The sequence below is a fragment of the Megalobrama amblycephala genome, linkage group LG12, assembly GCF_018812025.1.
Source record: "Megalobrama amblycephala isolate DHTTF-2021 linkage group LG12, ASM1881202v1, whole genome shotgun sequence".
In the NCBI taxonomy this organism is placed as follows: Eukaryota; Metazoa; Chordata; class Actinopteri; order Cypriniformes; family Xenocyprididae; genus Megalobrama; species Megalobrama amblycephala.
The window spans coordinates 40,139,425-40,253,017 of record NC_063055.1 but is presented as its reverse complement, the minus strand read 5'-3'; the positions used below and the strand labels follow the sequence as shown (position 1 = coordinate 40,253,017).

Genomic DNA, 113,593 nt, shown 5'->3' with positions numbered 1-113,593 from the left:
TATGAATAATTAATTGCAAGAACCGAAATAAAATTGTTGTTGTTGTTGTTGTTGTTAATAAACAAAAAAGGTAAGAACATTGGTTTGTTTTGTTTTTCTTTTCTTGATGTAGGCCACTGTAAGTTTTATTATTGAATTAAGACTGCCGTTATTATCCTCCGAAGCGCTAGGTGTCGAAAGAACACAAATGTATATCCAAAACGCCTAATGCCGCTGTCTCTGAGCTTCCGTAGTATTTACAGTCACTCGTGAATCCTTCATCATCTGAGCTGGTTTGTTTAACGCGGTTTAACGCGTGATTTGTGTTTCAGAGCACTTTCTCCATGTGTTCAGAACAGCGACGACGCGCCGCAGCGTCATTATAGCCGCAGGATCGCGCGCGTGAGAATGTCGCGATCTGGAGGCGGAGGCGCGGAGCTGCAGGGCTGGAGGAGAGAGAGCAGACAGAGACAGAGCGGCAGGACCGCTGGCAGAGTCGATGTGTACTTCATCAGGTGTGTGTGTGTGTGTGTGTGTGTGTGTGTGTGTGTGTGTGTGTGTGTGTGTGTGTGTGTGTGTGTGTGTGTGTGTGTGTGTGTGTGTGTGTGTGTGTGTGTGTGTAGTCATGCGAGAAACGATGCTTTTCAAAGCTTGGGATCAATTGAGTCAATGCTTCGCAAAATAATTCGCAACGCTACACGCTGGAGACCCCTGCTGGCCAAAACCGTGTAACTGCAACAAAAACTCTGGCTGAACATGTACAAAACAGCTTTAACAAACCATTGCAAAGTATAATTTATCAAATGCAATTAACTAATCATCTAATGAGATTAAATATCAAGTGTCTGTATAATATGTGTTCTTTTATCAATTTTCAGGGTTTGTTTCATGGATGGCTCAGCTAAACAGGCCAATAAGAGACCATTAACTACTATTATTCCTTTAATTATACTAATTAAAGCATCTACAAATGTATAAAACTGATCAGAGATCAGGTAAAAACCATAGACACTTGTTCAGTGGTTCGCTGCTGGGGGTTTGAACTGCTGAATCGAAACAAATGATTCATAAAGATCTCAAAGCTTCATGAAAGTAAAGCGGAGGGTTTATATCAGGAGGTTTCAAACTGAGCTCTGGGAAAATCAGAGGAAAACTGTAAAAATAAATATAAAATTATTTAAAAAAACAAAGTGATTAATATATATATGATTATTTATGTAAATATATAATAAATAAATAGGTACATCATACACTACTATAGTATATGATGTATAGCAAAATATTTTCCAAATAATATTTTATGCATTTATAATGTTAGTTTTCACTGGGTCTTTACTCTTTATACATATATATCAAAAAGTGTGGAAACATCACTATTTTTAATGTTTTTGAACGAAGTCTCTTCTGAACGAAGGCTGCATTTATTTCATAATAAATACAAAAAAAAACAATAATATTAATACTACTATTAAAAATGATAGTTTTCTATTTTAATATACTTTAAAACATAATTTATTCCTGTGATCAAAGCTGAATTTTCAGCATCATTACTCCAGTCTTCAGTGTCACATGATCCTTCAGAAATCATTCTGATATGATGATTTATTATCAATGTTGCGCTGCTTAATATTATTTTATAACCTGTGATACTTTTTCAGGATTCTTTGATGAATAAAAAGTTAAAAAAATATCAGCATTTATTTAAAATAGAAATCTTTTGTAACAATATACACTACCGTTCAAAAGTTTGGGGTCAGTAATTTTTTTTTCTTTCTTTTTTTTTGGAAGAAATTAATACTTTTATTCAGCATAGATGTGTTAAATTGATCAAAAGTGATAGAAAAGATTTATATTTTGAATAAATACTGTTCTTTTTAACCTTTTATTCATCAGTGAATCCTGAAAAAGTATCACAGGTTATAAAATAATATTAAGCAGCACAACTGTTTCCAACATTGATAATAAATCAGCATATCAGAATGATTTCTGAAGGATCATGTGACACTGAAGACTGGAGTAATGATGCTGAAAATTCAGCTTTGATCACAGAAAAAAATTATACTTTATAATATATTAAAATAGAAAACCATTATTTTAAATTGTAATAATATTTCACAATATTATTGTTTTTACTGTATTTTTGATGACGTATTTTTGTGTTAGTTTAGGTGCTGATTTCAGTTTTCAACAGCGTTTCTGCTGCAGCTTTAAAGAGCGATTGAGCTCAGCAAAGTGTAACTTAATTCACATGTTAAACACATGAATAAATCATGATATTTTCATTGACCAAACAGTCTCAAACTCCAAAATCATTGATTCATCACTCCTGCTTCATTGAATCGTCTCCCTCCCGTTTATTCAGCTTCTTGTGTATTAATGATTGGCAGACGGTGAATCAGCTGTCGTTGCTCTCTCAGTCCTCAGGGCAAGATCTTCAGGTCCAGGACTCAGCTGCGCAGATATCTGCTCTCGCAAACCAACGTGGAGCTGCAGATCACTGACTTTGACTTCTCAGTGTCGGATAAAACTCAACAAACGAGAGGAACGCTGAAAGAGAAATCCAGCTGTCCTCTAAGAGCTGGAGAGAGGGCAAATGAAGACATGGAGGAGCGTGGAGAAGAGGAGAGCGAGACCGTCCTGGACACAGAACCAGCGAATCCGTTAAATCCAGCTCTAGATGAACATTCATCTGCTTCAGAGAGCCAAGAACACGATCCGTCAGAGACAGCCGGAGGAGTCGAGGAAGAAAACAAGCGCCTGAACCTCGCGGACGGTGTGTCTCCACCCAGTGAGTTTCCCCTCGACGTCTCGAACCAATGTCACGTTTAATCATGTAAAAACATAAATGGTCATTTATAAAAGCTCTGTAATCATTTTCTTTTCAGGGTTGAAGTTATTTGCAGAGAAGCGGAAAACGAGTCCGTACTTCAGCAGAAGGAGTAACGGTGGGTCTTTATTGAGATCTAACCAGACGTGAGCCAAAAGAGATATTCGGCCTCTGCACCGTTATTCAAATATTAATAACTGATTATATTGTTGTCAATCTTTTTCCTGTGCGCTTTTTGTTTTTTAAATAGTAAAATAAAATGCATGCGGATTATACTGCTTTAGTAAATCGCACTACGTTACTGCCGTTCTCCACTATGAATCTTTGTGAAAGTGCTAGCGTGACGAACAAATCTAGACTGTGCATGGAGATCGATTCAAGACTCAAACTCTCTTCGATGCAGAAACATACCCTGTGTGAGTTCTAGTTTTAATGTTGATAATGAATTATATGAGCAAGAATGCAACGTGACACTGATTTATACAACAGTTCAACAAACAAAAGGGTAATATGAAGTGATGTACATTTAAACACAGTATTGTCAGTACGGTTTACACTATTTTGAAACAGAAGAACTGCAACACACAGCAGTGTTTCGTGAACAAATCTGCGGCTTTGAGCGAATCAGGAGAGTCAATGATTCAATGACACATTCATAATTACGAGTCATTCACTGAATGAATGACTCGATGACTCACTCATTAAGACAGTGACTTGGCGCCACCTACTGGCAGTTTTAGTTTAACATTTAAAAGTATCACTTCATTTTTACCATCATTTCATATTTCTCTATTGAACATTATTTTAAAGAAAACATTATCTCAAAACATTATTTATGAATGAAACACATCGAGATTGTGCCGCTGCAGGGTAAGGATGGCTTTTGTAGATACTGATTTCATTTGATTGAAATTGATTTAGTTTAATTTATTGCTTTATTTATTGTATTAATAATTAAAGTAAATGAATTTTAAGAATTTGACATAAAATATGACATACATTTAATAGGTTTAGAAAATCTTTGCATTTATAAAGGTAAAAATGCACCTAAAATCAATTTAAGGGGGAAAATGTTGTCTTTTAATGGAAAGGTGTGACTTTAATGAATGAATGGAATTTTAAGAATTTGACGATATACATTTAACCCTCTGGTGCTGTTTGGTCATTTTTGACTGAGATAGTTTGTTTTATTTTTAATGTATTTTTTTCTTTCTTCATTTTTCTTCAAGTTTTGGCACACACACACACAAATCACGGACCACTTTCGAAAAGGTTAAATGGTCCTATAGTCACACTATATCAAAAATGATCTTTTGGAAACATTTGGTACTACACACAAACATTCTTACTGAAAGCTCATTTTTTGAGATATCCACCTCAAATTTGAGGTTTTTATTATGGCTTTAATTTTTTTTTTTTTTTTTTTACAGTTTTCAAGTAAAATGTGTTTTGGAAAATATATATTTAATATAAAAAAATTAAAATGGTATTTTTGTGCATTTTTCATAACAATAAATGTAAAATTGTATTTGAATTTTTTTTGAAGATGACACATGGCAGATTATTGCTGAAGTGAAAAAAAGTTTTAAAAAGTGAACTTGAAATTCTTGAAATTCTTAAAACTTCACTTTTTAAAACTTTTTTTCACTTCAGCAATAATCTGCCATGTGTCATCTTTAAAAAGAGACCGAACTTCAGTCTGTGCTCTAAAACATTCAAGATCTTTGACAGTTTAAGTTGGAAATTTCATTTTCAGGTCTATGCTCAAAAAGTTAATAAATGGATCATTACTACTGCATAAATATAATTTAGTACCATAAAATCCCTTAAAAATACAAAATATAAAAAAAAATAATCAAACTAAAATATAGTACAATCATTTTGTTGAAAAGTCATTTTTGACCGCCACACAAACAGCACCAGAGCAGAGTGATAACAGGTTTACAAAATCTTTGCCTTTATAAAGTTAACTGCCACAAAAAATCAATTTAAGGGGTGAATATTGTCGTTTAATGGAAAGGAGTGACTGCAGTGTGTGTGTTAGACACAAGGGTGTTAAACGCCTCAGGGGTTCGACACTCTAAACGTTTAGGAACCTCTGCTTTAACTGATCTGTAGGGTCATTAAAAACAAATATCTCCTCCGGACATCACTTTTGGACACTGCTGTTCATTCTTGTCCTAACCAGCTACAGCATGTGCCTTAACATGCACTTTAAAAGTTTGATTTTTAGGAGGCTCAACAAACAAATGCAAAAAATAACACAACAGTAATTATAAAATAAACAAAAATATTACATAAGACTCTCACTAGACCTATAAAATTCATATTCGAGTCCTGTTTAAATGCTAATAGCAGTTTGAATAAATCTGTTGTAATTCATCACCCAGCATGGATCATGTCTGTTTCAACACTAAAGGTGATGAGTTATAAATCTTTCTCTCTCAGCTCTGAGCCAGCCGAAACGCAAAGCCTTCAGGAAGTGGACTCCGCCGCGCTCGCCCTACAATCTAGTGCAGGAGACCCTGTTTCACGACCCCTGGAAGCTCCTGGTGGCCACCATCTTCCTCAACAAGACCAGCGGTACACGCACACATTCATTACATCTGTGCTGTTTTCGTCCCTGGTGTCTATAGTCCTGTTCCACACATCATGGGTGCGACACAAATTACATTTATGCATTTGGCAGCTTTTAACTGCATTCAAGGTGTACTTTTACATTTGATCAATTCTTGATTTCCCTGGGACTCGAACCCATGACCTTGTGTTACAAGCATCAGTTGAAATCGATTGTAATGTTGAGTGTTGCTGAGTCAGATCGGTCACGTCTCGAGGTGCTCAGCAGGTTCTGAAGCAGCTGATGTGTGTATGTGAAGTGTCGTCTGTATTTCTGCAGGTAAGATGGCGATCCCGACGCTGTGGGAGTTTTTCGAGCGCTACCCGAGCGCGGACGTGACCCGGGCGAGTGACTGGCGGCCTCTGGCGCTCCTGCTGCAGCCGCTGGGTCTCAGCACGCTCCGCGCAAAGACACTCATACGCTTCTCTGGTGCGTCACAGGAAACGTTTCATCTCACAATGCAGACTTTGTTTTCTTGCAATTGTGAGGGGAAAAAAGGCAGAATTGTGATATAATCTCAAATTGCAATAGATAAACTCGTCATTCTGAGATAAAACGAGAGATAAAACATCACAATTACCCTTTTGCATGTTTTTAAAAAACATAATTGTGAGAAAAAAGTCAGAATTGTTTGGAAAAAGCTCACGTATTTGTCAAGGTCTTCATCCGGATGGGATTCAGAGCAGATCGAGTCCATCAACACCTCAAAGTTTCACTGTCGTTTCCTTTTCATGGGTTCATTTCATTCAGTAACGTTAGACAGATTTTTTGATTTATATGCTGTTTAGTGTTTGAAGATCATGTTATTTTACATGTGCGTCAGCAATGCTTCTATCACTTGTTTCTGCTTCTTCTTCATCTGTGTTTTGATCAGGAGATTGTGCTCTTTCAGATGCATAATAGCGCCCCCTACCGTATGACAGTGTAAACATGGATAGCTGGGAAATTAAGCTTCCATAGTGTATATTGTGATGATTTTATTGGGTTGTTTGGTGTAGTGGTCGTATCATGATTGTGTGACGTTCTCTCGTTTGTCAGACGAGTATCTGAGTAAATCCTGGCGATATCCCATTGAGCTCCACGGCATCGGCAAATACGGCAATGACTCGTACCGGATCTTCTGCGTGGAGGAGTGGAGAGAGGTAAAGACTGTACGTACGTCACTCGAGCGGCGCTCAGAGCCGCGGCTGACGCGTGTTTGTGTGTCTGCAGGTGACCCCAGATGACCACAAGCTCAACGACTATCACGCCTGGCTGTGGAGAAACCAGGAGCGCTTAGGAATCTGATTTTACTCATTTTAATAAACCATAATGCCTGCAGGAGCACATGTGAATCAGTGCTGTACCAGTGAACATCAGCCGTTTGAATTGTTCCATCATGTTTGTTCATCAGTTCAAGAGAAACCTTTGAGGAATAAGATATGTACAAATAAATTACTTTTTTATCTTTTGTACATGCTTTGTGTTTAATGAAGTCAGAGTCCAGTTCACTTTCCTGACAGAAACAGTGCAGTTGATGGAAAAATGTCACACTCATTTTTTAAACATGAAATGCAATTTTAACAAAAAAAAAAGTATTATTTTTCAATAGGAAAAAAATTATTATTTACATATTAATTAGTAACATAAAATTGTCTGAAAATACAAAAGAAAAATATTATTGATCAAAAATATATTACTAAAAATAATTATAAAAAAAGTAAAATCACTTTTGACCACAAACAACACAAGTGTGACTCCCAAATGAATAATACATGTATAGGGTTAGTAAACGATCTGTGCATTAACGAGCGCATGAAGCGTTTGCATTTCTAATTTCATGATGACCTTGAAAGAAGAGACGAGAAGCTTCCTTTTCTCTTGCGTGTGCATAAAAAAAGATTACTTTCAAGTAGTTTCAAAGTGTTTTTATTGTAGAGTCCAGTTAAAAATGAGTAAAGCCAGTCAATTAAATCAGATTTTAATGACATCAGTGCCCTCCACCCTAACCACAGACATTTAAAACGTAATTCACATTAAGGCTGGCAGAATTCACAATCTCACCTGTCAATCATTATAGGGCATATTCACACTGGAAGAAAATAAATATGACAAACAACATAAATAGAAGCCGAGATGAAGCATTTAAAGCATGCAGACACACACTATGATGACTGAAGCTCTGTCCTGAAACTAAATCAGTGAAATGACTGAAGGCCACATGTGCTGAACACACTGAAGGTGAACAACTGAACCACATTCATCACTGCTTTCTTCTTCACATTGCATATTCAAATCAGGGTTCCCACAGAAAATTACATTTTAGGTTTTAAAATGGGGATTTCCAGCATACTCATGAAATTTTCTAGCTGTGCTCGGCTGCGGCAGGTTTAAGCACTCGTGAGAGTAAAATTTGCAGTCGTTCAATAAATTTGTTGAACCCGTTCAAATTGATCTAAATTCAAAAAGATTCATTAAAAAAAATCCTTATCCATTTATTGATTGTGAAAATTTATTGATCAAATAATGTGGGAACCCTGCTGAAATGAGTCAAATGATTTGCCGTAAAACACACTACTCTCTCTCACACACACACACACACACGCACACACGCACACACACACACACACACACACACACACACACCTTCTGTGACAGTGTTGCATTCATGCATCTGGAAATGTTGCATCTACTCATAATCTTAATGTTTTACACATTGGGACAAACGTTAGAAATGAACACAGTATCCATGTGTAAATGGGATGTAAATGACATTAAAGAAGTTCACCCTAAAATGAACTTTTCCTGATTACTTACTCACTCCTGGGCCATCCAATAAGGCAAACCATCAGTCATTTTCAGGAAAAAAAGAAAAGAAAAAAAAATTATATACATTTTAACTACAAATATTCGCCTTGGTCCAGCTCTGTAAAGTCCATGAGACGGTTGAGTTCATGACCTCATGTGTATAATGTATATAATTATTTTTTTCTAAAAATGACTGATGGTTTTGCTAGAGAAGACCGTTATCGGTCAGCTGGGGTCACGTGGAGCTCTTTGAAGCCTAAATATGGATTTTGGACTATAAAAAATGGTCTATGTTGAGCAGCATTCCCTTGCATTAGATGGAGAAAAATCCTGCAACCTTCTCATCTCAGATGGCCCAGGGGTGAGTAAATAATCAGGAAAAGTTCGTTTTGGGGTGAATTAATCCTTTAATGTTGCGAGAGTGCCAATATGTCCATGCCAGCATATGTACAGTACTTCTACCTGAATGGGTTGCATACGTCTCCATATCCATTCACTACCGTGTGGCGTCTCAGAAACACAGCAGCAGCTGAACTGTTGAAACACAGTGTTCTACATGAGCAGCGTCATCATCATCATTACCCAGCAGCCCTGCCACTGCGGCCCGTCCTAAACGTCCCCGATTCACATGCATTCCTAGAGCCACGGCGTCGACCGAACCCAGAGCTTCCCGTTCCAGCGGCATCAGCCTGTCCGAGTCCCTCGATCCGTCAGCGTCCTTTCAGGATGCCGTCCAGCACGCGGTCGCCCTTCTCCGAGAGCCAGTACCCGGCCATGGCAGCCACGCCGCCGATGAAGATGGCGGTGAAGACCATGTCTCCTTTGGCGGCGAGAGTAGCGAGCGCACAGATCACCACCCCGAAGAACATCTGCTGCAGGACGAGCACCTCGTCGTCCGTCATGTCATCGAACAAACCCTTCTCTGGACCCGCTGCAGGACACAGATGGAGCCGGTTACAGAGCGTCTTTCTGTACAGGGACACTCTTCACAAACTGCCACTAGTCATCCTATATAGCAGGCAAAATTAGGATTGTGCTTCCTTGTAATGAAATGTCATACACAATTTCATATTCCTTCACCTGTTTTTCACTTCCTGACCGATTCAGGAATGCAGGAGTTTAGCATTACTAAATGAAGAGCACAGACTGTGTAATCGATGCTTTACCCGTGTATGATGACAGAATCAGACTATGATGACAAACGTGACCCTGGAGCACAAAACCACTCATAAGTCACACAAGTAGGCCTATATGTGTAGCAATAGCCAACAATACATTGTATGGGTCAAAATTATCCATTTTTCTTTTATGCCAAAAATCATTAGGATATTAAGATCATGTTCCATGAAGGTGTTTTGTAAATTTCCTGCCATAAATATATCAAAAATGTATTTTTGTGAGTGGATATGCATTGCTAAGGACTTCATTTGGACAACTTTAAAGGCGATTTTCTCAATATTTTGATTTTTTTGCACCCTCAGATTGCAGATTTTCAAATAGTTCAACCAAATATTGTCCGATCCTAACAAACCATACATCAATGGAAAGCTATTTATTCAGATTTCAGATGATGTATAAATCTCAATTTCAAAAAAATTGACCTTATGACTGGTTTTGTGGTGCAGGGTCACAAATGTGGTTTTGATGAACTGAGATAAGTATTATTTTAGCACTAAACAAGCACCAACTAAACTGACTCTTGTGAAGGAAATGATTCGCTCATAAAGCGATCAAGTTTATGGAGCTATTAAAGCAGACAGGTGTTATAGTTTGGTCTTGGCTGGCTTCAGTATGAAGCATTTGGATTTATTTTGGTTTATTATGTTCACTGTTTTTCTAGTAAGATCTGTACGGAAGAGGATTAGGGCCAAGCAATAATAAAAAAATAAAACCATCTCGAGATTAAAGTTGTTAAATTTCGAGAAAAAAGTCGAAATAAAATGTTGAGAATAAACTCATTCAATTACGAGAAAAAAACTCGTTAAATTTCGAGAACAAATTCGTTAAATTATGTGAAAAATGTCATTAAATTCTCATAATTTAACGACTTTTTCTCGTAATTTAATAACTTTATTCTCAACATTTTATCTCGACTTTTTTCTGGAAATTTAACGACTTTTTTCTCGTAATTTAACAAGTTTATTCTCAACATTTTAACTTGACTTTTTTCTGGAAATTTAACGACTTTTTTCTCGTAATTTAACAAGTTTATTCTCAACATTTTAACTTGACTTTTTTCTGGAAATTTAACGACTTTTTTCTCGTAATTTAATGAGTTTATTCTCAACATTTTAACTCGACTTTTTTCTGGAAATTTAACGACTTTTTTCTCGTAATTTAACGAGTTTATTCTCAACATTTTAACTCGACTTTTTTCTGGAAATTTAACGACTTTTTTCTCGTAATTTAACGAGTTTATTCTCAACATTTTAACTCGACTTTTTTCTGGAAATTTAACGACTTTTTTCTCGTAATTTAACGAGTTTATTCTCAACATTTTAACTCGACTTTTTTCTGGAAATTTAACAACTTTTTTCTCGTAATTTAACGAGTTTATTCTCAACATTTTAACTCGACTTTTTCTGGAAATTTAACGACTTTTTTCTCGTAATTTAACAACTTTAATCTCGAGATGGTTTTATTTTTTTATTATTGCTTGTCCCTAATCCTCTTCCGTAGATCTGGCAACATGAATGCAAAGGGGTGGAAAATATCTGGTACAGAATGCACTAACAGTGTTGCCATGTCCACTTATTATACACGGTTTTGGGCTTGTTGTTTAATTGGCTCATAAAGCTATCAAGTAGTTATTAAAATGAGCCGGTGTGGGCACAATATTTTGGTCTTATTTTCAGTATAAATCTTTTGGATTTATTTCAGTTTATTGTGGGCATGTTCTTGTTCGCTATTTTTCTTGCAAGATCTGGCAACACAAATGGGCCAAGGCTCATGATTTCTTACACTAACGCACACACAGAAGAGATGCACATTAAAATATGCCATTAACAACTAGTACACTTTCAAAACACTGCCTCATGAAGCTTCGAAAACTTAACGAATCCTGTGTTTCGAATCAGTGGTTCGGAGCGCGTATCAAACTGCCAGAGTCACATGATTTCAGTAAATGAGGCTTCGTTACGTCATAACTGTTTCGAAATGTTTCAAAATTTCACTGGTTCACCACTGGTGGGCGATGATCTCTGTGAACCCATGAATCATGCGTCTATGGTTTTTACCTGATCTCTGATCAGTTTTATACATTTGTAGGGGTGTAACGGTACACAAAACTCACGGTTCGGTACGTACCTCGGTTTTGAAGTCACGGTTCGGTACAGTTTTCGGTACAGCAGGTGGAGAGAAAACTAAACATAAAATTGCTTTTTTTTATTATTAAACAGAGGTTTACTGAACAAATTGTGTTTTTGTCTTTAAATATATTAAATTAAATTAAAACTAAAAGTTTCTTAAGGATAAAAAAAATGATCTCTGCTAATGCTATAAACTATGTAGGGAGCCCTAACTTGAAAGAAGCCCAAACTATTAGCCTAAATTCAATTGCTTTTTATTTTTAGATAAAATAATCAACACTCAAATAACAAATTGTATGCAAACCTGTAAGCTGCACCTAAGGCAGTTTTTGCATTAACTTCTAAATGTTTTTACTCCAATTCGTTGTTGAAATATAATCATTTCTACACAGTGGCTGTTATTTTAACATCAGATTTATTTAAACATACATTAAATAGCCTAATCAGGATATCACTAAAAGGTTAAGTAAAATAATGAATATATTGGCTAATACAGTGCATATATTAAGCGAAAGAGTTCATTTCTCTAGCGAACTAACAAGCTGTGAACACTGAATGGCTTTTCTGAGGTAAATGCATCATGACATATTGTTGAATACGGAAGCTTTCATTGATGTCTTTCCACCGTTGAAACACTGAATGAGCGATTACATGAGATATGACCGTTTCAGTAAGTTGTACTGAATCTTGCAACATACCTTCAGATGTTCTTTCATGTTTATTCTGTAACTAGTATTAAGGAGGAAGAGATGAACACATTGACTCGCGCTCTGCGCTCGCGCTGCCGGTTGAACTGAGGCGCCTGTACAGTGATCTGTCACCCCACATCAAAGCACGTCAAAATGGCATTTTCTGTTTAAACTTCATGATTTCGTGGACAGAATTTGAAGGATGACACTTTGTTTCTTATCGAAAGTAACAAAACGCAGAGCTTATTGCGGTTATTGGTGGTGAATATTGGTTGCAATGTAATGCTTCGGTACACACGTGCACCGTACCGAAAGCCCTGTACCGAAACGGTTCGGTACAAATATGTGTACCGTTACACCCCTATACATTTGTAGATGTTATAATGAGACATTAGTGTAATTAAAAGGAATAATAGTAGTTAATAGTCTCTTATTGGCCTGTTTAGCTGAGCCATCCATGAAACAAACAAAACAAACCCTGAAAACTGATAAAAACACATATTATACTGACACTTGATATTTGATCTCATTAGATGATTAGTTAATTGCATTTGATAGATTTTATTTTCAAATTTTATTTCAAATCTAGTTTTTGTTGTATTTACACTGTTCTGACCAACAGGTGTCACCTGCATAGCAATTGGTTCAATTGATTTAAAGTTTTAAAAAGCTTTGTTTCTTCCATCACTATTAACTAGCTGTTCAGTTCACACTGAGCAGAATTTTGTAAATGCAGTTGTCACTGTGTGTGAACAGAACAGGGTTAAACGAGTTTAGTTGCAGTGTACATGGCCACTGACTTCCACAGTATGGAAACAAACACTACAGAAGTCAATGGTGCCACACCAACATTCTTCAAAATATCTTCCTTTGTGTTCAGCAGAACATTCTTACAGGTTTGGGACAACTTGAGGGTGAGTAAATGATGACAGTATGAGCATGTGAGCGTGTGTTGCACTCACTCGGCGGCAGATTCTCCACACAGATGCTGTCCCGCCGGATGAATCCCTCCGCACACTCGCAGCGGAACGAGCCCTCCTCGTTAACGCACGCTTCATTGAGTCCGGGGCAGGCGATGGCTCTCTCCGCACACTCATCGATGTCTGACGAAGGCAGCGAGAGATTTTCATAATCTGAGCAAACCTCATATCAACAGCTGTCTTCTCTAAATAATCCTGGTGAAAGTCTTACCTAGACACTTGGCCCCAGTGAGTCTGAAGCCTCGAGCGCATTTCTTACAGCGAGCCGGTCCGCTGCCCATACAGCCCACACACGCTTGATCACACCCTACACACAACCGCATCAGAGACACGCAAACACACCACTGCATTACTGAGGATGAGTGTGAGACTGACCTCTGCATTCGTAGGAGCCGTCGGTGTTGAAGCAGTACGTGTTGGAAGGACAGCGAGCCAGCTCAGTGCCGCACTCATCCACATCTGCAATATGGACAAAAGACACTTTCTGGGATTTTGTCAAGAATGATAATTAGACAATATTTTTCTGGGTGTGATTTTGATCTTTTCATATTCTTGTGGTCCTTCACAGCAGTGACAGAAATTCACTTTTCCGTTAAGGGGAACATTTGCTCCTTAAAGGCACAGTGTGTAGGTTTCTCCACTAGAGGTCGCTCATTCAAAACAATAACAAAGGTGAAGCTGTGAATGAGTGTGGAATCATGGGAGTTGTCGTCTTCACCTCCACAGCCGATGGAAATCAATCCGACGGGACTCGGGCAGAACTCATGTTCATAGATGATATCATGTATTACAGTTTTATTAACGTTACTGTGGAGTGAAGCAGGACGGAGCGAGAGCCTGGGACGTTTTACGTTTCTGTTTTTATTATGCTGATTCGCCGCTGCCGCTCCTTTCGCTTTGTTGTTTACGTTTATTTTCTGATTAAATCTCCTTCTTCCCTGAACTTGAACTTTGGTACAGTCACGTTTGATCACTTCAGTTCACGTTATTTGATCTCATTCTGATGAAACTGCTGCTGAAGTACTAATACAGCTCACTTTATCTGATGAATTAAGATTGTGTGTTTTTCACGCTGCAGTAAACTAGATCGATATTAGATTATCATATTAGTAAAAGCTGGATCTCTTGTGTTGATAAATGGCATGAAATTAATTTTAAATATATTGCATGTTGGAGAAAATGTTGTATTCGTGTTAGTACAGATAAAGCTCTTTCTGATTATGATGTTAGTCACTCGACAGAATAAAGTCGTCTCTGAGGTACAAACATTTTACTCGCCGTAAATCAAGAAAACGAGATTTAAACAATAAGACTAAACGTGTTGAGTTAAATAACAATGATTCGTTTTCTGTCGATGAATGTATCCAAACAGTTGCTCATCTGTCTAATAAAACACACAATATATGAAAGCGTCTTTGGTGTTTCATGGTTTCTATGGAAGTAAAACCGGAAATCGAGGGTAATGTGGATATGACATCATTGACAGGTGACGTGATGACACGGGCCGTTAAACTGGTTAAAACAGCTGAATTATCTGATTTAACATTTATTATAATGTAAGTACACAAATCAACAAAATATATAACACTGTTCTAGTGGTTTTTGGATATTTACAAAAATCTTACATATTGTGCCTTTAAATTCATTTTCCAGGGTAATTTTTTACTTTTGTAAGGACAATTTGTCTAACCTCATTAAATGAATCTGTCATAAAAGATAATGCATACACTTCATCAAATTCAGTTACAATATAAAGACACTGTTACCAGTCAATAGTTTGTTTTTTGTGTTTTGCAAGTATTTTAATTTGAATATTTAATAATAATTTTATAATTATTTAATTAAAATTGGTAAAAAGCAATAATGTACCAAAAACGTTGGTCAGTGTCATGTATACGCCCCCTCAATCATTCATTACACTGATTTGTTCAAAATCTATATTTATTCAGTAATGAAGCACTGCTACAGCACGTGTTGCTCAGAGACACAAAACAGTTCTGGACAATATTGTGTCTAAAACGCAAGCTACAAGGTGGACCTTCAGGAAAAACAGCACACTTGCTCATGTGATATTACTTAACTATATCATTTGATATAAATGTGAGAGAAACATCCTGTATATGGGTTCAGATCAGCATGAAAGTGAATAATGAAGCACAGATGGAGAGCTACTGCTTTAAATCAGAGTCAAACCCGTTTTTACAAATACGACTTTTCCCAAATCATTTTGTGTTTCTGGAGGAGAGCTTCATGATGGCTGATGTCTGAGGCCGTCATGTGTAACTCACCCACACACTTGTTGCTGTGCAGGAGCCATCCCGGCTTACAGTCCTGACATCTGTCGTCCTGAGGACCGCTGCACTTTTTACAGGAATGATGGCAAGCTAAAAACAAAAGACAGATCATACATCTAATATCCGCTTCATGAATGACGGTCATTGAGAAGGTCAACACTTGAGACTGACAATTTTTCCCTAATTCTGTTTTATTCCCGTCCACTCATGAGACTCACCTGAGCAGGGCGGCTGTGTGTGATTGGAGCTCTTTTCTCTGAAGTATCCGTCGGCACAGTCCTGACACAGAACGCCGGAGTATCCCGGGTCACAAACACAGTCTCCGTCTCCCAGACGTGTGCCTTCACCCTCACAGCGGCCCAGACCTCCACACACTCCCCCAGGGCCGGAGGGACACTCTGCGCACACGCGCACACACACACACACACACACACACACACACACACACACACACACACACACACACACACACACACACACAGGAAGTATAAGAACAGGCATCTCTAATAATACAGTGGTAAATATGATACAGGCAAATGAAAGGGTGAAGCGTAACTGTATCTTTAGGAGTCAACAGAACCCATACACTGTTTCTGTGGAAAGTATGGGAAAGCTGATCAGCTGGTTTGGTGTATCTGAACGAATATATTATATTATTTGAGCTGCTGTAAGGCACAGATACTCAAATTTCATAGCTTGGGGCCAGTTTTACAAGAGTCAAGACACATATATTTTCATAGTGCTTTGATTGATTCAAAGCAGCTTCACAGTGATAAACAAGACAAATAAGTATTAAAGGGGTCATGAACTGTGTCGTTTTATTGTTTTATAATGTTTCCTGGGGTGCACTTATAATGTTAGAATGATTTTAATATCAAAATTGTCATAATTTAGAAATAAAAAGGCATTTTTCCTACCCTGTTTTTATCCTCTGGTTTGAGCGCTCTGTTTTAAGGGGCGTGTCTCTGTGAGACTTCAGTGGAAATGCCCACTGCTGTGATTGGCTGACATCTTTGCATATGAAATAGCTAATTATTACTCTCTCTTTTAGCGCATTTTTACTATCACAGCTCTCAAGGTTAACTAATCGTGAAAAGCGTTGATTATAGCATTATATTTAGATTGTGGCATGAAAGGTTGCAGTGATGAACATGTAGTCGATCACAGACATGTTGAGTGCATGAGTGTGTGTGTGTGTGTGTGTGTGTGTGTGTGTGTTCACCTGCGCAGTCAGGCCCGTAGTGTCCAGGTGGGCAGCACAGTCGGAGCTCCTCGATGCACAGCCACTCAAACAGGTCTGGAGACTCCTGCTGTCTGTAACCTCACACAACACTTTCTCATAGACACAAGATCCTGTGAAGAACACTTTCCACGACGCACAGCTACAAGATGTTTTACTCAACGGCTTCCATCATAATGATCATAATCAGCTCCATAAGGGAACGACAGGGGCTCTGTGGAAAATCTAGAGAAAAATTCTCCTAGATTTGTCTCATTGAGTAATTAAAAATCTTGTGTTTTTCACATCCTCACTCCGCAAATACATCACGCAAGTATGTCATGTAAGTAGACAAGTGGTCACGTGTGAATACTGGGACAGACCCTTAGTGACTCCTGGACTCGGCGCTCTGTTGAGAACATCTTTGAGTGTGACTGGAACCGAAATCCACGAGTGAACAAGGTTTGCGTTGGTCCAGAGTCAGGGCTTTATGTGACGGTAAGTTAACCCCGCGTTCCTGATGAGTGTGTGATGTGTGTGCAAACACCTGCGCTCTCACCTGTGAAACCACCACGTCTCCACCTGATCCTCGATCTGCTCCAGCAGACGGTTGCAATCAAAGTCGGATTTGTCACACGCCGCCTCTACAATCTCTAACAGACGCGTTTCACTGCACACACACACACACACACACACACACAACAAGCTTTCAAACAAAGGCTGCAGAACCAACATTTTAAACATATATGAAGAAGACAAACCTCTGTTCTGAAACAACCACACATGCAGCGTTAATTCTGACAGCAAATTAAGATTTAGTTTTAGTCATAGTCTTTGCATTAAAATGCCATTTAGTTTTAATCATATTTTAGTCATCTGAATTGTTTTAGTTTTCGTCTAGTTTTAGTCAACTAAAATCAAATGTGTTTAATGTCCAAACTCATTCTATACTCCCGGAGAAAACGGCTATTAAGCTGTTAATATGACAGATATTAAGGTTTGAACATGCAATACAGACTCAGATTTAACTGCTGTGATATATAACATGTCTTTATCTTAAAATGAAAGAAACAAGAACATTCTTTTTAATAAATGATGCATTCTTTATAACAACTTGATATAACATTCGTCATTCTTTCAAGCAGACATATTTATTTGTATAAATTAAATATAGATTAATCCTTAAAGCTATTAAAGCTATTAAGTCAAGAACACTGAGTGATTTTCTCTTTTTCTTTTATTTTATTAATTGAATTTTATTAATGATGGACAGCAGCAGGTTTATTAGACTACTGTCACTTTAAGGCCGGATGCACGGATCCAATATACTGATACACATCCGATATTCTCCCAACTGTTTACGTTCACTTCAGACAGAACTGTCTGAGCTGATTATGTGCGCATGACTGGATCTCTGCCCAAATCCCTAACATTTTTGTCTCCTTTTTATTCATTGATGAAAATGTCAAAAGATTTTTGTCATTCAAAACTGTTTTTTTTTGTCATCATCTCATTTTTGTCAGTGAAAAAAAGTTATTCTGACGCAAATTATTCATTAAGGAAACACTGCACACATGGACATGTTACTCTTACAGCTGGACTAAAAACATCTTTACCTGCGGGAATATTTCGCCAGTTTCTCCTCTTCCCAAGCCGTATTCCCTCCTCCAAAATTCTTATTGGCCGTTCGCTCCAAGCCCTGAAACAGTCATTACACTTCATACAGAAGAAGCACATCATCTGAACATGACAGCGCTCTCGCCAACACACAAGAGCCACAACTATAATGATACACGTAAAGAGATCTTATTGATATAGATAAATCTTTCCAAAAGAATATCAGAGTTCACAGCAGAACTATAATGATAACGACAGGATAAGGATATCGTTGGAATCACATTCAGAATTATTTATATTCCAACTCATGAATGATAAAAACATTGACAGCCAATCAGAATCCATCCTGCTTTAATGAGCTCCAGCATTTAAAGAGACAGACACAAAACTGCAGCGCTGATAATAAGCACAACGATATCGTCCGTTGGTCTGAACGCTGATTTAGTTATTATTATCTTTACAGTTATTGTTCTTGATGTGAACAGGCCTTATCACTAGGTTTAGAAAATTATGCATAAATTACACACATGCTCAATCAGGCTGGAAAATATACTTGCAAAGATTTTACATGTGAAATTAAGCAAGTTTGATTATTTTAATGTTTCCTAAAAAAGACTGCATCATTAGATTCACAATCCTTTCTTGTCTCTGGACTCACAAGATTGCGATCTCGATTCTTATTTTATTATTGACAGCGATTCGCCTGTGTCTATTAAACCTTTGACAAAATCATACGGGAATATTCAAATCTGTGTTCGTTCTGCCGCGCTGAGCCAGAGAGAGCAGTTTCGAAACACACGGTAGTTACAAATATTCAGATTATCACAGAAGTACTGGATAAAAGTTTATAGTTCAGATATAAACACTGATGTCTACGATAGCAATGAAAATAGAGCAAATCACCTTTGAAACTAACTTGGCACTTCAAATAACACGACAAGTGACTGTTAAAAATGTATTTGTCATTGAATCATTCATTCAAGAGATTCGTTCAAAAACACTGATTCATCCAGTAATGAAACAAGTATTTATTAACGATTCACTGAATTCATTCAAATTAATTAAACATTTTTCCAGCAATTAATATTTTGTCAAAACGTCTAGTAAATTACATGTTCAGGGGAGAATTGCGATCTTGATTTAAAACCAAAAAAAATTGTGATTCTCTTTTTATCCAGAAATGTGCAGCTCTAATTTGAAGCTAAAAAGTTATTTGAAAATGGGAAAAATAACACAAAACGCACAAGACTGTGAACGTAACGGCTTTAGTGAAGAAAGAACTACAATCCCATGAAGCATTGCAAACAGCATGATCGAATTTAAAACAATAGAGAAATATAAAATTACTCATTTACAAATGTTGATTATATATAAAAACAACATATTTTAAGTTTAATGCAAAATATGCTTGTCTGTTCTAATATTTAAGTATTTTGAGAGCGTATGGAGACTGAATCGACGACATCATTAACTGTGCTTCATTTGGAGTGGGCGGAGCTAATGAGATCTTTTGGCGCATTTACGACTCTGATTGGTGGAATTTTCTGTACAGCATCATGGGTAATGTAGTTTTTCACCAATTCCGCTGATAAAAACTATTATTTTAAAACTAAGGTGAAATAATGCAGGCTGACGGCTTCATCATTGATTAACAACCTCACAGCTCACTGTAGAGCTTTCTTTAACAGTTTATAAGTTATCCTCAAAAATCTATTTGCCTATGGAGTTTTTACTTCCCGAACCCAGCTGCTCTATATGCTTACAAAATCTTTAATGAATTATTCGTAATATTTGAATAAGGGGGGAAGATGTCAAAACTACTGTATCTTTTACTGTTTATTGTTGTCTTGTTGTCCTGAGCTTCATTCATGTTTTGGATGTGCACACCTATTCCTATAAAATGAAGCTCAATGAATGCCTGTTCTGTTTCTCTGTGTCTGAAGTAAGTTACAGTCACATGACAGTGAATGCAGTCCCACACACCTGGAGGAAGCGGTCGGTGAGTTTGCGGCAGGTCTGACAGGGTGCGGTTCTCACGGTCCCCACCGACAGCAGAGAGCAGAGCACCAGCACAGACACCAGGGGCCAGGACCACCACATCCCGCCCTGCACAACACAACAGCTTCAGGAGGAAAGCTCTTCAAGGGCTTTATGAAAAGAGTCAATCATCTCACTCCTGCCGTGGGTTGATAAGAGTTTGTCATGGTACTTTGTTTTAAAGGGTTAGTTCACCCAAAAATGAAATTAATTACTCTCCCTCATGTCGTTCCACACCTGTAAGACCTTCATTCATCTTCAGAACACAAATTAAGATATTTTTGATGAAATATGTATGACTCGTCCATAGACAGCAATATAATCAACACTTTCAAGGTCCAGAAAGGTACTAAAGACATCGTTAAAACAGTCATGTGACTGCAGTGGTTCAACCTTAATGTTATGAAGCGATGAGAATACTTTTTGTGCGCAAAAACAAAACAAAAATAACCACTTTATTCAACAATCTCTTCTCTTCTGTGTCATTCTCAAACGTTGTTTATGTCCAGCGCTTCCAGGTTCATCGTCAGAACGCCGACTCATTATTGGCCCGCTTCTGTGTCAGCTGATTATGCATGTGTTGTGCTGATCATGTGATCAGCTTTGGCCAATACTGAGCCGGCATTCAGACGTAAACACGGAAGCTTCACTGTGTTACTGCGTCACCTGCGTAAGATAATGACAGAAGAGAAGAGATTGTTGAATAAAGTCGTTATTTTTGTTTTGTTTTTGAGCACAAAAGTATTCTCGTCTCTTCATAACATTAAGGTTGAACCACTGCAGTCACATGACTGTTTTAATGATGTCTTTAGTACCTTTCTGGACCTTGAAAGTGTTGATTATATTGCTGTCTATGGACAAGTCTCTCGGATTTCATCAAAAATATCTTCATTTGTGTTCTGAAGATGAATGAAGGTCTTACGGGTGTGGAACGACATGAGGGAGAGTAATTAATGATAGAAATCACATTTTTGGGTGAACTAACCCTGTTTTACACACTTGTTCTGGCACCTTTCATCAACACAACACACTGTGATTACTGGACTTTTAAAAATCATTTTATACAGGCTCTGCACTCACAAAGACACATTTCTTGCTTATTAAATATTTTTGAGTATAAAAATATATTTACTAATGCAATATGCAAGATTTTATGCCTGGTATTCACCATTTAACAATGAAATCATATTTCCCAATTATTAACGATTGTGGGAAATAATATGATCAGATACATTTTTGTGACTTTCACTGTTATGTTAACAATATAATTTGTTCAAAAAAATAGTATTAATTTTTTGTTATTGTGCAGTTACCATATTATATGTGCAAGGCAGTCAACCTGACTCAAACCCCTCTTTGACTGAAGCATCAGTTCCTCTTCCTGTGTGATGCTGGTTGTTTGTGTGCAGCACTGATCTGAGATCATCTCCAGTGAGTGATGCTGATGCTGCATGTATGTAGGCCACTGACTGACTGCTGGAGCTCATGCATTCATGCAACATCACAGCTCAAGACTTGAAACACACGAGGTCGTTCATCGCGCTGCTCATCTACACTCGATTAAAGAAACTGCAACATTGTTTCTCTCGCGACAGCTGTGACGTGACGCCGGACTGAAACATTGTTGCATTCACCAGCTCTTTCATTTGAACACTGACGCAAGATGCTTTGTTTTTCTGTTCTGTATACTCACTTCACAAGGGTGCGTTTGGGTGATAAACCTCCTCCAAACCTTCTCGACAGAAACAGCTCTTCGGGTGCGTTTCAGGAGCAGTTATATCGCTGCATTAAACCTCTCCGCGGTAGCGCTCGCTCTTCTAGTTCATTCTGTGAGTGCTGCAGCTGATCGCTCAAGCCCCGCCTCCTCCAGTGAAACAGCCAATCCTTATTGAAGGAGGATTCTGCTGCGCCAATCACAGACCGCCGTGTGCCAAAATGAAAGGTGCGGATCGCGTGTCGTCATAGCCCCGCCTTAATCATGTCAGACTACAAAACCACATCTAACATTTTTAAAGAAATTTAATTGTGTTTGAGTAATATTAATAATAATAATAATATTAATAATTCAAAAGTTACTTAAATGACATTTTTACTTTGTTATATCGAAGTCTGTGGCTGGTCTTGTATTTTATTTTAATTTTATTATTATAAAATTGATAATAACTCCTTTTCATAACTGTATTATTTACACAGGGCAATTTTAACACTAGTCATGCAGTTTAATTAATTTAAAAAAAATCACAATATGTTTAATGTTAGTGTACAAAAACAATTAAGGGCAAGTTGTCACATTTTTTACAGCATAGACACACAACTTTGCTATTGAAAAAAAGATAAATCATTCATGCAACCGGACATCTGACTGAAAATCTTACAGTTACAGCTTATATAAGAGAGCTTATTACCTTCTGAGTTACTCAGATATAGCCTTTGTGCCTTCACAGCTTATGGCATGGAAATGTTATTGTGCACTAGTCAAAAGAAGAAAGTGACTTCTCTCATCTTGCCCTTCTCCTACATTTGCCTTCAGAATTCCATGTGTAGGTATGCAGATGTCTGTCTTCAGCTGGTCCGTTGTGGTTTTCCTTGTGTTTCTTCTATTCTGAGCTTGAGATAAGGCATATTTCCATATCATACAATATACATCTTTACATCAGTGTCAGATCGAGTTCATATCTGAAACCGCCACCTAAACTCTCACAGCTCTTCTGATCAGTGAATGTTATGAACAATCTATTTTAGATGAACAAGCAACATTCATTTACATGTATAAAGGTGTGGCCACAACATTTAGGTGAGATTTTGCAAGCAAAAAACCGCCATTGTCTATAAAAATAAACATTTACATAAATAAACTTTATAAATTAGATTTTTTCACAAAATTGTCTGTCGCTTTTTGGATGTAGTAAACACTCAGAGATGTCGCAGAAAACATCTGGGTTCGTGTTTGCATTTTCTTCTGTCACTGGCCATAATTCTAACTCTGAAATCAAAAATAACGTCAAACGTGAAAATCGGCTGAGAATTTAACAAACAGTTGTAAGCTGGGAATCATGACTTTGAGGCAGTTTTTCTGGTGATTATGCGATAATGCAAGCCTTCTTCACCTTACAAATGGTTGTCGAAAGCAGAAATGCAACAAAATGCACATACTATTTTGTGAGAAAGTGTGATGTGCTTATGCAAAACAGGCACTATTTTTGGAATCAGCACCCCAAAATTAGTGAGAAACAAGTATTGGATTTCATTCAGCAAATACAACGCAGGGCGGTGAATTATCAATCGTGTCAAAAGAAGTCACTTCCAAACCAAGCAGCTTTTTTGTTGGTTTAAGTTGGCGATGAATCCATGTGAACAACCTGAACGTGAGCAAAATCTGCATGGGGAACTTTTCCCCCTTATACGAAATGCCCATTGAAATGATTTTGGCGAGCAAAGGTACCTTACAAGGTTCTTGCTTCTGGCCAGAATGAGGCTCGGCATGGACCAGACCTCATGCCGTTTACTCGTAGGTCTGTCTAAGACTAGTTTAGACCCAACCTACAGTGCTTGTTTCGGTGTCGAGAGCAAGGCTTGACTGTTCTGCCTGTAGCGGGACAGTTTCATAGTCGTTCTCCGTCCCTGAGTCCTCAGAGAGCGTTGCACACGTGTGTCCGGTGCCTCCTGTGATCTCTCGGAGCGCCCCTGATATGGCCCGTGACGCTGCCCTCAACGCCCCCGCTCGTTCCCACCGCTCACACACTCTTCTTCCCGTACGAGCCCCCTGTGTGAGCTCCGTTATGAAGTCCAGACTCTGGGAAGGCAAGCTGAAAAACGGCAGTCCCCGAAAAAACTCCGGCAGGGCCGTGGCAGTGCACCGCCCGTCAAACTGCGCCAGCACGAACCGCTCTCCCGCACGACCCAGCAGATAGTCACCCAGGATGCAGCTCAGCAATGCATCGAAGACCTCGGAGCACGACAATGATTGGACACTGATCTCATTTTCTTCTTCCGGTTCCTGCTTCGTTCCTCGACAGCTCCATCGCTTGGCCCGCTCGCAGGCCTCCGGGGTCAGAACCATCACCGCCTTGCCTCCGCGCCGCCGCACCTGCTCCAGACAGGAGTGCAGCCAGGGCACGGGACCCAGCGCGTTGATCTCGGAGCGGTTCCACAAGTCCAGAGACACGGTGAAGCCGAGAGCGGAGAGACTTGAGCACAGACGGCACAGCAGCTGAATGACGGTGGCGTCTGCATCAGGAGGACACACCAGAAGCAGCTCCACACCAGCCGCCACCGCAGCTGAAACAACAACACACATCAACGTCAGCAGACAAACCACTACAACTACACTCTTAAAAATAAAAGGGGGTTTTCGTAGTGATACCATTAAAAAGAACCATTTTTGGTTCCCCAAAGAACCTCTCATACCACTTTTCCACCAGCATGAACCGGGTACTAGTTCAGAGCTGGTGCTATTTATTGCTGGTTCGGAGTTGGTTCGACTGACGAGCCTTCTAAGAACCGGTCTCCAAACGCGGTACTTTGATGTCATATGCTGATTGGCCCATGCAGCTTCAATGCATCTCGAACAAGCCTTCCATCAACAATGGCGGACGTTGCGTTACTACTGATGCTCATGGCTTTGTGAACCTACATCGGCATCCAACTTCATTCTATTACTTCTAGACCAGCAATGTTTTGGTGCTACTTATGAACAGTGTTGGGGGTAACGCATTACAAATAACTTGAGTTATGTAATCAGATTACTTTTTAACTAGTAAAGTAACGCATTACTTTTTTAATTTACAACAAAATATCTGAGTTACTTTATCACATATATTGCCTGACAGCTCTCCTGTCCTCATGTTGAGAGAAATAAAGCTCAGCGGTGTTGTGTGCGCTGTGTGAACATGATGTTATTGTAGTTCTAGACTAAATGTGAACGTGCATTTACTCATCTCACTTGCACAAAATCATTCAATATTCCTCAAAATGAATAAAACAGTGAAATGCAATCTCAGAATTTTACGCAAACCTGTAATAATAAAATATATGAAATTTCACAAACATACTTTATGTATTTAACCTCACTTTATTAACCAATGTCTTTGCTGCTGACCTTCAATGATCTAATTCAACCATACTAATAAGCAAAAATTACTTTAGATTAGATTTAGAAATAAGAGTGTTGAACAGCTGAAAGGTTTGTTTGTTTGAGCTGCGCCCTCTACTGTACAGGTGTGAATTTGCATTTCCTGATTCATTTCACTTTTGGTGTGGAAGGGTCTTTAAATTTGTTATTAAAAAACAAACAAGCAAGCCCAGCCCAGGTGTGAAAAAGTAATGAAAAAGTAATGTAATGCATTACTTTTCATAAAAAGTAACTAAGTAACGTAATTAGTTACTTTTTTAGGGAGTAACGCAAAACTGTAATGCATTACTTTTAAAAGTAACTTTCCCCAACACTGCTTACGAACCACTTCTTCCCAAAAGCATCGTTAAGCCAACTAACATCGCAAGTTCCGTCGTTACTAACATAGTTGAAGGATTTGGTGTTTGCCAAAACCACAGTTCAAACGAACATTCGCAAACTCTCGAGCTGTGGTTAGAAGCAGAGTTTCTTTTTGTTATGACATGTGAACTTGATAAATCATTATCTTAAATGTATATACAAATGTCAAGAGATTTAAAGCACAGTTTTTGAAGAGTGCACGTGCGTACGTGCTCTAGTACGTAAGAACGAGCCTATGATTCAATCTGGAAATAAAGCAAAATAACTGAGAAAAAGAAGAATTTGTCCTCAGATGCCATGTCCAGAATGTATTGCAAAAAAAATCTAGCATTAATTCAATCTCAAACAGATTAGTTTAAAGAAGTTATTAACTGCGTGACATCATTCACTAACATGGCTGAACGAAAGGTTTGCAACAATACGGTTTCGTATCTGACTAGTTACGATGCATCGTACTATGGTAGTGAAGCAGCGAGTTACATCATCGTACGGGAAACGCACCCCTGGTTCAGAGCTGGTGCTTTGGGTGTCAAAAGACGAAGAACTGATTTGAAACTAGGCTCTGGCTCTGAACCAGCACTCAAACTGCCTTGGTGGAAAAGGGGAATCGGTGAACGGTTCTTAAAAGAACCATTTTTTCTTAGTGTCAAGAACATTTTAATAAACTTAAGAACCTTTTTTCTCACTATAAAGAATCTTTTGTGAAATAAAAAATTTTCCATGGATGTTAAAGGTTCTTCATGGATCCACGGATGCCAATAAAGATTTATTTTTATGATTGTATGAGGAGCGAGTGGCGAGGTGAGATCATGAAGGAAACTCACTGTTCACATCATCCACCTTCAGCCATCTGAACACCCAACCTGTTATAAAGAGAGAGGAGTGATTAACACTTCAGCTCACAAAGATACACATTTCACCCAAAAATCAGAACAATAAATTTTTTTTCAGGATTCTTTGATGAATAGTGTGTGTGTGTGATGCTCACTCTTCAGTGTTTCCTGCACTGCATAGGCTCCCAGCACTGACAGGCACACCAGCAGCACACACAGCACCAGCGGGAAGCTCCAGTGAGCCCTCTTCACTGCAGCAGTGACAGAGACAAGAACACGGAGAGAGAGCTGTTATTTAATTACATCACAATCGGCATTATATCTGCAATGCGTTATGTTGTAGTACTAAAGTATTATGGCACATTAATTCTGTTCCCTCATCAGAACTAACGGATGTGAGTGCTTGCCTTCAAAAGGACACACTGGTCCCACGTAACCTTCCATTCCCGCCACTTTAACCTGGACAAGAGACATAACACTGCCAGTTTCCCAAAACACACAGATATCAGAAGTGAACTGTAAACATTGTGCAAAAAATGTATTCGGTACCTGCACACATAATAAAGGATGACGTTCCACTTGTAGAAACTCTCCATGAAACCGCTGCAATGGATGAAAGAAAAGATAAGTGTTAGTGAAGTAAACATAAAGTAACACTTTATTGTATGTAATAACAGTAAAATATGCATACACTACAAGCAACTAACCATACACCAAACTTTAAATCTGGTAAGACTATTTTTTTACAGTGTCTTTTACACGTTTCACTATAGTAATTCAAACTATAAATCATGCAAACCATAATCCAAACCCTAAACCTGGTAACACTTTATTTTAGTGTCCCTGTTACGCATGTTACATATAGTTACTATAGTAATAATTTAAATGATTCATAATTACAAGCAACTAACTTTAAACCAATGCATGGGTTAAGTTTAGGTTTAGGGGTAGGTTCAGGACTAGTATCTAGTTATTAGCCAGTTATTAATTATTAAGTATATAGTATGTACATGCGAAACAGGACTGTAAAATAAAAAAAATGATACCGTAAAAACTATAAATTAATTCGTATTACTCAGTACTTAAATGAATAACATTTAAGTACTGAGTAATTAGTTAATTAATATTACTCTGTATATTACTCTGTACCTATTTGTGTAATTAAAGTGTAACAAAGTCACTAAAATAAAGTGGGTTACACTTTAATTACATATTTAAGTGTAATTATATATTTAAGTACTGAGTAATATTAATTAACTACATGTACTTACTATAGAGTTAGGGTAGGATTAGGGTTTGGTTGAGGGTGATTTGCATGTAATTATGCATAATTACTATGGTAAGTACATGTAAGATATGTAACAAGGACACTGTCAAATAAAGTGTTACCATAAAATGTAATCAATTTTCTCTTACTTATACTGTAAGCTGTGTTTGATTACTATTACTACTGCTTACAGTTACTGCTTGGTTAGTGATCTGAACAAACCCCTAACCCAGAATATTAAACTTCATCATGTAACTTGTCCCACACCATATTAGATATCTCAAGTACAGTTTCCCACCCAGTGTCTGTGGTCGGTCTGGGTCCAGTTGTCGTTCTGGTGGGTGTGGACATGAGAGCTGGAGTTCAGTGCATGGCAGCTGCTGTCCAGCCCTGAGCCCTTCCTACACAGCCACAGCTCAGCCTCCAGCCTGCAGGGCGCGGTGAGGTTCCAGACCAGAGCGGCCCGCTTATGATAAGTTACAGTCTCTGCCAAAGACACTGACACGCTGGAGCCTGAGACTGCCGAGAATGAAAACAGAGTGTAACTTTCATACAGTGCAGATTAAGTCAGCAGCGTTTGCACTGACTGCATTGTTATTTACTGACCCGGCTAACAGGGAATGTTCTCAGAATGTTCTGGCAAGGTTCTCTCAATGTTATTAACTCTGTCCCTGACATTGGTGGAATGTTCAGGCTTTCCATGTTTTCACTGTTATACGGTAGGGGGCACTGATTCACAACTTCTGAAAGAGTACCGAATCTCCGGATCAAAACACGGGCAAAAAAGGAGCAGAAACAAGTGATAAAAGCATTGCTTTTGCACGTAGTAGTTTTTGAAAAAACGCTTCGAATTATCAAACATTCTTCCAGTAACGTTAATAGAACATCTTTAATAATGTTCTAAAAGCGTTAGAACAAAAACATTGTTTATACATTATTCGTGGAATGTTTTTTTTTCTGAAATGCTTTAATTGGGCATTCATTGAACATCAAATTTTTTTTAAATGTTACTAATTGTTTCAGAACGCTCATAGAACATTCAAAAGTAACATTCCCATAATGTTTGCAAAATGATAAAATGTAATTTTTCCTCAAAATGGGCTTTCAATAAAACATGGCTGCCTATGCACTAGAAAGGCAGAAATAAAATGAAATTGATGCTACCTGACTAAAGAAAACGGAGAAAAAAGGCTGTTTTCGTCCCTTTTGCTAAATAGCACCCATAATGCACTGGGCACATTACAATCCAAGGCCACGCCCACCAGTCTGCTATGAATACATTTAGAGAGTCAAATACTGCCTTGCTTTAGTAGGAAATACTTCTTGGCAAACTTTTAATTATAATGGTGTTATAATGGTGTATTGTTCCCAGGTGAAGAATTCAAAAAGCCACTTCCAGCCTAAAAACTCTTTAAATATACCAAGTTTTGGCTGAATATTCTGAAAATTCCCTGAATAAAACATGGTGTGCCAGTATTCAAAGTAGGAAGTGAATGCCGTACCTGTTTCATTCAAAAACGGACAATACTCTGTTCGAAGAAAGTTCCCCCATATCTATGCAAAGGTAGAAAGATATGTGAACATCACTGTATTGCTAACAGTTTTCAATCTTCAGACAGTTACTAATATAACCTATTTATTCTGTATCTTTGTATGCATGACTTTAATATATGCTGCTTTTCTATTTATTTGTTTAATAATTCAATAAGAGAAATACATTTGTTGCCATTACCTCAAAGCACAGACAGGGGGCGACAGAGCTCAGTGAAATCTCAAACTCATGGCTAGCGTTGTTCTTTACATTAAGGAAGAGACAGAAAGAGAAGTTAAAACTAATTCAATTGACCAATTAAATGCAACTGTATTATTGATCAGGGTGACATACCCATTCCACCTTAACACAGCGCCCATTCCTGTCCAGCCTCTGGCATGCGTAAAACTTTTGGGATTTCCATTTATCTGCATCGGCCGCATACAGTTTTATTGCTCCTGTCACATGGTCAGTTTTTCTGTGCAGCCTGGGTGCTGGAAACCAAAGGTCACAGATGAACTACAGATACATGACAGATCCAGTGACACCTGACCTGCACTGCATTAATGAATTGACACTTTTGAGTAAACCTTTCCATAATGGTGACTTATTTTAGCTGCTATTCTGCCATTAGAGTTTGATTTCAGGGTAGCTGTTTGTTGGCAGTGTGAAGTTGTGAACTAGTCTTTAGAGTGCATTCAGTCTATACAGTGAACCCATGATCTGCAGCTTTGCTGATGTCACACTCTACCAATTAACTAAACTAGATGTGCGAACTGAACACAGATTCACTTACGTTTACAGAAGATGGCATCTAGACCCTTTGAACACGCTGAAAGAGACAAACGTGTCATTTATTTGTCTCAGATATGATAAGTGAAAGAGGCGTATGTGTTTGTTTTACAGCATGCTTACCTTCCTCTTTTGAAGGAATTTGTTTAGTGGAGTTTGTGTATGGAGAATGGACTGTGACAGTACTGCCGAGCTTTGCCTCTGGTATCTTCACCACTAAAGACATCCACACCTACAACACATACACCAGGAACAATTGGCTGATCCATGAGCCACTTCACAATTCAATACAATTATTATAAATGCATGTTTGTCACACACAAATTTAAATATGAATCAAAGATAACACAAGTACACACAACATGCAATTTTTAAATGAAGGTTTTTATTATGAAGGGAAAACAAAATCTAAACCCACATGGCCCTGTGTGAAAAAGTGCTGTTAAAACATAACTTATCTGTGGTTTATCACACCTGAGTTCAGTTTCTCTAGCCACATCCAGGCCTGATCGCAATCAAGAAATCACTTAAATAGGACCTGCCTGTCAAAGTGAAGCAGACCAAAAGATCCTCAAAAGCTACACATCATGTTGAGATCCAAAGAAATTCAGGAACAAATGAGAAAGAAAGTAATTGAGATCTATCAGTCTGGAAAAGGTTATAAAGCCATTTCTAAAGCTTTGGGACTCCAGCGAACCACAGTGAGAGCCATTATCCACAAATGGTGAAAACATGGAATAGTGGTGAACCTTCCCAGGAGAGGCCGGCTGACCAAAATTACCCCAAGAGCGCAGCGACGACTCATCCAAGAGGTCACAAAAGACCCCACAACAGCATCCGAAGAACTGCAGGCCTCACTTGCCTCAGGTAAGGTCAGTGTTCATGACTCCACCATAAGAAAGAGACGGGGCAAAAATGGCCTGCATGGCAGAGTAACAAGATGAAAACCGCTGCTGAGCAAAAAGAATATAAAGGCTCGTCTCAGTTTTGCCAGAAAACATCTTGATGATCCGCAAAACTTTTGGGAAGATACTCTGTGGACTGACGAGACAAAAGTTGAACTTTTTGGAAGGTGTGTGTCCCATTTAGTCTGGCGTAAAAGTAACACAGCATTTCAGAAAAAGAACATCATACTAACAATAAAATATGGTGGTGGTGGTGTGATGGTATGGGGCTGTTTTGCTGCTTCAGGACCTGGAAGATTTGCTGTGATAAATGGAACCATGAATTCTGCTGTCTACCAAAAAATCCTGAAGGACAATGTCCGACCATCTGTTCGTGACCTCAAGCTGAAGCGAACTTGGGTTCTGCAGCAGGACAATGATCCAAAACACACCAGCAAGTCCACCTCTGAATGGCTGAAGAAAAACAAAATGAAGACTTTGGAGTGGCCTAGTCAATGTCCTGACCTCAATCCTATTGAGATGCTGTGGCATGACCTTAAAAAGGCGGTTCATGCTCGAAAACCCTCCAATGTGGCTGAATTACAACAATTCTGCAAAGATGAGTGGGCCAAAATTCCTCCACAGCGCTGTAACAGACTCACTGCAGGATATCGCAAACACTTGATTGCAGTTGTTGCTGCTAAGGGTCGCCCAACCAGTTATTAGGTTTAAAGGGCAAGCACTTTTTCACACAGGGCCATGTAGGTTTGGATTTTGCTTTCCCTTCATAATAAAAACCTTCATTTAAAAACTGCATGTTGTGTTTACTTGTGTTATCTTTGATTCATATTTAAATTTGTTTGATGAGCTGAAACATTAAAGTGTGACAAACATGCAAAAAAATAAAAAATCAGGAAGATAGATAGATAGATAGATAGATAGATAGATAGATAGATAGATAGATAGATAGATAGATAGATAGATAGATAGATAGATGACCTTCAGTGTAGTGCTGTGATCAAATGCTGAGGAACGGAAAGTGAAATGGACAGTTGTGGTGTGCCGCTTAGAAGGGTACGTGTAGCACACTTGAACATCGGCACTTCCATACATTTCCTCTTCCTCACCACTGCCATCCGATGTAACAGCTTGACCTGCGTCTGAGAGTCAAGAAACAATCCTGTCGGTCAGCTGGAGAGATGCTCAGCCCCCCAAACCCACTGTGATCAGTACAGTACCTCTGACTATGACGTTCACCAGGATCTTCAGGCACAAGCTCCAGATCTCCTGCTTTTGGCAATGAACAAAGTAGGTGTCTAGTCTGCTCACATAGACATACTCGTCATCCCAAATGCAAGTATGGCCAACTAAGACAAGACAATGAGACAAATGAAGCCACTGCACAGTTCAGATGGTCATGCTGAAATATCACACTTTAGTCAAGGTTTTATTACCTGATTTGACTTCACAGTGAATTATACCCTACAGAGACAAGACAATTAACAAGAATTCAATCAAATTAACACACTAACAGAAATCAAATAATATTCATAACATACATGAGTATAACCATTCTCTCAAAAACATGAACAGGTCATATTTGACCCCAAAATAAAAATAAAATAAAAATTTAATTACTCCCCCTCATGTCGTTCCACACCTTCGTTCATCCTCCGAAAACAAATTAAGATATTTTTGATGAAATCGTCCATAGACAGCAATATAATCAACACTCTCAAGGTCCAGAAAGGAACTAAAGACATCGTTAAAACAGTCATGTGACTGCAGTGGATCAACCTTAATGTTATGAAGAGACGAGAATACTTTCTGTGCGCAAAAACAAAACAAAAACAACAACTTTATTCAACAATCTCTTCTCTTCTGTGTCATTCTCAAACGTTGTTTACGTCCAGCGCTTCCAGGTTCATCGTCAGAACGCCGACTCATTATTGGCCGGCTCCTACGTCAGCTGATCATGTGATCAGTTTTGGCCAATACTGAGCTGGCATTCAGACGTAAACACGGAAGCTTCACTGTGTTACTGCGTCACCTGCGTAAGATAATGACACAGAAGAGAAGAGATTGATGAATAAAGTGGTTATTTTTGTTTTGTTTTTGCGCACAAAAAGTATTCTCGTCTCTTCATAACATTAAGGTTGAACCACTGCAGTCACATGACTGTTTTAACGATGTCTTTAGTACCTTTCTGGACCTTGAAAGTGTTGATTATATTGCTGTCTATGGACGAGTCTCTCGGATTTCATCAAAAATATCTTAATTTGTGTTCTGAAGTTACAAAGGTCTTACGGGTGTGGAACAACATGAGGGAGAGTAATTAATGACAGAAATTACATTTTTGGATGAACTAACCCTTTAAGAGAAAATAATGTATACAATAAAAATATTTTTTACTATTTAAGTACTTGTGTGTCACAGTAGCACCTATTTCTGTTGATGGCTTTAAATTCAACTGATTAAAAAAGCAACACTGTATTACAGTCCTATATATGGATGCAAATGTAAGTGATGATGTGCTCAGACTGCAGCAGGCTCTGTTGGTTTTGCATGAGAACAGACTGAGCGTGCAGAAAAACAACAAACACGCACGCAACTCTCCACAGCAAACAAGAAAACTCCCGCCCACTCTATAACACAAACACACACACACAGACACGCAAACACACACACAGACAGGTACACACAAACACACACACAGACAGGTACACACAAACACACACACAGACAGGTACACACAAACACACACACAGACAGGTACACACAAACACACACACAGACAGGTACACACAAACACACACACAGACAGGTACACGCAAACACACGCACGCACGTACACACACACTGCGCCTCTGCAACAGCCAAATTCCTAGTAACTGTATCCAAGTAGAAACATGTCTGAGCTGAACTTCAGCGAAACAACTGCACTACCAACTGAAAACGACTAGAAAATAGGTCTGAAAAAGTCTGAAACCGTATGTTTTCATTATTTGAGGCTATTTTATGCATGATATGCTAGCTTATTACTGAAGTTATGCATGTAAACAGACAGACGCTGGTCTACTGTACCTGTCCACAGGTGAGCGCCTGATCCTCTTTGAGCTCGATTCTCTCCAGCGCCTGTGTGAACATCCACAGCAGGAGAGAGACCAGCAGCAGAGCCCACACACTCATGACACACACACACACACACACACACACACACACACTGGATCCCTGTCAGGATTCACACTGAAACTCAACAACTGCCACTCATCGATTCACAAGAGTCTGAAAGCGCTCGCAGAAACCCAGTGACGAGTTCATTCACACTGAGAGAGAGAGAGAGAGAGAGAGAGTTTACGGGTCTCGTGATTTTGGCTTCTGCTAAATATTATTTTGTAGCATCAATACTTCAAAATTATCTGAATCCTAATGAATGATACTGAAATAGTCAAGTCAAGTGAAATGAATAAACTATATAAAAAATATGTATAGACAAACCTGATATTGAAAAATATTAAGCTATATTTATTGTGTGTGTGCTTTCCCAGCTAACAAACATATGTTCTAAGAAAATTCCAATTAAGTTATTAAAATGTTACTTCTGGATGTTACTTTTTTTTTTTTCATGGTTCTGCGAACATTAAGGAACAAGAACATTCCATTTTATCATTCTGCAAAAATTGGTTACTTTCTGAACGCTCAAAACATGTTAGACGAATGTCCAACTAAAACAAACTTCCATGAATGATGTATAAATAATACATGAACATTATTAAAGACCAGATAACTTTGAAGGAATGTTCTATTGATGTTACTGGAAGAACGTTCCCTGTTAGCTGGGTATGTATCTAGGATAATCCCATTTAAAGCGTGGTTTCTTGAAAGGAGAAAGAAGTCCTCTCAAATGAAAGCTCTTATAGATAGATGAAACACTAAATGTATAGATACATGATTTATACAAATTGTAAATTAGTAAGTGAATATTGAGGTTTACCTGTTTTGTGGCTTATAGAAAAAGTGAAACGACTTCCAGCGGTTCCCCGGAGTGAGTGGGATGGGGCGGGACAGTACAGCTGTTTTTCAGAGAACTACTTAGAATAACAAATATCCTCCCACTCCACCCAGGACCTGCACATCACATCAGATCAGATCACACTCTCTGTACAGGTTCATAACTGCACTTATATGACCAGCAATGCCATAAAATAGCCTACTTAACACTCTAATTTATTTGTCAAGTGACAATGTCTAATTGATGCTGATGAACAGAAAAAGCTCCAATTAACTTAATTACAGTTAGGCTAATTTCTTGCCGCAGGGTTGCCAGACATTTAAATTAACAGTGCAGACTGTTGCTACATGTTGAAAAATAAAGATTGCAAAAGGGTTATTTCTCAGCGATGCCATTGAAGAAATATTTTAGCTCCCCAAAGAACCTTTCAGTAAAGAGTTCTTAAAAGAACCATTTTTACTTTGAGTGAAGAACATTTTAAATCATCTAAAGAACTTTGAACTCTGGGTTAAAAACAACCCAAGTTGGGTTGAAAATGGACAAACCAAGCCATTGGGTTGTTTTTAGCCAGCAATTAGGTATTTTTAACTCAGTGATTTTATTGAACTCAATAGCTTGAAATGAACCCAAAATATGTTGGAAATGAACATAAATAAGTTTAATGAATAATAATGAAACAATAAACATTTATTTTATTTGCTTATTAATAAATGTTCACCTTTTGATTATTATTGCTAATTTTGTGTCTGATTTTTAATTTCCAACATATTTTGGGTTAATTTTAAGCCAGACATAGTGATTTTTAAACAATAGTTGGTCAAACATTTAACCCAACCGTTGGGTTTGTCATCTTTCAACCCAATTTGGGTTGTTTTTAACTCAGCATTTTTTAGAGTAAACCTTTTTCCACTATAAGAACCTTCACATAGATGTTAAAAGTTCTTCATGGAACCATAAAGAACCTTTATTTTTAATGTTTTAAATTTCTGGTGTAACTGTTATAACAGCAGTTTGCAGTTTAATTGTAAAAATAGTCTATACACCAAAATCATACTACATACAGGATATTTTTGTCTCACGGGTTATAGGCTATTTAAAGAATATGATTTGGGAAACACTGTCACTCATTAGCCTAATTCATAGGAAGGCTTGCTCCGAACGATGTGACCTTTGATACGAGCAAACGTCCTCAGAACAGAGTAAAGACACACAATAGTCCCGCTGTCCTTCTTTGCATCATCACGAGCGTGAAGCTAAATGACTGTTTTTAACATGCCTGTGCAGGAAGATCAGGTTGTTTATCATGCGCCGTGTCCTGTGCTTTGCATGCGCGTTAGTTTGTCACGCACAGTTATATGGGCCTTATGCAAATATACCAGCTAAACCCAAAGCACTCATATTACATCTTAAAAGCTGCCGTGACACATTTGAGCACAAATTATCTGAAGCTGAACTTGTCTTTCCAGTGTTTGTATTGTTCGAGGCACCATGTGTCTGCATGAGCAAACATTTGTTTACACTAACTGAAAACTGCAGTACATCATCAACACAATGTTTGCGATTCTCCTTCAACTGGACTCATTTCTTCCAGTTGAATACCCTGATAAACTCAGGAATAAGTCACGTTATTGAAATGCAGTGGGTTGGAAATGGTATTTCATGTTTACCTTGAGATACAGTATAGGTCAGATTTGACGTCAAACACGTCTGCTTACTTCAATAAGATTCCTGACATTTTTTCTCATTGAACATTCAATTTCGTTTACAGAACTAAAATGTTGTGAACGTCGTTTCATGTTGGCTTTAACACTGAAAGTGCTTTTCCGTCCCAAATGGAATCATCACAATCTTCCTCTAAATCCACACTTTTTGTGACGTAACGCCTCTTTGGCTGAAGTCCCGAAAGTCTTGTGGACTTAACGGACATGCAGTGGCCATTCCAAGTCCACAAGACCGCAAGTGCACATGAAGTGTTCCATTTGGGACAGAGCCATTCTGCATAAAAGGGTTGTTACACTACACATTTCACTCCACTGACTTCCATTCGTGCGAATGCAGGAGACCAGAAACGCAGAAACGGAAGAGAGCGTAATATCTCATCTCAGAATCGGGCTCTCTAAACCAGTCGCTATATCATTGGAAAACATGAATCTGGATGTTGTGATCTTCCTGAAACAGTCGAGCATGTTTTAATAAGGTGTAAACAAAGGATACGACAATGAAAGACTGCAGCTTGATGAATAAAGTTTTGGGAGTTTCTTAAAGATGCAACAGTAAGAGTGTCCAACACATTTAAACATCTCACAGATACAGAGTTAATAAACAGGACTGAAAGGATAGTTCACCCAAAAATGAAAATCATTCCATGATTCACTCATCCTAAATGTATATGACTGTCTTCTTTCAGACGAACACAATCGGAGATACATTTAAAAATATCTTTAGTCCTCCAAGGTTTATAATGGTTGTGAATGGGGCGCCGCGTCGGAAGCTAGTTATTTATAAATATGGATATTTTTCTTACAAAAATGCATCGCTTCGCTTCAGAAAGCCTTTATTAACCCCTTGGAGTCGTATGGATTACTTTTTTTAATGGATGGATGCATTATTTTTTACTTCAAATCACGACCCTCATTCACAAACTTGGAGGAGAATATAACTTCAGCTGTGTTTGACTGAAGGAAGATAGTGATACGCATTGGATGGCTTGAGGGTGAGTAAATCATGGGGTAATTTTCATTTTGGGTGAACTATCCTAAAGACTAAATATGTTGGCCTACATGTGGAGGTTTTTTAGTAGCCCACATAGTGTTTTCTCAACCGTCATAAAAGGTCAAAGAAGTAGAAGAATTCGAATTTGATTGATAATATGAAAAAAAGTCAAATTATTTTAAATATGTGGTTACAAAGGGAGAAATACAGAAGTCAGAATCATGTTCCAGGTTTATTTACCCAGAATTGTCTTTGAGTATATCTGATAGATGGATATAAGGATCAAAATTTCCTCAGAAATAAACTTTCTGTTTTAACTTTTCTTCTAAAATTTTAGATTTTTTTTTTTTTTTTTTGAGGCATTGATTTCCTTTTTTGATTTTGAGCCATCAAAATTAAAGTGTCTTTCAAAATGAAATCTTTTCATTGTCAGGTATTATTATATTGGAAATTAACGTACAAACATTTTTCGCCACATAGTTGTTCTTTGTGGAATAATAGGTTTATCCTTATTAAGAGGAAATCTGTGTTTTTCAGGACTGGATGGACAAAGGCGTCTGGTCCATTGCACTTATTATGGATGGAAATGAAAATTTACTTGATGGTTTTTTTTTTTTTTTTTTTTTTTGTGAAAAATACAATCTAACTTTATATATGTCTTTGATGAGAGCTGTTCCTGCTGGTTTGGTTCAGCTGGTTAAAGCTGCACTGTGTTATTGACCTGTGATACCAACATTAGGTCATCTAATCATCTCTGGTATTAATTTTACTGAGTAAAGCTGTAGAAGTAAGGTTTTAAGAACATTAGAAACAGATTTTCCCTTCTAAGGTAAAGAAGAGAGCTCTTGTTTTTCTTTTTGCTTTTCCAGAAGATAAAGTGGTTCAAATTGGAACAAGATTTCTTTCTTTTCCACTTCTACCAAAGGTAAAAGAAATTCATTTTAAAATGATTAATGATATTTATCCCTGTAAGGAATTCCTCAGACACAGATTCACCCTGGATTGTAATGAGTGCACCTTTTGTGAAGCAGTCACTGGAACATTTATTTATGCAAATTATCTGAAAAACTCTGGGATGACCTCTATGTTTGGTTAAGTTCGAAGTATGTAATACCTGACTTTGATTTTAAAACTGTGAAATATGTCTTTTCTTCGGAATTGTGATGTTGAATACTTGGTTAATAATATTTTGATTTTGGCTAATTGCTTCATTCATAAATGCAGATTTTTTAATGAGTTTGTTGCAGTAGCTGAGGGAAATACGTTCAGGATTGTGCAGAGCAACTCGATTATTGAGAAGCCGGAGTGAAGCGAGCACTTGTTCTGTCATCAAGTCTTTCAGCAGTTTTGGTTCTCACCTAACGCATGTTTAACGCTTGTTAAATGAGGGTTTCGGGATATTTTGCATAACCACCAGATTCCCATTATCGGTGTGATCTCGGTGTGTGTCGGACAGCTGCAGTAACGCTCTGGAAACCGCGGACTGGAAGACACCAGAGCCGTTGAGAAAACTTGTTCGGCAGCATTTCACCAACTCAATTCTGATTACAGCACAGCTCCAGGGGAACACGGCTTTCTGACAGCAGCTAGAATATATACATCTGTGGTTTCATGTCACTAGGAACATGATTCCTTGTAGCTTGCATTTTATGAAACGTAAACATATGGACACATTTGCATATATTTTACTGTTGGTCAAATTGGTCCAAGATGGTTCCTGATCCTGTCAAAACAAGAAAGATACATTTTGCATGTAAAGGCCCTGATGTACTTCAAGTGAGATTGAAGAATGAACTGGAGTGATGTCATTTCAAACTAAATCAGGTGAAAAGGAAGTTCGTATGGAAACAGCTTTATGGAAAAGTTCACTCCGGCTGGTAAACACGTGTTTGCGGCTCCATCATACACCCGGCGCAACGCGAGAGCCCCAGCCCAACGAACGCAGTGATCATTTTCACACCCTGCGACACATCGTTTAAATAGCAAATGCACTCACGCCCATCTGAAAACGAGGTGTGTTCAGCTAGTTGGATGATCGTATTTACAAAATGTATTTAAAAAATGTGCATGCACAACATCATAATGTGTGATGACTAAGTTGCATAAACTTAGTCACTATATTAAGACTGTCTTCAGAACTAGTTTGACCAGCTTGCAGTTAACCAAGGGGTAATCAATGTTATTTTTCCAATTCCAATTACACCAATCTACCTTTTTATGCAATGGACTTTAAGAAATTAGAACCACTCTTCAAAACAAAAAAAGAGAGTGTCTTAACTTTTAAGACTAGTCTAAGTGGTTTATGCAACCGGCCCCTGGTGCATTGTTGGCGTGTTGCTATTTTGAGGCACCTGAAAGCGACTGCGCCACTGACCAACTGAAACCTGCTCTAAAGTCAGTGGTGGGCCATTCCACCGAATCTGTGCCATTTCTGTCCCCAGGACATTTTATGTATAAATATGCATGAAAATGAACTCTAAAATATATTTTATTATTAAGCAAAGTGTCCTAAACATTAATCTAACTGCAAATTTAAAATATATAATTTAAAACATTATTAAAAACTACTGAGAATACAAAAAAAAATAGCATGTGTTACATGTCCCCGCTAACTAAATCTAAACTTTAAATATAATCATTAAAATCTTGCAGAAATCGTATTATTTTTGCATTGTTGTGTTACTCCTTATACCATCTATACTAAACAAAAATAAATTTCATAAGAAATCCATAATATGTTATATAAAATACACATTTTAGTCGTGTCCCCTGGTTTTCACTCAGTCCTGTTACCCTCACACATTTCCCCCTCTAAAAAACTTGGAGCATTCCACGAAACACATTTTCAACAGGAAGTTGCATCATCTGGATCTTACGCAGGCCATAAGAAGACCAAAAGTGAGTTCTCTTATTTTAATTTCTTTATATTTGATGAAATTGTAACTATGACTGAGAAGGTCAATCTCAACGTACTGTCCTGTTACCTAAATTATTTCTTTGATGTTATTTGTTTATTTTAAAAATATTAACTTTAGGTAAGTCACTAGTATTTGCTTAGTGTCCTCGTGATATTAGCATGTACGCCATGTGTCCTTAAGTCATGTATTTTATCATTTTTGCTTAAAAACTCAATCCTGTTACTTTCAGTCCTGTTACTCATATGAAAAATAACAGGAGTGAGTTAAGAGTAACAGGAGTGAGTAGAGTCCTCTGTTTTGTTATTTAATAATGTGAATATTAGCTGATATAATACTATTTACCTGTATCATGAGTTTTACAGTTGAAATTATTTAAATTGTAGATTTTTAGGATTAGTTTTACAATATGAATGCCATACATTGCAGGGAGCCAGTCCACCACAACGTGACTTCATCTTTTTGTCTTTCTCTTTCTTATCTTTTGTAGAAGATGGAGAGAACCTATACTTTGCAGGTGCAAGAAACACACACCCATGGCATGCTGCAAGGAAAGGAGTGAAACACACCAGCAACCCTATCTTTTCCCCCTTTTTTTTGTCTTTCCTTCCCTCCCTCTCCCCCCTCTCTCTTTTCCTTGCTCTCCTTCTTTCTCTTTCCACCTCCTTCACTGGGATGTACTACTAACACACAGAACATCCCTTCAACACAGAAATCTCACTCACACACATGCACACACAGCCATGAACACACTCTTTTTCTTACACACATACACACACATATGGACACTCAGTCCTGTTACCCAGCGTTCATTCCTGTTACAAAGTGCTCAGTCCTGTTACTAAATTTATTTATTTTTTTAGAAAAATAAAGTTAAACCACTGTTTTTATCAGTTTTGTCTGATCCATCATTTACACAATTGTTAAATAAATTAAATTATTTAAAAACATATAAACTTGAGGCTTTTGTCTTCTTTTAAATGAGAAAATTGTTTTGCGTTTTTTATTAAAATACATCTTGCCTTATAATGAAGTGATTTTTTTTGTCACAAATATCAGTTATTTGAACACATAATCAACCATTTCTTCAAAATAAATACTTTTTTGAGGTGAATACAAAGGAATTAACTCCAATGCTTTTAAACATGATTTTTAAATGGCACGTGAGTTTTGGTAACAGGACTGAGAAAACATGCATCCATCTTCTGCGTTGAAACGTTGTAAAAAAATAAATAAAGTTGCCTGAGATTGACCAATACACATTTTGAAAAGTTAAAAATGTGTAGTATTAGATTCAGTGTTGAAAAAAGATGAAAAATAATGTTTAATTTTGAAGAGTTACAACAAGCAAATGGCACCCATTCGGTGGAATGGCCCTGGTGCAATATTTTTGTTATTTAAGGAGCATGTTAGTAATATGAGAATGAGATTGTGCGTACACTCTGCTTGTTAAACACACAGAGGGAGGCGCAGCAGCACACAAACATGCAAATATTAAAATGAAAAGTTTTTCCGCTTGCAAATTCCGCCATGTAAATAGCGAATCTGCCACAGTGTGAGCGCAACTGGCTTTTAAAGGCACTGGAAGATGAGACGCTGATTGGTTTATTGCACGTTACGCCCAAAACACGGCCATTACTCATAAAGAGAATAGGGACACACTTTTGGATCATACGGCGGGCGCACAAACCATTTTTCCCATCCTTAAGCTAGCAAAAGAGGATTCGGACAAGCCCTACGTGCACCTGCGCTGTGCGCTTAGAACCTTAAAATAGGGCCCTTGAACTACTACTGGTCTGTGGCAATGATGTACCAGGTGGGTGTGGCTCTGAGGCTCCGCCTTCTTTGAGGTGTGAACCTTCCCCGGTTCATTTCTTCTGTTCAGTCGGTCGAGGTGAGAAGTGAGTGAAAACGTGAACACACTGGAGAGACGCTTTATAGTACAAACTGAAGCTGTAACTCTAATATAAAGTGACACTGACACTGTTGTTCATGTTTAATACTGTAAAGCTGCTGCTTTAAAGCAATCTACTGTATAAAGTGCTGTAGAAATAGACATAACGTGACTGGAGAGCTGAATTGCAGAGCTGCTGCAAACATCTACATCAGTATGATCAGAAGCAAAGGAAGAAGCAAGCATAACTGTGCTGTGAGAATATCAGGGCCGTAGTTTAATGTCTCTTCCCCCTGCTGGACGGACTGTAATGTTGCACTGAACTCTGTCTGTGAATCGCTCTGCTTCGATCAGTCCGACTTCAGTTTCCTTCTGTGCACCGCTGCATGCAAACAACAGGACTGCAACACGAGCAGTGAAAGAGCCTCATCTGATCAGCATGCGGCTACAAATCCAGTGGCGTCTGTAGCTCTGGCACAGTCTTTTTCTTCGAACAGCCCTTTCTGGACGAGCACGACGATACAGCTTTACTTCGCCGCTTCTTTTGCCCACACGTCTTTCGCTTTGTCCGGCTCATTAATAATTTCTGTGAGAAGCTGGGAATGAATTTAGGGCCGTCCGTCGGCACGGGAAGTTTCGCCTCTAGTCTGGGCGCGAGCTGACGCGACACACGCAGCGACAGCGCTTTGGACAGGAGACGGGGCCAACATCGCCCTCTGGTTTTTCCAGTTCCGTCCTGCGAGCCGGTCAGGTCGTTTATTAAAGAGGGCAGGTCCTTCGGGAGACAGTACTTTCGGACGCACCGGAGTCGTTTCGGGATGCAGGTGATGTTGTTGTTAAGACTCGGGAAGCAAACCAGGCCGAATCCCCGGCCGTGGCAATCACCGCGTATTCCCGTCCACAGACAGGAGAGCGCCGCGTTGAACACGGGAGCTGTGATCGAAGACGACTCCATTGGTTTCTCCATGCATTCTTCATCCCAGCACATCTGCTCCTCTTCTTCTTCTTCAACAGCACTGTACAGCCCTGTCTTACAGAGCTCGGCCTTTCTTTCGCTCTTCCTCCATCTCAGATAAGCCCGATGGGCGTCAGGGCTCCAGGCGATCAGGACGAGACCGCCGGCCTTCTGCACGGCCTGACACTGACCGTACAGCCACGGCACGGGTCCCAGCTGAGCCAGAGAGGACTGAGGGTGGCACTGCATCCACTGCGCCAGCCTCACGTCCATGCAGAGCTCCCCCTGCAGGCCAGAGGCCAAACTGCACACGGCAGTGATGTGCGCCGTATCATTAGACGAGCACACGAGCAGCACGGGACGTCTTTCAGCGCTCCACCACACTGCAAAAAAAAAACAAAAAAACATCTGTAATCTTTCAAACAGAAATTAATCAGGGTCATAAAAGCATTTTATAACATATTGACAAGATGTAGAAGTTCATTTCTGACACTGCTGTCTACGGCCAGAAGGATTATTCTCCTTATAGTGGACTTTAATCTATCGTTCTATCAATTCTATCGTTTAAAGCTCTTTGAAGCTGCACTGAAACTGTCATTTTGACCTTCAACCGTTTGGTGTCCAGTAAAGTCCACTATATGGAGAATAATCCTGGAATGTTTTCATCAGAAACCTTCATTTCTTTTCCACTGAAGAAAGAAGGACATGAACATCTTGGATGACATGGGGGTGAGTACAGTAAATTATCAGGAAAGTTTTATTTAAAAGTGAACTAATCCTTTAAACTGTTGACAGGTTCATAGCGAACTACCTGAGTAACAAACACATCTGGTTCAAGTATTTCAATATAACTCCTTCTTGAGCCGCATAGAGCATGTTTCTGGCCTAAAATCAGAAAGAGATGTGTCCAGACTGACCTAATTTTCTTCTTTTGAACAGCCAGCGTGTGAAGCAGACCAGAAGCGTCACTGCAGCCAGAAGAGTCAGTGCAGCGCCGATGATGAGCCCCCATCGCCTGTGCGTGACTGTGGAGGTTCAGGATGATGAGCGTGACTTTATGTCCATCTGTCAGCAAGTGTGCACTAATGATGATGGATGCTTGTACTTACAGTCAGGGCAAATGATTCGTCTTCCATGGAGATCCAAGCGCCACACCTACAGACGGACAGGAGCAGGTCAGCTGACACACACTCAAACAGACTCACATGATATATGTTTACCACATACTGCATAATTTATGCTACTGTTCAAAAGTTTGGGGTCAGTGAGATTTTTTTAATGTTTTCACCATTTATTTGATAAAAAAGTAAAAACTTTGAAATATTATTCCCATGTAAAATAGTTTTCTATGTGAATATATAGTAAAGTGTAATTTATTCCTGTGATCAGAGCTGAATTTTCAGCATCAGTCTTCAGAGTCACATGATCCTTCAGAAATCATTCTAATATGATGATTTGATGCTCATAAAACATTTATGATTATTATCAATGTTGAAAACAGTTGTGCTGCTTCAGATTTCTCTGGAAACCGTCATACATTTAATTTTTTAACATAGATTAACATAGTTACAAAGTGCGAACAGAAATCAAATGATACACATGAAACGGGCAGGGAATGATGCATTACCTGCACACACAGTCCTGATGAGAGGAAGGGGAAGGGCAGGCTCAGCTCCGCCTCTGTGGCGCCCCCTTCCTGAGGAGAGGAGCATTGCAGGGAGTGAGTAATGTACTTTACCAGGATGATCGTCACACTGCAGGTTAATTTTGGATCCTGACAGACTCACTGTACATTATAATGTTTATTACACAGTTACTCATCAAATTTGGTTATTTAAATTATCATCATGTGAGAGGAAAAAGAGAACAGACTAATTTGAGAGATGTGAATTTAGCACAGCTATGTAAATAAAATCAGTTATTCGATACAGTTTAGCACTTTTACAAAAATATTTGACTGTTATTGACAATTAATAGAGCCGATTGAAAATGCATAAAAATGCACATTGTATGACCTCGTAAAATGTATAACTCTTCACTTGGTGTGTGCAAAATTATCATCAATGCATTGAGTTTTGCTATAAAAACTTCACTGTAACGATGCACAGAAATGAAATATTATTTTAGACTTTGTTAGGAATAACTATTACAATATTTGGGATTACATTTGCTCTACCCTCATATGGTATTTTGGCTGCAACAACTTGGATAATATATTTAAAATATTTTAGAGATGTGAAAACATTAATGTATGCACATTTTTTCCCTATAATACACAACAAAGCACAAATGTGGCAGATTCTTTAGCAACAGAAGCTCGCCAACTTTTCACATACGATACAATTTCTTTTCTCATGTACTAAATGCAAATACTACCTGAATCTCCAATTGTTTTTTAATTTGTACTGCAGTATGTGTCCATAAGCTTTTTTATGAGCATCTACAGACTTTAAACACAGCATACTGTATAAACGTACAAGACTTTAAAACATATCGAATGGCCTTTCCAATGCCGATATTTAAAAAAAGCCCACTATCGGCAGATATCGGCCAATATAACGATCAACCACAGATATCCAATGGCCTTTCTATGCACTGTGAAGATAAAAGTCACAATTATATTACATTTTAGCCAATGTCGATATTTAAAAAAGCCAAATATCGGCAGATATCAGCCAACCACTAATATCGAATGACCTTTCCATGCACTGTCAAAATAAAAGTCCTACTTGTGACACATCAGCCAATGCTGATATTTAAAAAAGCCAAATTTCGGCAGATATCGGCCAATTTAACAATCAACCACTGATATTAAATGGCCTTTCCATGCACTGTCAAAACAAAAGTCCCACTTCAAACACATTGGCCAATGCCGATATTTAAAAAAAAGCCCAATATCGGCAGATATCAGCCAACAGTGAGGTCAAACTCTAATATCAGGATGCCTTTCCATGCACTGTTAAAATCAAAGTCCCACTTATGACACATTGGTCAATGCCTATATATATATATAAAGCCAAATATTGGTTGATATATCAGTCAACCACTAATATTGAATGGCCACCCCATGTACATGCAACATTTCAATGTCTTTGAGCAAAAGAACACACACTGGACAGGAAAACTATTACTAACCAGCTGACTTGAGATGACGTGTCCTCGAGGTGCACACGTCTCTTTATGTCTGTCGCACAGCTGAGCAGCAAACGACGCGGCGACATTAGACGTCAGGTGCAGGTGCAGATGCAGAGATCCAGGGACGACCGTCACGCTCCACCCGGACCGGCCCTCTGAGAGAGACAGCAAACATCAGTGACAGACAGGAAGACAGCAGCGATATGCTGCTATATAACAGCTTCTCACCTGACTCGAAGGGACAGAAGACTCGATGACTGCCATTTAAAGAAAACTGCAATGCAAAAAAGATACGCACACATGAGAAACACAAACACACATTAATGAGGCGTTAATGTGCGCTGGAGCGTGCGTTACCTTCACACACATCTGAGGGTGTTTATCTACAGCAGACACATTATACTCCTGCTGAAAAAGCAAAGTGCATTGAGAACAGCGTTCAATACACGGTATTTTAAATGTTTCCTACTTCTATGTGTCTCTGTTTGTTATTCTTGAATTATGTTGAATTGCTCGGACTGTTAAAAGTCATTTTTACACAAAATATAAAATTTAGAAGTTTAAATTTTAGAGTTTATAGTTGTGATCTATAGTTAAAATGTGATCGTCACATACCCGTTTTGCCTCATGGAGGGTGGCGTTGGGGGCGGGGACACAGTAAGAGTTCTGCGTATGGATTCGCCAGCACAGAGAGACAGAGGGATCTGATTGGTCATCAGGACAGAGAGGCTCCCACTGCAGAACAGAGCCGAGAACTCTCGCTGAGCTGGAGGACAAGATATCACCGCCATCTGCAGGAAGGAGATGAAACTGTCAAACACATGGAACCACACACACACACACACACACACACACATATTAACTGACTCACGTGGCAGTATTCTCTTCTTTAAGGGACACTGTGTGTTTCTTCTTACATCAATGCCTGTAAACCACAACTGTGAACACAGAATAATGTAGATGTTATACATTACCAAGGTCAGAAATAAAACAAAACAAAACAAAGTAAAATCAAGCAGTCACACACACCTGCACACAGACACAAGGAATCAGGTACGGGAAGCTCAGATCAACGGTTTGATTGGCAGTCGTGTTAATCTGCAACACAAACACAACACCTCAATGGTTATGTAAGATTTAGGGCATTTTCTGACCAGTAGATCATTTGTTTCAAAACGGGGAAATGGTTTTGTAAACTAAACTTTATGCGTTTCTCTAAGTTTCATCACTCTACAAGATGAAACTTTTCACTCACCTTTCCAAAATATCTCCGCTGAACACACTCTGGGAATGAATGTTTGTAGCACAGGCTGATCTTCACCATCTGATCCGTGTTCATGCGTACAGTGAAGCGTTTATTGCGCTCGTCCACGCTGACTGTGGCTTCAGGCACTGGATCCTCAACGCCTGCTTAAACACAGCAGATGTAAATACACACTGTCTGGTATTATGGTGCAGATATTGGTCATTTATAGAGAGGGAGAGAGACACCTGTGAGCTGGACCATGTGAGATCCACTGATCAGCAGGTCACTGTCTCTGTAAACATGCGCTGTGACGGTGGAGCCGGACCGCGCCGGGAAACAGTCGTACCGCAGGATCCACTGGAGGGCGACAGACACACACTTACAAACACTGAAACCAGCTTGAGTGAAACACAAAGAAAACTTAAAACAATTACAATAAATCCAACAAAGAGAGAGAGAAAAAATGGCAAGGAAAGTATACAAAGCTTTTAGTTTTAAAAAGCCATATTTTATCCACCTTTTCCCTACGCCCCATGACGCTTTGCATGAATTATGGGTGTAATTTCCTTTAAACTGTAAATAATTAGTGAAAGGTTCACCCTGTGAACACAGTAATACACATTTTCAAAAACTGGCTTATTCTACTCACCCTTCAACTATTGAACATTAGAAGTGTAAAAGCATTAATAAATTACTACAACAGACCATGAATAACCTTTGAATATTTCCACAACAATATTAGGTTACACTTTATTTTAAGGTGTCTTTGTTACACTGTAATTATATATCTAAGAACTGAGTAATATTAAGTAACTACATTGTCTTTTATTGTTATCTTTTAACGCTGAAGCACCAATTTTAGTCTATTTCATGGTATGTTTTTAAAATTCTCTGCATATGTGTTTTATTGCTTAATAATTTTTTTTTCTTTTTACTTATTGTGTTTTTAGCTATTGTAAAGCACATTGGACAACACAGATTGTATTTAATTGTGCTATATAAATAAATTGCCATTGCCATTACATTTACTTACTATAGGTTTAGATTTGATTTGATTTAGGGTTCGTTGCATGTAATTATGCATAATTTATAGTTATTACTATATTAACTACATGTAACATTCGTAACAATGACACTGTAAAATAAAGTGTTACCCAATATTACTGACGTGTTAAATATCACTGTATCATGTAACATGTTGCCTTAATCACAAATGTTCATTAACGAATATTGATTGATAATATTTTAAAGTGATTTCTGTCATTTTGACAGACAATAAATATTGTATTTACCTGCTCTAGAATAACTCCAGTAAACATTGCTAATATGATTAGAAGTGAAAAGAGAGAAAATTACATTTTAAAGCATCTGTGTGAAAACAGACCTGGAAAGAGATGAGATTTGATTTTTAATGTTTTTAAAAGAAGTTTCGTCTGCTCAACAAGGCTTAATTTATTTAATTAAAAATACAGTAAAAACAGTAATATTGTGAAAAATTATTACAATTTAAAATAACTGTTTTCTGTTTGAATATATTTTACAAAGTAATTTATTCCTGTGATCAAAGCTGAATTTTCAGCATCATTACTCCAGTCTTCAGTGTCACATGATCCTTCAGAAATCATTCTAATATGCTGATCTGCTGCTCAATAAACATTTATGATTATTTTCAATGTTGAAAACAGTTGTGTACTTTTTTTTTCAGGATTCCTTGATGAATAGAAAGTTCAAAAGAACAGCATTTATCTGAAATACAAAGCTTCTGTAGCATTATACACTACCGTTCAAAAGTTTGGGGTCAGTAAGAATTTTTATTTTTATTTTTTTGAAAAGAAATTAAAGAAATGAATACTTTTATTCAGCAAGGATGCATTAAATCAATCAAAAGTGGCAGTAAAGACATTTATAATGTTACAAAAGATTAGATTTCAGATAAACACTGTTCTTTTGAACTTTCTATTCATCAAATAATCCTGAAAAAAAATATTGTACACAAATATTTTGTACAATTGTACACATTAAATGTTTCTTGAGCAGCAGATCAGCATATTAGAATGATTTCTGAAGGATCATGTGACACTGAAGACTGGAGTAATGATGCTGAAAATTCAGCTTTGATCACAGGAATAAATTACTTTGTCAAATATATTTAAATAGTACACAGTTATTTTAAATTGTAATAATATTTCACAATATTACTGTTTTTAGTGTATTTTTAATTAAATAAATGCAGCCTTGGTGAGCAGACGAAACTTCTTTTAAAAACATTAAAAATCTTACTGATCCCAAACTTTTGAGCGGTAGTGTATATTGTAAATCAAATCGGATCTACAGACCACAAATGTGCAGTACAGGATGTCTTTTTTCAGCAGAATACAGAGGGAAAAGTATGTAATCATGAGGAAAAGAACGCAGAGAGAGCCACAGATATTCCTCTTACACCACGTCACATGAAAATACCAAGCGCTACGTTATTATCATGGAGGAAATTTACACTCATTCAGTCAAACTGACGGATTGTAGTGCAACGTTATGACTGGTGTCAGTCTTTATGAGTGAAACTTCCTTAAACCACACGTGTCTTCCATAACCTAAAACACAGTCGGTTCATCAGGAAAAAGGTGGATAGTTTTGAAATCAAAATCAGGCACTACATATTTCAAACGTAACCAACATGAAGGTCGGCCCAGAATTTATTTATTTATTTATTTTTTAGAAATTTTGCATGAATAAAATAAATGCTCCAGCGAAGTTGCACTCGTTCAGTCTGAGAAGCTCAAGGATAAATGTCAATAAACACAGATAAAGAAACGCACGCATTCACTCACAAAGGCCTGATGGGACGTCATGTTCATTTCACGCGTCTGAATTCTTGCTTTGTGAGGCTGAAACAGCAGATCATCGCTGCTGCTGTTGATACACTGGTGAAGAAGAAAATACAATCATTATAATGCCATAAAATCTGTTAAATGTTTTATTTATTTTATACAGTTTTTCCTCTAGACGTTCCCAGGACCCCTGCTATAAACCAATAAACAGCGCTCATTTCAAATGATCCTTCACATTTACTCAGCTGGAGGGTTGTGATTCACACATAAGTCACAGGTCTAAACGTAGACAAAAACAATGACAAATGCAAATAACAGAACACAACTAACCATACAGCTACACATTTAGTCAAGCAAAACACACAGGTTTATCAACAAAGCAAACGCTCTTCTGGTGTGTTCTGCAGAGCATTAATCATCAGTCTCAACCGTATCCGAGGCAAATTCAGCCTTCAAACTCATGAACAAAACTACACAAAGTGAAAGGAAGCGCGTGTCAGATTACATAAAGTCCAGGTTAGTGCTTTTTGTGAAGCGAATCTCTTGCAAACAAATTTACAACAAAATGTTGAGCTCTTAACACATTATAGTCCTTCACGTCAGGTCAGCTGATGATACCTAGAATATCAAAATCAACCGCAGGCGCGAGATCCTTCTCCTATTTAGTAGGGCTGCCCTCAACTAAAGATTTTACTAGTCAACTAGCAGTCATTCATTTGAGCGATTAGTCAACTAATCATGTGTTTAAATTAATAAACCACATAAATCATAATAATGAGTCTTTAATGGCCTATATATAATACGTGGTCTAATCAGCACTCAAACACACACATAAGGCTTGCCACAGCACACCCGCACACCTAATGATTATGAATGTGTCATGAAAAACAGCAAAAAGACACATGTACATTTGAATAATTTATTGATTGTGTCGTTTCCATATGGATTACATAAGCTGAGGATATTTGTTGACAATCACTTGACATTTCAAGTTTTCTATAGAAACATTCCTCATGTCTGTGAGGCAAGTGAACACTGAGTTTTGGTGTATTTTTGTGACGCGCTCAAGTTCAGGGAGACAGAGACGGCAGAAAGTGCATCCTGTTTGTTTTCTTTATTTTACAAAAGCACAATGTTTTGCTGTTATTGTGAGTTTAATAAAATAAAGTTTTGAATGATGTATTACTCTTATCTGTATGACCAAAAAGGACGGAGTATTTTAAGTTGTTTCTGCTGTAGTACCATATCACGCCACGTTCAGCTTCACTCCGCACAAACACCTGGACGCGTGTCTAATAATAGCGCGCATTTATCTAGGTTAATGTTTGAGCGAGCAGCTCTAAGTTTCTACTCCTTACATGATTCAAATGATAAGACCTGATATCCAGGCCCTGAATCAAACCCAGTCCTTCCTCTGGTCTACACTAAACCTCATGAAGAAAGGCGAGACTTACCCAGAGAACACTGCTCCGTTTCCACACGAGTAGGAGCAGCGTGTAGGAGTCTCCGGTTTCAGAGTCACTGAAGTCAATCGTCAGGGTTTCATTTCCCACTTCAAACAGAGGACAGAACAGATGAAGTCAGTAAGTTATAAAGGATCTGTAATCACCGATGAGGCTAGCCGTGGTCGTGTACGTACTCAGAGGACGGACAAACAGCCGCAGGCGGACACACACGTCCTGCTGGAGGAGAGCGGTGTGGAGACTGAGCTGAGGCAGGTGCCGATCTTCAGGACAACACATGAGAAACAGAGAGTTCAGATGACAGATAGCGATCTCTAGCAGAGGTGTGAAGAGATCTCGTGCCACCATACGAAACGTGACATTTCTCATTGAGGTGAAAACCGTTTCACGATATCATCATGATGGAGTTGAGTTCATGGTAAAACCTCTTACAGTGTCAGTGCTTGCATTATATTGTTCTGCGCTGCAGGTTTCAGAGTGAACCGTGATGCTTATTTACAGTCACGTGTTTCTCCAGTGGCTCCGTTCACACACAAACTCATCTCTGCATATGCTGTGAGTTTGGGTTGCTTATAACGTTCATCTGGGAACAAAACATGTGGCATTTCCCATGCCAACACAGGAGAATACATCAATGTTTCTAAATATTACTCATCACGATTTCAAAATAAAAGTTTAAACCCTCGCTCTGAGTTTTTTGATGTCCACATGTTCTTGTTCAAGAAATTACAGTGACTGTAGCGTTTCTATCATAAAGAAGTGGCCTAATATTAAAGATGTGAAATAAATGTCGTTTGGCCAATATTAAACAAGGATTTGATCTGCTGTAAAGTGTAACAACAACAATCACCAGCGCCCTCTGCAGGCATTAGTTATAACACATCATGCAGTTGATTATGTTTATTTTATGTCCACTGCATTAGGTGTTTTAACAGTGTTGTTCAATAGATTTTGATACTTTATTTGAACCAATTATTATTGTCTTATTGTTATTATATATAAGTCATTTTAAAGGCTATCGTTCACTTAGGTTTATTTTTATTACCAAAAAATTAAATAAAAAATCTGATTAATCATCAAAATAATCGACTGATTACCAAAGTCGCAGTTCTAGATTTTGAAATGCACCTGCATTTTTTGCATTTTGTGACTTTCAGTCGAATAAAAGACTAGTTTACCTGTAATATATTTTGTCATTGAAGATTTCTTATAAATAGTATTAAAATATTGTCTCGTCTCATGAACCCGGTATTGTGTATCTCGTGAACTGATCGTCACACCCCTAATCTGTAATGATCACAATTATACTGTTCACATTTAATGTCGACTAAACACATGCATGTTTGTGAAGTGGCCAATGAAGGACAAATCCACATTCAAAGTCAACATGAAATTATTGCACGATTTCAGAAATCTGATGAATGCATCACATGCAACAGCACATACTGACTTTGATATTATTACTGTTTCATAAATCATCAATCAGGAGTCAGAAATCATAAGATTAATCACAATTATTATACTCTTTTGACAGCCCTAGTTCATTTAGCAGAAATCTAAGAGTGGAAAGAAAGACAAAACGATTAAAGATACTTTCAAGTAAAATTTCTGCAATAACTTATTTTGACATTAGTATGATGATGAGTTTAGTATCAAAAACTTAAAATCCACAGACCTGGGTGACGTCAGTCAGACAAAACATTGTGTCAATATCAGAAGATAGTTCAGAATAAAACCAGGAACATATATTTAACCTGTTAACCATATTTTAGTAACACAGTATCATTCATAAACTTAAACACTCAAAATTCATCCTGGGAAAATCATTCTGAATTTGGACATTGTGTAACAAAGGAAACGGCGCCTTAAATCCTTTTAGCGGCTCAATTTTTGTGACATCAAGACAAGGCCACAACACGACGTGTGGCTTTGATTTTATAGCTATTTATAGTTTATTTTGTAAACTGTATATTTTGTATAAAATCATGAATAAGTTCAAAACAGCAGTGACAGTTAACAGGTTAAAAAGTAAATGTTGAACATGTTGAAACACAAAATACCTCTCTGAATGTCCCACACTACAGCCCCGAACACAACTAAATCAACAATGTAGACGTTGTGAAATGATGTATTGTGTAATTACTCACCAGCGCCACGCCATTCCTTCAGAGAGAGAGAGAGAGAGAGAGAGAGAGAGAGATTTAGTGCGTTCAGCCTCAGATATCTAAACACAAGCATCTTTACAGAGAAACATCAATGTCCGCTGAACTATATGTGACCATCTAAGCATCAAGTTAACAGCACCATGTGTGTGAAGTCAAGAGATCAAATGCACATCTGCGCCATTTCTTTATCTCTTTTGTTTCCTTTTTGTCCTTTCTCATTCATTTTAACTGTTTCCTTTCATTTTATGGTGACAGATTTTTGCACATCAGATGAAGCTGAGATCTTCTGATGGGAAAGACATCTAACACAGTGCATCTACATTCAGGCAATTATATATTCACAATACAGCTTAACATTTAACACCTTATTGCTTTTATCAATTCATACTAAAATAAAATCAAACACATTTTTATTAAATGATTCATGAAGCTTGAAGACAGACATGAACAATATAAAGCTGCACTGAAACAATATGAACGGTGAAAATAAGTCATGAATGTTGCCCTGAACTGACATTTCAAACCGTTTATTATTTCCCTAATTCATTTTTATCTTTATGTCTGCCAGTTTTCCTCGAAACACTAACAAAAGATTTAAATAAAAACAGCAGAGCTGAGAATGAGACACACGTACAACACAAACCTCCTCAAATTAACAATAATCGCTCTAAAGTGCAGGACGACACAACAATACTCCAGAAAACGTCAAATGTGCTTATTATAAATCACTGCACACACACACACACACACACACACACACACACACACACACACACACACACACACACACACACACACACACACACACACACACACACACACACGACACTACCGTTCAACAGTTTGGATTTTGTAATGGTTTTGAAAGTCTCTTCTGCTCACTATGGCTGCATTTATTTGATACAGTAAATATTGTGAAATATTATTGCAATTTTAAATAGCTGTTTTCTGTGTGAATATACTGTGATTTATTTTTAATCCAAACTTTTGAATGGTATATAGTTGTCCTGCCTAGTATTTTCACAATGAACAAACGATTTAAAAGCGTCTTAAACTGTGTGAACGGTTTCAGCGTATGATCACAATAAAGCTTTGATGGTTTTTATCAAGGCTAAACTCTCTCTCCGTCAGTCTGAATGAAAGGGTTTCACACAGATCATCATTTATCTCAGCAGAAGTTGGATCCATGACGGAACAGGAACCACAGTTCACTCCGAACGAACACAAGCCCAAACAGAGCCGCAGCGTTCGGCCTCTCCAAACTCACAACGACAGCAGATCGAGCTCACTGCAAACACGACACATTTACACATGGACAAATAAACAGATATACATTTGATCTGCTATGTCTACAGCACATGCAAATTCAATGGAGATCATTTCCATGATATGGCGGTTAGTGCTGGAGATGGATTGCTCTCGGTTTCGAATGCATCATTTACAGCTAATCTTTGCATGATCAGAAAGCAATGAGATCACATGAGCATAAATACAGCCAAAGACTTTCCCCAAGGACACGGAAAAATTACTGAGCTTGTACACTCTTAATAATAAAGGTTCCTTATTGATGGTTATTGATGCACTGATGGTTCCTGAAGATCCTTTAATCATTCCGAGGTTCTTTAGATGATTCAAATGTTCTTCACACTTTCTGATCACTGAAAGGTTCTTTGGGGAAGCAGAAATGCTTCTTCTATGGCATCACTGTGAAAACTGTTATTTTTAAGAGTGTATATAAATGTGCTCTTGTTCAGAAAGAGATGAATTATACTGTGTTCATATAGTCCATCATCTCTAGAAGAGCAACGAGAGAAGCAGAAACATCTGATTCTACTGAAGAAGTGATGCTGTGTTCATATAAAAACATTTAGTGAGCTTCACGCTGTTTTCACACAGCTTGCGGGCATCACATAGTGAGGTTAATTTGGCTGATGTGAAAGCCTGACTTCACTTGAAGACTGGGCTTCGGTTCATATGAACTCTGGATGTTGATCCACACCAGACAAATGTGCAATGAACACTGCGTCTCTAAATCAAATGCAACGACACAGGAAACATGTTCTCATTCTCAGTCGCTAGTTATCGCTGCAATGACGCAAACCGACCGCGGTTCTGACCCAAAACTACGTGAAAGTGTGAAGAGATGGGCACGGAGGAACTGAACTCAGGTTGTAAACATGCAATCCGACCATCACAGTGTGAAAACACTCTAAATCAACATAAGTCAAGTTCAGATGAGAGACTCAACACGATCAAACACTAATCTAAAAACAGCTAATAATAATCAATAATAACATGATTTGTGCACCGTGTGTTTGCTGAGGTCATATTTTCATCTTCAAATGTTGTAAATTGAAGTTAGTGTTGGTGTTTTGTAAAAGGCTGATCCGGATGAAACAGATGGAGCACATGTCCAACAGATATTTTATTAGTGTTAAAGCATTTTTAACACGTGATGTGTGTACGAGGTCTCTAACATTCGTAGTGAAAATAAATGACAGTAATGTGTTTCTACTTTCAGAATGAATGCTCTTACCTGTTGTTTGCCATTTATAATTTAGTGATTTACACTATCTCTCTGCTTTCAAACTATGGACAAAGTTGTTTGTTTTATGTAGCATTCATATTTTAAATCTTTTAATCTGTAGCATAGCCTGCGTTCATTTACATTCAGCTCTATACGAATTCAGCCAGAAAGTAAAGGGGGAATTTGAAGATCAAAACCTCCCCTTCATTTTCCTCTCGGATTTACTCATGTTTACTAGTGACTAGAAACAGTCAAAGCTCTGATAATATGAGATTATATTTAAAACGCTTTCAAATGTGAAGTTCATGTTCAATTGCTGACTTAAGTTCCTCTGAAGATCCAGTTTAACATAATAGTACAAAATATTTGGGTCTGTGTCTGAACAAAAGCATCATTGCTGTTTTCCACAGTTTAAAAAAAACCTGTGAAATAATGCAAATCATGTACAGTGACTAAAAAAAGTCAGATAAATCAAAAGTCTCATGTTTGCCATCACTGCTCCAGTAGTCATTAACATTTCAGATTTAAAGGTGATTGTGTCCAAAGTTTGACTGCAAGTATAAATGTAGATAAGAAACATTTATATAGAAACAGGTTTGTGTTGATGTAGGCACACTCAGGCGTTCAATCCTTAAAAAGTTTGAGTAAATGAATAGTTTAATGTGGAACAACAGTTGGTGTGTCTTATTCATTTACCTGCAAACACACGGGCTCTTACCCCAGGCTGACTATAATAACACTTTAATGCTGAAAACTGTAACAGTTACTGTACTGTAGGTTCAGGAGAAATCACTCACCTCTCTGACTCTGAGAACATCCCGACGGACGATCTTTACGCACACCGACCATTTAAACACAACAAACAGCAACACGACATGAGCTAGAAATGACCGTCTGTACATGGCCGCAGATTAAAAACATTAACCTATTTTAATGTGTACATTATCCACCGCTTAGGAGAGGCAGAAGCGCGTGAGACTTGAGTTGAGATGTGTGTGTGTGTGTGTGTGTGTGTGTGTGTGTGTGTGAGCGCGCGGTGGGCGGACGGGATTTTGGTGACGCAAATCACCGGAATTCCGGCGCCTCGTTCAAAAGGTCACCGACTTCCGCGTTAATTAAAATTCATTTGCATATTTGCATTAACTGATGCCTTTACCCTAAGCACACTCAGGCTATACATTTACATTCCTGAACTCGACTGCCTTCAGCTGTGAAGACTGAGAGTTAAAGGGTTAGTTCACCCAAAAATGAAGTTTCTGTCATTAATTACTCTCCCTCATGTCGTTCCACACCTGTAAGACCTTCATTCATCTTCAGAACACAAATTAAGATATTTTTGATGAAATCTGAGTGTTCTGAGCAACAAATTTACGGTCTGTTAATCACTACATCTGGAAAGCTGTTTACAAACATTTAAGATGTCAGTTTTACATACATTCTAAATCATGAACATCGTAAAGGCATCTTCTAAATGACATCTGACAGGAAACCAATGTGAGGAAACACTCTAAAAAATACATCTTCCAGATGTTAACACACGTCAAATAGACGTCTCCGAGATGTACGTGTGCCATCAGGGTCCAGAAATGTAGTACAAACATCGTTAAAATAGTTCATGTGACTGCAGTGGTTCAACCTTAATATTATAAAGCGGCGAAAATACTTTTTGTGTGCAAAAACAAAACAAAAATAACTACTTTATTCAACGATCTCTTCTCTCCCCCATCTTTCTGCTATGCTGTATACGTCCAACGCTTCCAGGTTCATCAGAACGCATTTCATTTTGGGGTGAAGTGACCCCTTCAAGGATTAGTTCACTTTCAAATTAAAATTTCCTGATAATTTACTCACCCTCATGTCATCCAAGATGTTCATGTCTTTCTTTCTTCAGTGGAAAAGAAATGAAGGTTTTTGATGAAAACATTCCAGGATTATTCTCCTTATAGTGGACTTCACTGGCCCCCAGATGGTTGAAGGTCAAAATTACAGTTTCAGTGCAGCTTCAAAGAGCTTTAAACGATACCAGACGAGGAATAAGAGTCTTTTCTAGTGAAACGAGAAGTCATTTTCGAAATACAACTGTATATGCTTTATAAACACAAATGATCACATTGCACGTGCTTCCACTTTCCGTATTCTTCAAAAAGCTTACGCTGAATGTCCTACACTTTCCCTATTCTACTTGTGAAACAAACGCGGCGCCAGTTTAGTTTTTTTCCATAAGTTGAATAGTGAAGGCGAATGCAGCATGACGTAGCGTAAGCTTTGAGAACTGCAAGAGGTTTACACTTTCTGCGTACGTTGAATACAAAAGGCAGTCTGGCCAAAGCTCGATATTCAACTTGTTAAATATGGATATTTTTTCTTACACAAATGCATCGCTTCGCTTCAGAAGGCCTTTATTAACCCTCCGGAGCCGTGTGGAGTATGATTATGATGCATGGATGTGGATGGAGACACGTTTTTCAGCTCATACTCGTGAACCCTGTTCACTGCCATTATAAAGCTCGGACGCGTCAGGATATTTATTAATATTTCTTCAATTGTGTTCATCAGAAAGAAAGTCATATACACCTAGGATGGCTTGAGGGTGAGTAAAGCTTGGGCTAATTTTCAATTTTCAAACTGAACTAATCCTTTAAAGAAAAGAAAATATTCCAATCAAATATGCAATGAAACATCAGTTAAATACAAAAAAATTTTTTACAAAACTATACAATTTAACAAAAGTGAGTTTCCTCTCTTAACACCAAATCCAAAATCCTACATTACCCATAATTCCTAAATGAACGTGTATGGGCCATTCTACAGATGTAATGATTTGCTGGTGTTAGTTGTTGGAAGCACTGAGCGACAACGATAGAAGATCCAAATGCAGTTTATTGGTAGCACAATCCAAAGTCATAGTCTGTTAAACAGACAGAAGGGCAGAGCACAGTAAATCAGTCCAATCAAACAAACAATTCCAGAGGGTGAGACAGGAACAAGAAAACCAGGATACAGGCAGTGTATCCATGGGAAACACTCAGTAATTCTGTACAAGACAAGACTTCACAATGAGACAAACAACTGAACTGGGTTATATAGGGAGAAAGACACAGGGATAATGAGGTGCTTTTTGCGAGCCACAAAGGAAACAACGTGCAACAGAAATTACTTAACACTATCCACACAAATTAAATAAGCTCACAATTATTAAAATTAACCAATCCTTAAATGACTGGAAAACACAAATACAAATATCTGAATTGGCATTTTATAACTTATCACACCAATCATGTGCAGGCTTAAACATCACATTTTCACTCCAAATTCCCTCAAGGTTAGTGAGAAAGAAAAACAGCAATCATATTTTCAGTCCCAGGATGATCCTTGACTGTAAAACGAAGAAGATTGAATTTGTGTCTTTCATTCTGTATGTAACGAAATGAAAGACAAAATAAAATTACTACTTATCAGATTGTATTTTACTAACGTCTACACCTACCCCAACCCCAACCCTAGGCTTACAATAATGCAAATACAGTAATTAAATTATGCAATATTGATGTGCGCATGCCCAGTGGCTATAGCTGTAGCTAGCTCCACTAGTGGAGGTGATGTATTTCCGGGCTTGAGTGGAGCTCCACACACCCCTTAAGTCCTCCGCCAGACCCAATTGGAAAAGAAAGGGATATGGGACACTTATAGATATGGGGACACCTACAGGCGACTAGGGTAAACTATGATTTAAGTCGGCCATTTTCTCCTCAGTCGCATGTAAGCTGTTGAGGAGAATGTTACGTGACTGGATGAGCTGTATATCACGTCTTTTTGGAGTCATTTCATATATTCCAGTAAACGAGCTCAGCCTACGTGTGGTCCTTTCCGGAAGGGTCGAAAGAAAGAACCAGAAAATGGGGTTACATTGGTGCCGTGATTCCCGTTTGTGATCAACGCTAAGCCGATCTCTGGGGAAACGGCGAGGCCTACAGCGGAGAGCAGCGAGGACGTCGTGTGCTTCATTCGTTCGAGTGGACTGCGGTTGCCATATTCTCCAGTTAAAGACACTTTTTTTCCCCAAGGAACTTTGGAAAGGGAAAAGAAAAAACGTTGGACTGCAGATAAGTAAAGAAAATTGAACGACAGTTTTGTTTTGATTAATCTGACTTTTGAGTTTAGTTCTAGAACGTTTGGAGTATTTTACATTTGAAAAAAACTTCTGAGGGTGGTTCAGATCATTCTTTTCTTGGGATTGGACGGGGTAAATACCTGATGCAGTTTTCTGATAACAAGCCAGGGTTGGGTGAATTCAGCTATAAGACTGACATTCATGCTGGTAATGGGGGAAATTATATGGCTCATGATGTACACAAGACTCTCCCCCTTCTACTCTGAAGCCATGTAATGTGGAAAGTTCTAGCAATCAAGATGTCAGTGAATTTGGTGCTTTAGTTAAAGAATTGGGTCGACAAATTGATGACTCAGTTACAGCCAGACTTTTGTCAGGGGGTGAATTTGCCAGAACCAATAATGGTAATACCGCCACAGGCCCTCAGTGTGCTTATCTTGATTTGTCACAGTTGAATGTCATTCTGAAATCAGATGAAAAAGACCCTCCAGTGTTTAGGGGGGATGGTTTGTGGTTTGATGGTGATGTGACATTCAAGAATGGGTTGATATGATGCAAGTTTACCTGCAAAAGAGAAATGTCATAGTTACTGAACAGGCTGATGAGATTTTTAGTCATCTAATGGGCAGGGCCAAAGACATTGTGAAAGTAGACCTACACAGCAACCCTGCGGTTGACTGCACGAATCACCCTGAGGTTTTATACAGCGTACTTCAGTGAGGTGTCCTACTCCAGCCTGCCACTCGCAGACTTTTACAGTACATTGCCTAAATATGGTGAAAATCCTGTTGACAACTGGCTTTGCCTTTATAAATCAACAGATATAGCTGGGGAGTGTCTCAGAGGGCAGGGCAGAAGAATGGACAATTTAAATTCTGAAGTTGCAATGCTGTTTGTGAGAAATTGCCCAGACCATGATCTAGCACGCACTTTTAAAGTACGGCTGTTAGAATGCTGGACTGTGAAAGATGTTCAAGAGCTTCTAGACAGTTTACAATGTGAGCTTAAGCTAAGAACGAGCACCAACGCCTACCCAGTCAGCCAAAATGCACACATGACCATACAGAGCTTGGAAATTCTAACGTTGTTTCTGAGTCTACATTAATGTGTCTCAAGCATGGGAACAACAGGCCTGGTGAATCTAATCAGGGTGCAAAGGATCACTCCAGTCTGAATCTGTCATGATCACCAGTTGGAGTGCCCTAGATAGCCACTAGAGGGCACTCCAACCCGGACTGTTCCTCACCTCATTTGTGAACTGCATTTCCCATAACCCACTTCCCGGACTCATTATCCCGTTTATTGCACCCAGCTTGTGGTTTGTTGTATTTTGTGTTACATGCACTTTGTACTTCTGGCTTTCTGTTTTGTGGACTGTTACTGTGGAGTTTGACCCTTGCCTGTTTCTGGAAATACAACTTTGGATTATCCCATTAAAGCCACGCTTGGATCTTACCATCTTGTCTCTGTGCAATCTGTGACAGAATCGGATGGCTGACATGCTGGCTCAGCTGATTGAAGTGTTGAAGGCAAAGGAGGAGAGTAAACCTGAGTATATATCTTCTGGGAGAGTGCGTAGAAGGAACACAGCTGGACCAAGGAACTGTAAGATTTGTGGCGACACAATGCACACTACATTCAACCACTGCAGATCTGATCATTGGATCATTTAGATGTCACGGTGCTGGTCACTCCAAACATGACTGCACAGCGAAATTCCCAAATTTGACTTCCGCATTAATTCCACCGAACAGTCAGGGAAACACATTCGGCAGGGGGGTGTGTCTGTGATGTTGAAAATTCCCTCAAAGTTGATACAGCTTTGTTCAGGTCCTTTAAGAACATATGTCCTGACTCCCAGAAAGTCGTCTTTCAAAATACACAACACGTTGAATGCTCAGATACACTTTTCAACACACCTATTCGTATTAATGATTCACTCACTGTCAGTGCAATGTTGGACACCGGCTCTATGGCCTGTACATTAAATGATTCAGTTGTCAGTAAATTAAGGGAACATGGTGCTTTGGATACTGTTAATGAAGAAGATACAGACGTTGTCTTAATTGGTTTCCAGGAACGCATTCATTCCGATCAGGGGGCTAATTTCTGTAGCGATCTCATTAGGCATTTGCTTGATTTTTCTGGTGTTAAGAAGTCACAAACAACAATATATCATCCTATGGACAACGGAATCACAGAAAGATTTAATTGAACATTGGGAAACATGATCAGAGTCCTTGAACCACGACCAAAGCAAAATTGGCCTTGGATGCTCCATACATTAACATTCATGTACAACTGCACGGTGCAGGAGACTATGGGGTACCCTTCCTTCTATCTAATGTTCTGTCGCACCCCGAGACTGCCAATTGATGTTGTTTTCAAAAGCATACTGTGATGTAATGATTCGAACGACTCTCTTTCCAAGTACGTAGAGTCCCTGAGTAAGGATTTGAGGGATGCTCTTGCTGTTACAGAGTCTGACACTTCAAAAGAACAGTCTCATCAATCCCACATGTACAATCGCAAAAATAAGGGTGTGAAAATTGAAGTTGGCGACAGGGTCCTATTAGCCAATAAAAGTGAACGAGGCAAGCGCAAACTTTCAGACAAGTGGGAAAATGTGGTATATACTGTAGTTTTTTGTGATCCTAAAACCCACATTTACAAGATTAAACATCCTGTATCTGGTCAGTTAAAGGTGGTGCACAGAAACCTTCTTTTGTGTGTAAATTTCCTCCCTTTGAGTGACATTATGGGAAAAAATGATGACAAGAGTGTATTTTCTGTAGATGATGATATTTCCGATAACTGTTCTGTATCCTCTGATGATTCTGTACCTGATGGTGTAGGCCCATCATGGCTGACGATGAACCTCAGAAGGTTGAGTCAGGTAATGTTCATGACTCAGCTGCAGTTGTTGATGTTCCATCACAAAGTGTGGTCCCTGGAAATGTTTCTCCAGATCACCCGGTCTGTCAGGGAAGTCCTGAAGAAAGTAATGTCTGTCATTCTGATGCTGATGGTATAGTTGATGGTACAGAGTTACCGGGTCAAAGTTTGGCAGATTGTTGAAACCAGTGAATTGCCTTATTTCTTCTATGAATCAACACACTTTGTTTCATAACAGAAAGCAAACTCTGGGTAAATGGTCTATTTCAGTTCTTAGTCTGAAGTATTGAAGTATTAAGTGTATGATGTCAATCTGTGTGTGTGTAGGAACTGCAGAGATGAAATGTAAAAGGCACTTTATTTGGGTCATGATTAAGGAGGAGTGATATATGCGCAGCACTTTTTCCTGTCAGTTCTTTATATGTTTATTACTGATCAAAAGCGTTATGCTAAGAATGGCAATTCCAGTTTGTTTCTGTGTTTTTGAAAAAAACAAAAGTTTTGTTTATGTTTTGGTTTTAATGTTAACCACATTTTGGCAAATTCAGTGGGGGAGAATGTAAGAAAATTGTAATGAATTGTGCCAAAATGTTTGCTCATTTTGTAAAATAATTCTAAAATATTAATTGAATAGAATGTATTAAGTGCATCTAAAAGAAAGGGATATGGGACACCTATAGGGACACCTACAGGCGTAAACTATGATTTGAGTCGGCCATTTTCTCCTCAGTCGCATGTAAGCTGTTGAGGAGAATGTTACGGGATGAGCTGTATATCACGTCTTTTTGGAGTCATTTCATATATTCCAGTAAACGAGATGAGTGAGCTCAGTCTATGTGTGGTCCTTTCCAGAAGGGTCGAAAGAAAGAACCAGAAAAGGGGGTTACACATACATCAATTTAAGTGCTTTACGATCCGTCTCAAGTGCAAAGCTACGACCAAGCAAATAATATCAAGAGCCCATTTTAATGCTAGACATTCCTTTTCTATCTCAGAATACCTTCTATCATGGGGATATAACCAGTGTTGGGCAAAGTTACTCCCTTAAAGTAACTAATTGTGCTACTCATTTACTTTTTATTGAAAGTAATGCATTACATTAATTTTGCATTACTTTTTCTCACCTGGACTGGGCTTGCTTGTAAAAGTTCTATTTTTAACAAATGTAAAGACCTTTTACACCATAAGTGAAATGAATAAGCCTGAGGCTGAAGGAAATGCAGATTCACCCCTGTACAGTAGAGGGCGCAGCTCAAACAAACCATTCGAACAAATGCAGAGGAAAGTTCAACACTCTTACTTCAGCAATAAAAACAACAAAATGAAACACAAATGTGTATAATGAAAGTCATTTTGCTTATTAGTATGGTTGAATTGGATTATCGAAGGTCAGCAGGAAAGATATTGGTTAATAAAGTGAGATTAAATACATAAAGTATATTTGTGTATTTTAATATATTTAACTGTTGCAGTTTGCATTTCACTATTATTCATATTGAGGAATGATGAGTGTGTTATTGTGAGATGAGTAAATGCCCCCATCATGTTCACACACAACACCTCTGAACTTACTATTCTTTCAACATGAGGACAGGAGAACTGTCAGTCAATGAATGGGAAAACAAAGTAACTTATGTTACTTATTTGAAAAACTGACTCGGATATTTTGTAAATTTAAAAGAAATGCTTTACTAGTTACTTGGTAACAGTAATCTGATTACATCACTTGTAATGCGTTTCCCCAACACTGCTCTAGTCACTCTTAGAGAAAAAGGTTCAATGAGGTTCTACAAAGAACCGATCTTGACTGATGGTTCCAAATAAGTCATGGCATAATACTTTCATGTTTAAGGGGTTATTTAAGTTTTTTTCTGTTTATGAGCTGCTTAATCCATGAAATGTAATTCAAATTAAAAATGAATTAAAACAAAATTATTCATTAAAAACGAATTTCATGGCATGATTCTATATATGGAGCTCATATAGAAGCTTTTCTTCTAGAGTGGTCCATTGAAGTTGATTGGGACAAGTCTCTGTTGAGTTGAGAAGTATGGAATAAACATCCAATACCATCTGACCAATAAAGAGGATTTAACATGCTTTCTGGTTACTGTAAGACTGAATGTCGATTAATAAGGCCATTCATTGGATTTACATTCATTCACTCCACTATAGCATATCTGTACATAATTCTGTCTACTGTGCATTATTACTGCATTATATTGTATTATATTTCATTCTATTGCCTATTTATTACTATTATTCTGTTATATTCCTTTTTATCCCCATGTAGTATGTCTGTACACTGGAAACTCCTATCAACAAGACAATAAGGTCATTATAAAGCATTTAAAAGGCATTAAAGATCTGATTCTGATAGTCTCAGGTTTAGACAGACACACTTTACTGGATAAATCATCAGAGCAGCGTTAGTGTTTTCATGGATTCTTAGTTTGTTTTCCCCTGTTTCCGTCACTCCTCTGTTACCATGGTTAATGATTAAGTTAACCCATAAGTTTAATTTAAGTTTGTTGGTATAAATTAATGTAATGGTTGATACAGCAATATTAAATAATATTTTTGACCAGTTAATTTAGATGTTGTTCATTTTTTTCAGTGTAGGCAGCTGCAAACTTTCCAAGTTCATTCAAAACAGAATTCAGAAACCAAACCAAATGGAAACAAAACCTTCCAGTGCTCAAATCAACACAAAAGAGTGGACTATATTTCTCAGTGAACCTGCGCGAGAAATTCAACACTTAGAGTAGATCCACACCTAGACTATAGATTTCAAACTATTTGGCCAAGACCAGAGACAGGCTGTACAAGGGACATATTAATGACTGGCAAGACACCCATGCTTTTCATGCATATGCTGGATGTTTGTGCAGTTAGGAGTATGTTCATCGGAAAGACTTTGAAGACGTGACAGTCAGCAGTTCTGCAGGTGAAGCGTTGAACTTCAAAGTAGGGTACGACAGGAAAAGAGCTGTGCTGCAAGCATAAGGTTTCCTGCAGTTTATCATCAGATCTTTCTGAGGTGAAGATGCACTGTCTCACATATATACATAAATATGAGAACTGCAACAAAAACGGAGATAACAGACCAGAAAGGCATCAGCAGTGATTATCTCACCACAACTACAGTGTGAAAACACCACTGTTATATATATAATCTTGGTTAAACCATTAGATTTTATCATCAATGACTTCTATAAAATATCATACATTAAGTCTGTTATCCTTAACATACGAATAATTGGTTTTGCTTGAGGGAATGAGGCAACAAGCTGGTGTATATCATTCAAAAGTTTGGGCTAAGACTTTTTTTTAAAGAAATTCATTTTATTCAGCAAAGATGCATGATCAAACATGACATTAAATGCAAAATCATGTCAGGGTGTCCATGCTGACCCCTGTCCACCACCGAAAGAGCCAACAGTGGACACGAGAGCATCAGAACTGGACCACGGAGCAATGGAAGAAGGTGGCCTGGTCTGATGAATCACATTTCTTTTACATCATGTGGATGGCCGTGTGCGTGTGCGTTGCTTACCTGGGGAACACATGGCACCAGGATGCACTATGGGAAGAAGTACCACGTACCACCTACCTAAGCATTGTTGCAGACCATGTACACCCTTTCATGGGAACGGTATTCCCTGGTGGCTGTGGACTCTTTCAGCAGGATAATGCTCCTGCCACAAAGCAGAAATTGTTCAGGAATGGTGTGAGGAGCACAACAACGAGTTTGAGGTGTTGACTTGTCCTCCAAATTCCCCAGATCTCAATCCAATCGAGCATCTGTGGGATGTGCTGAACAAACAAGTCCGATCCATGGAGGCTCCACCTCACAACTTACAGGACTTAAAGGATCTGCTGCTAACATCTTGGTGCAGATACCACAGCATACCTTCAATTCATTGTTATGCCTTTAGAAAGTATAATGCATTAAACACTTGACAAACAACCATTTTCAGAGGGATCAAGGTGTCTGAAAATATTATAATGCATTTTAACTTTGGTTACAATTATTTATGAAAAGACATAATACGTTATAACATGCATTATGAATACCTTTATAATGCATTATACATAAAGGCTTTAAGTGAAGTGTAACCAAAAAGGGTTACATCAATGACCCAAAATCCATTAATGAACATTCATGCATGTTCTCAATGACTCACTGCATGCCTAGAGAAATGTGCAAACGTGTGTTTACTAACAAGCTGAAATAGCAGGTATATGAGAGAGTTGGTCAGGCTTCTGTCAGGATATTATTCACACAAGCCTCACCCACAAAGATTTCTCTTTGAGATGACACCTAGATAACATAACAACTGTGCCCGAGAGATCATTATCACCACGAGAGAATGAGATTTATGCTCTATCTGCGTAAAACTAGACTTGCAGTAGCTGAAGGAAACAGCAGTGTTTGTGAAAGAGTGTAAATGGAGGTTTTAAGCTTTATTCGTGCGAAAATTAAATGCTGCATCAGTTCGTTTCTTGTGCCCAGGCTGCTGCATTCAAGAATGAAGACATGATCAGAATAGCATACAAAACTTCTTTAAATATTCATTACATTTTTTTTTTTTTTTTTTTTTTTTACACAAAAGTAAACTAAATAATAAATGCATAATGCATACTGTTCCACATGCCATTTCTAAAAAGAGTTGTATGTGTACACTGTAACAGTGTTAATATACCATCCTGAACAGTCGCTCTGCACTGTAAAGGAAAACAGCTATAAATAGTTAAACATTTGCAGAGAGTTCACAGTTCAGTATGCAGTATCAATAAGAGTTGATGGAGTCTGTATGTTAAGCAGTTCAGATAGTAACTGCCGTTTACTCAGGGTTAGTGGTTTAGAACAAATCCTCACCATAATTCTTGAGGAATGCAAACACACGAACAGACAAGACACACAGAGCTTGTGTTTCACTCAGGTGCCTGAGGGTGTGTGAGCTTTCTGAGAATGGGTGTGAAAGACAATCTGAATAACCTGTCTGGCAGGTGTGTGTGTCAAATGCTTCGTCTCCTACATTTATTTCTCTCATTACTGTTATTCACTGTTCTAACATGAAGATGCTGTTTTCCACTATTTTTGCGATCACTATTGCTCAATCCGGAAGTATTAGCATGTTACTCGTAATGAATATTACCTCAAATCTTGCGGCTTGTCGAGGAGAAGTGTGTTAAAGCACTAAAGTTGAGACGGCGTGTGGTACAGTCAATTTAGCAAACATTCTGTGCGGCAAAAAAATAAAAAATAAAAAAATCACAAATCGGCAAATTTTTGGTTCTCTCATTAAAAAACGCTGGATGGAAATGACAAAATAAGCGTTAATTGTAAAAATGTGCATAAAAAGAAAACGTATGCACTCAATTGAGGAAGATACTTTTTTTATCCAATAAGAATATGCACATAAACTACGATGGAAACGCATTTACTGAATAAATCCCTCAAAACCCTCGTGTGACTTTCCCTCAGCAGAGGCTGTGATTGGATAACTGCACTAACCAGTGGACCAATCACATCGCAGCATCTCAAATGTTGGTTAGGTGGTTCTGAAACGTCTGAATCAAAGTCTGTCATCAGAATGATTTGGTTTAATTCCTCCAGAAGCGTCTCACACGATTGTGTTCCCAAACACCAGCATCCGAACGCAAGATCACATCTTGTCTGTCATTTATGATGGAGGAAAAAGGAGTTTTTTTCCCCTGATTGCAGCAACTTTCATTTTCATTACTGATATTTTGCACCAATTTCCCAGGAAGTGACGATTTTATTCTCTTGAACACATGGAATGGAAATTATGCTTTATTTGCAAATGTTTTATGCATTATTACAATTCTCCGCATAATTTAAAATTTAAAAGTCAAACAACTTTGGATGGAAAGAATAGTTACTGTCATAACCCCGGTTCTTTAAAACAGAGTAAAAAGATACACCTAAGAGTAGGGCATACACCTCCGACATCTGTAGAAGCATCCAATTGCACCAAGTCTAGCTTGACAGACAGGAGCACATGCCCAAGGACAGGTAAGGGACAGCCACTTACCTGAGTGTATAAAGGAGCTGCACGCACCACCTTTCCTCAGTGAACATATTTGCTTCTTGTGCAGCATGATGAATCTCTCCACTCGATGTTTCAGAAAACTGGAGGTACAACAGTAACCTATTGTTCTCTTTCATCATGTCGTGTTCGAGATCCACCTATAGGAGATATAGACAACTCCCTAGTTGCCCAATACATTCACAATGAGGCCCTGAAAGCCAGAGGACAATCACCTGTAAAGGAGGTGCTTGACGTGTCCCACAGTAATGAGCCTGGTAACACCTCACAAAGGTGGGTGTGCTACATGGGCAGAGATGTAGATGGGAAGTAGTAATATCCATACATCATGAAACCTGGCAAAGCATGCAAAATTAGAATAGTGCCAGGCAAGGGTATGGAAATATGCTTGGTGACATGAAATGAGCAAAGCTTGACAGCTCAGGCTCACAGAGGAGTAGGGGCTAGAGCATGAGGCTATGGAAATCCCACCTCCCAGGACAGAATGAGCTACCAGTGTTCTGGTAACATCAAGCCGTATCTGACAAATGCGTGAAAGGAAGCCCAACTTGCGGAACAAATGTCTTGCAATGAGATTCTCCTAAAAAGAGCCGGAGAGGGAGCCATGCCGCTAGTGGAGTGTGCTCTGATGCCCCCAGGAGGCTGCACTCCCTTAGATTCATATGCCAAAGATATAGCTTCCACAAGCCGATGAGAGAGCTGTTGTGATGTGAATCCCTGTGTGCGGGGTGGACCAGGAAATAAAAAATGGTCATTCCCCCTGAAAGAGTTGTTCTTGTCCATGTAAACCTGTAAGGCATGTACAGGACACAGAAAATTCAACCTCTAGTCCTCTGTAGAGGAGAAAGAGGGTGGGTGAAAAGCGGAAACCTCCATTACCTCACATGTGAAGCATTTCACATAAAGGCTGGGTTAGGCCTGAGAGAAATCTCCACTGAGAGAGAATTTAGAGCATGAGGAATCAACAGAGAGTCCCTAGCGAGAAGAACATAGGACAATGGGTAAAGCGAGGCAAAGAGATCAATGGCTACCTGGCCGAATCTCCCCCACAGCAGAGTGCCTACCTGAGGTTGGAGGTGCTAATCTTCACAGAGTTGGTCCCCCCCTCGATAAAAGTTCTGCGCCCCTGTGCCTGGGACATGCAATAACATGCAATAACAGAAAGTGATGCCTACTCCATGCTACAAGCTTGCGAGCTAGAGCATAAAGCTTGGGGGAGCGCATTCCTCCTTGCCGGTTGATATGTGCTACAGCTGTAATATTGCCGCTGCATACCAGCACATGATGCCCCGGGCAGAAAATATTTCAGAGCTTTCCACACAGTGAGGAGCTCCAAATGATTTATATGGGCTAAGTGAAGTCTGCTTGGCCACACACCACTCACTGTTCTGCCCTACTGGGTGGCTAAGGGGCAACATGGGGGATTTCAGAGAAGTAACAGTTCTCTGTAGAGTATTTTTTATTTTTTTTTGGTCTGAACCTTTATTGAGTGTGTAAGAGGTGGTTTGTCCAAACTGTGTTCGGGGCCCCTGGGTTGAGAACTTCCTCTTCTTGGGCAAAGAGGGGAAAAAAAAATATCAAAATTGTGTCCAGTGGGCTGGCAGCCCAGAAACCTGAACCCAGAAACCCCTGAAAGTGAACATCAGGTCCTCATTCTCCTTATCACAACGCTGTTGTGTGAGGGCAACAGTAGGGTCGAAAAGAGCCTTGTCAGGTTCCACTGGGGCTCCTGCTACACCTTTTCTCACTGTCAGGCATTATGCCAAAGAGCATGTTCAGAAAGGGCCAAACAGCAGCCAACAACCTGGAGGGCATTGCAAAGAGTAAGGTCACAATCTCCTTCCAAAGCGTAGATGATGGGGAGCCTATCTCCAGATCCACCACCAGCTTGGCCTGGTAGGCTGAGAGGTGGGAGGAAATATTCAGATCTCAAACCGAAAGAGCAAAAGCCTAGTAGGAAGTTTGGAAAATGAAGGCTGATAAACGGTTCATTTTATTGGAGTCCAGCAGATCTCCTCGAGAAGGGTCGAGGTGTCTGGCCCATTCTACAGGCTGCCATATCCTTAACGTCTAGTCCCACAAGGCCACGCTTACAATCACGTGGGTCTCCCCAGTAATGTCTCGTGTGCTTTGCACAGTCCGGGAGGACGGGCAGGAGCTGTTTCCTAGGTCTAGGAGTTTATCGTCATAAACATTCCTCTTCTGATCAGTGGCATTCTGGAGAGCAGGCCATTCAATGACGAGATGAGTAGCCACTCGCTCACTTTGAGAAGGATTGTGAGTTTGAACACAGCCGAGTCGCTGGCCGGGGGAACTCAAGACACTTTATTCCCCCCTCTAAAAACATGACACCCCTGGTTATCCGATGTTCTCCGTGAGCACCAGACCAAACAGTGAAATGAATCAAAACCTGACCTCAGAAACATTGCTAAGATATGGAATATGTTATCTATTTCTGATGCAGAAAAGTTAGTTCATGCTTTCATGACGTCTCGACTAGATTACTGTAATGCATTATTAGCTGGTTGTCCTGCTTCCTCAATAAACAAGCTACAGTTAGTACAAAATGCAGCTGCTAGAGTTCTTACCAGGTCAAGAAAATATGATCATATAACACCAATTTTATCATCTCTACACTTTATAATTATCCATATCGATTATAAAGTATTGCTAATGACCTATAAGGCTCTAAATGGTTTAGCTCCTGTGTACTTAACTGATCTTCTATCACCCTACAATCCTTCACGCTCTTTAAGATCACAAAACTCTGGACTTCTGGTTGTACCTAGGATAGCTAAGTCCACTAAAGGAGGGAGAGCGTTTGCACATTTGGCTCCTAAACTCTGGAATAGCCTTCCTGATAATGTTCGGGGCTCAGACTCGCTCACCCAGTTTAAATCTAGATTAAAGATGCATCTCTTTAGCCAAGCATTCACATAATGCATCTTATATCAGATCAATTGCACATGACTATCTTTGCTTAACGTTATGAACAGCAGCTACACTAATTATTCTGCTTTTCTGTTTTGACTAGAGAGTTCATCAGCTTCAGTTTGGATACAACATGCACATTCCCAAATTTCTATATATCCTAATTATTGTTAATAAGTAATTCATTTTTCCACACAGCAAAATCCCCAGAGTTAAATCAACTCTTCTCAGAAAACATATGGTCCCACTCTACATAGAGTTAAAATAACACTGAAGCAGAGTTAAAGTTTATGAGATAATATGCTGTTTGTGGAGTTGTTTAATCAGATCTTGAGAGATTTAATGTCTTTTATTTTAAGTTCATTTCATCTAAGGCTGTGGCTAGAAGTGATTATGCTTGTTAACAGCAGGTGTTCATCACTAATGCTCAATCATAACTTAATCACTTAATTATCTCATTAACTTTAACTCTGCTTCAGTGTTACTTTAACACTATATAGAGAGGGACCGTATGTACTCTGAGCAGAGTTGATTTAACTCTGGGGATTTTGCTGTGCAGGAGCTCATTGCTTCTACCTTCAGTTAAACTGCTAACAGTGAGTGCCTAAATTATTACATTATTAGCTAACTGTAAAGCTGCTTTGAATTGATATGTATCATGAAAAGTGCTATACAAATAAATGTGAATTGAATTGAACTGAACTTCATTATGTATGTCTTTGCCCTCCTCTTTTTCTGCCAAGGTTCACCATGCCAAAACTTAATTTTTCCACAACAAGATGAACATGCAAAAACTCTTCAAAACATTAAATTCTGTCCTCTTATCATGCAAACAGATCCATGGATGATGCAGTCAAACATGGGACTGCATTACATCCAGATAAACCAGGGCCTTATGCAAGGATCTTATTTGTGGACTTCAACACCATCATCCCAGATATCCTACTGACTAAACTAACCCAGCTCTCTGTGCCTCCTCCATCTGTCAGTGGATCACCAGCGTCCTGACAGACAGGCAGCAGCTAGTGAGGCTGGGAAAACTCACATCAGCACTGGAGCCTGTCCAACCTTCTGGACTTGTACAACTCCAGAGTGGAGAAACAACAGGTAACATCATGACAGACCACAGTCTGTTTGTACACTACAGATCTCTGTGCACTAGAACATCTAGGTGTAAAAGCAGTTTTTCCCCCAACGCTATCTCCACCTTAAATAGCAATCCAATTAATATCCGTTTTTATGATTCAGTACTCTTATGCGTTTATGCCACCTGAGATTTAGGCAATCGATACTTTTTTTTTAAATTTTTTTATACAGTTCATAATGTACACATCTTCTGATCTAGATGTATATTACTTTGTTGTTTTTAAATTAACTTTTTCCTAATCTCACTTATTTAAATGTTCTTTCTATTCTCTCGTGTTATATACACACATGTATGTACCCAGAGCTCCTGGAAACCACAACAAAGTCCTCGGCAAGTAAAGCGCATTCAGATTGCTTGAGTAATCTGTTACGTTATTAATCATCATCACAGATTTGAGCGCTCTCATTTCTACATATTCTCATCAATTCTTCTTCTTCTTCAAAAAAAGAAACCGATGTACAAAACTCAAACCTTTTTTTATTAAAGTCTATCGCATGTATTATTTATATATATATATATATAAAAGATCTACAGTGACAGAACTGGCACATGATCAGACAACAGTTAGTCATGGATTCTTTCATTCATTCTCAATGAAAATACAGAGCACAAGAGATTTACACAACAAACACCGACAGATTCACCATTTCACGAGCTGAGGGTGTGTGGGGACTTCATGGGATGATCAGGGGCGTTTGGAAGAACAAATAAATACATTACCACATTTGACTTTTCTGCATCCTCTCCATAAATGTGTAGCATGCTCTTCGTGTCAGCCTCATTTACCAACATTTACATGAATTATCGACAGCAGATCACAGTTCAGGTGTGCTAAATTCACTGAAAAAATGATGTTCTTCCTCAGTATTTCTGTCTGGCTTTCCATCTGAACATTCTTAAATCAAGATACATTTACTGGAGAAGCAAAATGACTGAAGATATTAAACCTTGTTTTTGTGAAACATTTAACATATTAAAAAAATCCCTCCGAATTAAGTTTATTTTTCTGAGCCCACAATCAGATATTTGTTCCTATTTTAACCATAAACTTCATTTTGACAATTTTAGCCTTAATATCTTCAGTCATTTTGTTTCTCCAGTAAATGTATCTTGATTTAAGAATGTTTAGCTGGAAAACGAGACAGAAACACTGAGGAAGAACATCTTTTTTTGCAGTGCTTGGGGTTGCGGTTTCATTCGCATTTTAGAATGGCAGTTTTTTCTGCCATACGCAGAGGTCAGAGAAAAAGTGTTTTGATCAAATCTTGAATACTGGCTGTAGTGTGAGGTAAACGGACTGCGTGTCCATGACTGCACCTGGGAGAAGTCACACACAGCCACATCTAACATTAAAACACTCGTCCTGATGACACGTGAAGCACTTTAGCACCAGAGTAGAGATTAGAGTGTGTTTCAGTCGTGACCCGTGTGCGTTCAGTCGCTGTCGCTGGTGTCGCTGCTGGGGTCGCCCTGGACTTTGTTGCGGTGCTGCATGGCGCGGTGATACGCCACCTGAACAGACTTCCTGATGTTCGACTTTCTGCCTTCCAGCATCTTCTCTTTGTCCAGATCCTGATTGACGCCCAGAGGAACCAGTTTGGAGCGTGGCAGCCATTGCCTACACACACACACACACACTCATTTAGTGTCTTGTATCACGTTCTCTTTTCTCAGCATTTTCATGTTCATTTCCTCTGGCCTATTTCTCTCTGTTTGCCTGCAGCGGATGTTCAGAGATGCTGACGGGGTTCACGTCTCTCATGAGAAGTTTAAAGCAGATCAACTCTCATTACAGAGCCTCTTTTAATGACAAAGCGCATTAAGAGTTTTTGCACTGCGAGACAGTTTTTTAGACTCATGAACCCCTGCCCACATCAACAATGATGATTTAAGGAAATGCCTGAGCTACAGTAATGATTGTGTGACCATTAATTACACAAGAAAACATTACAGTAATGACAATGAGAGAGTACAGGGTCAGTTCGGGTCAACTCAACCAGAGCTCCCCGGCTCCAATTTCTAATTTTGATCTTTCTTTTTTCTGGTGAAAGAAATACATTAATAATGATGAAAGCCAAAATATTAAATGTCACAGATGTATATTTACGGAGTAATCCACTATTTTGCATAATTTTCACATTAGATTTTCACCAAATTAGAGGAGTGTAAAAATGACTTTAGAAAGATGGCAGCATCATTATTTTATTTTTACACAGAGATATCAGTATATCAGTAAAATCTGTTGACTTTATCAATCTTTGATTCATTATATGCCAACAGTGACAGTTCAAAAATGTGTTTTTTTCCAAAGTTTGCATGACTTTAACTCAAGAAGTATTAAAGATATCTTAATATCCTCTTAGATTCTGCCTCTTCAACCTTTCTGGAGATACCGGTTAACAGACAGATCTACGTTTCATGCGTCTTATGGCAGTGTGGCTGCTCTCCTTAGCTCTATTAACTCTTGGTAGCTCCAGAACTAGTTAAAATGAACAACATTCCTTCTTCCAAACGTCCCTGAAACTGATTAAAATATAGAATTTTATTGAGAGCAACTTAATGTGCCTCAACTTTAACATTTCAGCGTATTTTTGGCACCGAAATATTCTTAAAATTGCAAATGTTTTGATAGAGGGAAACAAGCTACATTTCTAATTTCAACATTATTTGTTCTTCAGACATTCTTATTTAAACACAATAACTATCGATAAGTTTGGTTTTTGGCCATTGAAAATGCAAAAATTCAACAATTTACTCATGAAGCTGCATTTAGATCCCCACATCTCTGGGATTGAACCATCAAAGGCCTTTAAAATGAAGATACCAAAAGAAAAGTTTGTTAAGAACCAGAATCTAAAAGGATATTAAGACACTTTTAATACTTCTTGAGTTACAGGCATGCAAACTTGAGGCAAAAAAACACAAGAAGAGCTTTTTCCCATTTTTTAACTGTCACTGTTGGCATATAATGAAACAAAGATCACTAAAGTCAACAGATTTTACTAACAGATCCACCAATCTCTGTGTGAAAATAAAATAATGATGCTGCCATCTTTCTAAAGTCATTTTTACACTTCTGTGATTTTAATATTTTGGCTTTCATCACTATTTATGTTAGTTTTTCTTCAAAAAAAACAAAACAAATTTACAATATCAAACATTTTAGCTGGGAGAAGTTTCTGAAATTTGTTTGATTCGACACGGTATGACCCTAATTATAGCAAAATGCACTTAGCTGTAAAACATATAAAATGATGCAATGTTTTCAAATTATTGCATTAACAAACATTTACAATGAGCAAAAAAAAAAGTGTTCTACTATTTATTAATCTTTGTTAACATTATTTAATAAAAAACAGCTGTTGATTGTTAATTCATGTCAGCTCAGATCCATTAAACAATATTAATATCAACTTCTGATTTGAATAATGTATTAGTAAATCTTTAAATGAATATCAGCTAAATATAATAAATGCTTTAGAAGTTCAGTTCATCGTTAGTTGATGTTAACTGTAAAGTGTTACTGAACAAACAAACTGATGTAAGTGACGAGCGGATTCAAATCAAAGACAGAAAACATCTGACATGACCTACATGTCTAACCATGGAAAATTACCAGCAGAGGTTTCTACACAACTCTACGCTGCGACGCTTGTGGAACATTTCTCTCATCAAAACATGGACCGAAATCACTGCGTTTTCTTATTTTTTAACCAAGTGCAGTTTCCACTGTCACAGGAACAAAATATATCTGAATGAAAACACTGCAAAATACAGTCACCTCAATTCAGTTACTTAAAGAACTGAAGCAAAACACAATAATAATAATGTTAGAAAATATTTACAATGCATTTTATATAGACTACCATTCAAAAGTTTGGGGTCGGCAAGACTTTTTAATGTTTAATGAGTCTCTTCTGCTCTCCAAGACTGCATACTCTTAAACGTATGAACATGTCTGACAGACTCACACCTCTAAGCAGAGACATTTGTGTTCTCTGTCCTATCAAAGCACAGGCGCATGAGGAAGAGCAGCAGCGCGTGACTAACCAGGTCCTCTTGTTGTCGAAGAAGAGCACGAGGAAGAGATGTTCCCGAGCCTCCTGCGTCATCTGCTCTCCCAGCTTCAGCACCTCCAGAGGCGGGACTGGGATCGGGACGCCCCGGTGGAACACGCCCTCTCGAGGCATCTTGGGATCAATGATCTGAGGGAAGGATATGACACGTTTCATAATGAGAAAAGTGGCGTGAAGCCGCCCTCTGCTGGACACACACAGAAACTGCACCTTCTGCTGAACTCTTGGCCTTTATAGACCTCTTTGGAGCAGACGTCACAATTACGTCACTTGCAGCCGCGCGCGCATAGTGGTTGCAGAAAAATAGCGGTAGCAATTGGAGGAAAATGTGCAAAATCCACAGAATAAGAGAAAAACGTTTTGTTGTGCCTCTGGATGTTGGAATCGGAATGCAAAAAAATATAGTCTTCATTTTTAAAGAAAACCATCGTTGAAAACGTCCTTTGAAGCTAAACGGAGACGTTTCACAGACTGGACTGATGACACCTGCAAGGATTAGTCTACTATCAAAGCAGGAATTTGAAGTAAACAGTAAGTCTACATAATATTCACATATGCAGTTCAGAGGACATACATACATAGCAGTTACAGCATGAAATAATATTTAAACCTATAACATTTTACATAGATAACTTTTAAACATAGTCTATAACATTTTTATTTCACAATTCTGACTTTTTTTCTTGCATTTGCGTGTTTATGACTCCCAGTTCGGCCGTTATAACTCGCAATTGTGAGTTTATTTTACAATTCTGAGGGGAAAAAAGTCAGAATTGCGGGATAAATTGCAATTCAGAAAAGACAGGATAACGAGTAGGCTATATATCACAATTCTGTTTTTCTTTGTAAGAAATGCGATATATAAACTCAGGTTTGCGAGAAATAAAAGTCAGAATTCTGAGACATAAACTCGAAATTAACTTTTTTTTATTCTTTTATTTCGTGGCTTCCATAGACTGGTACTGCTCAACTGTCATTTTCTGCAACCAGGTAGGCTCCGCCCATAAAAAACGTCATCGCTGTTTGCAAACACCAAATTGGTCTATTAACTGTTGAGTTGAGAATTTAACTTGTGCATAAAACATTTGTGAATAAAGCTGCATTTCCCTCCCATGTGTTCAAGAGAACAAAATCATTGCTTCCTGAGAAATTGGCTCAAATTATCTGTGGCTCTTGCGTTCGGATGCTGGTGTTTGGGAACACAGTCTTCTGGAGGAATTAAACCAAATCATTCTGATGACAGACTTTGATTCAGGCGTTTCAGAACCAACAAACCAACATTTGAGATGCTGCGATGTGAGATTGGGGCGCGGCTACTGTGGCATGCAGAGAGATTTGGGGCGGGGCTACTGTTGCTGGCTGACAGTTTGGGGCGTGTTTACTGTACCTGTTGAAACATGTCTTCACAAGCACCCATAAGAGATGTGTTTGTGATGTTTGAGTTGAGGGAGGGACTTTTTGCAAAATATGCTGCGTTTTCATAATTCTGCTAGTGCCACAGAAACGACATACTTTACCTTTAAAGGGCATATTGCAGGTTAGAGCTTCAGTGATTCAATGTATAGAAAAATAATGTATTAAATAGATTTTCTTGAAAAAACACGTATAAATACGCTAATTAGGCTTCTGGAGTCATTTTTTGTGAAAGAATTTTACTTCCGCATCTGAAAAATGCCAAATGGGAAGTGACGTAACTGAAGGGAGTGCGATCAATATAAACAATAGGAAAACAATGGAACGCAATGACAGTTCGGACGCTGAGGAAATTGTAAATGTTTATTCACACTCGTATCACAAACCACAGCCATACAATTAGCCTGCTATGTGTTTAAGAGAGCAGGGACAGGCCAGGATTAGACCGAATAACGGTCAAAATAGACAAATTGAGCTGTTGTGTGAGGAGAAGCAGTGGAGAACAGAGACCGGTGTTAGCTTAGCTAACGATATGTGCTCAGATCACAATATCGTACAGATTATTATCATGAATCAGGCAATAGCAAAGCTATTGGTCATGTAGGAGTAACTGATTACTAATAACAGAATCTAATAAACCTTGATCAGGCGTATGTCACACGCGTTAATATCCGTCCACACTAACGTTACGTGATATAGCGGTTTCTCATCACGACTGATTTGGTAGTTAGCAAATGAAATAATAAAATAATAATAATAAAGATTTACGGTGCACAATTCACATGTTCATCGAGCTGCATCTCTGACGGATCCGTGATCATGTCTCCCGCCGGCGGACGAACATAAGTAGTGTAGCTAGGGCTGTGCGATATGACGATATATATCGTTACCATGAAATAAAATGTCTATCGTTAGAGATTTTGCTATGTCGTATATATCGTAGTATGTAAATATATTGCACTATTGACACTTCAGAGTGATGAAATGCATGACTGAGAATATAAAGAGCGGGACGTGCTTGATGTTAAAAGAGTTAGAAGCGCAATATATCCTGAAAAGGAACGCGGTGCAGAGCTCATGCTGACTGGCACACTGCCAAAGTGCGCGCATGAAACCTGCCTCTCTTTTAGAAGGCAATCGTGAATTAGAGACGTGCTCGATGTTAAAGTGTATTAAGCACAATAAATAGGGGTGGGCGATATACTGCTAGACACGATTAGCCTCTAGAAATTTGTCTGGTAGAGATTTTGGACGATCATCTCTGTTGCAAGAGGTTGCTATGCTGCGCGGTCACGAAAGTTTATAATTTGCATGAGTTTTTAAGCATTGTGGTTTAAAAACAAGTGGTTTTAAGACGTTTAAGTAAAGACTATATTGTTTTTTATACCTTTGATTACTTTATACATGTTTTAGTGTTATTTCGCCAGTCTTTGTTCTATTGTAGTTGTTTTCTTTGCTCTCACTTTATCACAGTTTATTTGTATTCAGTAAGCTTGAGAGTTTTTAATCTAGTATTTATTTTTTTAATTATATTAAAATTAATTATAATTCTGAAATATCAATGATATGGAAAATTTTGATATCATAAAAATCTTATTTAAAGCAAAAATAACTAACTAGCCTATATTGTGATATATATCGTTATCGTGATATAAAATTACCCAAATGGTGATATAAGATTTTGCTCATATCGCCCAGCCTTAAGTGTAGCCTATGTGTTTCATGTTATCCTTTATTCATTAATTCTGTGTTATGAGTTTATTCCGTGCCCATTCACTGATAGTGTGAGGATGTATATGACGTCGTGATTATGTAGTTGTGTGAACTTGAATGTATATACGTTTACAGTATATACATGGCATGAATGAAATTGGAGTATTTACATTACCAGCACATAATTCAAAACTGTTTTGTGTGAGTGTGAGACTGTATGCATGTGTACATCATTTGTATTCATCAGTGTTGAAATTGATTCAAGTAAAAACGGTGAAGAAGCATCGCGTGTGTAAGTTTATTCATTTAATATCATTATTTACAGTAGTATTACAACGTTGAACTCCATCATATTGCCAGGATGATAATCCTCCGGTCTATAATGAATGCGTTTATCGAAGCAGATGCAGAAGTGAAGTCCCGTCTCTTCACCTGCACAAAACACACCCCGGCACGGAAGACAGCAGCGTCCTTTTTCTTGTTATTAAACCTCTGGACTCGATGTCCTGACAGGCTGGAGTTTGTGCAACCTCCACAAACACAATAATTTACCATGATGATGATAAATAGAATACAGAAACTACAGAAAACACACTGATTCACGACCGCTGTCACTGAATACCAGCCTACTCTGCACTGAATCAACACAGAGCTCGGCGATCGACTCCCTTGAGTGACGTAAAATGACGCGATGCTGAAAAAATAGCGTTTTTTACAGAGACCGTCACTTTATCTACTAAATTCGTGCCCTTATGTCCTGCAAAACATTTTTAAACCCTGCAGTACCTTTTTTATATGGTATTTTTGTACAAGGTTATATATTCATCTCGAAAAAAATGTTTAACCTGCAATATGCACTTTAAAGATTCAAAATACATGCAAAACAATTTCTTCCTTCTGTCTTCTGGTTTATTGATCAAATATAACCCAAACATGTTTTGGCAGGTTTCGTAAAGCGCAAATTAAAATGTAGTGAAAGCTGAGCCTTCGAGTCTGCGTTAGATGTGACACTCACCAGAGCCGGGTATGATGGGTATCCTCTGCACTTGGCCCACACCAGATCGAGAGCATCCAAAGAGCTGTAGTCATCTGAACTCATCCAGCATCCCGATCGGCCCCTGCCTCGAACCACTGCACACACACACACACGGGTCAGGACAAGAACAGCGCACATATCTAACGTGTGTGTGACTGCTGCACTCACAGTGAGACACTCCTCGGGATCCTCCCATGGAGTAGGAGTCGTTCTCCGTGCCGGACGTCTCCTCGCTGCTGTCCTCCTGAAACGCAGAGCGTGAGAACGAGGCCTTCCCACGACCCTGTTTAGAGGGAGTAGTGCTGCCAGGAGAAAAACCACAGCCATGACTGTGAGTGTGTGTGAAAGAGTGTGTGTGAGAGAGTGTGTGTGATGTGTGAGTGTGTGTGAAAGAGTGTGTGTGATGTGTGAGTGTGTGTGAAAGAGTGTGTGTGATGTGCGAGTGTGTGTGAGAGAGTGTGTGTGCGTGTGAGTGCGTGTACCTGGTCCGGTCGGACGCAGCGCTGCTGCTGCTGCTGCTGGTGGACTCCGAGTCGGAGCTGGAGCGTGGCAGGCTGCGTTCGTTCCTGTACACCAGAAAACTCTCTGTCTTCGGCTGACCGCTTCCACCGAAACCATTACTGTGAAGATCTGAGAGGAGCGCAGAAGAAGAAACAAACTCCGTTATACTGACATGTCTGCCTGAGCTCATCTCCACAGGGAAAAACAGTGAGTTTCTGAGGAATCTTCACATTCTCCATATGTCAGTTTGAGGTACTTTATATCCAGTCAAGTCCAATTTGGTGTCATCTAGTGTTATATACTTTACGTCAAGCCTAATTACTATTTGGTGATGCGTGTCACTGCCGCGGTTAAGTGATGCATATGAATGACCGGGTTAAAAATCGATTGCATCAATGTCATATAGCCGCCATAGAGAAAAGAGCCGCATGAGGATCACAGTTTCTTGGTATTCCACGGAAAAAGAAAACAACACCAACGGCTTTGTTTTCGGATCCTTGTGTCTTCGTGAGTCGTCTGGTGGTGGGGACTTCCCAGCATTCAAGCCTCTTTACAGAAAACATCTGACTCACAGAGAAGTGTGGGAGTTTCTTCATAGTCAGTGTGTGAATATGAGTAGCGATGATCGAAACGTTGACATATCCAGTTAAAACCGCAGGATTCAATGAAGGCTCTCAGCAGCAAAACAAATGATGAATTCTGCTGAAACAAACTGTCATCAGATAATGTGGAGATTTGAGACGCTGCAGCGTAACTGAAATAACAGATAATATCATGGATATCAGATTTACTGAGCCCTAAACATGTTTACATGTGGACTCACATCTAACTGATATTATCCTTCATATGTGAATTTTAGCTGGGAATCTGATCCAACTGAAGTCAGTGATTGAACAGAGACGGACCACCGACTGGGAGAAACTGATGAGTGAAAAATGATTTTGTCGATAATAATAATAAGAAGTCAATATTTCGCTTTTTGAGTGAGTTTTGTACTGGTATCTTGTCGTGTCAGCTGACTCCCAAAGCGTTTCATATTCTTCATATTCTGTGTGCTGGTCAGACGACATCAGTGACAGAAACAAACATTTTCATTAAAGTGCCCCTATTTTGCTTTTTGTGATGTAGTGTGTATTAAAGCTGTTTGTGAATGTTAAAGGTCTGCAGTGTTTTAAAGATGAAAGTGCATGACAAATAAAGTTATTGTCTCCTAAAAGAAAGAATCGTTTCTCACCAATTCCAGTCTTACTTCCTGTTACATACCTACATAGGATTATAACTAATTTGCATTATGCATTTGCATCTGTTCATCAAAATTTAGACTAAACAGTTAAATTAGTTTTACAATCTCTTCATGAACTTTGTGAATCTTCAAAGTTTCAGTTGCATAACTGTCAATGGAGGGACAGAAATCGGTCCCACTTTATATTAAGTGGCCTTAACTACTATGCACCTACATTTAAATTAATCATTGGATACAATGCACTTATTGTGTACACCTGTTTTTACATTGTACTTATATTTTAAAACACCTGCATGTAATTAAATCTGTGATTAAATTTATAATAACACTGTTGACCCATCCCTTACACCTCACCCCTACCCTTAAACCTACCCATACCACCAAAGCTTTCCCTAACCTTACCCGTATCCTCCTCAATAGCAGCAAAAGTGTTTTGCAATTCAATATGAACCCCATAAGTACATTGTAATTATTTTTTGATGTAAGTACATAGTAGTTAAGGTCACCTAATATAAAGTGGGACCTAACAGATTTCAACAAAAAGATCTTAAAGGGTTAGTTCACCCAAAAATAAAAAATAAAAATTGTTATTATTTACTCTCCCTCATGTCGTTCCACACCCGTAAGACCTTCGTTCATCTTCAGAACACAAATTAAGATATTTTTAATGAAATCCAATGGCTCAGTGAGGCCTTCATCGCCAGCAATAACTCACTTTTTCAACGTCCAGAAAGCTACTAAAAACATATTTAAATCAGTTCATGTGACTGCAGTGGTTCAACCTTAATATTATAAAGCGACTAGAATACTTTTTGTGCGTCAAAAAAAACAAAATAACGACTTTTTAACAATATCTAGTGATGGGCGATTTCAAAACACTGCTTCAGAGCGTTATGAATCTTTTGCGTCGAATCAGTGATTCTGATCGCGTATTAAACCGCCAAACTGCTGAAATCATGTGACTTTGGCACTCCGAACCACTGATTCCATTCATAAAGCTTCAAAGCTTCATGATGCAGTGTTTTGAAATTGGCCATTACTAGATATTGTTTAAAAGTCGTTATTTTGTTTTTTTTTGGTGCACAAAAATATTCTCGTCGCTTTATAATATTAAGGTTGAACCACTGTAGTCACATGAACTGATTTAAAAATGTCTTTATGGATCTTGAGGAATTTGCTGGCTATGCAGGCCTCACTGAGCCATCGAATTTCATCAAAAATATCTTAATTTGTGTTCTGAAGATGAACGAAGGTCTTACAGTTTTGGAACGACATGAGGGAGAGTAATTAATGACAGAATTTTCATTTTTGGGTGAACTAACTCTTTAATGAGTGAGTCATTGAATCATTCAAATGGCTGATTCGTTCAGGAACGAAGCAAGTGACTGGCTGCATCTGAAATCTCATACTTCCCTACTATATAGAAAAAAAGTATGTGACAAAAGAAGTATGTCTGAATTCACAGCACACATAAAAGAGCAGACAAAAATTACCCAGATGACCTACTACCTCTGGCAGGATTCTGAAGTGTGCATCTGATGGACACTTTACTATCCCATGAGGCCACAGGAGAGGATTTATGAATGGCAGTGAAGCGATGCAACTGACGCTGGTAGGTCACATGATCATGACAACATGGTGGATGTAGTACGTCCAGATTACATTCATACTGCACACACTCATACTATAGAGAAAGTACTTTCTTAACGACTGTGAAGTAATTAAGAGTATTCTATGTCAGGTGCAACTACTGAATCACTGAATCATTGATTCGTTCAAACAGCCGATTCATTTGTAAATGAAACACAGCTGTGTGTTTCTAAGAGATGCACGACAGTGCTGTTGCGGTTTTGTTGGTGAAATAGAATGCAAAAACAGAATATTGTGCCTAAAATGTAACAAAAAATATTACATTATAAATATAACAGCACACTTACTCACATGATATTGCTTAACCATATCATATAGAAATATAAGAGGTATTTTAGAATCAGATATAATCAACAAATCAGAATTGGGCATCAAGACCTGCAGTGTAAATGCGGTCAATGAAAACTTTCATTTTCATTAAAAATAGTTAAATCTAACTGAATATGGACATTGCTGTTCATTATTTGTGGTTGCTGTGTATAAGATGTTGATCTGGCAACATGCTATCATCAGAATCAATTCTACACTTCATATGAGTAGCGCTATTGTCAGTCAGGGAGCTTCTGTAGTGTGTGCATCAAAGCAGCTCACTATGTGGTGTGTAACAGAGGTCAGAGCCGCAGACGTACCCAGTATGAGGTGATCGTGTTCGCTGTCGGACTCCGAGCTGGAGCTGGACTGAGGACTGTGGGGTCTCTTGCGTGACGGGGTGAGCGAGGGAAGCTGCGGTGGGCCGATGGCACTGGAGCTCAACACTCCCGGCCCGTGCAGGCTTTCGCGGTTCTTCGGGGGTCGACCGGGGCGCTTGGGAGGTCCGGCGGCTTTAGGGTTCTTCTTGGAGAAGAGGACAGAGGTGCGCCGGCCGACCTCAGGGGCCAGCGCAGAAGACGACGTGCTGAGATCTACCGAGACAAAGACAAGCCGGGTTATTAGTCCATTTAAAAAAGACAAAACCTTTGGAGGGTGACTGATTTCACATGTGAAATAATGTGACAGTAAACAGTGTGGTCTGTAGGGCCCTATGATTTCCACAATGCAGAAAAAGCGGACGGAATCGTGGAATCCAGTCATAAAAACAGAATTTAGAATATAACGTGGAATGTCACGGAATTTGTCACATTTTTGATGAATGAATAAAAAGCAGGTGAAATCGACCCAAATTTGACCCAAGCAGGTCGAATCGTGACATAGACTAGTGTCCGTGAATATTAAACCGCAAAATTTTTTTAAATATGAATCCTGCATGCCTGAACAAAAGCATGAAGCATGTGCGATACTTGCGATGTTTTCATCCTCTGTCGCCTCATTATATGAGGAAATGAATGCATGAAATTCATCTCCAGAGCCTCTCTGAACATTTAACCACTTCGTTTGAGAAAACTATCATCATAAACACAGAGAAACTCAAAGCTCTAGGCAACCCGTCAAAATAAAAGTTTGATTTAACTTGAAAGAAACAGGGTTGTACAGTAGAATTTAAATAAATTTAATAATAAATTATTAAAAATATATTTTTAAGGAATAATCTCAGTTTTTCTTCCATGTTTTAATTTTTTACAGTAAAGCTCTGTTGTGCAGCACATTGTTTGACAAAAAAAGTTTAATTCCATGATTAAAAGATAAATTAAATGAGATGCGTTCATTTGATTGCCGGAAAAACAGAATTTATGGAAAAACAAAACATTTCATTAAAAATACATTTTTTAATTAATAAATTGTTGTTTTTAAGAATTCAATTAATTAGACATGCTTTTTGATTATTAAAATGTAATGAAACCATTAAATTGGAATCCAGAAATGTTAAAACAGAAAACAGAATTTAGTAAAAATAAAAAACTATTTAAGGGGAAAGAATAAAATGTATATCATAGGGCCCTAAATTTTTTGTCGATTACTAAAATTTAGTTTAACCATTAAAAAACGAAAAAAAAAAAAAAAAAAACGTAATACAGAAAAATTAAAACAGAAAAAAACAGAATTTGGGAAAAATAAAACGGATTTCATAGGTTCTGTGTGGGACAGTTACTAGGGGTGTAAGATACTTGAGTAAATTTACTTGATTACTAAAGTATTATTTTGGGTTATTTGCACTTTGCTTGAGTGCAATTTAATCTAAATACTTGCACTTTTACTTAAATTACATTTCTGAAGAAAAAAAAAACTTGAGAACACTCGTTACATTTTTGCAATGGTGTTTCAAGGTTTGACTAATTTTCATATGTTGATGGCTGATTAAATGTTATAAACCTTGAAAACATTTACATTTAAATTAGCATTATAAAATGTTATATTCTTTGTAAATATTTATGTTCTCTCCAGGAGTGGATAAGGTATAATTATAGTAAAGTAAATGAATATAATATTGAGTAATAATTAGGGTTTTCAATTCATTTTTAATAAAATAATTACATGACATCCTGATTAATCACATATATGCAGGGACATATATCGTCACAATTGTAGTGCATGTTGTTCCAGCCACGGCGTCGCAGAAATAGAAATAATTTCTAAAATAGAATCTCCTGATGCTCAAACTCTGATTTACCATGGAAAAGACACCTTTCATCACGCATCACGTCTGGTTAGGACGCGTCTAAGTGCTATCTGAGGTTGGTTCAAAGCTATTTGTGAGGCGTTTTCTGACCTTTCCCACTGATCTCGTGGCTGCTGCTCTCTCCTTCATCGTGACGGGCTCCTCCCGAGGCGTGATGTGCGAGGACAGAGCCGCGCTCCAGCGACAGACCCGACTCGTGGCCGCCCAGGCCGCAGATGCCCTCGCGCTGGTGCGCCAGCTTACGCTTCAGGACCGTCATCTCTTTCTTCAGGGCTTTGGCTCGCCGTGACTGACCAATGCTGTGCTTCCCTGACATGACCTCATCATAGCGCGCCTGCAGGATCTGCAGCTGCTCCTCCAGAGGCAAACGCCGCCGACTGTCCGGCAGGAAATCTGTGAGAGCGAGAGAGAACGGGACATTCACTTTATGTGTAAAAAGGTACAAAACATGACCTGGAAATGGTCAGTGAAAGGAGCTGCTTAACCTTTAGAAAACCAGTCAGTAATGAGATGAGAACAAATAAATACACCAGAACAAAGAGCTCTCAGTGCTGTAAGGTCTAACAGTAGCATTCAGGTAATGAATGAATCAAATGTAGAAGAGAGAAAGTCAACTCACCGTCATCGAGGAGTGACACTGATCTCTCTCGGTCTCTCTCTTTGTCTCGCTCTCGTTCTCTTTCTCGATCTCTCTCTCGCTCGTGCGGTGAATCCGGGCTCGGCTCTCGAGGAAGATGCATGCCCGTCTCATAATCCAGGCCGATTCTCTCCGCGTGTCTGCGCGCTTGCCTTAAAACAGAGCTGCCCGCTTCTCGCAATCGCAGCGCGGCGCGGTAGAAAACAGTGTCTTTGGCGTTGTACTTCAAACAGTTGTTGACGATCAACAGAAAGTCACCCTCGAAAGCTTCAAAGCTGAGATAGCGGTGCGACTCCAAACACTTCCACATGGTCTGGAAATCCATCGGACGCTCGATGTGGTCCAGGTAATCTGGGACCTGGAGAAGACACACACGAACACAGAAGAGGTGTTTTCAGAGAACTACGTAATGGTGGGCAAGTCAGTGCAAAAACAGCTTCACGTTATTTATATTTATTTATTTATTTAGAACAACTACACAAAAAACAAGACAAAAAGATTGTGTGTAGTGTGTGAGTGAGTGTGTGTGTGTGTGTAGTGAAGTGTACCTCACTTAAAGGTACAGGCTCAGTGAAGAAGTTACTGGTGTCTCGCTCCTGCAGTTGCTCCAGAGTGCTGCGCATCAACACCAGGAATGGAGTCAACTGCATCTCTAACGCCAACTCCTGCACCTTGATCTGAACCGACACAGAGGTGCTCGTTAGTCAAAATAACACAGCATGCAAGTAAAACTGAGTCAATACATAGTAGGAATGCATTTCAAGTTTAATGCCCTCACTGGTCAATGGCTAACTTTAAAGTTGCCATGAAATCAAAATAGACAATTCTTATTAAAGTCAGGGTTATCATAGTTAATTCAAACTAAAACCATGTAAAACAAAGGTATGTTAACTTAAAGTGTTTGTTGAAGCTGGCTGGTATCAATATTGATTTCATGACTTTTGCTGAAAACTGAAGCGCCTGAGGTTGATCAGAGCATGTTTTTGAAGTGTCTGGTTTATAGAATTAAACCATATGCTTTCTTTTTTTTTTTTTTTTATGAGATGACAGAGCTAAATCTCACAGCCTCTCTCTTGATCTTCTCTCTCTTGCGGATGAGCTCCACCAGCAGTCGGGCTCGTTCCAGGTCGTGCCGGAGTCTCTGCCACGCTTTCAGCTGCTCCTTCAACACCGAGTGCTTTTCCTCGCCGTCCCTCTGTGTGAACACACACAAACACGCACTGTCATCCTCGTATTCTCCACCACCAATCAGCATGGTCATGTCAAGGGTATCAGTTTTTAAAATTAAATGCAAGATTTTTTAAGACCTTTTGCACAAATAAAATTCATACCATATGGACGGGGTAAAGCAATGTTTATGGTAACATCCAAACCATAAAATGATGATTTAAACAACTTTACAGTTAATAAAAACAGATTTTGACAAAAACAAAAAGTTCTGTATAATGATAAACCTCAAATTTCAGCCTTTTGACAGTCAAAATTATAAATGATTATACTTTTATTCATTCAAGTATACATAATATACATAATCATTTTGACTGTTAAAAGGCTGAAATATATATATTTACAATTTGTTTAGACGTTTTGGGAGATGCGAGCTCCAGACCGTCAGCGGCCGTTCAGTGCTCGTGTACCCGCCAAGAACAGCTTCATCTCGGCCAGTGCTTCAGGGATTTGGTGGTTAAACGAGATATAATTCATTTTGGGTTCATAAAACGGGCAATCTTTGGTCTTGTTAATTTATTACTTGTTCCTGAGCCAATTGAATTGGGCAATGTTAAATTTAATAATTTTATATTAAGGCTATATTTAACTCTCATCCTGTAGTTACGTCCTTTTGTACGTTTGACTGAATTGTACAATTGTATTTATTCCCTACTGTCATTTATAATGAAATAATAATAAAATATCATATTATTAATAAAATATTTCAATATTGTTGCTCAATAAATATTATTTTATATAAATATGTTATATTTGGTATTGTGAAAGGGTCCATTAGTGCATAATATGGATTGAGTGAAAGTTACATTAATACACCATTAGATGGCAGCAAACTTTACGAGTGAATGAGTCAGTCAGCCGCAAGAGACTTTTAAATTAATAGGGACTTTTGTTAAGTTGTTTTAGCGCTGTATGTTATGGAAAATTCCCTTGCTGTAAAAAGGACAAACACAAAGATCGCTTTCCTCAGCGGACATTCAAACAGATTTTCATAACGGATATAATATGTTGTATCAGAATTAGGCAATCTCTCTCTCTCTCTCCAGTACTGCACAAAATACAATGAGTTTCAATGGAGGGACTCAACGTTCCTTCGTTATTAGCTCTGAAGTGACGTTTTACAATTAGTAACGGAGGCTTGGTCAAACTGTCAACTTGAGATTTGAATCCATGGCGGAAGGAAGTAGTGCTGCACAAAAGAGGGTTTTAAAGACACTCAGTTGTTATTTCTTATATATTTACACACTCGTGCCGTCGAACTGTTGTATAAACGCAATATCACACGAGTAGCCGTGCGATATGGCTGTATATCAGCACTCTGTGATTACCTAAGGCACTTGGCCTGCTGTTAACGTGTTAACGTATGCGATTAATTAAAATATCCTTAAAGTGTTAAAATAATTTAAAGCAAATAACGCAAATAAATTACTGAAGCATGTGAAACTGCATCATTAATGTAATTTACATCATGGCCAGAAGATTTGCAAACTACATTTCTGAGCTAGCTAAAGCAAACCAGCGTCTCGCTAGTAAAGTTTTGATGGATGGGGATTGTAATCAAAGAAAAGAGGATTGCAGTGAAGTACAGGAGTTGTACAGTAAACACGCGTTAGTCTGTTATATTGATGCACAAACAAACCGTGTATGTGCGCTCTCGATGCACTGATCGCACATTGTATTTATGCAGAGTCAGGATAATGTTTGGATTTGTCATGTGTATATTTCTGTGTGTAGTAAATCTGAATAGATCCATGTACTGTAGCGTATGCAGTCAGGTCAAGACGGTTGGTTTAGGTTTTTTTTGCCATCTATATAGTTCACTCTCTGACAGCATGTGGCTCTTACGGAACAGCAGAAATATAGCGGTTACCCTGGTAAACCACAAAGTCGCTGTGGTTTTTAATAATGCGACAAGTTTGCAGGTATGAAATTTGATACAATACAACTTTTAAAGGCCCTGCGGGGAGCCTGCATGTACTGACCGTGGGGGGGAGTGGCTCGGCATTGCGCTGGGACTGCAGGTGCGTCTGCAGACGTCGCAGTAGAGGAACGCCGTTGCGGCTCTGCCTCTTCAGCGTCCAGTAGCTGTGCAGTCTCTGCATGAACTGACTCTTCCTTTGCACCGTCAGGTTACTGGTGATCTTACTCAACCTAAACCAGAAGACACAACATCACTAGTGCTCTAGAATACCTTCACTTTGCACATTTCATTTGACCATTACATTTCTTAATAAGCAATTAAGTCCCAGAAAAACTTGACGTCCGAAGTCGATGATTAAACAATTCCAAATTTTGCAGTTATATCGGTCGACACCTTCCAAGTGATTTATGAATAAATAATTTTTGATAAAAGCATATATCTTGCGTACTTGTGTGGTGGAATACACGGCACTGACACCACCGGTGCGGCCGCTCTCCTCTCGGCCAGGATCTTTCTGGCCCTTTTCATCTTCAGCCGTGATTTTGCTTTGGCCCTCTTCGCCCGCTCTGAGCTCCAGCCCTTCCCGTCCTCCTCGCCACCTGCAGTATCCTCCTCATCCTCTGCCTCGCCCTCGCTATGGGAGGAGCCCACGCTGGCCCCGCCCACACCTCCTAGCGGCCGGGCGGAGCCAGGCGGTGTATGAATGTCACAGTAGGCCGTTTTGCGCACACTAAACGAAGTCCCGTTTGCGCCGGTTTCACGCACAGGCTCCATCTTCATGTAGAGGCCGGCCTGTTGGGCGCAGGTGACGTGGAAGGCGGTGTAGCAGTTGGCTTTGTGGCACTGGATGCAGGCGCCAGAACCGCGCTGTTTGCAGATGTAGCAGGTCAGCTTCCAGCGGGCAGGAGGAATGTGCTCGATGCTGTCGATGGGCTCCAGGAAGACCGTATTCGCAAAACACACCTGTAAGGAAAGCGGGACATTGTGCGAGGGGAAACAAAACCTGAATGTGTCACAATGCAAAACATTTTCTTGGTAAATCGATCTGTTTAACACCGACACGCTCACCTCTGGGATCCAGAGTGCACACACTACATGTGCCCAGCGCGCGTCGTCTGTCTGCTTGAAAGCGCCGCCCTTGTTGGGGCAGAGGGCGCAGTCCACGGCTCTGGAGGGCGACTGCAGGCAGCGGCGACACAACCACTGGCCCTCGGGGATATAGGGAACGCCATAGCACTCCTGATGCACTGCCAGGTTACACATGTCACAGAACAGGATGACGTTGCTGTTCTGACACTCGCCGTCATTACAGATACAGCACACGGCATCTTCATCGATCAGAGAGCTGGGGTCGCCCTGCAGGAGACGCACAGGGAGAGCAGCAGCATCAGCAATCACGTCTGTGTGTGTGTGTGTGTGTGTGTGTGTGTGTGTGTGTGTGTGTGTGTGTGTGTGTGTGTGTGTGTGTGTGAGAGAGAGAGAATCAATGAGACACTCCAAATGCCAACAGTGATGTATGGAAGCTTAGTTCCACCATGGAATAGAAATATAACAAAGGTATCTAGCAAATCTGACTTTTTTTCCTCAGAATTCTGCAAGCGGTCAGGTCAGGTGTCCATTTTCGACCAATTCTGTTCTGATTTGTTCAATGGGAGGGTCTATGGCAGGTAAATCTATGGGGTTTTTGAGATCTTTTAATCCAATGGACAAAATAAGCTTGTGCAATTTATATATGAACGTGACCAGAGACAACAACGTAGAACATCAGCTTTCGTTTCTGCTCTGACAGCCGCTAGACCAGCCGAACGCTGCCTGCGGAGTCATTGCCTGATAGGGCGGCGAGGCAAAAAGTCAGCCATCTAAAACCCAAAATATGCTTCAGGTTTTACGCAAATTTCGTCAACAAATTATTTATGTTGTACTGTAAGCCTATTTTTGTAGTTTGCACACGCAGGTCACATATGTGCGTTGAATTTGGGCCGAGCCATTTTTTCACAGTACAAAATGAAACAGAGACAGATCATCAACAAAACACTGGTGACTGCAACAATAACAGATGCCCGCATTGACAAGCACTTGTGTGAGAAGATTATAAGAGAGACAACTTTAGTTTAACACCTTAAGCCCTGAGGGTAATTTCAGAGTTTGTTTTTCTGAGTGACACACAAAAAAGTAAAGACTCGTAACTCCAAAACTATAGCAAGGAGAGTCAAAAGGTTGGTATTGTTTGAAAGTAATTTTTTTTCTTTTTCTTTCTCATGCTGAGAAACTGCAAATAAACAGCAAAAAAAAAGTGGGAAAAAAGGGGGAAAATTTACATATCTTTCTAATTTAAAATTTTAATTTAAAATCTCATGAAGGCAATATGGTAGCAGGTTCATTCTTTTTTTGGTGATGTTCCTCTATATGTGAGCTGTATCTGACTCAAATTTCTTGGTGATTGCATGAAGAAATAAAAAAAGTTACAGTATTTACAACAAAGGTAGGCATTTTTAATTTTTTTAATTTTTTTTTTCTGAGTGACATGCACAAAAATAATGACTCATAACTTCAAATCTCTAGCAAGGAGAGTCAAAAGGTTGCTATTGTTTGAAAAACTTTTTACATTTTTTAATAAAATTAAATTAAATTTGGACATTCTCCTACTGAGAAACTGCTGAAAAAGACAAAAGATAAAAGTTTGCTCAAGGGAAATTTAACATATTTCATATTTGACATGCAATAACTCAGAGAAGAAATAAGGTAGGAGGGCAATTCTTTTTTTGATGATGTTCCTCTATATGTGAGCTGTATCCGAATCAAATTTCCTAGTGATCCCATAAAGAAATCAAAAGTTACAGCATTTGGAATGAAGGTAGCCTTTTTGTTTATCATTGGCGCCCCCTGATGGGCATTTTAAAATCGTTTTTTCACATGGAGTAACTCGTGATTGGCTTATTAGATTATGTTGATCTTGGACTCTTTTCAATCGAGAGAATCCACTGTAAGTAATTTTCTACAATGTATGCATGTTTCATAAGTTATAAGCGGAAATGCCAAGTGTTAGCTACATTTTAGTTTTAGTTAGCATCTGTGCGCCTGTGGGGTTTTATGTGTCGTGACTGCATGATCAATATCTTATGATCGTGAGCACAATCAGAGCATGTATCTTGATGTTACAAGCGAAAATGTGACATAAATGCTGCATCGGTTTATAATTCACATATGGGTCTTGCAGGGCTTCATGTACAAAAACTTGCTCAAGCTTAGTCAAAGCCCAAAACAATTATACTTGTTGTATTCTACTCCGTGAGACCTTTCAAATGACATATAACACATGATTTTTTTTTTTTATTATTATTTTAGCAAATAACTCAGCAGTACTCAGGAGTTAATCAAATTTGCTACATTCATTGTAAAGTTCAGACTCTAAGCTTTCAAATGACACCTATTTTGTGATGATATAGGCAGGAGTTTTGAAAAATATGATTATTAATTTTTTTATAGCTAGGTGGCGCCCTCGGGTGGTACACTCCGTTTTAGAGTGATAACTCCGCACTCGTTAAGAGTTGAACAAAATATCTGGATGCATTAAAGCTTTCTAAGCTTTAAAATGATACATATTTTGTGTTATTCCTGTCAGTGGTTGCTTAGTAATTGAATTATTATAATTTTTCGCTTAAGGGGTTAAAAAGAGAACAAAGATGTTTTTTCGTTCATAGCTTCTAAAGAAAAATAGCACAGATGAACAGATGAACAGACACAGATGAAACTTTCTAGAGCGCATGCGTGTTCATGAACACTATACTTCTGAGCACATCTGTTTTATGATCTGTCCTGACAGTGATTATTTTAATAAACAGAATGAAATGAGAGTTATTATTACAAACTGTTTCTTTGCATTTATTTTATTGTCAGTACTTTGCTTACAGGTCACATGGGTTGGGTACTTTATACTGTGTGTGAGGATGACCATGTTTGTCCATCACCACCGAAGACCATTTTTGATCCAAGAAAAACCTTGAACTATGATATGATGTATATCTTTATCAGGGGTAAAAAATACACGGTCATATCGCCCAATCCTGGCATGATATTTCAATATATCAATAAGCAATTGTTTAAAAAGAAGGAAAAAGTTGTCATCGAAATCTGCCGATTTTAGCTAATTTTTTTGTGTATGCCAGTTACTGTCAGTATGATGTTTTGATAATAAAGTTTAAACAGCCCTTTTAAATACATATAAAACAGAGCTGTTTACACAGTCAGATTTAACTTTATTTAACAATATCCTATTTTTATCCATTTAAAACTAGTTTTAACATTTTCTGAAAACTTAAATAAAATGGTGTGTGCACCATTCCACTGTGCTCGGGTGTTACAGTCAAGATGCTGCTAAACCACCCTGTGATCTTCTGGTCTGTAGATGCGCCTCAAGTTCCTCTTTCAATGAGCATCTGTGGGTTTCTTCAACCGTCTTCTGCTCCAGCAGGTAAAAATAGGGCGCCTGATCAGTTAAAGTAACAACACGCTCTCCTCAACAACACATGATGTGATGCTTGCAGACAACACACATGCTCAACTTTAAAGTGCCCCATGATGATATTTTAAAGCTTCCTAATGTTGTTTTGGAGTCTCCTAGAGTAGATTTACATGCAACCAAAGGTCAAAAAACACTTTAACTTGATCTTTTCTCAGTGTCTGAAACGGTTCAATCAAGGATTCAGTCTCTCTAAACCCCTCCTTTCTGAGAGCTGCTCTGCTCTGATTGCTCAGATGACCCAGTCTGTTGTGATTGGTTGAAAACCAAACGCTCATTTGCATATCTGAATCTCAGCTCTTGATTCACAGCGATACGAACAGTAAAGATGGCGTTGGTTTTACCGTATCAATCTCATCAACGTGAGGCAGCTCATCTCACCTTGTTGTGGCTCTCAAAGTAAGACTCCTTCTCCAGCCGGTCCATCAGATACTCGAACACTTCCTGAGGGATGGGCGCCACGCCATCAGCACGACGCCTGTCATTCATGATGTCCAGCCAGATGTAGTCTTCCTCGTCTATATCATACTCCACCTCTTCATCCAGCTCCTCGGCAGACTTATCAATGTACCTGAGAGGAGGAGAAGGACAGGGTTTTACATCAAACCTCACTGCTATTTCCACAAACACTCATCATCATCTGGAGTGATGAAGTTACCTTCGTTTTCTGTGAATGTGTGAGACTTTCAATTCATTAGCCACTATAGGTAAATAACTAGAAGAATAACAAAGTGCAGTAAATGGTAAAACTGGAGTGTTTATAATTAATCTCAGTGATTGACAGCACTCTTTGCTCAGTTTGTTTATAATCCATTCACACTTTGAATAAAAGTTTAATTTCTCATGCTACTAGCCAAACACTGCAACGTTTCTGGATTGACAACTGTAATTAAATGCAGGAGTGGATCGGAAAATGCGATGACTGACAGTGATATAACCATAGCAACAGACGGGACAAAAAATCTGATGTCAGAATAGATCTGTGCGTTAACTCTTGCAATCTAATAGACCTGCCACCTGATCCATGTAATGCGTTTTTGTCCTTCAAAGAACTTGCTTTGTTTGTAGGAAGACTGCACTTTTATCATTTTCATATTTTTATAAACCATATGTATATATTGGTACCTTCATGTAAATATGATTTTAAATAGAGATGTACGATAATAAATTTCTCAGCCGATTATTCAGAATCATTTCTGCAGATACCGACAGTTTGATTTTCTTAAGGAAAATAATCTCTCCCAACTAATGCTGAAACTATACAGGGATCGTCTCATTTGGGACATTACTGTAATATTAGAGGATACACTTTACACCAGAGCACAAACTATTATATTCAACTTCTATTTATTTTCAGATATAATAATAAACACAGAAATGTTTGTGCACAACTCAGTTGCACTGCACATAAGGTCTTCATGACAAATTTATTCAAGCATACATAAATAATTAGCAGTAAATAAGCTCCTCTCTAGTGTTTTTATATCTAACTAATGAACTGTGAACACTGGATAACTTTCCTGAGGTAAATGTGACGTTAAGTGCCATTGCTTATTTCATCGACGTCTTTCCGCAGCTGAAACACTGACTGATCGATTACACGAGACATGATTCATTTCAGTAAGATGATCTGTATCTTCTGATGTTCATTCATGTTTATTTGCTGCTGTAGTAAAGAGGAAGAAAATACTCGTGCTCCACGCTGCCGCTTGAAGGCACTACAGCGATCTGTAACATCACATTTATGAACTTCAAAACAACATTTATTGTTTGACTTTCGTGATAAAATGGACAGAATCTGAAAGCTGAGACTGCTTTTTTCACAACACAAGTAACAGAACCACAGACCTGGCAATCCTGAACTATGGGAAAGCGTGGGGTGGAGAAAGGGTAATGGGATCGGCAAAGGACCTCAAGTCGGGAATCGAACACAGGTCGCCGGAGGTGCAGTTGAGCTATATGTCGCCGCACTAACCACAATTACAGATTTTTTTTTTCTTTTTTCATCAGGGGCAATTTTTTTTTTTACATTTTTCAGAGAGTATGCAAAAACATTAAAATGTGTAAATTTTGGAAAAATATTGAGATGTGAATTTTTAGCTCTATCGCCCAGCCGCTGCAGCACAACCTCACTGACAGAGATCTACACACTCACAATAAATCTTGCATTTACACTGTGTGTGAGTATTTTGTTTATTATGGCAGCGGTCTAGTTTTGTCATGTTGTCTAATCGCAGTATATACTGGGTGCTGCAACAATCAAAACAATCAAAACAAAGAAGGTTGAATGTGGAAAACGTCATGGATTTTCTTTTGAAGCTGTGTAATTACTCATCAACACAAAAATAATTAAAGCAGAAATAAAAGCAATATAATAAAAAATAAAGTCTGTGTGAAAGCAAAATGAGCAATTATTGTTTTTGTTTATGGAATATTGCAGATAAAAATGATTTATCGGTGCACATCATTGTTTTAAATTCATGTTTCTCATAATCTTGAATCAGAATATCTTCCTCTTGCAGCATCTCTTCTCTGATGATGAGGGCGGGGCAACCTGTCACTCACATGAGATCCACCAATAGCAAACCACAACCATCCAATCAATTCCCCATGGACAAAATCAAGCCCCGCCCTACATCTGTTCTTGTTTGAGAAGCGTTTCACTCAGATACACTTCACAATAGAAAAGAAAAGACAAACTCAACTTCACTTTCATGAATACTTTCAATTTTATATTAGTGCATTCCCAGAGTTTAGATAAAAGATTATAAGAGCAAACTTTTTTTTGGAGTAACGAGCACTGCTGGACTGTTCACAGTAAGACCAGGAACACATATTCAAGGGGACCTATAATGCCCCATTTACAAGATGTAATATAAGTCTCTGGTGTCTCCAGAATGTGTGTGTGAAGTTTCAGCTCAAAATCCCCCACAGATGATTTATTATAGCTTGTCAAATTTGCCCCTATTTGGGTGTGAGCAAAAACACGCCGTTTTTGTGTGTGTCCCTTTAAATGCAAATGAGCTCTGCTTTCCAGAAGAGGGCGGAGCTTTAACAGCTCAACAACAACAACAAAGCTGGAGAATCTCACGCAGCCAAAATGAGGATTGTCAGTAACGGTGTTCAGCCTCCCGCCCCCTTTGTTGTGTGTTCTTGGGGGCGGGGTTTATGTAAATTTTAGGGTTAGTGATGTCACTAAATAGGGATGGGCATTTTTCCAAAATATTGTATTAGAATATTTGGGCTCGTAAAAAACGAATATTCAAATATTCGTTTATTTAAATAACATTAAACAATAAGGACGTTATTTTTTTTTTAAATTCATCAAGATTTTGTAACCATTTCTGAACAAGCTTACGATTAGGCAATATACACAGCAAGCTTACATTATATCTTAAGCTTTTCTTTTAGTTCAAAGCATTAAACAATATGTGCAAAAAGAACAAAAGCATTTAAGCTCAAGCAGCGCGAACGAGAAAAACGCTAATAGACAGCGCCAGTTATCGTACAAAACGTTCATAATACACTCGAGTCAGTAACATTATAGGGTATGGTTATCGTTTTCATATTGTTTCACATGTTCATGTTGAGAAAAACAATAATATTTACATGCTCAGGTGAGAAAACGAGACTTTGCAGAAACAAGATAATACATAACGATATGCTGAGCTAAGTTTCTAACAGCAGCTCTTTGTTTTCTGTTCGTAAATGTGTCTCCCTCAACGAAACTTAAAGGAAGCATATGTCTCAAAATCATTTTGCTATCAGATAAGTTATCATCTCGGCTCACTCGGGGGTACAGCTGCTCTTACCTGTCGTGAATGCCGTGATGGACAGCTGTCTTTCCTCTCAGGTGTTTAGATTTCATGTGCTTTCTTTCTTTTTTTTCTTTTTTTTGTGGTGTTGATATTATGATAACTCGGTTTCATTAATTAATTTGATCAAAAGTAATTCCATTGTGTAAGATCATTTTCATCCAAGTAATTCCAAACTTCGCGAGGTAGATGACAACATTATGTGATCAAATAAAATAAAATAAACTTGTTAAACACGCTCCACAGCGCCACCTGGTGCATTTAGTTATAACTGCGAGTTTTAGTGCTCAGGATTTATCATGGATTCACTGCATTTATGGCCAGCAAAGCAACATAGTAAAATTCGAATAGTATTTTTATTTTTCGAATATTAATTACAGGTCGAATATTCGACTATTTGTGCACACCCCTAGTCACTAACCTGGGAAGAAGCTCATTGTAGCCAGACATTTAAAAAATAAAATATCCCTTTGCATTGAACTTTGTGCGTTGTAACTTTGCAGATGTTGTTTATGCTCAAACAGCAACATTACACACTAACTAAAGCTAAAAAAGTCAAATCATAATCAAGAGCCCCTTTAAAGAAAGTAAGTTGGGTCACTTCTCATTTCATGTTGACGTAAACATGCTCCAAACCTCATCACATCTCACGCCTAAAGTAATAAAATCACACACACATGATCTCGATGTTGTTGAACTCTACCTGTAGTAAGACATGGGTCGAGGGGGCGCGTCCGGTCTCTCCTGATCCAGCTCTCGAAACACCACCTCAGGCAGCTTGACGGCCGGCCCGGGCGGGTTCATGTGATGGTGTGAGCCGCTGTCCTTCTTCTTCTCTTTGCTCTTGTGCTTTCCAGTTTTCTGAGGCCCTTTCTCCCCATTGGCCGCAGAACCGTCCAGTCTGTCCTTGCCGATTCCCCCGGCCTCGCCACCGTTACACGCGCCCATTCCCGCCGACGGAGGCTCTTCGGCACCGCTGTCCTCCTCCGAGACCACATCCAGGTTGTCAAAGATGCTGATGCGGTGAACCCGGCCGCGGATCTCCAGCTCCACCATCCGCTGCGCTTCGGCGTAGGTCATGGTCTCTCTGACGGGCGAGTGCGAGCGCTCCGAGCGTTCGGCCGGGCTGCCCGGCGTCGCCGCTTGCCCGGGAGCCCCAGATCCCGTGCTGGAGTCAGGGCCGTCGGCGGAGCCGGGCAAGCTGGAGCGAGGAGGACGGCCCTTGCGCTTCTTCTGCGGGCTGCCCTGCGGCGGAGGCGGGTTGTCGTGGTCATAATGGTACAGGTGGTACTCGATGCCGCTGTAGCTCTTGTAGACCTTACGGCAGCTCTCCACCGGACACTCGTAGGGGGGTTTGGTCGCCCGGAGGTTGTGGCAGAATGTCTTCACGTCAAAGTCCAGCCCCATGCCGTCAATGCTCACGACAGGTCCGGCTTACATCTGTGAGGACGACAAAAACACTGCAATTACTTTAGTATAGAGCTTTTCACAGAACAAAACAGTTGGCTATTAAATTACACTGTAAAGTTGTAAATGAAACAAAGATTATTAGACTCTTATAAGAACATCCTACTTCAAAATTTCACCTTTAAAGGTGCAGTATGTAAGATTTCTGTCCGCTAGAGGTCTATTCAAATCAAAGGCGTAGCTTGATGACGGCATGTTTGAGCGCAGAATCTTGGGACATCATCTCAACGGATGGTACAAAAGAATAGGGATTGGAGTCGGGCAGAAATCATGTTCATGGATGCGATCATTAACGTTACTGTAGTATGAAGCAGAGCAGGAGCGAGTGTTGTGGAGCTGAATGAGGAGCTGGAGCGATTGATCAACACACGCCTCACGAGCAGCGGGACTTTTATTATGACACAGTCGCTGACGCCGCTTCCGCTTTTCCGGTCATGAGTATGAGGTAACACAGCTCTGTTTATCATATTAGATACATTTGAGTGTGTTGAAAATGATGTTATAACGTTACTCTGTGCGTTCGCTCGGCGGCTGCTGTGAAACACTGTTACACACTGCAGTAAGATAGATCGATTTTACAATATCATATTAAATGCTGGATGGCTTGTGTTGATAAATGGCATGCAATTGATTTTAAAACGTATTGTATGATGGAGAAAATACTGTATTACTGTTACTATTAGGGCTGCAAGATATATCGCACGATACGAAAAATAACATTGAACTTAAACGCGATTCTTAGTGCGATTATGAAAATGCAAAGGCACAGCTCTGACAAGCCACGCATTAAATAATCGCAGCCTTTGCCATATCGCGTGCGATTTTATCGTGATAAATCGTGCAGCCCTAGTTACTAAAACTAAAGCTGCATCTGATTATGCTATGTTAGCTACTTGACAAAACAGTGTTTTTCTCTGAGGCATGGTAAAGCATGATACTCGCAAAAAATTAAGAAAATTAGATTTAAACAATAAGACTAAACGTGTTGAGCTATATAACAATAATTAGTTTATAAATATATCAAAACAGTTGTTCCCTTGTCTATTAAAACATGTAAATATTAAAGCATCTTTGGTGTTTCCATGGTTTCTACTAAATAAACCGGAAACCGAGGGTAACGCGGGTATGACGCCATTGACAGGCGACTCCTCACACGTCCCGCAGCCTTGGTTAACATTGCAATTTTCTCACGATTTACAAATAGTTGGAAACATTTGGGATATTGTAAGTACTCAAGTGAACAAAATATACAGTTTTTGGATATTTTACTGCAAAAATCTTACATATTGCACCTTTAATTCAATGTTACTTGGTGACTCAAAATTACTAGTAATTTCATTGATTTCTACACCAGAAACAACAGCCTTGAACTGAGTGAAGTGAAGCTGTAAGCTGTATTTCCCTCCATCTGATCTCAGTCTGTTTACTACAAAACCTGCACTGAAATTCAATGTAACTCAATCACAAAAAACTACAGACATGTTCCCATCATATTTTGACATGTACCGTAATTACCACAGTCATTTACAATGTATTTACATGAGAAAACTTCACACAATGTACCATGGTAAAGGTTCAAAAACATGGTAAATCCGTGGTAGTTTGTGTTAGTGGCTGACTGAAAGCAACCCCGCCTTTCCTGTGCCAATGTGCAGAGTATATAAATATGATCATGTGAAATATGAGTTTATACATGATAATTTTACACACAAACACATCTCTAACAGGTGAAAGTGTTTTGTCGTAAACACTTACTACTCCAGAGTCCGCGGCGGATTTCACGCTCACTCCGAGAATGAGAATTCACACCGAGATGAGTTTAATTCACAGCAGGAGAGTTTGAGCAGAATTAATAGATGCTTTATGAATTCTGATCATCACACTGAATAACACCAGGAACTGAAGCTACGAACAAAGGGGCTACCGCGCGTCCCGTGTCCGCACATTCACCAATCCTCCACACTACAACCCGCGATTTTAAACGTATTTTGGCGATAATATTTCTCATTCGTAACATACAGTCGGTTAACGCAGATACTTGAAAAAAATCAATCAGAACTCTTCATATGTCCTTGATTATTTTTCTGCTTCTCTCTATACTGACGAATCAGCCGTCGGTCGTCACGCGGTTGCCCGCTGCGTCTGACCATTTAGTATGCGAGTAGAAAACAAATAATGCTGCAAGTAATATTGGACTACTGCTATTTTAGCTGTAATATTTGGATTGTTTATATAGGATAAAGCTTATTTGCTCCGATTCATGGGCATTACAGCGGAGCGAATATGAATATGGGTGTGTGAACGCTTTGCATCAGATATTTGAATGCGTCGCAGGAGTGCAGTGACCGGTGCAGACCTGCAGAGGGCGCCGCTTCACCTACAGTAACAAATAAACATGTTTACCGCTGTTTGCTTAAAGGGATAATTCACACAGAAATTAAAATTCAAGTTATTGTTATTAAAGGTGCAATATGTAATATTTTTGCAGTAAAATATCATAAAACCACTAGGCCAGTGTTATATATTTTGTTCACTTGAGTACTTACAATATCCCAAATGTTTCCAACTAAATCGAGAGAAAAAAGCATTTTTAACCAAGGCTCCGGGACGTGTGAGGAGTCGCCTGTCAATCGCGTCATACCCGCGTTACCCTCGGTTTCCGCTTTATTTTGTAGAAACCATGGAAACACCAAAGACGCTTTAATATTTACATGTTTTAATAGACAAGGGAACAACTGTTTTGATATATTCATAGACAGAAAACTAATTGTTGTTATATAGCTCAACACATTTAGTCTTATTGTTTAAATCTAATTTTCTTGATGTTTTTGCGAGTACCATGCTTTACCATGCCTCAGAGAAAAACACTATGAAGACATGAATATACTTGTGAAGTAGCTAACATAGCATAATCAGATGCAGTTTTATTTTTAGTAACAGTAATACAGCATTTTCTCCATCATACAATACGTTTTAAAATTAACTGCATATCATTTATCAACACAATCATCCAGCATTTAATATGATATTCTAAAATTTCCGGTAGATAAGAAGATAGATCGATATTAGTCATAGTAAAACATGGTACTCATGGTAAATCAAGAAAATGAGATTTAAACAATAAGACTGACTGTGTTGAGCTATATAACAATAATTACTTTTCTGTCGATGAATCTATCCAAACAGTTGCTCACCTGTCTAATAAAACACAAAATATATTAACGTGTCATTGGTGTTTCAGTGGTTTCTTCAAAATAAAACCAGAAACCGAGGGTAACGCGGGTATGACGTCATTGATAGGTGACACACGGACGCGGCTCGTGTCCTGGTTAAAATTGCTTATTTCTCTGGATTTAAACACTCTTGGAAACATTCGGGATAATTAAAGTACACACGTCAACAAAATATATAACACTGTTCTACTGGTTTATGGATATTTTAATCCAAAAATCTTACATATTGTGCCTTAAAATCTCTTTGATCCTTTATTTAATTTCTTTAAACAAATAGACCCCCCCCCCCCGTTCAAGACATGGTCACGGCCTTGGCTCAACATGAGGGGGATATGACATCCCTAACTCCATGTAGTGTCATTGCAGTGTCTTATTCCGCCCCCTTGTTATTCCATTCCTTCCCTTGTTATTGTTTCACCTGTTCATTATCAGTTAAATCCTTTACTCTCCTAATTAAGCCGGGGACACACTTAACGACTAGCTAAAACATGCTCCTGGAGAGCTACCATCCTGCAGATTTCCACACCTGAACCAGCTAAGCAAGGTGTTCAGGTTTGCTTGATAATTACAGACAGGTGTGTTGGAGCATGTTGGACCTGAAGTCTGCAGGACGGGAGCTCTCCAGGAGCAGAGTTGGACACCCCTGAGCTAAAACATTCTAAGACTGAGCTCAACACACAAAGACTGTTTCCTTCGACTGAAGCAGATTTGAATACTTTAAACACCAACTGAACTCAACTGGCTCTGACTCGGCGTGTTTGGGCATGATCAGTCCTAAGTATCAAATTACATTCATAATCGGCCTTACAATTGTTAAGCGTGTCCCCGTCTTTAGTGCCCTCTCATGTGCTGTCAAGCGATTATCCAGTCTCGTGTTTTGCCGAGATTGAATATTTTTCCAGTTTTGCTTTCATCTTTTAGGTTTTGTTTTCTCTACTACCCTCCTGTTTCCCAGGCGGTTCCTCACTGCATTCAGCCCCAGTCTCGCTCTCGATCTCTAATCACGGATCTCCCCAGTCTCTGGCCTGCTTCTCGCTGTCGCCTGCGTGCCGCCTTGTTCCTGTACTTCAGTCATTGCGTGCATCTCCGGAATTGTTCCTGTCTGCTCCTGCCTGGATTACTTACTGTTTTTTGCTTTTTTTGAACTTGAAATTCACTGTAGCCTCGTTCAGACTGTCAGTCCAAAACCGATTTTTGTGCATATCCGATTGTCTGAACAGCCAAAAACCACATGAAATGCGTTTCGAGCTACATTCATGTGTGGTTTGAATCCTATTCAAATTGCATTTCTGGAAATCCATTTCTGTCTGACTGCTCTGATCGGATTGTAAAACGTAAACGTCAGACATTTTTATAGGAAACATGCTGAAAGTCACTGCAGAAACAAGGCTGTGTTGTTGCAAAGTGCTGGACGAGCAGAAATTAGCAATAGGATATAACTGAGACATGTTTTGAGACCGGGAATCTGATAATTAACAATCCAGCCTGGAAAACCCATTTAGAAGAACCCTGTGTGAGAAGGGCTTATCCCAGAAACGTTTCATTTCTGAAACGCACGTGGAGGCCACTGGAATGAGCTGTTTAATGGCTGGGGCACGTGGCGGCCAGTCAGCGGAGATTTTTGCCACTGTCCTCCGGCACATTTCCAGTAGGTCAAGGTCCGCCTGAGCTGGGGAGGGCGACCCTTCGTTTAACTCTCTGCCTGGCCGGGAGGGATTCGGCTGGAGGAACAGACAAGCAATAGCTCCGTCATCGTCCTCATCCTCTTCTCTTTCATCCAAAGAGTGAACTCAGTTCGGGGCAGCTGCATGACGCAGGGGGCTGTGTTGTCTCCTCCGCTGGTGGCAGAAAAAAAACAGGGTCTCCATTATTAGCGGCCACAAGACGCACTCTTCTCTCTAGCACCCTTGATGGGAAGAGAGAACAGTGAGGACAGCACTCGGGGTTGGCGAGTGCTGTCACCCCGCGTGTCTCACCCCAAGGCATGCGGTGGACAAACCACCTTTCTGAAATCTCAAAGTCGCTTTACAATATTATAGTAAATAAACATGACAGGAGACAAAGAAACAATACAGATAAAGTGAGATAGATAACATAATAAACTGAGGTAGATAACATAACATACGTTTAAACAGATCTTAAAGTCAGAGATCAGAGAATTGATTTTCTGTTTTTCTTTTGTTGTTTGGTTCATATTAACAGCAGATACAGCAGTAGATACATATATTACGCTGCTGTCACTTTAATACACAGATCTAATATACACATGTGATTTCTTTCCCTGCTGTTTACATTCACAGACATAACCAACTGCGTTTATGTGAACTTTGTGTGTTTTTGACAGTTTAAGCTCAATAAGAAGTGAAAGAGAACTTAGTTTAACACTCACAGGATGCATCTGACAGACAGCTTTCTGAGTGTGTGGTTTAGATGTGTGCGCTTAGAAAACCATATATCAGAGGTTTAGACTGTTATGGCTTTAAAATGCATGCAGATAATAAACTTTCATGATAATGAAGAACTGCAATGTCATTGTGGAAGGTCGAACCAAGACTCTAGACACTGTCAGACACAGAAACAGGATATAATTTGAGGTGAATTGATAACAATATCATCAATACAAGCCGATTTGGAGTTGGTGGGGAAAGGAGCAGCACATTGAGAACGGATGTAACGTTGGGTGTCATCTCCATAGCGATGGAAGTTAAAGCCATGATAACAAATAATGTTACCTAATGGAAGCATGAAGATGATGAAATGTAAAAAGGCCCAAGGACAGAACCCTGGGGAACACTGTGAGAGAAGGGCAGCAGTGGACTTAGCCTGGTGGAGAGAGATGTAATGCTGATGGTCAGACAGGTAGGAAGTGAAGCAGGATAGGGCAGTTCCAGAGAAACATCCTGCAAGTTACATAGCTTAAAACGTCCTCTTCATCATAAACAAAGCATTTATTTAATAAAGCTCCAAAAGTGACTGGATATTGGGGGACTTGTGACATCACACGGGCAAATACATTTGCATATGCCTGCCTCCAGAGCAAGACATCAACCAAAAGTTTCTAAAGTCATTGTAATGACTGACGCTGTCTACGCTGATACAGTATACAGATGTGTTCAGTTTCTGAAGTCATTATAATGACTGACGCTGTCTACGCTGATACAGTATACAGATGTGTGTTCGGTTTCTGAAGTCATTATAATGACTGACGCTGTCTGCGCTGATACAGTATACAGATGTGTGTTCGGTTTCTGAAGTCATTATAATGACTGACGCTGTCTACGCTGATACAGTATACAGATGTGTGTTCGGTTTCTGAAGTCATTATAATCACTGACGCTGTCTACGCTGATACAGTATACAGATGTGTGTTCGGTTTCTGAAGTCATTATAATCACTGACGCTGTCTACGCTGATACAGTATACAGATGTGTGTTCGGTTTCTGAAGTCATTATAATGACTGACGCTGTCTACGCTGATACAGTATACAGATGTGTGTTCGGTTTCTGAAGTCATTATAATCACTGACGCTGTCTACGCTGATACAGTATACAGATGTGTGTTCGGTTTCTGAAGTCATTATAATGACTGACGCTGTCTACGCTGATACAGTATACAGATGTGTGTTCGGTTTCTGAAGTCATTATAATCACTGACGCTGTCTACGATGATACAGTATACAGATGTGTGTTCGGTTTCTGAAGTCATTATAATGACTGACGCTGTCTACGCTGATACAGTATACAGATGTGTTCAGTTTCTGAAGTCATTATAATCACTGACGCTGTCTACGCTGATACAGTATACAGATGTGTTCAGTTTCTGAAGTCATTATAATGACTGACGCTGTCTACGCTGATACAGTATACAGATGTGTTCAGTTTCTGAAGTCATTATAATCACTGACGCTGTCTACGATGATACAGTATACAGATGTGTGTTCGGTTTCTGAAGTCATTATAATGACTGACGCTGTCTACGCTGATACAGTATACAGATGTGTTCAGTTTCTGAAGTCATTATAATCACTGACGCCGTCTACGCTGATACAGTATACAGATGTGTTCAGTTTCTGAAGTCATTATAATCACTGACGCCGTCTACGCTGATACAGTATACAGATGTGTTCAGTTTCTGAAGTCATTATAATCACTGACGCCGTCTACGCTGATACAGTATACAGATGTGTTCAGTTTCTGAAGTCATTATAATCACTGACGCCGTCTACGCTGATACAGTATACAGATGTGTTCAGTTTCTGAAGTCATTATAATCACTGACGCCGTCTACGCTGATACAGTATACAGATGTGTTCAGTTTCTGAAGTCATTATAATCACTGACGCCGTCTACGCTGATACAGTATACAGATGTGTTCAGTTTCTGAAGTCATTATAATCACTGACGCTGTCTACGCTGATACAGTATACAGATGTGTTCAGTTTCTGAAGTCATTATAATCACTGACGCTGTCTACGCTGATACAGTATACAGATGTGTTCAGTTTCTGAAGTCATTATAATCACTGACGCTGTCTACGCTGATACAGTATACAGATGTGTTCAGTTTCTGAAGTCATTATAATCACTGACGCTGTCTACGCTGATACAGTATACAGATGTTCAGTTTCTGAAGTCATTATAATGACTGACGCTGTCTACGCTGATACAGTATACAGATGTGTTCAGTTTCTGAAGTCATTATAATCACTGACGCTGTCTACGCTGATACAGTATACAGATGTTCAGTTTCTGAAGTCATTATAATGACTGACGCTGTCTACGCTGATACAGTATACAGATGTGTTCAGTTTCTGAAGTCATTATAATCACTGACGCTGTCTACGCTGATACAGTATACAGATGTTCAGTTTCTGAAGTCATTATAATCACTGACGCTGTCTACGCTGATACAGTATACAGATGTGTTCAGTTTCTGAAGTCATTATAATCACTGACGCTGTCTACGCTGATACAGTATACAGATGTGTTCAGTTTCTGAAGTCATTATAATCACTGACGCTGTCTACGCTGATACAGTATACAGATGTGTTCAGTTTCTGAAGTCATTATAATGACTGACGCTGTCTACGCTGATACAGTATACAGATGTGTTCAGTTTCTGAAGTCATTATAATGACTGACGCTGTCTACGCTGATACAGTATACAGATGTGTTCAGTTTCTGAAGTCATTATAATGACTGACGCCGTCTACGCTGATACAGTATACAGATGTGTTCAGTTTCTGAAGTCATTATAATCACTGACGCCGTCTACGCTGATACAGTATACAGATGTGTTCAGTTTCTGAAGTCATTATAATCACTGACGCCGTCTACGCTGATACAGTATACAGATGTGTTCAGTTTCTGAAGTCATTATAATCACTGACGCTGTCTACGCTGATACAGTATACAGATGTGTTCAGTTTCTGAAGTCATTATAATCACTGACGCTGTCTACGCTGATACAGTATACAGATGTGTTCAGTTTCTGAAGTCATTATAATCACTGACGCTGTCTACGCTGATACAGTATACAGATGTGTTCAGTTTCTGAAGTCATTATAATCACTGACGCTGTCTACGCTGATACAGTATACAGATGTGCGTTCAGTTTCTGAAGTCATTATAATCACTGACGCTGTCTACGCTGATACAGTATACAGATGTGCGTTCAGTTTCTGAAGTCATTATAATGACTGACGCTGTCTACGCTGATACAGTATACAGATGTGTTCAGTTTCTGAAGTCATTATAATGACTGATGCTGTCTACGCTGATACAGTATACAGATGTGTGTTCGGTTCCTGAAGTCATTATAATGACTGACGCTGTCTACGCTGATACAGTATACAGATGTTCAGTTTCTGAAGTCATTATAATGACTGACGCTGTCTACGCTGATACAGTATACAGATGTGTTCAGTTTCTGAAGTCATTATAATGACTAACGCTGTCTACGCTGATACAGTATACAGATGTGCGTTCAGTTTCTGAAGTCATTATAATCACTGACGCTGTCTACGCTGATACAGTATACAGATGTTCAGTTTCTGAAGTCATTATAATCACTGACGCTGTCTACGCTGATACAGTATACAGATGTTCAGCTTCTGAAGTCATTATAATCACTGACGCTGTCTACGCTGATACAGTATACAGATGTGTTCAGTTTCTGAAGTCATTATAATCACTGACGCTGTCTACGCTGATACAGTATACAGATGTGTTCAGTTTCTGAAGTCATTATAATGACTGACGCTGTCTACGCTGATACAGTATACAGATGTGTTCAGTTTCTGAAGTCATTATAATGACTGACGCTGTCTACGCTGATACAGTATACAGATGTGTTCAGTTTCTGAAGTCATTATAATGACTGACGCTGTCTACGCTGATACAGTATACAGATGTGTTCGGTTTCTGAAGTCATTATAATGACTGACGCTGTCTACGCTGATACAGTATACAGATGTGTGTTCGGTTTCTGAAGTCATAATGACTGACGCTGTCTACGCTGATACAGTATACAGATGTGTTCAGTTTCTGAAGTCATTATAATGACTGACGCTGTCTACGATGATACAGTATACAGATGTGTTCAGTTTCTGAAGTCATTATAATGACTGACGCTGTCTACGATGATACAGTATACAGATGTGTTCGGTTTCTGAAGTCATTATAATGACTGACGCTGTCTACGATGATACAGTATACAGATGTGTTCGGTTTCTGAAGTCATTATAATCACTGACGCTGTCTACGCTGATACAGTATACAGATGTGTGTTCGGTTTCTGAAGTCATTATAATCACTGACGCTGTCTACGCTGATACAGTATACAGATGTGTTCGGTTTCTGAAGTCATTATAATCACTGACGCTGTCTACGCTGATACAGTATACAGATGTGTGTTCGGTTTCTGAAGTCATTATAATCACTGACGCTGTCTACGATGATACAGTATACAGATGTGTGTTCGGTTTCTGAAGTCATTATAATCACTGACGCTGTCTACGCTGATACAGTATACAGATGTGTGTTCGGTTTCTGAAGTCATTATAATGACTGACGCTGTCTACGCTGATACAGTATACAGATGTGTTCAGTTTCTGAAGTCATTATAATGACTGACGCTGTCTACGCTGATACAGTATACAGATGTGTTCAGTTTCTGAAGTCATTATAATGACTGACGCTGTCTACGCTGATACAGTATACAGATGTGTTCAGTTTCTGAAGTCATTATAATGACTGACGCTGTCTACGCTGATACAGTATACAGATGTGTTCAGTTTCTGAAGTCATTATAATGACTGACGCTGTCTACGCTGATACAGTATACAGATGTGTTCAGTTTCTGAAGTCATTATAATGACTGACGCTGTCTACGCTGATACAGTATACAGATGTGTTCAGTTTCTGAAGTCATTATAATGACTGACGCTGTCTACGCTGATACAGTATACAGATGTGTTCAGTTTCTGAAGTCATTATAATGACTGACGCTGTCTACGCTGATACAGTATACAGATGTGTTCAGTTTCTGAAGTCATTATAATGACTGACGCTGTCTACGCTGATACAGTATACAGATGTGTTCAGTTTCTGAAGTCATTATAATGACTGACGCTGTCTACGCTGATACAGTATACAGATGTGTTCAGTTTCTGAAGTCATTATAATGACTGACGCTGTCTACGCTGATACAGTATACAGATGTGTTCAGTTTCTGAAGTCATTATAATGACTGACGCTGTCTACGCTGATACAGTATACAGATGTGTTCAGTTTCTGAAGTCATTATAATCACTGACGCTGTCTACGCTGATACAGTATACAGATGTGTTCAGTTTCTGAAGTCATTATAATCACTGACGCTGTCTTGTCACGGTAGCAAACACGGAGACAAGAGACAGATCCAAATGCAGGTAAGTTTAATGGGTAATCCAATATCGTGAATCCATAAACAGGCCAGGGTCAAATCCAGAGTAGCAGTCCATACAAAAACAGGCACAAAACAGGGAACAAGAAACAACACAGACCGGGAAATGTGAACTGAAAACTCCATAACTAGAACAGAAACCAACAGGGTATAAATAGACAGACACTGATAACATAATACAAGACAGCTGTGAGTAATGAAGTGATCATGAGATAATGAGTCCGGCAGTGCGTTATGGGTAATGAAGTCCACGGGGTGAAAACAAGAGTCCAGGATGGAGTGCCCTCTAGTGGCTGATAGGGCACTCACACTAATGATCATGACATTACCCCCCCTCAAAGGAGCGGCTACCAGACGCTCCACCAGACAAAAAAGAAAAAAAAACAAAAACACAAAAACTCAGGAGGGAGGTGGACAGGAGGAGGATCAGGGGGAGGGATGGCGGGCCAGGTCCAGAGTCCCCAACAGAAGGCCAGGGC

General features: G+C 38.9%; 5 protein-coding genes across 8 annotated transcripts; 1 reads left to right on the top strand and 4 right to left on the bottom strand.

Annotated features, from left to right (window-relative positions):
• The first annotated feature begins 209 nt into the window (after positions 1-209).
• On the top strand, positions 210-6,877 carry mbd4 (methyl-CpG binding domain protein 4). The gene is made up of 7 exons (XM_048211171.1): positions 210-494; positions 2,397-2,767; positions 2,865-2,924; positions 5,255-5,389; positions 5,703-5,852; positions 6,462-6,565; positions 6,636-6,877. The coding sequence occupies exons 1-7, from the start codon at positions 388-390 to the stop codon at positions 6,708-6,710; spliced, it is 1,002 nt and encodes a 333-aa protein (XP_048067128.1). The 5' UTR covers positions 210-387; the 3' UTR covers positions 6,711-6,877.
• Positions 6,878-7,315: 438 nt separating this feature from the next.
• On the bottom strand, positions 7,316-22,235 carry LOC125280563 (protein disulfide isomerase Creld1). The gene is made up of 11 exons (XM_048211170.1): positions 22,048-22,235; positions 20,301-20,423; positions 18,317-18,399; positions 17,260-17,370; positions 16,704-16,795; positions 15,700-15,879; positions 15,476-15,571; positions 13,563-13,646; positions 13,399-13,494; positions 13,170-13,310; positions 7,316-9,141 (listed from the first exon to the last, which is right to left on the bottom strand). Exons 2-11 carry the CDS (start codon positions 20,415-20,417, stop codon positions 8,921-8,923), a joined length of 1,221 nt encoding a protein of 406 aa, XP_048067127.1. The 5' UTR covers positions 20,418-20,423; positions 22,048-22,235; the 3' UTR covers positions 7,316-8,920.
• A 337-nt stretch (positions 22,236-22,572) lies between these two features.
• On the bottom strand, positions 22,573-47,619 carry wu:fl23c11. 2 transcript variants are annotated; one of them, XM_048211168.1, is made up of 16 exons: positions 47,604-47,619; positions 34,237-34,375; positions 32,607-32,634; positions 32,391-32,519; positions 32,152-32,312; positions 30,392-30,500; positions 30,273-30,308; positions 29,831-29,970; positions 29,678-29,740; positions 29,448-29,499; positions 28,244-28,464; positions 27,228-27,281; positions 27,086-27,137; positions 26,834-26,929; positions 26,670-26,708; positions 22,573-24,632 (listed from the first exon to the last, which is right to left on the bottom strand). In XM_048211168.1, the coding sequence occupies exons 2-16, from the start codon at positions 34,339-34,341 to the stop codon at positions 23,884-23,886; spliced, it is 2,034 nt and encodes a 677-aa protein (XP_048067125.1). In that variant the 5' UTR covers positions 34,342-34,375; positions 47,604-47,619; the 3' UTR covers positions 22,573-23,883. The 2 variants fall into 2 exon arrangements, with proteins under 2 accessions (XP_048067125.1, XP_048067124.1); XM_048211167.1 differs by lacking the exon at positions 47,604-47,619 and adding an exon at positions 35,147-35,299 and having other exon boundaries at positions 34,237-34,478.
• Positions 42,773-58,054, bottom strand: LOC125280561 (interleukin-17 receptor C). Of its 2 annotated transcripts, none has more exons than XM_048211166.1 (17): positions 57,802-58,054; positions 54,460-54,475; positions 52,489-52,575; positions 52,304-52,401; positions 50,850-50,942; positions 48,267-48,378; positions 48,031-48,182; positions 47,805-47,873; positions 47,647-47,713; positions 47,391-47,566; positions 47,133-47,180; positions 47,004-47,049; positions 46,776-46,930; positions 45,268-45,336; positions 44,750-44,795; positions 44,558-44,665; positions 42,773-44,023 (listed from the first exon to the last, which is right to left on the bottom strand). In XM_048211166.1, the coding sequence occupies exons 1-17, from the start codon at positions 57,904-57,906 to the stop codon at positions 43,131-43,133; spliced, it is 2,340 nt and encodes a 779-aa protein (XP_048067123.1). In that variant the 5' UTR covers positions 57,907-58,054; the 3' UTR covers positions 42,773-43,130. The 2 variants fall into 2 exon arrangements, with proteins under 2 accessions (XP_048067123.1, XP_048067122.1); XM_048211165.1 differs by having other exon boundaries at positions 47,133-47,183; positions 57,802-58,053.
• Positions 58,055-74,622: 16,568 nt separating this feature from the next.
• On the bottom strand, positions 74,623-104,274 carry brpf1 (bromodomain and PHD finger containing, 1). Of its 2 annotated transcripts, none has more exons than XM_048211164.1 (16): positions 103,693-104,274; positions 101,174-101,930; positions 97,037-97,226; positions 93,205-93,492; positions 92,585-93,099; positions 92,198-92,366; positions 90,052-90,183; positions 89,537-89,665; positions 88,971-89,346; positions 88,442-88,744; positions 86,427-86,699; positions 82,886-83,033; positions 82,572-82,705; positions 82,383-82,498; positions 78,216-78,370; positions 74,623-75,783 (listed from the first exon to the last, which is right to left on the bottom strand). In XM_048211164.1, exons 2-16 carry the CDS (start codon positions 101,875-101,877, stop codon positions 75,600-75,602), a joined length of 3,816 nt encoding a protein of 1,271 aa, XP_048067121.1. In that variant the 5' UTR covers positions 101,878-101,930; positions 103,693-104,274; the 3' UTR covers positions 74,623-75,599. The 2 variants fall into 2 exon arrangements, with proteins under 2 accessions (XP_048067121.1, XP_048067120.1); XM_048211163.1 differs by having other exon boundaries at positions 101,174-101,910; positions 103,693-104,272.
• Between the last annotated feature and the right edge of the window lie 9,319 nt (positions 104,275-113,593).

Coding starts and splice junctions, on each gene's coding strand:
- mbd4 (XM_048211171.1), top strand. CDS start 388: ATGTCGCGATCTGGAGGCGGAGGCGCGGAGCTGCAGGGCTGGAGGAGA. Junction 2,925..5,254: donor CTTCAGCAGAAGGAGTAACG/GTGGGTCTTTAT, acceptor TTTCTCTCTCAG/CTCTGAGCCAGCCGAAACGC. Junction 6,566..6,635: donor GCGTGGAGGAGTGGAGAGAG/GTAAAGACTGTA, acceptor GTGTGTCTGCAG/GTGACCCCAGATGACCACAA.
- LOC125280563 (XM_048211170.1), bottom strand. CDS start 20,417: ATGTGGTGGTCCTGGCCCCTGGTGTCTGTGCTGGTGCTCTGCTCTCTG. Junction 16,796..17,259: donor GAGACGTGGTGGTTTCACAG/GTGAGAGCGCAG, acceptor GTGAGGTTACAG/ACAGCAGGAGTCTCCAGACC. Junction 13,647..15,475: donor GCACAGCAACAAGTGTGTGG/GTGAGTTACACA, acceptor TCCATATTGCAG/ATGTGGATGAGTGCGGCACT.
- wu:fl23c11 (XM_048211168.1), bottom strand. CDS start 34,341: ATGAGTGTGTGGGCTCTGCTGCTGGTCTCTCTCCTGCTGTGGATGTTC. Junction 32,313..32,390: donor GGTGAACGTCATAGTCAGAG/GTACTGTACTGA, acceptor CTTGACTCTCAG/ACGCAGGTCAAGCTGTTACA. Junction 27,138..27,227: donor ATCCTTTATTATGTGTGCAG/GTACCGAATACA, acceptor TCTCTTGTCCAG/GTTAAAGTGGCGGGAATGGA.
- LOC125280561 (XM_048211165.1), bottom strand. CDS start 57,906: ATGTACAGACGGTCATTTCTAGCTCATGTCGTGTTGCTGTTTGTTGTG. Junction 47,714..47,804: donor TTCCTTGTGTCTGTGTGCAG/GTGTGTGTGACT, acceptor CTGTGTTCACAG/TTGTGGTTTACAGGCATTGA. Junction 47,050..47,132: donor ACCCTCAGATGTGTGTGAAG/GTAACGCACGCT, acceptor TTTGCATTGCAG/TTTTCTTTAAATGGCAGTCA.
- brpf1 (XM_048211164.1), bottom strand. CDS start 101,877: ATGGGGCTGGACTTTGACGTGAAGACATTCTGCCACAACCTCCGGGCG. Junction 83,034..86,426: donor ACACGATCACCTCATACTGG/GTACGTCTGCGG, acceptor CGCTCCTCTCAG/ATCTTCACAGTAATGGTTTC. Junction 82,499..82,571: donor ATCCCGAGGAGTGTCTCACT/GTGAGTGCAGCA, acceptor GTGTGTGTGCAG/TGGTTCGAGGCAGGGGCCGA.